Genomic DNA, 121,896 nt, shown 5'->3' with positions numbered 1-121,896 from the left:
TTTAAACACGCCCAGTAGCTTGCACCCAAATGTTTTGCTTATATTCTCCTCTTCCCCTTCCTTCTCATGGAACATCATCCAGCTTGGTAGAGAGAATCCAAAGCAGCACCTCCCCACACTATGCTCTGACAGGGTGGCAGGTGCCCAAGGGACAGCTGCCTCCAGCCTAGAGCAACCCTGAGCATTTTCCATGTGGTAGTCAGGAAAAAGGTTGGAAACAACACATTTAAACCTCAGGAACTTCTGTACTCTCTGTTACCCTAGTTGTAAGGGAAAATGGACTACAAAACACTGAAAGAAAAAAACAAATCCTTGACACACAAAAGTAATCATCTAACCACATCTGTTCAAATTCAAAGTTTACAACGCAGAGAGAAGCCACTCAGTGCCTTGCTTTTTAACTATCAACCACGTTCAACAAAGGTATAAAACACAATTACTTTATTGATTTCTTACAATCAAATACTGCCAACTAGCATTACTTCCACTCTTGCATCATTAAAGACAAAGGGTATTTCCTCCTTGGTATTTTCAAATGATGCATTATACAATAAACAAAGTTAGAACTTAAAATGCACCCTGATTAATTATGTAAACTGGTAATTTGTTTAAAAAAGCATAATAATTTGGTTCCTTTCTTCATAAAATGGAAATTTAAATATTTCTTCTGATAGTCTTGAGGTTATCATTATGAGTAGTGCAAAGTGTGGCACATACAGTTTCATCTAGAAGGGTGTGTATCTTACACACCTTAAACAAAATGTGCATTAACAAAATCCATACAGTCAATGCATGATAGAAAGCATGTTTCAAATATAAGGCAGCCCCTCCGGCCACCATATTATTTAGGTTTTGCATTATCATTTATGGCATTATAGATTAATTACACATAACTTTTATACATTTTAACCCTGAAGATAAGAAAAATAACTGTTGCTTGAAAGAAATTATTCCAGGTAGCCATTTGGTTTGTATCAGGAGAAACCGAACCTCCATGAGTTTAGCGTCTGCCAAGTCGGAATCATTAGCTCAAGTGAGTGAATGAGATACGTGGCGCATTTCACAGTGACTGTTTCCCAAGTCCTGGCAATGCCTCTGCTCCCACAGTCCACCAGATGAAGCATTTCCGGGATGACCCTTCTATGTGGTTTCCCTTTTCATTTTTTTTTTTTTGCAGGATTAACGATTACTATATTATTTCCTCTTTTCCCCTTTTCTGTGGCCTTCCATTTTAATTATTCATAAATCCTTTCAGAATATCCTCAGAGAGCTCCATAAGAGGAAGTTCTGGAGATGGAAAATCCAAGGGAGGAAGATTGGGGATTGGAATGTCCTTGGCTTTCCCGGTATTTGCTGCGAACTTCTGCCAGGTTGAGGAGGCTGTAGCAGTTTCTGAATGTGGTGGCAAGCTCCATAACTCTGACGTTTCTACAAAATCAGCATCTACATCCAGCTCCTTTTCTATTGGACCTTTTAGAAGTCTGGCCTTTTCAGCCTTTAGTTGTTTATTTTCTTTCCTTAATCTTTCATTCTCAGCCACAAGGAATTCCACATGCCTCTTCAAATCTGCAATTTTGGTTGCCTGCTCCTCTATAATTGTTTTATCATCTTTTGGGGCTTTGCTTCCAATACATGGCTCTGCTGGCTCATTCTTTTGCTGAAGTAAATAAAGTAGTGTGTCTGGATCCCTGTCAAAGATCCCCTGAATCTCAGGCAGGCATTTCTCTGTGGACGGGCTGTACTTCTGAGAAAGGGGACTCTGGCCCTCTGCATCCTCTGCAGAGGGTTTGTGAGATGCCTGAAGATGGGCAGCCACATCCTTGTCTGTGTTCTGCTGGGCTTTCAATCTTTCTTCACGCTGGGCCCTTTTCCATCTCTCTTGGATGAGGAGGAGCTGTTTCATATGACTATCCCTTTGCAATTCCAGTGAAAGATGAGCCTATTACATAGAAGGAAAGATAAAATTGGAAGAATTTTAATATTTTAAGTGTCTTAGTAATGTCCAACATATATTATTCAAAATCCTTTCTGAATAACCCAACAAAACTTACAATTTACTATGTTTGCAAAAATACCATTCAGAAAGTTAGAAGTCCTATTCCCAATCAACACACTAAATTGGATGTTTTCCTCAATGTGCCTGACCCCATGTGTAATGTCATTTGTACTGAACTTAAAATTAGAAATCCTTCCTCTGTAGACGTATTAATTCTACCAACAGCTAAAAAGAAAGTCTTCCTATCAACAGTGTGTTTGGGTAGCTCAATGCATGCCTGTATCATGAGCAGATTCTATACTTTCAAAGGCAGTGAAAGGGATAGAACATAACTTTAAAGTTCCCTTGGTTCAGTTTGAGAAACTAGTGGCTTTCCCTGCCACTGATATACCTCACTGAAATGATCTCTTTAACTGATACTTTCATAACAAACAGTTTTTAAAAAGATATTTTATATATATTTATTTTAGAGACAGAGTCCCTGTTGCTGAGGCTGAAGTGCAATGGCGCAGTCATAGCTCACTGCAGCCTTGAACTCGGGTGTTCAGTGATCCTCCCACCTCAGCCTCCCAAGTAGCTAGAACTACTGGCATGCGCCACCACACCCAGCCAATTTTTTAAATTTTTGTAGAGATGGGGTCTCACTGTGTTGCCAAGGCTGGTCTCGAACTCCTGGGCTCAAGTGATCCCCCTGCCTTGGCCTCCCAAAGTGCTGGGATTACAGGCATGGGCCACCATGCCATCTTATGAATACATGTATCTTGAAACACTTGGCAGAGCCTCCCCAAACACAGAAGACAATTTAAAGCAATTGGTGAAACAAATTTAAAAGTACCTGAACTGCTTAAGAATTCAAGCAGAGACAAGTGGGAGACTGGTCAGATTTAAATTATCTTTGACAAGCAAAGGGTGGTCCAACTGGTTTCCTCTTGGTCAGGCCTGTTTACTGACTGTGAGCTAATGATCAAATAAGAGCTAATGATCAGGAATGGTCCGAAGAGGGCTCTCTAAAAGGTACATCTGGCTGGCAATCTGAGATCTGTGAGTAACCACTAGAAAAAAAGAAGTTTCTGCATTCCATGTCTGGGGCATCACTGCAGTTCATTTAGTTTTAATTTCCATCGTGGAGTGCTCTTCCCTTGCCCATTTTATATATTTTTAACTATAGCATTTTGAGAAGGACACAATGCTTTGCTTTACACACAATTCAAGCCTCTACAAGAAAACCTTTCTAACCCTTGTTGCAAATATTGGGAATATGTCTCACCTGCTCAGACTGTGTCAGCTTCATGGCTTCAGAAAGATATGCTGTTAAAAGAAAAAACAGGCATGTTAATATGTGCCTTCATTTTGTAATTAACAGGTAAAAGGAAGAGTTTTAATAATCCTCATGTGACAAAGATAACTGGTCTGATAATTCTGATACAACTGGGGATTTTTTAAAAAGAATTCTTAACTTCCCCCAACAGGATGTCAGTGGCAATAAAATGAAAATATTCCCTACCCTATTATCTTGAAGGCTTTGTTATTCAAAACTCCTGTAGATTTTTATAATTCAGAAACTGAAGATGGCCTAATCAGAAAAATAGGTTTAGGGAAGATTAAAATCAAACAAGAACCTATCCAAACCCTATTACTCATTATACTCACAAAAATATCATGAGATTATCAATGACTTTTTATCCATCTGAATACCTGTAATCTATCATTTTGGACTCCTACAGAATCACTTTTAATGAACTGTCTCTGAGCAAAGCCATCAGCTTTATGGTTAAAAGCCCTAAGAACTTGTTGACATATTTACTGTGAGGAAGTTACTGAGGACAGTATAATGTCATTTATGAAGACCTTCAATAAACTTCTCTCTGATCTTAGATCCTCGGTGACTATTTGTTTGAATTTTAATAGCCAATGTAAAAATTATCTTTCCTCTTTAGGACGACTGCTAGAAAACTTAAGTTCTTAAAAAAAATGCAAGAACTAATGGTACATTTTGTGAACTATACTACTAGTCCTTTCTCATTTTATCTCTCTATGGATGTCCTTATCTCTGTATCTTTAATTACATTCGATATTTCATTGTACATTCATCTGTAAGACATTTTATAACCTTTCGGGAACAAGGTTAGGTATAAATAAGTTCTGTATTATCAATGAATTGTCCATAATGAATCTCCATTTTTATCTTGCTTGTTATAAACATTTTTGGCATCTCTCATACCTACCTTAAGTTCCTCTTTTGCCTTTTTGCAGATACTACGAGGCATTGCTTTCTGTTCAGTTTTAATCCAAATAACTTAATGATTTGATGTCCTAACTTAAGAGTTCTTGCCTGCTAGGTTCTACCAGTCCTTAAGATACAATTATATCAGGGGTCCCAAACCCCCAGGCTGTACTGGTCTATGTCTTGTTAGGAACTGGGCCACACAGACAGCAGGAAGTGAGCAGCAGGCAAGCCAGTGAAGTTTCATCTGTATTTACAGCCACTCCCCATTGCTTGCATTACCACCTGAGTCCCGCCTCCCATCAGATCAGCAGCGGCATTAGCTTCTCATAGCACAAACCCTACTGTGAACTGCACAAGCAAGGGATCTAGGTTGCGCTCTCCTTATGATAATCTAACACCTGATGATCTGTCACTGTCTCCCATCACCCCTAGATGAGACTGTCTAGCTGCAGGAAAACAAGCTCAGGGCTCCCACTGATTCTACATTATGTTGAGTTGTATAATTATTTATTTCTATTATTACATTGTAAAATATAAAGTGCACAATAAATGTAATGTGCTTGAATCATCCTAAAACCATTTTCCTGACCCCAGGTCTATGGAAAATTGACTTCCACAAAACCGGTCCCTGGCAGCAAAAAGGTTGGGACTGCTGAATTAGATGCTCCCTCTCCAAGAAAAAGGAGAGTTGGGGCCAGGTGCAGTGGCTAGCACTTTGGGAGGCCAAACAGGAGGATTTCCTTGAGCCCCGGAGTTCAAGACTAGACTGGGCAACATAGCGAGACCCTGTATCAATTTAAAAAGAATTTAAAAAAGAAAAAAAAACAGAGTTGGTTATACAGTCTTTGCTCCAGCTATGCTTACCATAATTACATCCTTCCCACAACCCTTTCTTGTCTTTTTTTCCTGTAGTAAGTCTGTACAGCTGCATACTATTTTTTTTCCTTTTGTTCATGTTTAAATCTGTGGAGACGGCCGCATGTGGTGGCTCACACCTGTAATCCTAGCACTTTGGGAGGCTGAGGCTGGTGGATCACCTGAGGTCAGGAGTTCGAGACCAGCCTAGCCAGCATGGTGAAACTCCGTCTCTACTAAAAAAAAAAAATAAAAAAATACAAAAAAAATACAAAAATTAGCTGGGCATGGTGGCAGGCACCTGTAATCCCAGCTACTAGGGAAGCTGAGGCAGGAGAATCGCTTTAACCCATTAGGTGGAGATTGCACTGAGCCGAGACCATGCCATTGCACTCCAGCCTGGGTAATAGAGCGAGACTCCGTTTCGAAAAAAAAGAAAATTTGTGGAGACATTCTATATGCTCTGCTACTGCTCTGATACACTGTAGACACATTTTCTTAGACATCTCTTCCATCTTGCCTGCATATATTTGTCTCCCTGTTTGAATTATAGTTTGCTTTAAATCCATTTTCTTAACAAACGGAATAGTTTTCACAAAACCAAGCTTTAGCCAACTGAAATGCCTCCCTTTGTAGAACCCTGAAATTGTATATGACAAAGGAGGTTACAGAAAGATATCCCCAAAGCACAAAGAATTCAACAAGAATCATACTGTCATTTAAAGTATTCCCCACATTTAAATCTTATAAGTGGGGCATTTTACAGTTATTTTTAAAGAAAAAAAATTATTTTAAATCTGATTCCATTTCATGGATTTCTTCCACAAATCACAATAGAAACAAAAGTATAGCAACACAGAAATTTAGAAAAAGAGTATCTCAAAAACTGCTAACAATCCTGGTTAAACTACTTCCTTTAATTATGACACGAGGCTAAAATTAAAAGTAGATATTAAGCAAATGATACAATAAAGGAACTAAGGAAACCTGAAGAATATCTTAAAATAATAACATCTGGCCAGGCACAGTGGCTCACGCCTGTAATCCCAGCACTTTGGGAGGCCGAGGTGGGCAGATCACTTGGGGTTAGGAGTTAGTTCGAGACCAGCCTGGCCAACATGGTGAAACCCTGTCTCTACCAAAAAATACAAAAATTAGCCAAGTGTGATGGCGCATGCCTGTAGGCCCAGCTACTCGGGAGGCTGAGGCAGAAGAATCACTTGAGCCTGGGAGGCGGAGGTTGCAGTAAGCTGAGATCATGCACTCCACCATGAGCGACAGGGCAAGACTCCGTCTCAAACAAAAACCAAAAACAAAAAATAATAACATCTATTACTCTTCTATCAGGAATCTGTTAAACTGGTCCCAAAGCATACAAGGTGCAGCAATATACTGCCTCTGAATGATAAGGATAGAATCGTTTTCATGTTACCAGTTTCAAAAGGCTTAGGTTAAGATTTGTTTTCAAACAAAATATTCATCAAATCCATCCAAATACTGTGTACTCTGGGGCCTGCTCATCTTCTGAAATGCTCATTTTGAGTTCTAAGCACTGTCAATGGCTATTAACTTATTTCAGGTTTTGTTCTTTTGTTGTGTATGAAAGAAGAGAAATTCACTTAGGGATGTGCTTATCTGGCAAATGAATGCTCACATGCTCAGTTTCATTTAATTCGGCCATTGTCCACTTCAGGAGTAGATCCTACCTTTCCTCAAAAGGAAAGAGACATCAAGCAACTTATTTCAGCACATTTACAATATAAACACTACAAAGAGGCTATAAAGTCCTTAGCTAGGTAATCTCAGGGTAAGTTTTTTAGTCTCAGAATCTCCTCTGATCTTTGACAGCTGGACACCCAGGTCCCCTCTGTTTGCCCTTAAATTCTCTCATTTCAGCCTTTCCTTCCTATTAGTCTTTCTCAGATGTTGATCTTTCCTTGTCACATCTCTAAAACGATTTCCAAATAATAAGTTGCTTCCTTTCAGAATACACCTAATCCATACCTTCCAAGACCAGTTATAAGCCCTAGAGATGCAAGTCAATTTCAAAAAGTGAGCTCATTTCAATCATGTCAATTTTCAACTCCATTCTAAAACACAAGTTGAAACCCCAATCAACTCAACGGGATTTACTAATCACATTAAGTTCTATCTCTATAATGTAAGCTAATGTGATCTAACAGTTTGCCTTATTTTTCTGGAGTGGGGAGTGGTTAACTGAAACCCAACATCAGTTTTAAGTCTTCAAAGACAAGGATCAGGTTACAACTAAAACTTCCTTCTCTTTATATATTCATAACATCCCATAGCTCAGTGCCTAACATATGCTGATTCACTCCACTTAACATATGTTATATATATGTAACCATGACCATTTTGGGTTACATAAGGTATTGTTTCACTAGGGTATCCATATAAAACATGGTTTTCTTAAATAGTTAAACATGGTACATCGTCTTTGTAGTGACTACAGATTTAACAATCTGATTCATAACAAAATATGGTTTAGGAAAGATTTAAAGAGCACTAGTTGACATGTTTAATACTGTACAAAGCCCTCTCACCATAAAAACACCCAAAGATTTATGGGATATCTACAGTATGCTCGGCCCTACAGCAGATACCTCCAGTACACTTCAGTGGCAAAACTATTTCCTTTTTAAAAAAAAAGGGGGGTGGGAGGCTAGGGGAGGGATAGCATTAGGAGAAATACCTAATGTAGATGACAGGTTGATGGGTGCAGCAAACCACCATGGCACGTGTATACCTATGTAACAAACATGCACATTCTGCACATGTACTCCAGAATTAAAAGAAAAAAAAATGGCTGAGAGCAGTGGCTAACGCCTGTAATCCCAGCACTTTGGGAGGCCAAGGCGGGTCAATCACGAGGTCAGGAGTTCAAGACCAGCCTGGCCAACATGGAGAAACCCCGTCTCTACAAAAATACAAGCCGGGTGTGGTGGCACACACCTGTAGTCCCAGCTACTTGGGAGGCTGAGGCAGGAGAACCACTTGAAACCAGGAGGCGGAGATTGCAGTGAGCTGAGACGGTGCCACTGCACTCCAGCCTGGGCAACAGAGCAAGACTCCGTCTCCAAAAAAAACAAAACAAAACAAAAATTTTTAATTTTCTCTGAAAATTACCAACTTCTAGGCAAAAACCACTGTAGCAAGAAGACTTATCCAATCTACTGCTCACCTTGCAGTCTGTATTTCACAAGTAAAATAACAAGGGAAGGGCAGCTTCTGTCAGGAAAGAATATGGCTCTGATCATCATACTGGCCTAGAGGGAAAGGAACATGCCTGCCAGCAGAAGACTTCAGGGTTTGCCCTAAGAAAGGTGACTTGCACTCATTTTGGATGCAGCATGAGTAAAACATCCTTTCTCCAAAGATTTTTAAATTTTTTTATTTTTATTTTTATACTTACCACTACACTAATGAGGACCCAAAGTTTTTTGGTTACTCAGCCAACAGAAACTGGTCTAAGCAAAACAGGCCCCCAAGATCTATTTCTGAATTCAACATATGCTAGGTTGCTTGACTGACTAGGGTAAAATTAGGTCTTTGATAAAAAGCCAACAATTCTAAAATTCATACTGAAATGAAAGCTATCATCGGCATGTTACTATAGGCATGCATGTAGAGATGAGATATTCAGAAGGGAAGCTAAAAAAAGACCACAGGAAAAATCTCCCACATTTTAGGTAACAAAAGTCTTATAGTAAGTTTTGCATTATCAGCATGTTAGAAAACAGAAACTCAGTGAAAATGAATTGGTTGGAATTGAATTACTATTTTTAGAACCTGAAATGGCCAACTATTTGAAACCCAAACTCCTTTTTTATAATAACTAAGATAAAATGGCAGACTTGTTACAATCAGCTCCTGTTTTTAGGGATCTTTGGGCTCAGAAAGCTGTATCCAGGAATTGTTTACCACATTTATGCCATCTTCATGGTTTAGAAAGAAGATTGGATTAGCAGGAGCTGGGAAATCCAACACACTTACTTGAAAAATAATCAAAGCTGATATTCTGATGGGTCAGCAGTATCAGTCTTGCATATGAAAAGCAACACACATTATTACTATTGCGACTTTCTGCTCTTCAGTTTTACACTGAGTACTTAATAAGAATACTCACCTGCAGCCTTTTTGTGACAAGAAATAGCCTCTTCGTATTTGCCTGCAGCTAATAAACGGTCTGCTCGTCTGCTCTGTTGATGAGCCTAGAAGACAAACATCCCTAAGTTCCTCTGGATCATAAAATAAAACATGATTTCTTTTAAAAAGCAACTACCTTTTAAGAAGATAAATAATACTGTTTGTTGCCACATATCAAATCACTATTACAGCTCTATCTGTAGCTGGGGAAATGTAATGGGTAGAGCCTAGAACTGCAGCATCTGAAAGGAACTGGCAACTTCTTTCACTTCTACCATAAGCCCTCTCAAGGTTAACACCAGGCACTTAACTTCTTCAGTGACTCACATTCTTCCACTCTTTGGAGATTAACCAAGAGTTACAATCATAGATTGTTATTCAAAATGTCTATTTTCTTTATTTTTAACAAGCTCCTTTCAAAACAAGAGCTATTTTGTAGATACTTTCACTAATCTGTATAGTCTAAAAACTATAATCAGGAAATCACTCATCATCATGTAGTAAAATCCAAGCTTCTATCATCTCATTCTTTCAACATTAAAGTTACTATTTGTTTTTAAAATAAAAAACTTGGACATTGCACAGTTGATGAATTCATGATACCGACATCTAATATTACAAAGATTGTTTTAAAGATATCTCATCAAAACAACAAAGTCAAAAAAATCAGAAGTTCTAACAGCAAATAATGTAATTGAAGGAAAACTGATTAAATAAGCAGTCACTGGCCTCCTTACACTTTAATAATTTCAAAAGAGCTTTAAGGCCAGGCGCAGTGGCTCACGGCTGTAATCCCAGCACTTTGGGAGGCTGAGGCAGGCGCATCATCTGAGGTCAGGAGTTCAAGACCAGCCTGGCCAACATGGTGAAACCCCATCTCTACTAAAAATACAAAAATTAGCTGGGCGCAGTGGCTCACGCCTGTAATCCCAGCACTTTGGGAGGCCAAGGCAGGCAGATCATGAGGTCAGGAGACTGAGACCATCCTGGCTAACACGGTGAAACCCCGTCTCTACTAAAAATACAAAAAAAATTAGCCGGGCATGGTGGCGGGCACCTGTAGTTCCAGCTACTCAGGAGGCTGAGGCAGGAGAATAGCGTGAATCCCGGAGGCAGAGCTTGCAGTGAGCCGAGATCGCGTCACTGCACTGCAGCCTGGGTGACAGAGCGAGACTGTGTCTCAAAAAAAAAAAAAAAAAAAAAAAAAAGGGAAGATAATTCTGACATACTACAACATGGATGAACTGTGAAGACATCAGACTGAATAAAATAAGCCAATCATAAAAGGACAAATACTATACAAATCGACTTATTGGGTATCTAAAGTAGTCAAATTCATAAAAACAGGAAAGTTGAATGGTGGAACAACTCATCATTGAATGGGGGAGGGGGAAATGGGGAGTAGGTATGCAAACGGCATAGTTTCAGTTTTGCAAGATGAAAAAATTCTGGAGATTTGTTGCACAACCATGCAAATAGCTCATGCCTAAAAATAAAAAAAAAAAAAAAAAAAAAATGCCTATAATCCCAGCACTTTAGGAAGCCAAAGCAGGCAGATCACTTGAGCTCAAGAGTTTGAGACAAGCCTGGGCAATATGGTGAAAACCCATCTCTACAAAAAAACACAACAATTAGCCGGGTGTGGCGCTCGCACCTGTAGTAGTCCCAGCTACTCAGGAGGCTGAGGTAGGACAATCACTTGAGCCTGGGAAATGGAGGCTGCAGTGACCTGTGATCGCACCACTAAACTCCAGCCCGGGCAACGGAATGAGATCTTGTCTCAAAAAAAAAAAAGTCGGGCATGGTGGCTCATGCCTGTGATCCCAGCACTTGCGGAGGCCAAGGCGGGTGGATCACCTGAGGTCAGGAGTTTGAGACCAGTCTGGCTAACATGGTGAAACCCTGTCTCTACAAAAATACAAAAACTAGCCCAGCAGGATGGTGGGTGCCTGTAATCCCAGCTACTCGGGAGGCTGAGGCAAGAGAATCGCTTCAACCCAGGAGGCAAAGGTTGCAGTGAGCCAAGACTGCACCATTACACTTCAGCCTGGGCAACACAGTAAGACTCGGTCCCCCCCAAAAAAACAAATCTGTTCTGTCAGTTATCTGAAAAATGATTTGTCTTGGATGCTTTTTAAAGACATGTCCCTTTGATGCTGCATAAAAATACTTCACAGAATCACGTTTGCAACTGAGATAATAAATATTCTGGGCATGTTTACAAATCATACTCAGTATAAAACACAGGTGAAGACAAAAGTAGAAAACAGCACTTCCAGCAATGGGTTGCTGTTCGCCTTTTCCCCACTTCTATTTTTGTAAGAAAGAAGCAACAATCTTAAAGACAAGATTCATGCCTTTCAATTAGAGGATTTCAGATACTTTTTATTCTTTAAATAGTAATCAAACTTTCCTCTAAGTCTTAACATATGCCTGGGAATAACAATAGCCACAAGAAATGACTGGGTAGACTGGGCGCAGTGGCTCATGCCTGTAATCCCAGCACTTTGGGAGGCTGAGGCAGGCAGATCACTCAAGGCCAGGAGTTCAAGACCAGCCTGGCCAATATGGTGAAACCCCATCTCAACTAAAAGTACAAAAATTAGCCAGGTGTGGTGGCACATGCCTGTAATCCCAGCTACTCAGGTGGCTGAGGCACAAGAATTGCTTGAACCTGGAAGGAGGAGGTTGCAGTGAGCCGAGATCGTGCTACTGTACTCCAGCCTGGGCAACAGAGCAAGACAGCGCCCCCCACAAAAAAAAAAAAAGAAAGAAAGAAAAGAAATGACTGGGGGCTTAAAATAATGGTTGAACTTTAACCTGGAGACTTGGACTGAGCAAAAAATACATTCTGAACACATGAGCATTTTCTAGTACCCACAAATTACACAGATATTTTGGGAAGAGAATGTACATGATAAAGAAAGCTAGCATGTACAAGCAGTTATGATTAACCTAATTTCTCTAATGAACATGTTTTGACACTATTAAAGCAAGTGGTATTAAATCATTAAGCAATAAGGCTCTAGGTTTTAATGAAAATACAAATCACCTGGTTAAAATACTGATTCTAAAAGGCCAGGCGTGGTGGCTCACACCTGTAATCCCAGCACTTTGAGAGGACGAGGCAGGAGAACTGCTTGAACCAGGGAGGCAGAGGTTGCAGTGAGCTGAGATCGTGCCATTGCACTCCAGCCTGGGCAACAAGAGTGAAACTCCATCTCCAAAAAAAAAAAAAAAAAAAAAAAAAGATTCTGATTCAGGAGGTTTGGAGTACGGCTTGAGATTCCACCCAGATAAAGCCAAAGTTGCTGGCTTATTGGATACACTCTAAGAAGCAGGGATGAGATGCTATTTCAGGTTACTTCATTCTAACACCTTTTTTCTATCTGTGTGTGTCACTGATGACTTCAATCACTTTCTTATACTATGGATATTTATGTAGCTCCATAATTAAACTTCAAACTCTGTCTGTGATGACAGAATAAATGCTTAATTGAACACCAAAAAAAAAAAAGTTCTCAGTGAGAGCAGGTCCTCATGGCTCTCCCAGCTCCCTTAAAACATCCCCATGTAGAGTCCAATCTCTAATCAGTCTGCCAATTTAGAAGTTAAATCTCATTATAGTTTCGGATTATTGCTAAGCTCAACAAAAACACACCATCTCCTCTAGGTTATTTGGCACCAGAGCAACCAAATTTCATATTTTAAGTGCAGTTCCTACTACATTCTTATCAGACACACAGCAAACACAGACTCAATAGAGCTCGACTGCCAACGTTCAAATCTCAGTTTGACCACATATGAAACACATGAGCCCGGCTTTCCCAATTATCTGCCTCAGTTTTCTCATCTCTAAAATGAGAGTTATTGTCTGCTTATGTAAATTTGATGGCACCAAAAACAAAAGAGTTTGTGAAAATTAAACTAGCTGAAACATCACAGTGCTTAGAATGGTGCCTGGTACTGGTACATACTCGATATATCCCTCGTTAAGTACTACAAAAGACAATAGAAATGATGGAAGTACCTGCCATCAAGAAGTTGACAATATAGTTGGGTCTAGACTAAATTGCATTTTAAAAAATTTTTCATCTTAATTATTTTTAAGACAGGGTTTTGCTCTGTTGCCCAGGCTGGAGTGGAGTGGTGCAATCATAGCTCACTGCAGCCTCAATGTCCTGGGCTCCAGCAATCCTGCCACCTCAGCCTCCTGAGTAGCTAGAAATACAGTCACATGGCACCACATCCAGCTTTTATTTTTTGTAGAGGTGGGGTCTTGATATCTTGCCCAGGCTGGTCTCAAACTCCTGGGCTCAAGCAATATTCCTCCCTCACTCACCCAAAGTGCTGGAATTATAGGCATGAGCCACCATGCCCAGCTAAATTGCATTTTTTATAAACTGAAGATTTTACAGAAAACCTATCTTGGTGGTGCTTCAAAACAACTTTTGCAGTTTACACATATTAAAACTGGTCTCTCTTTAAATACTGTTCTTGGTAGAATCACAGCCATTAAAAGTAATCGGCTGAGGCCAGGAGTGGAGGCTCACGTCTGTAATCCCAGCACTTTGGGAGGCCGAGGCAGGCAGATCACGAGGTCAGGAGTTTGAGAACAGCCTGGCCAACATAATGAAACCTCGTCTCTACAAAAAATACAAAAATTAGCCGGATATGGTGTCGCCCACCTGTAGTCCCAGCTACTCGGGAGGCTGAGGCAGGAGAATCGCTTGAACCTGGGAGGCAGAGGTTGTGGTGAGCCAAGATTGCGCCACTGCACTCCAGCCTGGGCAACACAGTGAGACTCCATCTCAAAAAAAAAAAAAAAAAAAAAAGTAATAGGCTGGGCACGGTGGTTCATGCCTATAATCCCAGCACTCTGGGAGGCTGAGGTTGGAGGGTTGCTTGAGACCAGCATAGGCAACATAGTGAGACCCCATCTCTACAAAAAATAGAAAAATTAGCTGGGTGTAGTGGTGCGCACCTGTAGTCCCAGGAGGGACTGGTAGGAGGATCAGGAGCTCAGGAGGTTGAGGCTACAGTGAGCTGTGATTACACCACTGTGCTCTAGTCTGTGGGACAGAGAAGATACCGTCTCAAAAAGAAAAGGGTAGTAAGTCCATAAATATGTTTCTCTGGTAATTCAAAATAAATTATGAAATTCACAATAAAACAGTCCCACCTCTGTGTACTTCCTAGGCAATCCATATGATTCTGTGGGACTTCCCACGTTCTTTTTTTTTTTTTTTTTTTTTTTTTTTTGAGACGGAGTCTTGCTCTGTCACCCAGGCTGGAGTGCAGTGGCGCGATCTCGGCTCACTGCAAGCTCCGCCTCCCAGGTTCACGCCATTCTCCTGCCTCAGCCTCTCCAAGTAGCTGGGACTACAGGCGCCCGCCACCATGCCCGGCTAATTTTTTGTATTTTTAGTAGAGATGGGGTTTCACCATGGTCTCGATCTCCTGATCTCATGATCCGCCCGCCTCGGCCTCCCAAAGTGCTGGGATTACAAGCGTGAGCCACCGCGCCCGGCCTTCTTTTTTTTTTTTTTTTTTTTTTTTTTAATTGCTTGATGGGTTACGTTAGATTGAGGTCTACAGCTGTGGTTGCCCATCATTTCTGACAGACAATTCATTTTGTAAACAGCTGACATAAACTTATGGTATTGATAACTATAGTATAGAACTATAAATATATTTTCTCTTCCTTATGATTTCCTTGCTGTTTTTTTTTGAGATGGGGTCTCATTCTGTCACCCAGAGGCTGGAATGTAGTGGCATGGTAACGGCTCACTGCAGCCTCAACCTCCTGGGCTCAAGTGATCCTCCTATCTCAGCCTCTCAAGTAGCTGGAACCACAGACATGTGCCACCATGCTCAGCTAACTTTTTTTTTCTTTTGGTAGAGACTGGTTTTCACTATGTTGCCCAGGCTGGTCTTGAACTCCTGGGCTCAAGCAATCCACCTGCCTCGGCCTCTCAAAGTGCTAGGATTACAGGTGTGAGCTACCATACTGGGCCCACATTCTTGTATTACCTTGTCATCTGGATACCTAAAGAATCCCTTCTTCAGATTTTCAAACTTAAGAGCAGAGAATATGAAGAAAGTCTAATTGATGTGACATTCAGAGGCTAGCCAGGTGGAAATATAGGTCTGCAGAAAGAGGAGTGAAGCAGACAAGCCTGAAAAGGCAAAAAGAGAGGGAGAGTCGGATTAAGTCCGACTGACAGGCTCTATACGTTCATAAACCAAGCTACATTATACCCCTGCCCTTTCTGTACCTTTCTTTGGAGTCCAATAAATTATCTCTTTTGGCTCAAGCTAATTTTAAGTGGGTTTTCATCAACTACAACCAACAAAAATCCTAACTACAACAACTAGGTTACTAAGTGACTGCCATCACTGGCAAGTACCTTTTACCTCCACGTGCTAACTGCTTCAAAAATACATGTTCAATACTACCCTCTTTCCCAAAAGAAAACAGTATTACTTTCGGTAACTTTCTATTTATTTTTTTCTGTGTCCTTGGGGAAAGCTGTTAAGTAAAGATGAAAAGGAACACCAGGCCAGGCATGGTGGCTCACGCCTGTAATCCAGGCACTTTGGTTTGGGAGGCCAAGGTGGGCGGATCACGAGGGCAAGAGTTCGAGACCAGCCTGGCCAACATGGAGAAACCCCATCTATACTAAAAATACAAAAATTAGCCAGGCATGATGGCACGCGCCTGTGGTCCCAGCTACGTGGAAGGCTGAGGCAGGAGAAACACCTGAACCCGGGAGGCGGAGGTTGTGCTGAGCTGAGATTATGCCATTGTACTCCAGCCTGGGCAACAGAGTGATACTCTGTCTCAAAACAAAAAAGAAAAAGAAAAAAAGAAAAATGAACACCATATGAACACAGTAATGAAAAGGCAGCAGAGGAAAATCTAATATATACCCGACCTTATGGTAGGGTCTTCAGTTGAAAGAGAAACCTCACTCACTCCCCCTTTCCCAATCAATGTGCGTCTCCTACAAACAAGTAGCAGTTATCTCAAATCAATAAGCACTGAATTGACTGTCTAACCAATATAATGCAATTACACTTAAGATAAGCGCTCAAGTGTTGGAGAATTCCAGGAAAGCCTTTTTTTTTTTTTTTTTTTTTTTGAGACAGAGTCTCGCTCTGTCGCCCAGGCTGGAGTGCAGTGGTGCGATCTCGGCTCACTGCAAGCTCTGCCTCCTGGGTTCAGGCCATTCTCCTGCCTCAGCCTCCCGAGTAGCTGGGACTACAGGCGCCCGCCACCGCACCCAGCTAATTTTTTGTATTTTTAGTAAGGACAGGGTTTCACTGTGTTAGCCAGGATGGTCTCGATCTCCTGACCTCATGATCCGTCCGCCTCGGCCTCCCAAATTTTTTCTTTGAGACAAGGTCTCACTCAGTCGCTCAGGCTGCAGTGCAGTGGCGTGAGCTTGGCTCACCACAATCTTCACCTCCCGGGTTCAAGCAATTCTCCTGTCTCAGCTTCCCAAGTAGCTGGGATTATAGGCATGTGCCACCACACCTGGCTAATTTTTGTTTTGTTTTGTTTTTTGATATGAAGTTTCACTCTGTCACCCAGGCTGGAGTGCAAGGGCGCAATCTTGGCTCACTGCAACCTCCACCTCCTGGATTCAAGCGATTCTCCTGTTTCGGCCTCCCAAGTAGCTGGGATTACAGGCACCCGCCACCACACCTGGCTAATTTTTGTTTTTAGTACAGACAGGGTTTCACCTTGTTGGCCAGGCTGGTCTCGGTGACCTACCCACCTCAGCCTCCTAAAGCGCTGGGATTACAGGCGTGAGCCACTGTGCCCAGCCCAATCTTGCCTTCATATCCTACTATCACCACTTACCCTGCATTTCAAAGTCTTCATCTTTAAAATAGGGGGAATATCTCATATTTAGCTATTAAGAGGAAAAGATAAAAAATATACATAATGTGCCCGATGCCAATCCTACCACTTAGCAATAATTGCTGGATATCAGTACTCTCTACCTCCTTTTTCCAGAGTGCTTTCATTATGCCTAGCTCAGCTTGTGACAAAGAAATAAATTTTCCTTGGAATTTTTCAGGGCAACAAAGAAGGGGTTCAAATTGCCTCTTTCTACCTTCAAGATTTTAAAGCCAATATAATTAAAATGGGATAGTTATAAGGACTCCAGGTATGCATAAGGTCATTCCTTGGACCATGATATCTGACTACTTTTCTTACAGAAGCTGGAAAGTAAGAGGCTTCATTAACTACCTCATGTGATGTGAGAACTGACCACTCTGGAGGGAAGCTGTTACTCAACATTCTCAGCACTCTTAAGGGCTAAACACATAGAAAACGATTGTGGCCAGGCAGTCACATGGACCCTGCCCTTTGCAGCGGAGGTAAGAAAACATGAGCAATAGTCACATATAAATTAAGATCTGACATCACTTTCCAAATCAGCAGCAAACAAACCAAAGAACTACAAATTATCTCACATGAGTTTTGACATTTGTTACCAGTAGTCACATTGACAAAATGTGTATGGAAAGAAATATCTAAATATGCACTAATTTTATAAGTTATTTTTCCATATTTAAAATTGACAGGCTGGGCACAGTGGCACACGCCTGTAATCCCAACACTTTGGGAGGCTGAGACAGGAAGATTGCTTGAGGCCAGGAGTTCAAGACCAGCTTGGGCAACACAGCAAGACCCCATCTCCACAAAAAGTTTTTGAAAAAATTAGCTGGGCATGGTGGTGCAAACCTGTAGTCCCAGCTACTGTGGAGGGCTCAGGCAGGAGGATCCCTTGAGTGTGGGCAACAGAGTAAGACCCTGTCTCTTAAAGAAAAATTGACCAAAAAACCCTAATGAAACAAACGTATTCAGAGTGCAAAGACTAGCTATTTTTTTCTTCAGTGGAAGTACAATTTTTCTTTTGACAAACTTCAATAACCAGAGAATTAGAATCCATTACCTCTGTGGTACATATTAAAATGAGTATTTCAAACTAGTCTCTTCCAGATCTTAAAAATTCACTGTGAGGAATTTCTAAGGCCCTTACTGCCAAACCTAACATAAAAGAATCAATACCGGAGCAGAGGTAATAAATGCTAACACAGAATCTACAGTTCAATATAGATGAGAACCACATTGAAATGAACATGATGAGTACAATATGGCAGCATTGCTAGAAAGAGGTCTTGATATCAAAATAACTCGTGATTCATAATGTATTTAAGTCACTGACCTAAGTAATTACCTAATTCTCTCAGCTTAGGCTTATTTTTCTGTAAAATTGGAAAACACATCTTACTAAGTTCCGAGGATGCTCTGAGGACACATGACTACAAATCCATGTACTGTGATGAGTCCTTATGCAATGAATTTGGACTACACTATGATGTCATTAGACAAAGCTCATTGCATTAGTAACTCTCTGAGTATAGAAAAAGAGAAAGCTTGTATAATACTAGTGGAATTTTCAAAGACATTCAAATTATAGCATTGAGAACTATCTCTCATCTTGAGTCAACTAGATACCAAGTTAGGTGTTCACTGACATAAAAGAATGTCAGAATTTTCATAGCCGGGCGTGGTGGTGCATGCCTGTAATCCCAGCTACTCAGGAGGCTGAGGCAGAGAACTGCTTGAACCCGTGAGGTGGAGGTTGCAGTGAGCCCAGATCGCACCACTGCACCCTAGCCTGGGTTACAGAGCGAGACTCCGTCTCAAAAAAAAAAAAAAAAAAAAAAAAAAAAAAAAAAAACAAACAAAGAAAACAAAAAAAAAAAAAAACAAACTAGTCCAACTAACAGAGAAAACGACTCAGACGAATCATTCCAGTTGCAAAAAACCCCAGCTTCATAAGATATGCACTGCACTCCAGCTGGGGAAGAGGAGTGATCAAATTTCTGGAGTGCCAGAGGCCTGTAATTGGTACTCATTCAAGTAACTGTCAAGGTCTGTTCTATTGTTACCTTCCAATAAACAACTATGCTGGAAATCAGATCTTTCAAGACTCAAATGGTTTAAGAATTCAAGGTGTTGGCCAGGCACGCCGGCTCACGCCTGTAATCCCAGCACTTTGGGAGGCCAAGGCGGGCGGATCACGAGGTCAGGAGATCGAGACCATCCTGGCCAACACGGTGAAACCCCGTCTCTACTAAAAATACAAAAATTAGCTGGGCGTGGTGGCGCGTGCCTGAAATCCCAGCTACTCAGAAGGCTGAGGCAGAAAAATTGCTTAAACCAGGGAGTCGGAGGTTGCAGTGAGCTGAGATCGCGCCACTGCACTCTAGTCTGGTGACAGAGAGAGATTCCATCTCAAAAAAAAAAAAAAAAGAATTCAAGATGCCAAATTTCTGATACTTGCCCACATAAATTTTATGGCTGAAATACGGAGTTACGCTAGCCTGCTTAAAAAGACAGTCGAAACTCACTCCGTTTTATGGAGGAGAATTTAAATAGTATTGCCACCATTTAATTTTTCCTGAACTGGTAATGATTCTGCAGTTCCATCTGCAACTGTCACCCAGTTTCAGTCTCCTCATAAAACACCACACATTCGTGGGGCAGTTGGCAGGGGTTATGCTGCAGCCAAATAATGTGAAGCTAACTAGAACTGAACCAATGGTCATTTGGCAAGGACACCTGAACTCTGAAGCACTTCGTAAACAGCTGATTATTTCTAGTAATACTCCTGTGAAGTTTCAGTATTGAGCCATCCACTATATTTCATTGCCAACTATATGTCGCCTTAAAAACAAGAAAAGTGAAAGACAGTTCCCTGGTTATTTGAGTCAGAGTCTCGCTCTGTCGCCCAGGTTGGAGTGCAGTGGCACAATCTCGGCCCACTGCAACCTCCAGCTCCCGGGCTCAAGCGATCCTGCCACCTCAGCCTCCCGAGTAGCTGGGACCACAGGCGGGCGCCACCACGCCCGGCTATTTTTGTATTTTTTGTAGAGACCGGTTTTCGCCATGTTGCCCAGGCTGGTCTCGAACTCCTGAGCTCAAGTGATTCGTCCGCCTCGACCTCCCAAAGTGCTGGGAATACAGGCGTGGGCCGCCGCGCCTGGCCAGTTCTCTGGTTTAAAAAAAAACTCGCAAATGTAGTCCAATTCGTCTTAAGTGTAAATAACTCTTACCTGCCACCTGGGGCAAGACCCAACTTAAAACTGGGAGGGGCGCCTCACAATAGTTAACCTGGCACCAGTGATTTGGTCCGAGAATCTTAGGCTTTTAAAGCTCAAGTCCAAACCTTTATTCTACAAATAGATTTTAAATTAAGGGCTTATGGTCTGGTTATAATCGCTAACTCTTACACTGTACTATGTACTTAGTACAGTTCTAAGTGCTTTACACCTATTTACTCCTTTAATCCTCCCAAAAAACCTGAAGCCGAGTGAAGCCAAGTAGTTTGCCCAAGGTAACACAGCTATCAAGTGACGAGGTTAGAATTCAAATCCAAGCAGCATAGCTTCAAAACCTAGAGTCTTAAACCACCAGACTCTACTGCTCTTCTAGGGCTCAGATTTCTAATGTGAGAAACGAATCCTCTATAGTGCTTTTTTTCAATCCCACCATCGCAAATGAATTGCAAACCTGTGACTCAAAAGTTCTTCCTGTGTGCAACCTTAAGTAATCTGACTTTTACATCCAAAATGGGTAACCTCTCTGGGAAACTAAAAGATGCAACGGCCAGTCTGAAAAGAACTCATGCTTCCCGTTGTTAGTGGGGTTCTGTTGGTTTTTTAATTGCAACACCTGAAACGACTTAAAACACAAGTAAACAGGCTATCAGCCGTTTTCCTGAGAACAGCAAACACCGATTACACTTTCATGATGCCTAAATTGATGAATCTGAGCTAAAAACAGGAACGGCTTTTTCCCAGCTGTCTCTAATATATTTGGAAGAAGGGAGACTCAGTTTATGCATGTGAATGTATGTGAGAAATGAGGGGGAAGTGGAGGGTGAGGAGGATATTCATTCCTCCATCTCTCCAAAGCGGGGCGACTTAAGACTCAGACCCTCCTGCTAGAACTTAAAACCAGTATCACACACCATTTCTGCCTTGGCCGGCTTCAGTGCCTCTCCAGGCTGTAGGGAGGTGGCTACGTGGCGCTAGGAGAACTTCCCCCAGCCAGAGAGGAGGTGGCAGCTCCAGCTGGTGGCATCCCCTCTCCCGGGGCCCCGCGACAGGGGGCGCCAGGACTTCCCGGGGATCCCCTAGGAGGGCAAAGTCTGAAGTGGCTAGCCTGGAGCCGCAGTTGGGCCAGGGCCTGCCTAGCACCCCCTCACAGCCTCTGCGACCACTCCTGCCAAACCACCCTGCCAGCCTCAAGGGTTAGCCGACGCGCCGGGGACGGGGCCGGGCTCCTGAGGCAAAGGCACCCAAGACGAACGCTATATTCTGTGGGACACTCACCAGGTTGAGGGGTCCTTCCATTACTTCCATAGACCCCGGGGTAAGCGGCGGCCTTAGGAAGGGGAGTAGTGGCGCCGTGGAACATGGAGGGGACTGCAAGGGAGCGCGACGCAGCCGCGGAGACTGCGGCCCCTCTCTGCGCCCCAAAAGCCAGCGGTAAGCGCCCAGGGAGCAACAACCTCACCACTTCCTTCTCCGGCGCCGCTCCGCGGGACCGCCCCCTGCGCCACCGCCGCGGCCACGCACGGCGCCATGACGTCACACGCGCAAAAGGCTGGTTCAAGGTGGGAGTGAGGACAGGCAGTGGGTGGGGCCCAGGGAAGGCGGGGCACCAGCTGATGTACGCTTGCGAGCGGTCAATCTTTCCTCTCGCGAGAAGCGTTAGTTTAGGTTCTTAAAGTCTACTCTGAAGTCACGTGAGGCGGTACAGCCTTGTTGAAGACTTGAAATGGTCGTCTTTTGCAATTGGCTTCTCACGTTTCCTTTTAGACTGACTTTTCCTTAAATCTGCTAATCGTTACACCGTTACTTGTGGTCCCGTCCACACCTTTATCCTTGTACATGATTCATTTTTTTCAAAAGGCCGATTTGAGCAATTCTAGACCATGCACTGGACTAACCCCCCAGAGGTCAGCACACTCGAATGATTTAGGGCTCTGATACTGATAGGGACAAACTGATAGGGAAATAATTTTGGTCTAGCCAAATGTAATACTGGATTCATTTAACAATTATGTGCCAAATCAAAGCTAGGTTCGTTCTGTCATGGAATTCACTGACAAATAGTTGTGATTTATGCTGGAAAGGGAACACATAGGGAGCTGTGATAGAGTAACCAAGGTGGAGTTGGGTGGTAAAGGAAAGCCTCTCACGGGGTGCGTGATTTTTTTTTTTTTTGAGAAAGGGTCTTGCTGACGCAATCTCCACTCACTGCAATCTCCCTCTGCCCGCCCCCTGCCCCAGGCGATCCTCCCACCTCAGCCTCTTAAGTAGCTAGGAACTACAAGTGCTCAGGCCAGGTTAATTTTTGTATTTTTTGTAGAGATGGGGTTTCGCCATGTTGCCTATGCTGATCTTGAACTCCTAAGCTCAAGTGAGCTCAGTGATCCGCCCTCCTGGACCTCACAAACTGATGGGATTATAGGCATGAGCTACCACACCTGGCTAAGGGCATAATCTTTAAACCTTAAAATGCCAGTTAAACAAAGATCCTTCTCGACAAAGGAAATGTCTTACGCCTCAACTCTAAAGGCGGGGAGGTAGGGTGGGGGAAGCTGCAGCATTTCAGAGAGATGCAAAAGAAGATACCAGAGAGATAGGAAACTTCCAAAACATAGGTGTCCTTGTAGTGCACAATGAAACATGTGAATTTTACTCAAACTGCATTGGGAAATAAGGATATTAAGCTAGAGAATAATCTGCTTTAATTTACAGTTTTGAAAAGATTAATTTCCCTGTAATGTGAAGAATAGATTGTGGAAGGCCTAAGGAAAAAGAACCAAGACAAGCTAGTTGATTGACTAATTATGGGAGCTTAGACTGGAATGGAAGTAGGGAAAATTGGGTCATGCATCCACTCATTACACAGTTTTTGTGTTTCTACCATGTGCCAGAAACTTTGGAAGAGAAGTAGATATATTCAAGATATATTTTTGGGCATCAAGTTGAGAGCAGTTGGTGATGGAATGGCAGTAAAGCATACAGAAAATGGAAGAATCAAATCTCGTATTTAAACAACCAAGTGGCCTGGCGCACTGGCTCACCCCTGTAATCCCAGCACGTTGGGAGGTCGAGGAGAGCAGATCACTTGAGGCCAGGAGTTCGAGACCAGCCTGGCCAACATGATGAAACTTCGTCTCTACTAAAAGCACTAAAACTTAGCCAAGTGTGGTGGCGCGTGCCTGTAATCCTAGCTACTGGGGAGACTGAGGCACGAGAATTGCTTGAACCTGGGAGGCAGAGGTTGCAGTGAGCTGAGACCAATCACACCACTGCATTCCAGCCTGGGTGACACAGAGAGACTCTGTCTCCAAAAATAAAAAAATAAATTAAAAAAGTAAACAACCAAGTGGACAAGATAGTGAGAGACAGGACTAGCTGGATTTCCTAGGCCAACTAAGAATTCCTAAGCCTAGCTGGGGAAGGTGACCATACCCACCTTTAAACACAGGGCTTCTAACTCAGCTCACACCTGACTAATCAGGTAGTAAAGAGGGCTCACTAAAATACAAATTAGGCTAGAAGCAGGAGGTAAAGAAATAGTCAAATCATATATTGCCTGAGAGGACGGGGCAGGGACAATGATCGGGATATAAACCCAGGCATTCGAGCAGGGAGTGGCAACCCCCTTTGGGTCCCCTCCCATTGTATGGGAGCTCTGTTTTCACTCTATTAAATCTTGCAACTGCACACTCTTCTGGTCCATGTTTGTTGTAGCTCGAGCTCAGCTTTCACTCACTGTTCACCACCGCTGTTTGCTGCCATCACAGACCCACCGCTGACTTCCACCCCTCTGGATCCAGCAGGGTGTCCACTGTGCTCCTGATCCAGCAAGGCGCCCATTGCCGCTCCCAATCGGGCTAGACACTCGCCATTGTTCCTGCATGGCTAAGGGCCCAGGGTTCGTCCTAATGGAGCTGAACACTAGTTGCTGGGTTCCACGGTTCTCTTCTGTGACCCACGGCTTCTAATAGAGCTATAACACTCACCGCATGGCCCAAGGTTCCATTCCTTGGAATCCGTGAGGCCAAGAACCCCAGGTCAGAGAACAAGAGGCTTGCCGCCATCTTGGAAGTGGCCCACCACTATCTTGGGAGCTCTAAGAACAAAGATCCCCTCCCCTCCCCGCCCCCCGTAACAATAGGAAGGAGCTAATTTGTATGGAAAATGAAAAGTTCTATCTTGGTCACTGTATTAATTTCCTATGGCTGCTGTAAGAAGTTACTACACATTTAGTGGATTAAAACAACAGAAATTTGGAGGCTAGCAGTTCTGGAGGCTAGAAGTCCAAAATAATTTCATAGTGCCAAAACAAAGGTATACAGCAAGGCCTTGCCCCCTTCTTTTCCAGTCTCTGGAGCTACATTCTTTGCATTCCTTTGACTCAGCCCCTTCTTCCATCTTCAAAGCCAGCAGCACTGCATCTTCAAAGCTCTTTCTGCTTTTGTCATGTCATTTCCTCTTAAAATCCTTCTGCCTCCCTCTAGTAAGGACCCTGTGAATACATTGGGTCCACCAAATAATTAAGGATAGTCTTCCTATCTCAAGGTTAACTTAATCATGTCTACAAAGTCCGTTTGCCATATAAGGTAACATTCTCAGCTTCCACAGATTAGGACCTGGATATCTTTGGGACCATTATTCAGACTACCAGAGGCATTGTATCTAAAGCAAATCAATGACGTACTCAAAATAATCCCAGAAGGGTTTAATACAGGGACTATTTTACAAAGGTGTGGCCAGAGTTTAGGTATTTACATGAGAAAAGCAATAACTCCTAGGCTATAAAGAAAGAAATAGGAGGGGCCGGGTGCAGTGTCTCACACCTGTAATCCCAGCACTTTGGGAGGTGGAGGCGGAGGTGGGTGGATCAGTGGAGGCCAGGAGTTCAAGACCAGCCTGGCCAACATGGCAAAACCTCATCTCTATCCAAAATACAAAAATTAGCCAGGCCTGGTGGCACATGCCTATAGTCCCAGCTACTCTGGAGGTTGAGGCACGACAATAACTTGAACCTGGGAGGCGGAGCTTGCAGTGAGCTGAGGCCGCACCACTGCACTCCATCCTGGGAGATAGAGCAAGACTCTGTCTCAAAAAAAAAAAAAAAAAAAAAGAAAGAGAAATGAATAAGAGGGAAATCTGAAATGAGGAGAAAAATGTAGAATATAGTTTGGAGAAGCACTGACCTTCAATCAAGGACACTCTATCCTGAGGTGACCTTGCAGGGAGGATCCAGGGAAATCACCTTATTTCCTCTTCCTCTGACTTCCATTGTCCAAACCCAACCAGAAGCCAGAAGACAAGGGAGCCCATTGATGTAATTCATAAAAATCAGCCTCCAAGGGCAGGGAGCAGGGTAGTAAGAGGTAGAGACCGGATCTGGAAAGAGTAATACAAAATATCTGGCACATACAAATGAAAGATTTAACATCTGTTTTTGTTTGTTTGTTTTTGAGATGGAGTCTTCCTCTGTTGCCCAGGTTGCAGTGAAGTGGTGTGATCTCATCTCACTGCAATCTCTACTTCCCAGGTTCAAGGGATTCTCCTGCCTCAGCTTCCCGAGTGACCTTGCCCAGCTAATTTTTGTATTTTTAGTAGAGACAGGGTTTCACCATGTTGGCCAGACTGGTTTCAAACTCCTGGCCTCAGGTGATCCACCCTCTTCAGCCTCTCAAAGTGCTGGGATTACAGGTGTGAGCCACTGTGCCCAGCCAACATCTGTTAATAGGGAAACTTTCGACGAATTAAATGTAGAAGAGTTTACTGGAGCAAAGAATGACTTGTGAATCAGGAAGCACTCAAAATTTCAGAGAGCTGCCCACAGCAGCAGAGGCAGTGAACGTTTATTCGCTGAATGTGGAAGTAATTACTTGATTGGCTATAGCTAAGCATTTGCCCTATTTGGGTATGGTCTAGTGCAGAGTCCCTAGTGAGAGGTTGGTTGGTGGTGGTTTTTTTTTTTTTCTGAGACAGAATCTCGCTCTGTCGCCCAGGCTGGAGTGCAGTAGTGCCATGTTGGCTCACTGCAACCTCTGCCTCCCGGGTTTAAGCAATTCTCCTGCCTCAGCTTCCTGAGTAGCTGGGATTACAGGTGCACACCACCACGCCCAGCTAATATTTGTATTTTTAGTAGAGATGGGGTTTCACCATGTTGGTCAGGCTGGTCTCGAACTCCCGACCTCGTGATCCACCCACCTCGGCCTCCAAAAATGCTGGGATTACAGGCGTGAGCCATTGTGCTTGGCTGGTTGGTGATTTCTAACTGGTTAAGTTTTGTCTTGCTGGATTTTTTTTTTTTTTTTTTTTTTGAGACAGAGTTTTGCTCTTGTTGCCCAGGCTGGAGTGCAATGGCACGACCTCAGCTCACTGCAACTTCCGCCTCCTGGTTCAAGCAATCTCCTGCCTCAGCCTCCCCAGTAGCTGGGTTTACAGGCACCCGCCACCACACCCAGCTAACTTCTGTATTTTTAGTTGAGACAAGGTTTTGCCATGTTGGCCAATCTGGTCTCGAACTCCTAACCTTAGGTGATCCACCTTCCTCAGCCTCCCAAAGTGCTGGGATTATAGGCGTGAGCCACTGCACCCAGTAATTTTGTCTTACTGTTTACATTGAATTGGGTTTTAGTTTGCTTAAGTAGGAGTCCAAGACCCAAGACTCTGGAGCCACCTCAGCCTAATAGCCTCCATATTAATTATTTTCACACATCCAAGTGGATATGTGAGGTAGGCAGGTAGATACACAAGACTGAAGAGGCTGGGCGCGGTGGCTCACGCCTATAATCCCAGCACTTTGGGAGGCCGAGGCAGGTGGATCACGAGGTCAGGGGTTCGAGACCAGCCTGACCAACATGGTGAAACCCCGTCTCTACTAAAAATACAAAAAAATTCACTGGGCGTGGTAGCGGACGCCTGTAATCCCAGCTACTCAGGATGCTGAGGCAGGAGAATTGCTTGAACCTGGGAGGCAGAGGTTGCAGTGAGCCGAGATCACGCCACTGCACTCCAGCCTGGGTGACAGAGCAAGACTCTGTCTCAAACAAAAACAAAAAAACAAAACAAAACAAAAAAAGACTGAAGCTCAGGAAAGGTCTGGGTCAGGGGTGTCCAATCTTTTGGCTTCCCTGGGCCACATTGAAAGGTCTTGGGCCACACTTAAAGTACACTAATGATAGCTGATGAGCAAAAAACAAAAAAATTATACATACCTCATAATGTTTTAAGAAAGTTTACAAATTTGTATTGGGCCACATTCAAAGCCGTCTTGGGCTGCATGAGGCCTGTGGGCTGTGGGTTGGACAAGTTTGGTCTAGGTAAATACATTAATTTTAATAGGGAGAACATTTAATTTTCTTTTCTTTTTTTTTTCTTTTTTCTTTTTTCTTTCTTTTTCTTTTTTTTTTTTTCTTTCTTTTTCTTTTTCTTTTTTTTTTTTTTTTGAGACAGAGTCTCCCTCTGTTGCCCAGGCTGGAGTGCAATGTTAGGATCTTGGCTCACTGCAACCTCTCCCTCCCAGGTTCAGGCACTTCTCCTGCCTCAGCCTGCCTGAGTAGCTGGGACTACAGGTGCGTGCCACCACACCTAGCTAGTTTTTTTGTGTATATGTATTTTTAGTAGAGACGGGGTTTCACTATGTTGGCCAGGCTGGTCTCAAACTCCTGACGTCAGGTGATCCGCCCGCGTTGGCCTCCCAAAGTGCTGGGATTACAGGCGTGAGCCACAGTGCCCGGCCACATTTCATTTTATGCTGCAGAAAAGAGCAGCAGACCTAGAACTGCTGCTGAGGAGCCGGCAATTAGACATATGGTAGAAGAGGAAGGCAGAGCCAGTGAAGTAAGGAAATCCAAGACATTCCATAGAGAATAAAAATGGGACAGTGGTGGAAAGAATCAAAGTGACATACATAAAAATATACAATAGAAAGACAACAGGTGATGTAGATAGGATGACTGTATCAATGAAGTTCCTTGAGAAGATGAAGGAGGAATGGAATTCAGAGCCCAAATACAGAAACTGGCCATGGGAAGGAAGGATTCTTGCTCCATTTTAACAAGTAGGAAAAAGAAAAGGTGGGCATATAAAAGTAATTGTGTAGTTTACTTATGGAGAAAATGTGAGGATTTGAAGCCCATTACTGCTTGCTTTTTTTTTTTTTAGATGGACTTTTGCTCTTGTTGCCCAGGCTGGAGTGCAGTGGCCCAATCTCGGCTCATTGCAACCTCTGCCTCCCAGGAGTGATTCTCCTGCCTCAGCCTCCCCAGTAGTTGGGATTACAGGTGTGTGCCACCATGCATGGCTAATTTTTTTTTTTTGTATTTTTAGTAGAGACGGGGTTTCACCATGTTGGCCAGGCTGGTCTTGAACTCTTGACTTCAGGTGATCCACCCACCTCGGCCTCCCAAAGTGCTACGATTACAGGCATGAGCCACTGTGACCAGCCAATTTTTTGTATTTTTAGTAGAGACAGTGTTTCCCATGTTGGCCAGGCTGGTCTCGCACTCCTGACTTCAGGTGATCCACCCACCTCAGCCTCCCAAAGTGCTGGCATTACAGGCATGAGCCACCGCACCCGGCCCAATTACTGGTTTAAAAAAAATGAAGCGGGTGCAGCAAACCAACATGGCACAAGTATAGCTATGTATCAAACCTGCAGGTTGTGCACATGTACCCTAGAACTTAAAGTATAATTTAAAAAAAAAAAGAAGAAAGAAAAAAATGAAGCATGAAGTAAAATTATTAACTGAGAACAGAGGGGATAGAGTTTATATAAAAATGTTAAAAGAAAAACTTTTTTTTCCCTTTTTTTTTTTTTTGAGACGGAGTCTCGCTCTGCCGCCCAGGCTGGAGTGCAGTGGCGCGATCTCAGCTCACTGCAAGCTCCGCCTCCCGGGTTCACGCCATTCTCCTGCCTCAGCCTCCCGAGTAGCTGGGACCACAGGCGCCCGCCACCACGCCCGGCTAATTTTTTGTATTTTTAGTAGAGACGGAGTTTCACCGTGTCAGCCAAGATGGTCTCAATCTCCAGACCTCGTGATCCGCCCGCCTTGGCCTCCCAAAGTGCTGAGATTACAGGCGTGAGCCACCGCGCCTGGCAAAAGAAAAACTTAAGAAAAATTAAAACAGAATTTAATTGAGCAAAGAATGATTATTGAATCAGGCAGACCCCCGATCCAGAATAAATTCAGAGAGACTCTACTACTGCTGTGTGGTGGGAGAAAATTTATGGACAGAAAAAGGAAAGTGATGTACGGAAAATAGGAGGGAGGTACAGAAACAGGTGGATTGGTTAAAGTTCGGGTGTTTACCTTACTTACTTGAACACAGTTTGAACAGTTGGCCACCTGTGAATGGCTGCTGTGATTGGCTGAGACTCAGCTCCTGTTACAAGAGTGGGTTACAGTTTGTTTATACATCCAGTGAGGTTACAGTTCACTAGGTATGGAGAAACCTTAGGCCAAACTTAAAATACGTAAGAGGCAGCTTTACACTAAACTTGACAAAAGAGAGCCTCAGAGTGGGAAAGTCAACCTAAGAGAGAAACCGTTTATTTTGTGGGTAATGCTGTGTGCCCATTTGAGGTATGAAATTACAAATAAGGCAAAAAGTAATGTCGAAAGCAAGTAAAGGTAGTACCAAAGGAGCAGAGGTTTCTTTTAGATGTTGGGCCACAGAAGACCATGGAGGCAGTGCCATTTGAGCTGGGCCTCAGGTCTGGTGGAGGTAGGGTTAGTACTGAGGAGACTCGGGGAGAGGAATGACAGGTGTTTTTTTTTTGAGACGGAGTCTTGCTCTGTCGCCCAGGCTGGAGTGCAGTGGCGCGATCTCGGCTCACTGCAAGCTCCGCCTCCCTGGTTCACACCATTCTCCTGCCTCAGCCTCCCGAGTAGCTGGGACCACAGGCGCCTACCACCACACCTGGCTAATTGTTTGTATTTTTAGTAGAGGTGGGGTTTCACTGTGTTAGCCAGGATGGTCTCTATCTCTTAACCTCGTGATCCGCCCGCCTCAGCCTCCCAAAGTGCTGGGATTACAGGCGTGAGCCACCGCATCCCACCAAGTGAATGACAGTTTGTGGGAGACCTGTATGTCCAGAATTCACTGACTACATCTTGATTCTTTCAGTGGAGACCTAAAAACCAGACACTGAGCAGTAGCATGAACCAAATGTTATCCTAGACCTGAAGTTTGGCCATATCCTATTGTTAGCATTGACATCACCACCTACCTCTCAGAGACAGTTTAGAGGCCTGAGGTGTGATGAAAAAAGAGGTGAGAAAAATAAAATCCTGAGACCCCCCCAACCAGCTGATCAGACTCCCTCTTGGCCAAGGAGACCCCACGGAAACCTTAAAAACTGAGTTCCGGCCAGGTGGGAGTGTGGCTCACGCCTGTAATCCCAGCACTTTGGGAGGCCGAGGTGGGCAGATCATGAGGTCAGGAGTTTGAGACCAGCCTGGCCAACATAGCGAAACCCCCATCTCTACTAAAAATACAAAAATTAGCCAGGTGTGGTGGTACATGCCTGTAGTCCCAGCTATTCAGGAGGCTGAGGCAGGAGAATCGCTTGAACCCGGGAGGTGGAGGTTGCAGTGAGCTGAGACCATGCCATTGCACTCCAGCCTGGGTGACAGAGTGAGACTCTGTCTCAAAAAAACCACACACAAAAAAACTGAGTTCCTGGCCTTGATGGGATGAGAGGCTGGACACAAATGCCTCATTATACGCTCTCCCTTGCTAATCACCATTAGGCTTTCTTCCCTAGGGGTTAAACAGAAAAACTCACTCCACTCCTTTTTGTGGTTTCAACACAGCAACCAGACACAACAACTGACCAGCATTCCTTCCTGATAATAGACCACTGACCTTGGAGTGGTTCTGGCCAGTCTACAAAGGATGTGCACTGAGTACCTTAGTGTCCTCTGCTTCACCTTTTGACATCAGAGGGCAGAAAACTCCACCCATGCCTCCAGGCTTCCATGAAGAGGCATGAAGCTCAGTTGCCCTTGTGCATGTTTCCCCTTTCATAAATATTTATGACTCCTCCTGTAGCTATTAAATATGTATATTTGACCACTCATTTCAGCATAAATTCTTATTCCTTTTGCCCCTCCCTTGAAGTGCCTCTTTCTGACTTCTATTCAGAGACTATGTTTCCCAGTCTGTTGGAATGGCCACTCTCCAGGCTGCAACCATTTATGAGAAATAAATCTTTCCGGCCAGGCGCAGTGGCTCATGCCTGTAATCCCAGCACTTTGGCAGGCTGAGGTGGCTGGATCACCTGAGGTCAGGAGTTCAAGACCAGCCTGGACAACATGGTGAAACCCCATCTCTACTAAAAATACAAAAATTAGCCAGGCGTGGTGGTGCGTGCCTGTAATCCCAGCTATGCTGGAGGCCAAGGCAGGAGAATCTCTTGAACCCAGAAGGCGGAGGTAGCAGTGAGCCAAGATCATGCCGTCGCACTCCAACCTGGGTGATGGAGCAAGCTTCGTCTCAAAAAAAAAAAAAAAAAGGAATGAAAGAAATCTTTCCAGTCTTATGAACCTCATTATTCTTCAGCTGACGGAAGTTAACAGGATAATACACAATGGCCCATTTGCAAATACATAAGCAAGCGCCTTCTTTGATTAGGTAGTTACTCTGAGGAAGAGTGCAAACCCCATGCTCTCTCAGAACCTCTCTAAATAATGGCTTTAGTACACACTCCTGCCCTCACCACACCTGGCAGAGTGAGCCTGTCTGAGCGTGGAGGGTAGGGAGGTGGAGGTTGTATTTTGGAGAGGAGGATGGAGGTTTTGCCCTGAGGGGCCAGCTGCTGGGGGATAAGAATAAAAGAGTATATGACAGACCACAATGGCTGCCACAGCAGAGGCTCCAGAGGAGACAAGCAGTCACCATCTCTCCTCTCCATAGGACTACCATTTCTAGGCCTATGGTAGGCTGAATTCTAAAATGGCCACCAAGATTTCTTACCCTGGAATGCATGCACTGTAAACCCCCTTCTCTTGAGTGTGTCCAGAACCTGGGAATATGTTGGCATATCACTTCTAGGATTAGGCCACATTATATGGCAAAGATGAAGGGAATGTGCAGATGTAATTAAGGTTCCAGTTGGTTGATTTTAATTTAATCAGAGGAGAGATTCTCTTGGGTGGGCCTAACTTAATCAGTTAAAATATCTTAAAAGAGGGGCTAGAACTTTCCTGAAGAGAGGATGCTCCCTTATCAGCTTTGAGGAAGGAAGCCACTGTGAATTCTACAGCTTCAAAGAAATGAATTGTTTCAAAAGCCATGTGAGCTTGTGGGGTCCTTCAGACCAGCTGGTGTCAGTAGTTTCACTGGTATGCAGGACTTGACAGAATATCTGAAAGAGGAAAATTTAATGTTTCATAATGTTCAAGTTGTTTTCTACAGAGCAGGGGCCCCCAATCTTCACCCCAGGCTTCAGGTGAGCCCTAGCCCTGGCCTATGCCTTGATTGCAGCCTTGTGAGATCTGGAGTAGAAGACCTGTCAAAGACATGCCCAGACTCCTGACCCACAACAATTATGAGGTAATACACGTGTGTTGTCTTAAGCCGCTAAGTTTGTTATGTGGCATAGAAAACTACTGCAGACTCCTTAAGAGAGTGGAATTCAGAGGCAGAATTTTCTTGAAAAACAATAATCATGGCCAGGCATGGTGGCTCACACCTGTAATCCCAGCACTTTGGGAGGCTGAGATGGGCAGATCACCTGAGGTGGGGAGTTCGAGACCAGCCTGACCAACATGATGAAACCCCCAACTCTACTAAAAATACAAAATTAGCTAGGCGTGGTGGTGCATGCCTGTAATCCCAGCTACTCAGGTGGCTAAGGCAGGAGAATTGCTTGAACCCAGGAGGCGGAGGTTGCAGTGAGCCAAGATAGAGCCATTGCACTCCAGCCTGGGCAACAAGAGCAAAACTCCATGTCAAAAAAAAAAAAAAAAAAAAAAGAAAGAGAAACAATAACCATGAGTAGTGAATTCATGTCATTGCACTACTCAGTCCACAGAGGCTGCTGCACACTGGGCTTAATACCTCTGAGGGCAACTTCAGCAACTACTCAACAAGGAAGGAAAGTACGATATATTCAGGTACATGCCAAACACACTGACGTGTGAGAACCACTTCATCAGGATCAGCAAAAGAGGAGAAAGGATGGAATTTTACAACCATGTCCAGATGGTGACGATGGGCATAGCACCCACCTGTGCCATTCTCTGCCATTTGATGTCCTGCTGTTGGTCAATCAGTCACAGGCTGTGAAGAGCATGCTGGACTTGGCCAGGCTATTAAGGGAAGATATTATAAACCTACTGTCTTAGTCTATTTTGTGCTGCTATAACAGAATACCTGAGACTAGGTAATTTATAAAGAACAGGGATTTATTTCTTACAGTCTTAGAGGCTGGATAGTCAAAGGTTGAGGGGCTCACATCTGGTGAGGGCCTTCTTACTGAAACTATGCTTATAAACTTTATGAATTAATCAGGGAAGAAGGAAAGGGGAAAACCAAAAATAAACCAAGCTTGCAGCACATTCAGCATGAATTATTGGGTCAGCTTGTTCTCCCTAACCTGCTGCCTCATAGTTATTTGCTGCCTATTGCCTCAGAATCACATAGACCCTGTTACAAGATTATAGGTCCCCTTAAATGCTCTATAGCAGCAGTTCCCAACCTTTTTGACATCAGAGATGGGTTTAGTGGAAGACAATTTTTCCACAGACGAGGGTTGCGGGGTGGTTTTGGGATGAAACTGCCCCATCTCAGATCATCAGGCATTAGATTCTCATAAGATAAGGAGCCAGCAACCTAGACCCTTCAGCAACCTAGATCATGTGCAGTTCACAACAGGGTTTGTGCTCCTATGAGAATCTAATGCTGCCACTGATCTGACAGGAGGCGGAGTTCAGGTGGTAATTCTTGCTTGCCCACTGTTCACATCCTGCTGTGCGGCCTGGTTCCTAACAGGCCATGGACCATTACCAGTTAGTGGCATGGGGGGTTGGGGACCCCTGATCTATAGATAACAACTTGAACATTATAAAACATTAAGTTTTCCTCTTTGAGATATTCTGCCAAGTCCTGCATACCAGTGAAACTACTGACACCAGCTGGTCTGAAGGACCCGAGAAGAAGTTGACTCACCAAATAATGCAGTTGCCATGTCCTGATTATTTCATTCCTTTTACCATAACTAATGACTTCAATTTTCCAGCCCCTCATCCCCCATGATTCCCTTAAAAACCCCAGCCCAGAAGTCCTTGGGGAGATCGATTTGAGGGCCTCCTCCCATCTGTTTGCCCTGTGCACTGTGATCATTAAGCTCTTTGTCTGCTGCAAACTCTGCTGTCTCAGTCTGTTACTGCATATCTGGCATGCAAGCTGTTCGTCCTAAAACGTTGCTACAGCATCCCTTGGGGGAAGCTATAAGGGCAAGAGAGCATGCATGCAAGAAAGCAAGAGATCAAACTTGCAGCCTCAAGCTCTTTTATAACTGGCCTAAGTCCATTCATAAAGGTGAAGCCATTATGGCCTAATTGCCTCTCAAAGATGCCACCTATTAACATTGTTGCATTGGGGATTAAGTTTCCAATATTTGCTTTTTGGGGGACACATTCAATCCATAGCACCTACAAAGACTTTAAAACTATCTGGGTTTTGGCCAGGAACGGTGGCTCACGCCTGTAATCCCAGCACTTTGGGAGGCCTAAGCGGGTGGATCACGAGGTCAGGAGTTGGAGAGCAGCCTGGCCAACACAGTGAAATCCCGTCTCTACTAAGAATACAAATATTAGCTGGGTGTGGTGGCACCCTCCTGTAATCCCAGCTACTTGGGAGGCTGAGGCAGGAGAATCACTTGAACTTGGGAGGCAGAGGTTGCAGTGAGCCAAGATCGTGCCACTGCACTTCAGCCTGGTGACACAGCAAGACTCTGTCTTGGAAAAAACAAGCAAACAAACAAACAAAACCTATCCAGGTTTCTTCCCTTGATACTTGGGAAACAGCAGCTATGCCTGAACTGGCCACAGGGTGTTCTTTGTTTTCCATTTTTGTATCCCTTCAGATACATGGAAGACTTCTTTAGTTATCAGAAAAAGCCATTTATTTTCTGAGACCACCAGTGGAGGGTTGCACTAATCCCTAGGCAATCCCAACTAGAGACACAATGGAAATGCCTATTATTAAATGAGAGACAAGAAGAGCCAAGCAGCAAGGCTTCCGCAACTCAGAAAAAAATGGGGCCTGGGTGTTTTGAGAGAGCATCTAAAAGCTGGTCCTCCAAAGCCTTTGGTGCTCTCCAAGGCTCCCCAGGAAAATGCATTTCATGTCAAAGAGCCCAAGCCTAAATGGGCCAGTACTGAGGTATTTGCCACATTGGACAGGTTCTTGATGCTTCTCCAGAATGTGCCACAAGGCTAAATTTCAGACATTCCTTGGATATTAGCTGCTCTAATCTCATACTCAATATTGTAATTATTATAATCATCTGTTTACCATCATAATAATCCAGTCTCTCCTTGAGCTACTCAAATCAAGGCAGACCAATCTGTGGTAGGATACATTTTAAAATTCTAACATTTGTATATTTGATGTTGGATTTTTTTTTTTACTATTAGAAAGTCTTTCATTTGTGTGAATTGTAATCTGTCTTCCCATGACTATTATGCTCTGAATTTTTTTTTTTTTTTATAAATCACTATAACATATGTGTGTGCAACCAGGCACAATCTGTTCCCTGTATCAAAAGGCAAAATGTGCATATCCTTGACTCAGCAATCCCCACTGTAGAAACCTTCTCTACAGAAATACTAGCACAGAGGTAGAAAATAAAGGTATGTGAGGATGTTCATGGGGGTGCCATAATAGTGCCCTCCCTAGTTTTGGAATAGTTCAAACAAAACTAGCCAGACCATTTGACAGGCCTGCTAGAGGGAGGGATTCCTGCATCAGATGGAAGCTTGGATTGATGACCTCAAAAGTCTGTCCAGTTATAAGTCCTTGGTTTGCTCATTTATGGGAAGAGAGTGGAGCAGACCGTACTGGTCCCACTTTCTGCTTTCTGAGCTTCTCTGCTGAGCAGGAGAAAAAGATGAACCTCCATTATGCAGTAGGAGAGGGAGTCCAGTGCACCTGCCACACATATGATGTTTGCAGACTGCCCAGTGAAGCCGCCCAAGAACACTCTTCTGTAGTCACAAAACCTACAAGGGCCTGTCACAGAGAGAGTAACAGGGACAACAGCAGGGTTGGGAGTAGCAGGGGCAGCAGCAGGCCCCAGAGCACTGCTGGGTGCTTGGCTGCAACCAAGTCCACATGCCCAGAACAGGTAGCACAGCAATGTCAGGAGCAGCCAGCAAGGGCCCAGGAGGAAAAGGAGCCAGGATGGTCATAGCAGGACCACCAGCGCATCCTCAGTGGGTGTTAAATTAGCTGTGCGGGTGCTTCATGCATATCCTTGGAGAGCATGTCTAGCATGTGGCCAGGGGCTGCCAAGGGATGCCCAGAAGGCAGAATGAGTGTGGTGACTACAGTAGTAGAGATCACTATCAGGAGTGTTGTGAAAACAGCAAAAGGGCCAGTAGGGAGATCTCTCCTTTCAATCTTATAGAGTAAAGGCTGCATCTATAGGTCTGGCTCTGAAAATAATAATAATAACAGAATCAAGGCTGCATAAATGAATGGGATGATAGAGAGTTTCCCAGGTCAGTGCTGAGGTCCAGATGGAAAGATAGGAAGCAAGGGGAAGGTACAGAACATAGAACTCTAAATTGGAGAATCCTCCATTACAGGAGGATGTGTGAAGATAGCAGCAAGACAAATGAAGATAAGTAAATCTGAAAATTATCTTCCTGCCAGTCGTTAGCCATGAGACCATTAGAAATTTTAAAAAGGGCTAAGCATGGTGGCTCACACCTGCAATTCCAGCATTTTGGGAGGCCAACATGGGAGGATTGCTTGAACCCAGGAGTTTGAGGCCGTGGTGAGCTATAATTGGGCCACTGCACTCAGCCTGGGTGACAGAGCCAGATACTCTCTAAAAAGTAAATAAATAAATTACAAAAAGAACAAGGGCAGGAGCAGCCCAAGAGGCACCAGCAACAGCTTCTCCACTCACAAGAACTTTAGGCACTATCCCACCATAAAAGATTCTAGGACATTTCACCATTGGAATTGGGAAGCTGCTCTACAAACTAGTTCAGATTCTGTAAGTAAGATATCCAGCAGGATAGGCTCTTTCTTAAGCTACTGCAAAGCCAACACTACTACAAGAAAGAACAGTGGCCCCCCTACCTGGTAGAGAGAGGGACATGATGTCTAAGACAATAGAGGGCAGCAACCTGGGGGCTCTCTGGAGACAGCAGAGGGTAGCCAGGGGCTAGAGATCATTGTATCGGGATATGAGACCAATGAGGTAGATGGTTATCTTTGAAGCTGAGCCTGTTAAAGAAGAACTAGAGCAGGAAGCTACCATAGGGATCTGGACTTGGGGGAGTATGTTTTTTTTTTTTTTTTTGAGACAGTGTCTTGCTCTGTCTCCCAGGCTGGAGTGCAGTGGCGTGATCTCGGCTCACTGCAAGCTCCGCCTCCTGGGTTCACGCTATTCTTCTGCCTCAGTCTCCCGAGTAGCTGGGACTACAGGCGCCCTCCACCACGCCGGGCTAATTTTTTTTTTTTGTACTTTTAGTAGAGACGGGGTTTCACCATGTTATCCAGGATGGTCTCGATCTCTTGAACTCATGATCCACCTGCCTTGGCCTCCCAAAGTGCTGGGATTACAGGCGTGAGCCACTGCGCCTGGCCTTTTTCTTTTAAACAGGGTCTCGCTCTGTCACCCAGGCTGGAATGCTATGGCACAATGTTGGCTCACTGACAACGCGACCACCTGGGCTCAAGTGATCCTCCCATCTCAGCCTCCGAGTAGCTGGGACTACAGGCTTGTGCTATCACTCCTGGCTAATTTTTGTATCTTTTTTGGTAAAGACGGGTTTTCGCCATGCTACCTAGGCTGGTCTTGAACTCCTGAGCTCAAGCAATCTGCCCATCTCAGCCTCCCAATGTGCTGGGGATTACAGGTATGAGTCACCGTGCCTGGCCTGTTTCCCTTTTTATATATGCACAAGAGAGATATAGGATAAAAATATGCTTAAGTCTGAAGAACCAACCCCTTTCATTATATATAAAATAAAAATTCTAAGTGGCAAAAACAAGGGCTTAACTTCAGAGAGAAAAAAAAAAAAAAACAGTTTGCCAGCAGAGCTAGCTTGTAAGCAATGGCCATCTTTCCTGTACTTAATAGGTGTGAGGGCCCATCATCCTTCTGCGTCATTCCCTGATATGAAAGGATCTCATAAGTCTTTCCCCATTTCCAACTTCCTCATGAACAAAAGGGAAGACTGCCTTTAACTTTAAACAGAAACTAACTACAGTATAGTTTAGTTGTTTATTTTTAAGACTGGTGTTGACTAGTAAGCCCCATTTTGCTTCAGGCGACCCAAGTGTTTTTTGAACAATTAAATTATTCTGTTTCCTGAAACTTTCAAATTATCCCTATTTCCCAATACTAATGGTTTAACTTTGTACCGTATAATACTTTGCATGTTTCCAAGCACTTACATGTACATTCTCTCTTTCAATTCCAACGGGCTCAAATTAGGGACTTGTCCAATGTCATAAAATTAATAAATGGCTGAGCTAGGTCTTGAATCTAGCTCTGTGTGGTTATAAACCTAGTTATTTTTCCACGACAAGCAGCTAAATATCTACCGGAATGACTGGATGTTGGTAATAATAGAAATAGAGGGTAACCCACTGCAATTACATATGTTATTTTTGGTTTTCCTAGGTTCACAGTCCAGAGTACTAAGAGGTTCAGGCTAAAAAGAGAGTTGCTATTGTTAGTGACTCTATTCTCCTCCAGGGTATTTTCCAAGAACTATTCACAAACTAGACTGGGCAGGAACTGGCCATGTGAGAAGGGGGAGGGTAGTGTGAGGTCAGCAGGCTCTAACTCCTGGGACTCTGAGCCAACTTGTCCAGTTGCTTCAGCCTGAGCCAGGGTGAACAAAGCCAAGTTAGGCAGGAGTCAGGCATTCTATTCAACCAAGTTCAATAGAGGAGAGTCCAAGGAAAGCAGAATTTCAGGGTAGGTTTTTTATTCAGTAAGCTGACACTTGGGAAAAGGCAGTCAAATAAATGCAGAAAGGCAATGATTCAATCGACTTTGTACTAAGTTAGTGTTTCTTAAATAAGGAAGCTGAAGCAAATGCTCCAGAATCCTAATGTCCTTGGACCACTCAGCTTCTGGTGCACCAGTAGTGCTGCCTTTTTTCTATCTATAAAATATAACTTCGGCTGGGCGCTGTGGTTCACGCCTGTAATCCCAGCACTTTGGGAGGCCAAGGCAGGCGGATCACAAGGTCAAGAGATCAAGACCATCCTGGCCAACATGGTGAAACCCTGTCTCTACTAAAAATACAGAAATTAGCTGGGCATGGTGGCACGTGCCTGTAGTCCCAGCTTCTCAGGAGGCTGAGGCAGGAGAATCGCTTGAACCCGGGAGGCAGAGATTGCAGTGAGCCAAGATTGTGCCACCGCACTCCAGCCTGGTGACAGAGCGAGACTCTGTCTCAAAAAGAAATATATATATATATATGGAACTTACCTGTTGATCTATGCTGGGTTGGACACAAGGGAAATCCGTTTCACCTACATTTTCTTTCCAGGCACTTCAGGACACTGAGACATCCTAATCAAATCCTTTCCACCCATTATATTCACTACCCCCAATTATACAGACCTCAAACTTCCAGTTCTACCTTTTCCTCTGACCCTTTGATGGAAAATGCTAGTCAATCTGGACTTTATTTCAAATAGAGTGGTCACATACTGGGAAAGGATCAAGAGAATCATGAGATATTAGAAGATGGTAGAGTATCATGGCCTTAAGTAAATGTCAGTGAGAGGACACTTAGAAATGATTGAAATCATAAGGCATAAATTCAGCAACTGCTCTTAAGTTTTCTTTTCTTTTCTTTTTATTTTTTTGAGACAGAGCCTCTCTCTGTTCCCCAAGCCGGAGTGCAATGGCGTGATCTCGGCCCACTGCAAACTCTGCCTCCCAGGTTCAAGTGATTCTCCTGCCTCAGCCTCCTGAGTAGCTGAGATTACAGGCGCCTGCCCCCACACCCATCTAATTTTTGGATTTTTAGAAGAGGTGGAGTTTCACCATGTTGGCCAGGCTGGTCTCAAACTCCTGACCTCAAGTGATCTGCCTTCCTTGACCTTCCAAAGTGCTGGGATTACAGGTGTGAGCTACCGTGCCAGGCCTCTGCTATTAAATTTTCTAAGAGAAATTTGCCTCCAGCCTCCTTTTAAAAGTATTTTCCACAGTTGCCAAGATTCTTCAATCCACTGTTAATCTATTTTGTTTCTCCTGTGTTCCATGCTGCCTGCTGCTGTCCCTCCTAAATGATACTAGCACAGAATATATGTGTTTGACATCCTGGGAAGCCATATGAGGGCTTCGGGAAAGGGAAGGGTCAAGCCAAACAGCACAGGAAAAATAAGAATTTTACCATGAATTGAATTTTCTACCTTTCATTTTCACTGTATTCTTTATTTCTGAGGTGGTCCTTTAAAATATTTTCAGGCCGGGCACAGTGGCTCACACTTGTAATCCCAGCACTTTGGGAGGCCGAGGTGGGCAGATCACGAGGTCAGGAGATCGAGACCATCCTGGCTAACATGGTGAAACCCCGTCTCTACTAAAAATACAAAAAATTAGCTAGGCGTGGTGGTGGGCACCTGTAGTCCCAGCTACTCGGGAGGCTGAGGCAGGAGAATGGCGCAAACCTGGGAGGCGGAGCTTGCAGTGAGCCGAGATCGCGCCACTGCACTCCAGCCTGGGCGACAGAGCGAGACTCTGTCTCAAAAAAATAAAAATAAAAATAAAATAAAATATTTTCTCCACTCTTCTGTGGAAGGAAGGAAGAAAAAGAAAGAAAAAGAAAATATGACAAATACCTTTTACCTCTACCCTGACATGTTTTCATCATACGCTGTTGATATTCAGTCCAGAAGCAACTATGGGAAGAATGATGCAACCTCAGATGTTAGGACATCAGGACTGTGGCCAAAGAATTTTCACAACATACATGGAGCCTGGCCAGGCTTCAGCTTTGGCTAGACACAGGTTATTCTACACTGAGTTCTCCCTTGCCATTTCTAAAATCTGCAGGGCTCTGACTTTCCCAGCATGATTGCCATATATATCACAAGCTTTTTTTTTTTTTTCCAGTTCAGGGTTTCAGGGAAGGGAGCAAAGTAATTAGAGAAATGGACCAATTGGAAAAGTTTTGGTCACAATATTGAAATAATTTGCAGAAACCTCTAGACTTCTTCCATCATCATGGAGCAAATATTCTTGGCTGGCTTTAACAGGATGTTTACTTTGTAAATGTATAAATAATTGATCCATTTTTATTTTTATTTTTATTTTTGTTTTTTTGAGACAGAATCTCACTCTGTCACCCAGGCTGGAGTGCAGTGGCGAGATCTCGGCTCACTGCAACCTCCACCTCCTGGGTTCAAGTGATTCTCCTGCCTCAGCCTCCCTAGTAGCTGGGATTACAGGTGCATGCCACCATGCCTGGCTAATTTTTGGATTTTTAGTAGAGAAGGGGTTTCACCATGTTGGCCAGGCTGGTCTCAAACTCCTGGCCTCAAGTGATCTGCCTGCCTTGGCCTCCCAAAGTGCTGGGGTTACAGGTGTGAGCCACTGCACCTGGCCTAATTCATTTTTGGATAGGTGCATTCTCATTAATGACTTACATTCTTCCCCCTTTCTTATGAATATTACCGCACAGATTTGAATAAATTATAATCCTTGGTTCATGACCAATTGTCATCAGTGGTTCATGCATGGTACCTTTTGTTTGTAGTTAATTTGATTTACAGTGTAATGAATATCCACCACTACTCCAAAACAAAGCTGATGTGAACATTCCTGTACATGTTTTCCTGAGTTCATGTGCATGCATTTTGCTAAACACTTATATAGGCTAGAATTGCTGCATCAAGGATTATGCATATGTTTGGCTTTAGCAGAGATCGCCAAACAGTTTTTCAAAATACACTACCACCAGCAGTGAATAAAAATGCCACTTGCTTTAAAAGGTTGTCAGTAGTTTGTATTCTTTGTCTTTTTAATTTTAACAATTTTACTGGGTATGAAGATTGTCTTACTCTTTAACCCCTTAAAAGCTGACTTCTGTTCCCATTACTTTATGCAGTTAAACGAGGTGCTTCTGAAGATATCTCTACTAAGCTCTTGATCACCAAGTTTGAAGACTTTTCTTCAATTCTTGTCCTTCATCTCAAAGTAATATTTAACACCACTTTTTTCTCGAAACTCTATTTTTTTGACTTCTATCATACAGTGTTATCTTAGAAGGTACGCATTTATCATTTATCCACAATTTCAAAATCCAATATACCCTGAAAACTAAATTCTTTTTTTTTTTTTTTGAGACAGAACCTTGCTCTCAAGGTTTTTTTGTTTTGTTTTGTTTTGTTTTGTTTTTTTGAGACAGAACAAAGCTGGAGTACAGTGGTGCGATCTGGGCTAACTGCAATCTTCGCCTCCCAGGTTCAAGCAATTCTCGTGTTTAGGCACCCAAGTAGCTGGGACTAGAGGTCCTGTGCCACCACGTCCAGCTAACTTTTGTATTTTTAGTACAGACAGGGTTTCACCGTGTTGGCCAGACTGGTCTCAAACTCCTGATCTCAAGTGATCACTCCCTTGGCCTCCTAAAGTGTTGGGATTACAGGTATGAGCCACCGCATTTGGCCTGATTTTTTTTCTTTTTCTTTTTTTTTGAGACAGGGTCTTGCTCTGTTGCCCAGGCTGGTGTACAGTGGCACAATCATGGCTCACTGCAGCCTCCATCTCCCAGGCTCAAGTGATCCCCCCACCTCAGTCTCCCCAGTAGCTGGGACTATAGGCATGCACCACCACTCCCAGCTAATTTTTAAACTTTTTGTAGAGATGGCGTCTCACTGTGTTGCTCAGGCTGGTGAAATTTTTATATACTCATTTAATGGCACACTCATCCTGAACTGTCACAAGACTATTTTTGGTCCTTCTTTAACCCACTTATGAATATTCATATGATTCATTAAAGATTTATCAACGTGTTTGATTGTGAGATACTTTCCCAGTCCCTGTTCTATAATATAGAGTATAGGCACTATATTATCTTTCTAAAATCAGTAAATTCTGAATTCTGTAAGATATCTGACTGACTCGGAGTTTTGGGCAAGATTTTGTGGACTGTAGTTGAAAAAGCATAGAGTCCAATGAACCTGGGCATGGATCCCATTTCACTTAATGTCTCAAAACGTCAGCTGTTGTTGCTTTTTATTTTTATTTTATTTTATTTTATTTTTTGAGATGGAGTTTCACTTTTGTCACCCAGGCTGGAGTGCAATGGCACAATTTCAGCTCACTGCAACCTCCGCCTTCCAGGTTTGAGTGATTCTGCTGCCTCAGCCTTGGGAGTAGCTGGGATTACAGGCACCCGCCACCAAGCCTGGCTAATTTTTTTTGTATTTTTAGTAGAGACAGGCTTTCACCATGTTGGCCAGGCTTGTCTCAAACTCCTGACCTCAGGTGATCCACCTGCCTCGGCCTCCCAAAGTGCTGAGATTACAGGTGTGAGCCACCGCACCTGGCCTGTTGCTTTTTATTTCTAAAACAGGGATGAAAATAGCTAGCTGATAAGGCTATGAACATCTTTACTTTTATGACTCATGTATCTACAACTCAATGTACTGTATTGAATACTGAGTTTACCATCCGGCCCTCCCCCTGACCATCTGCTTTTTTGTTTCCTATCTCAGGGCATGTCACTAACTGCCCAACCACTGGCTCAACTCAGAAACCTAAGCATCATCCTCAGTTTATTCCTTATCTTCCAGTCCATTAGCAAGTCCTGCCAACTACAGGTTCTGAAGATTTCTCTATTCTGTATACTTCTCTCTATTCCCATCCTACCTATTTTATTATAAATACCTCCTAACTTGTCATTCTATTTCCAACGTTACTATTTTTCACTCCACTGTCCACACTAAAGCCAAGGTGATCAATGTAGATATGGTTCTATCAGTCTCTGCCTACAGAGTTCCACTGGCTTCCTGTTGCCCTGAGACAAAGTCCCAATTCTGTCATGACTTCCAAGGCCTTCCAAGGTTCTCTGTTGACCTCTCTGGTATTATCTAGAAAATACTTTTGGTTTTTGGCCGGGTGCAGTGGCTCATGCCTGTAATCCCAGCAGTCTGGGATGCCAAGGCGGGCAGATCACCTGAGGTCAGGAGTTCGAGACCAGCCTGGCCAACACGGCGAAACCCCATCTCTACTAAAAATACAAAAATTAGCCAGGTATGGTGGTGGGCGCCTGTAATCCCAGCTACTGGGGAGGCTGAGGTGGGAGAATCACTGGAATCCGGGAGGTGGAGGTTGTAGTGAGCTGAGATTATGCCATTGCACTCCAGCCTGGGTGACAGAGCTAGACTCCATCTCAGAAAAAAAAAAAAAAAAAAAGAAAATACTTTTGGTTTTCTGATGTGTCATACTTTTTTGTTTCTCTGGCCTTTGACCAGTGTTTACGGAGATAATTAAGTTTAAGGAAGGTCATAAGGGTGGGCCCTAATCTGACAGAAGTGGTATAATTGTAAGAAGAGGTAGAGAGGCTAGGCAAGGTGGCTCAATCCTGTAATCCCAGCGCTCCCACTTCAGTGGACCACCTGAGGTCAGGAGTTCAAGACCAGCCTGATCAACATAGTGAAACCCCCATCTCTACTAAAAATACAAAAATTAGCCAGATGCAGTGGCGGGTGCCTGTAATCCTAGCTACTTGGAAGGCTGAGGCAGGAGAATTGCTTGAACCCAGGAGGCAGAGGTTGTAGAGTGGTGTGAGATCACACCACTGCACTCCAGCCTGGGAGACAGAGTAAGACCCTGTCTCAACAACAACAACAACAAAAAGAGGTAGAGACACCAGGGGTATGTCTGCACAGATGTAATCACCCTATGAGTTCTTCTTGCCCATAGCAAAGACAAAACTAGAGAACATGCTATTGCAGTAGAGAAAGAGTTTAATCAACATGAGGCTGGCCACGCAGGACGTAACAGTATTACTCAAATCAGTCTCTCCAAAGGCTCAGAGGTTAGGATTTTTATGGACAATTTGGTGGGGGGTAGGGGGACCTAGGGAAAGGGTGCTGCTGATTGGTTGGGGATGAAATCACAGGGGTGTGGAAAATGGTCTTTATATGCTGAGTCTGTCAGTGGGGCCACAGGACCAGTTGAGTCATCAGTCATGAGTCCAGGTGGGGTCAGTCTGGAAAACATCTCAGAAAACCAATCTTAGGTTCTATAGGCTGGGCGTGGTACTCACGCCAGTAATCCTAGCACTTTGGGAAGCCGAGGCAGGTGGATCACAAGGTCAGGAGATCGAGACCATCCTGGCTAACACGGTGAAACCCTGTCTCTACTAAAAATACAAAAAATTAGCCGGGTGCTGTGGTGGGCGCCTGTAGTCCCAGCTACTCGGGAGGCTGAGGCAGGAGAATGGCGTGAACCCAGGAGGCAGAGCTTGCAGTGAGCCAAGATCGCGCCACTGCACTCCAGCCTGGGCGACAGAGCAAGACTCAGTCTCAAAAAAAAAAAGTAAAAAAAAAAAAAAGAAAACCAATCTTAGGTTCTACAATAGTGATGTTATCTATAGGAGCAATTGGGGAAGTCGTAAGTCTTGTGACCTTGTACCACATGGTGGTACCCCTGAGCAGTAAGGGATTATAGGAACTATGCCTACATTTTAGCAAAATTCATGTCATTCCCTTAATCCTAATCTTGTGGCCTTTCGTTAGTCTTACAAAGGCAGTTTCAGCCCCTGCACAGCGATTGGATTCATTTTAGGGACTGTTGTCATCCTTGCTTCAAAGTTAAACTAAAATGCTCCCAAAGAGAGCTTGACCTGTGCCCAGGAATGACCAAAGATGGCTTGGAGGTCAGAAGCAAGATGAAGTCAACGTTGTCAGATTTCTCTTACTGTCATAATTTTGCAAAGGTGGTTTCACAGAGAAGGCCATCTGAGGAGACAGCAAGAAAGCAGCTGTCTGCAAGGCAAAAAGAAAGACCTCAGGAGAAACCAGCCTTGCCAGCACCTGGTCTCCAACTTTCAGCCTTTAGAACTGTGAGAAAATAAAATTTTGTCCTTTAAGCCATCCAGTCTGTGTTATTTTGTTATGGTTGCCTTCGCACACTAACACACAATCTTTTGAGGCAGAGTTTGGCTCTCATCACCCAGGCTGGAGTGCAGTGGTATGATCTCGGCTCACTGCAACCTCCGCCTCCCAGGTTCAAGCGATTCTCCTGCATCAGCCTCCTGAGTAGCTGGGATTACAGGTGAGCGCCACCACGCCCAGCTAATTTTTGTATTTTTAGTAGAGATGGGGTTTCGCCATGTTGGCCAAGCTAGTCTCAAACTTCTGACCTAAGGCCTGCCTCAGCCTTCCAGTGTGCTGGGATTACAGGTGTGAGCCACTGCGCCCAGCCCCTAATACATAATCTTTCCTCTGTCTTCTCATAGTGTGCCTTAGAATCTTTACCACATGATATTGTAGTTATCTGTTTTGTCCTTTATGTCCTCCTTTTAGACTGGAAGCTGTCCAAGAGCAGGGATTTGTCTAGCTTCTTCACCACCATAACCCAGCACCTGCATAGTAGCTAGCACATTGTAAAGAAAAACCCAAACTGTTTTTCTCTCTACTCATACCCAACACAAAACACTTCTATGAAGAGATGTGTGGGTTTTTCACCACACACCAAGCAATTCTCCAGCAGATGCTAACTGGGTGTCCTATAATTCAATTCCATTCTGACGCTGCCTACCTGGAGATTGGGTCAGATCCCACAGGTTAAGGGTTCAGTCCCAAAAGGCTGCCCTGCTTCAGGCATCAGTCCCAAGTCCCAGGTTTTGACCCGTGTTTCTGGCTGACTGATTACAAATTGGGTTCCCACAACCCTCCTTCCCCAGGATTTGGTTTAATGGTCTATATTATAAAGGATATAGGTCTGGGTGCAGTGGTCATGCTTGTAATCCCAGACTTTGGGAGGTCAAGGCAGGCAGATCTTTTGAGGCCAGGAGTTTGAGATCAGCCCAGCCAACATGGTAAAAGCCCGTCTCTACTAAAAATACAAAAATTAGCTGGGCGTGATGGCACGCACCTGTAATCCCAGCTACTCAGGTGTCTGAGGCAGGAGAATCACTTGAACCCTGGAGGCAGAGGTTGCAATGAGCCAAGATAAAACCACTTCACTCCAGCCTGGGCAACAGCGTGAGACTCTGTCTCAAAAAAAAAAAAAAAAAAAAAAAAAAGGGAAAAACAAAAATAGATAAAGGATACAGATGAACAGCAAGATGAAAAGATGCATAGGGTATGATATGGGGAGGGATGCAGAGACGCCCTCCTAGTGTAACCACGTAAGGGGTTTGTTCACCTTGCCAGCTGCCTAGACAGAGCAGATTCATCAAGACAGAGGAATTACAATAGATAAAGAGTAATTCACGCAGAGCTGGCTGTGCGGGAGACCAGAGTTTTATTATTACTCAAGTCAGTCTCTCTGAGCATTCGGGGATCAGAGTTTTTAAGGACAAGTTGGTGGGTGCGGGGAAGCCAGTGAGCCAGGAGTGCTGATTGGTCAGGGATGAAATCATAGGGAGTCGAAGCTGTCTTCTCCCACGGAGTCAGTTCCTGGGTGGGGGCCACAAGATCAGACGAGCCAGTTTGTCCATCTGGGCGGTGCCAGCTGATCCATCAAGTGCGGGGTCTGCAAAATATCTCAAGCACTGATCTTAGGAGCAGTTTAGGGAGGGTCAGAATCTTGTAGCCTTTAGCTGCATGACCCCTGAACCATAATTTCTAATCTTGTGGCTAATACTAGTCCTGCAAAGGTAATCTAGTCCCCAGGCAAGAAGGAGGTCCGCTTTGGGAAAGTGCTGTTATTGTCTTTGTTTTAAACTATAAACAATAAACTGAGTTTCTCCCACAGTTAGTTCAGCCTATGCCCAGGAATGAACAAGGACAGCCTGGAGGGTAGAAGCAAGTTTGAGTCGATTACGTTAGATCTCTTTCACTGTCTCAGTCATAGTTTTGCAAAGGCAGTTTCACTATTACTCAGGAAATTCCAAGGGTTTTAGGAACTCTGTCATAGGAACCTGAGACAAAGACCAAATGTATTTCTTATGCCACATACATTATAGGCACTCAATTAATATTTTTGAATAATAGATAAATTAGTGAAGTAGCACATGTGAATGTCCTACCATAGTTCTTACTACATATCAACAGTAAGTGTAGCCAGGCTCGGTGGCTCACGCCTATAATCCTAATCCCAGCACTTTGGAGGCTGAGGTGGGTGGATCACTGAGATCAGGAGTTCAAGACAGGCCTGGCCAACATGGTGAGACGCCGTCTCTACTAAAAATACAAAAATCGTCCAGCTGTGGTGGTGGGTGCCTGTAATCTCAGCTACTCTGGAGCCCGAGGCAGGAGAATCGCTTGAACCTGGGAGCTGGAGGTTGCAGTGAGCTGAGATCGTGCCATTGTACTCCAGCCTGGGCAACAAGAGTGAAACTCTGTCTCAAAAAACAAAAAACAAAACAGTAAGTGTGAGATCACTTTTTTTGTTTTTGAGACAGGGTCTCACTCTGTTGCCCAGGCTGTAGTGCAGTGGCATGACCACCACGCCCAGCTGGTTTTTAAGTTTTCTGTAGGGATGAGGTCTTTCTCTTGTTTCTGATTGCTTTTTCCTGTCACCAGCTCCCTCTCCCACTCAGTAAATGTAGTTGCAGCTTGATCTCGCTGTGTTGCCCAGGCTGGAGTGCAGTGGCACGATCTCAGCTTATTGCAACCTCCGCCTCCCGGGTTCAAGCGATTCTCCTGCCTTGGCTTCCAGAGTAGCTGGAATTATAGGGGCCTGACACCACACCTGGCTAATTGTTATATTTTTAGTAGAGATAGGGTTTCACCATATTGGCCAGGCTGGTCTTGAACTCCAGACCTCAAGTGATCCTCCTACCTCGTCCTCCCAAAGTTCTAGGATTACAGGGATGAGTCACCTCACCCGGCCCCCAACTCCATCTTGCTTCTAATTTCCAAGCTGTCTTTGTTCATTCCTGAGTGCAGGGTGAACTAACTTTGGGAGGAACTTAGTTTATAGTTTATTATTATTATTATTTTTTGAGATATAGTTTTGCTCTTGTTGCCCAGGCTGAAATGCAATGGTGCGATCTCAGCTCACTGCAACCTCCGCCTTGCAGGTTCAAGGGATTCTCCTGCCTCAGCCTCCCATGTAACTGGGATTACAGGCATGCACCACCACACCTGGCAATTTTGTATTTTTAGTAGGGATAGGGGTTTCACCATGTTAGCCAGGCTGGTCTCGAAATCCCGACCTCAGGTGATCCACCTGCCTCGGCCTCCCAAAGTGCTGGGATTACAGGTGTGAGCCACCATGCTTGGCCAATGGTTTATAGTTTAAAACAAAGGCCCTTTCCCAAAACAAACCCTTTTCTTGCCTGGGGACTAGATGGCCTTTGGAGGACTAACAAATGAGCCAAAAGATTAAAAATTATGGTTTAGGAGTCATGCAGCTGGAGGCTACAAGATTCTGACCCTCCCAAATTGCTCCTGGGGATAACATCACTATTGTAAAGCCTAAAATCTGTGCTTGAGATATTTTGCAGACCCTGCACTTGATGGATCAGCTGGTACCATCCAGATTGATAAACTGGCTCATCTGATCTTGTGACCCCCGCACCAGGAACTGACTCAGCGCAAGAAGACAGCTTCGACTCTCTATGACTTCATCTCCGACCCAACAAATCAGCAGTCCCGGCTCACTGGCTTCCCCCAACTCACCAAGTTGTACTTAAAAACTCTGATCCCCAATGCTGGGGGAGACTGATTTGAATAATAATGAAACTCCGGTCTCCTGCACAGCCGGCTCTGCATCAATTACTCTTTCTCTATTGCAGTTCCCCTGGTAAATTGGCTCTGTCTAGGCGGCAGGCAAGGTGAACCCATTGGGCAGTTACAAGCCACTATGCCTGGCTAAAAATTATGTTTTGAATAGGTAATACATTTGCATGCTTCAAAAATTCCAAAGGCCAATTTCCCTCACTGGAGGCATCTTCTGTGGACTTTGAGAGATACACATATCAATCCATACAGCAAGAGAAGTATAGTGTATACACTATTCTCTATCTTTCACTAAACAATGTATCTTGGAAATCTTTCTATATCAGTACAGAAAGACCATAGCCAAACAGAAGTTTTTGCATGTTGTCATTGCCTTATCTTCCTAATCTCCCATTCTTTCCTTAATCTATTCTAATATGGCTTCTGTATCATCTAATGGAATCGCTATTTTCTTTTTTTTTTTTGAGACAGAGTCTCATTCTGTTGCCACGCTAGAGTGCGGTGGTGCAGTCTCGGACCATTGGAAACTCTGCCTCCCAGGTTCAAGCGATTCTTCTGCCTCAGCCTCCCAAGTAGCTGGGACTACAGGCATGCACCACCACACCCAGCTAATTTTTGTATTTTTTGTAGAGACGAGGTTTCACCATGTTGGCCAGGATGGTCTCGATCTCTTGACCTTGTGATCCACCCACCTTGGCCTCCCAAAGTACTGGGATTACAGGCATGAGCCACTGCTCCCGGCTTAGAATCACTATTATGTTCAAGATCACTAAAGACCTTCAATTGCCAAGTCCAAAGGACTAGACTGCGTGCCAGTCCTTATCCTATTATACTTCTTGGCAGCATTTGATACAGCAAACCCTATCTTCCTCTTAAAACACTTTATTGCCTTGTGGAGAATAATTTTCTGTGAAGAGAACGAAGCATAGGACACAGGGCTTTTCACTGGCACCTGCTCCTTCCAAGGACATACAAGGAATTCTAGCCATGAGTTCACAAGGTCATGTAATTCTGTATAATTTGCAAACTATTTTTACCACAGTCAGTCAAGACCACTGTCTATTTTCACTCTCACCTCCTCTTGATCACATTTCTTTCTGCATTTTGGGATCCAGCTCAGGAAAGTTGAGTTACAAACATTTAGTTTGGATTTGGTCATACCAGTGTGGTCATACCATATGGAAGGAGTTCCAGGAATATTCTTTCTACCTCTGCACCATCTCACCCAGGGTTGTGACATGAAGTTGCAAGGCTTGAGGTCATATGATAACATCAACATTTCTATGGCATTCTGCTCTGTGAGTACATAAAATTGGGGGCCCAGCAAGGTGGCTCATGACTGTAATCCTAGCACTTTGGGAGGCTGAGACGGGTAGATCACTTGAGCCCAGGAGTTTGAGACCAGCCTGGCCAACATGGCGAAACCCTGTCTCTACAAAAAATACAAAAAATTAGCTGGTCATTGTGGCACATGTCTGTAGTCCCAGTTACTCAGGAGGCTGAGGCATGAGAATCGCTTAAACCCAGCAGAAGGCAGAGGTTGCAGTGAGCTGACTCATGCCACTGAACACCAGCCTGGGTGACAGAGCAAGACTCTGTTTCAAAGCAAAAAAAAACTGGGGAAAAACAGTGTTTGAAACACGTAGAACCAGAAGCTAATCTGTAAAAAATTCTTCTAATTTGAAGCATATAAACTTGTAAGCAGAAGAATTAGATTCTCATTGACAGCGTATCAAATTAGAAATCCTCTTCTGTTAGGAATAAACTTTTTTTTTTTTTTTTTTTGAGATGGAGTTTCGCTCTTATCGCCCAGGCTGGAGTGCGATGGTGCAATCTTGGCTCACTGCAACCTCTGCCTCCCAGGCTCAAGCAATTCTCCTACCTCAGCCTCCCAAGTAGCTGGGATTACAGGCATGTGCCACCATGCCCAGCTAATTTTTTCTATTTTTAGTAGAGACGGGGTTTCTACATGTTGGTCAGGCTGGTCTTGAACTCCTGACCTCGGGTAATCCACCCGCCTCAGCCTCCCAAAGTGCTGGAATTACAGGTGTGAGCCACCACATCCGGCTAGGAATATACTTGATCATGTAGCATATATATCTAAAAAAGTACTGTTTTTAAAAATGGACATGAGGCAAAATAAAATTTGTCAGAATTCCTGTTTCTAGGGCAGAAACCTGAAGAGTACTACAATGAGTATACACATGTATGAAGTCATGGGTTTTATTTATTTGTTTGTTCGTTTGTTTGAGATGGAGTTTCACTCTGTCACCAAGGCTGGAGTGCAGAGGCACAATCTCAACTCACTGAAATGTCTCCCTTTTTGGGTTCAAGTGATTCTCCTGTCTCAGCCTCCTGAGTAGCTGGGATTACAGGTGAGCGCCACCATGCCTGGCTAATTTTTTGTATTTTTTGTAGAGATGGGGTTTTGTTATGTTGGCCAGGCTGGTCTCAAACTCCTGGGCTCAAGTGATCCACCTGCCTTGGCCTCTCATAATGTTGGGATTACAGGCATGAGCCACCACACCCAGCCTGAAGTCATGGGTTTTATACATTCCAACATATGGGGTTGCATTTTCTAAAATTTATTATTTATTTATTATTACTTTTTTCCTTAATGTTGTGAATAAAGTTTCGGTGCACAAAAGAAATAGCACTCGAAAAAAATTTTCTTTTTAATTTTCAGCAAGGCAAGTTACTTCTATAGAAGGGTGCGCCCTTAGAGATGGAGCAATGGTGAGCGCACACTTGGACAAGGGAGGGGCAGGGGTTCCTTATCTCTGACACACGTGGCCCCTGCTGCTGTGTCGTTCCCCTATTGGCTAGGGTTAAGATCACACGGGCTGAACTAGTTCCGATTGGCTAATTTAAATAAAGTGACGGGGTGAGTGGTTGGGCAGGAAAAATGGTTATGCAGGGTGGAGAATGAGTCAGGGCGGAGCAGGTAGCAAGCAGGTAATCGGAATGAGTCAGGGTGGAGCAGGTGACTGAAATGAGTCAGGGTGGAGCAGGTGATTGAAATGAGTCAGGGTGGAGCAGGTAATCGAAAAAGTTGCTTTATGAGGAAGTTAAGTTTAAAAGTAGAAGGCAAAGAATTGGACCTACTGACATATTGATTCTTTGAAAAGAAACTTAGAACTCATATCTATCCATGAATAAAGATGAATTCTCACTATGTTGCCTAGGTTGGTTTTGAACTCCTGGACTCAAGCAATCCTCCGGCCTTGGCCTCCCAGTGTTAGGATTCCAGGTGTGAGCTGCCGTGCCTGGCTAGATTGCATTTTAGTATATTTGTCACATCTTGTTCTTCAAAATCTCCTGGTTCTAGATGAAATAGCACAAAAACTGGCATCAGAAAGTGAAGTGGTCTGAAGAAACCAGACACAGAACTCCTGCACTTCTTCATCAGTAAGTCGATGTATGCAATATATAAGGAATTTGACTGCACAATTATATTGTTCTATGCAATGTAGTAGCAATTTGAAACACATTTGAATTACTTTTATATATGTCTTAGTTTTAGCTTTTTTTTGTACTGATGATCATTTCACTATTCAACTATGATGAGGAGAAGGCCTCCTTGTGGAAATCAAGAGAGAAGACAGAAGCTTTAAAATACTTTAAAGTTGTTGTAATACTGTTACAACAGAAACTAAAAGCTCTGTTAGTTGCAATCAAGATTAGAAAAAACCATTTTTTTTTGACAGGGTCTCATTCCATCACCCAGGCTCGGGTGCAGTGGTGAAATCATAGCTCACTGCAGCCTCAAACTCCTGGGCTTAAGGGATCCTCCTGCCTAGCTTCTTGAGTAGCTAGGACTACAGAGGGGTGCCGCCATACCTGACTGGGATTAGCAAAATATTCTTGATAGCCAAAAGAGAAAATAAGAATGACTATGATAATCAAGATACCCAAACAGGAAATAGAAAATGGAATAAGGAAGATGAAAGTAATAATAAAGAAAAAACAAATTTTGTATAGTCAACAGAACATACAAGAAGGTCAGCAGGCGCTTCAGTTTGGTGAATTCATTGATTTTTTTTTTTATGTGTTCTCATCTGAGAATTCATTGATTTTGATAATTGCCATGATCTTTCATTGTGGTCCATTATGATGAGCAATACTTTTATTCAGCACTGAATAATAAAAAAGTTTGCTTTTTCAAATTCTTGATCTATTAATATTTACAGAGGAGCAAACAGAACAGCTCATGAAAAAACATGTTTCTCAAAGACGTATCTATTTAGAATGTTTAAAAATGGTCAAACTGGTATGAGAACCTGCTTAGCCTATTCTAAGACTGAAGGTTGCATTTATCACTTCGTTAGTAAACTATTTTCAACTGGGCAGGCATTACAACAGATGGGTTTTGGGGCTGGATAAATACATTAAGAAGTTTCAAAAGTCAAGTACATTCCACAGAGCAATTAGGAGGCCATGTTTACTTAGAATACATGTAAATCAAATAAAATGCACTGACTAATTTCTTGAAAAATAAAACATAATGCTACAAAGTGTAGCCGTAGTTATTAAATTTTTAAATAAAAGTTGCTTCAGAGGTCATATTAAAAAAAATAGTGTTCTTCAGACAAAGGTACTTTCATAGGGATCATTGAACTAATTTCTGGATTCTGTTCTATTTTTGCATTGTGACTTGGAAAAAAGTCAATATAAAAGAACAAATGTAACATCTAAAAACTTATGAAAGGTTAACAATATGTACAAAATGAAATAGTTACTGTTACTTTCTTTGAGACAGGGTCTCACTCTGTCACTCAGGCTGGAGTGCAGTGGTACAATCTCAGCTCACTGCAACCTCCACCTCTCGGGTTCAAGCAATTCTCCTGCCTCAGCCTCCTGAGTAGCTGGAATTACAGGTGCCCTCCACCACGCCCAACTAATTTTTGTATTTTTAGTAGAGACAGGGTTTCACCATGTTGGCCAGGCTGGTGTTGAGCTCCTGACTGCAAGTAATCTGCCTGCCTTGGCCTTCCAAATGCTGGGATAACAGGTGTGAGCCACCACACCCAGCCTATTCTACATTATTAATAGAAGCACTCATGAGCCATTTTTCACTTTGGTTAATTGAAATCTATTTATTTGCGACTTTATTCGACAATTGCAAGCTTCCATTGAACAGTATTCATGATCTGTTGTACTATTATGCAACTTTTAGGAAAGGTGAAGATAAGGAGCTGGAGTCGGCTCGGTGGCTCACACCTGTAATCCCAGCACTTTGGGAGGCTGAGGCAGGCGGATCATTTGAGGTCAGGAGTTGGAGATCAGACTGGTCAACATGGTGAAACCTTGTCTCTACTAAAAATACAAAAATTAGCCAGGCATGGTGGCAGGCACCTGTAATCCCAGCTACTCGGGAGGCTGAGGCAGGAGAATTGCTAGAACCCAGGAGGCAGAGGTTGCAGTAAGCCAAGATTGCACCATTTCACTTCAGCCTGGGTGACAGAGCAAGACTCTGTCTCAAAAAATAATAATAATAATAATAATAATTATGAGGAATTACAAGCATTTTGGCGGAGAAAAAGCTGCCCTGAGAATAACTAAAGTTGTTGGTGACTTCCACATTTTGCAAGTTATATTTTCCCTCTTGAGTTCTTTATATATGGAATATTTTATTTCATTTTATGTTGCAATACCATCCTGACACTCAACATATGTGGAATATCTTAAATAAACATGCCAACTTGGATTTTTCTGTAGTAAGTCTAAGTGTAAGGAGATTGCCATAGATGTTCTAAGCTTTGCAAGATGAATACAACATTTTAAGGATTCTAAAACATTTTTCAGGCCAGGCGCAGTGGCTCACGCCTGTAATCCCAGCACTTTGGGCGGTGGGCAGATCACAAGGTCAGGAGTTCGAGACCAGCCTGGCCAATATAGTGAAACCCCGCCTCTACTAAAAATACAAAAATTAGCCGGGCGTGGTGGTGGGCCCCTGTAGTCCCAGCTACTCGGGAGGCTGAGACAGGAGAATAGCTTGAACCTGGGAGGCAGAGGTTGCAGTAAGCCGAGATCGCACCACTGTACTCCATCCTGGGAAACAAAGTGAGACTCCATCTCAAAAAAAACCAAAAAGCAAAAAACAAAACAAAACAAAGAAACCAAAAAACATTTTTGAAAGACTCAGAAGAGAAAGGCTAACACAACCCAATGAAAAGAGTTTATTTAAAATGTTAATGGGCTGGGCGCAGTGGCTCATGCCTGTAATCCTAGTGCTTTGGAAGGCTGAGGCAGGCAGATTGCTTGAGGCCAAGCGTTTGAGACCAGCCTGAGCAACATGGTGAAACCCTGCTTCTACAAAAAATACAAAAATTAGCCATGCATGGTAACACAAGCCTGTAGTCCCAGCTACTTGGGAGGCTGAGATGGGACTTGAGCCCAGGAGGCAGAGGTGGCAGTGAGCAGAGAACTTGCCACTGTACTCCAACCTGAGCAACAGGGTGAGACTCTGTCTCAACAAATAAATAAAATAAAATAAAATAAAATAAAATAAAATAAAATGTTTATGAAACTAGAATGTGCACTTTTAATTGCCATTTGGAAAATGTTTTGCAATATTTTAATAAAATAAGTGAGAAATTACAGACATCTGATTTGGACTTATATAAAGGATATTTTCTTGTATCATTTAAAATTAACATAAGTAAATATTAATAATATAGAAAAAATTCAGAATAAAAGATAAATTGGAAACAAAAGTGATAGACAAATTTTTCTGATATTGAGAAGCAAATCACAAAAAATTTGCAGATTAAACCAAAAGCAGTAGCACGTTAAGAAGAAGAAAAATATTTTCAATAGATGTAATGAATAAACTCACAGATTTTTTTGAAAATCTCACTAATGGAGGCAAATAAACACATTGGAAAAAGATTTAAATTTCTTGCTAATTTACATGAAAAACTGACTTTGATGAAGCTAACATAACATCTAATATGACACCATACAAGGACATCAATGACAATTAGTTAGTGAGTGTTGTAAATTCAAAAAGCATTTAAGACAGTTACTACAAAAGATAACTTAAAATCCCAAATAACTTACAGATTGTAAACTTGATAGATGTTTTCCAAACTTGACATCATTCCTAAAAATATACATGACATTACAAATGATGACTTGTGAAGCTGAAAGAAACTTGTAAATAATTCATAGTTATTTTATTTTATTTTTTTGAAACTGAGTCTCGCTCTGTTGCCCAGGCTGGAGTGCAGTGGCACGATCTCGGCTCACTGCAATCTCCACCTCCTAGGTTCAAGTGATTTTCCCGCCTCAGCCTCCCGAGTAGCTGGGACTCGGGACAGGTGCATGCCACCACAGCTGGCTAATTTTTTGTATTTTTAGTAGAGACGGGGTTTCACTGTGTTAGCCAGGATGGTCTAGATCTCCTGACCTCACGATCCACTCTCTTGGCCTCCCAAAGTGCTGAGATTACAGGCATGAGCCACCGTGCCTGGCCTCATAATTATTTCAAAGCCAAACAATCAACAATGCTAGAGGAAAGATTAAATTATCATTCTATTCACACCATAAACAATTACATTGCAAAGATATAGCCATATGAAGCCAAAACATGTAAAAAAAACTTATTATGCCGTGATGTTTTTTCTCATTCTAAGTAGGTGTTTACTCTGAACCTAATTTTATTTTAATAACTTTGCATCTTTTAAATTGAAGCAGACTCTGGCCAAGCTTGGTGGCTCATGCCTATAATCCCAGCACTATGGGAGGTCAAGGCAGGAGGATCGATTGAGGCCAGGAGTTCAAGACTAGCCTGGGCAAAATAGTGAGACCCTGTCTCAAAAAATATTAGAAATAAATTCCTCTGGTGGATGCTGAGGTTTAGGAAAAAAAAGAAAAATTAAAAGTAAAAATAAAAGAAAATAAAGCAGATTCCTCCCAAATAGTAAAACCATGAGACCCACACAATGTGGATCTGTCCCCATTGGTTTCCATGATGGCCACTACCTTGGTTTTCCAACTGACTCCTTACCTCCTCCCCTATTTAATTTCTACCAGGTGTTGTGCCCCGGGCTCTTTGCTGGGGACCTTCCTCTGCCCCAGACACACTTTCTCCCTTGTCACTCTCTGTGGCTTTAATTTATTTATTATTATTTTTTAAGACAGATGGGGGGTCTTGCTATGTTGCCCAGGCTGGTCTTGAACTCCTGAGCTCAAGCATTCCTCCTGCCTCGGCCTCCCACAGTGCTGGGATTACAGGCGTGAGCCACTGCACCAGCCCAAATGCTGTTTCCTCAGCCTGTGACTGTAAATACCAGCTACAGTTGACTCTCGAACAACAGGAGGTCAGCAGTAGGGGGTAGGGACTTGGGGTGCCAACTTCACTCCGTTGAAGATCTGCAAATAACTTTTTTTCTTTACAGATGGGGATTCTTGCTCTGTCTCTCAGGATGGAGTGCAGTGGTGAAATCATAGCTCACTGCAGCCTCTAACGCCTGGGCTCAAGGAATCCTCCCACCTCAGCCTTCACAGTAGCTGGGATTACAGGCCCAACCCGCTGCACCCAACCACATATAACTTTTGACTCTTCCAAAACTTAACTACTAATAGCCCATTGTTAACCAGAAGCCTTACCTATAACATAACATTGATAAACCCATATTTTGTTTGCTGCGTGTGTTATATAACTGTATTCTTACAATAGAATAAGCTAGAGAAAACAAAATGTTATTAAGACAATCATAAGGCAGAGAAAATATATTTACTATTTATTAAGAGGATCATCATAAAGATCTTCATCCTCATTGTCTTGGAAGAGGAGGGGTTGGTCTTGCTGTCTCAGGGTGGCAGAGTTGGAATAAAATCCATTGTAAGTGGACTCATGCAGTTCAAATCTGTGTCGTTCAGGGGTCAACTGTATATGCAGGCTGGCTTTAAATATCAGGCTTTTAACCCAGCCTTTCTTTACCTTTGAACTCAACTCCAGGCAGCCTATTTGCCTATTTGAGTATTGGATCTCTAATAGACATCTCAAATGGAATGTGTCCAAAATAGAACTCTTGACACCCACTAAAGAAAATTAATGAACAACTATTCCTTCCTTAGATTTACCAATGTGGGAAATGATGCCAAAACCACTCAGTTGCTCATGTCAAAACCACCAGTGGTCATCCTTGACTAATTGCTCTTTTACTCCCTTTAATTCCAATTCATTACCAAGTCCCATTGGTTCTTCTCCCACACCTATTCTTTTAGCCATCCATTTCTCTCCATCCTTGCTGCTAATAACCCTAGGCCAATCCACCATCATTTTTCCTGAACACCTGCAAACAGCCTCCAAGCTGGTCTCCCTGCCTCTCCTCTCACAGTGCAGTCATTCTCCACAGTCACAGCAATGAACCAAAGTTAAATAATGACCTTTCCTTGCTTAACAATCCCCCTCAACAACCCTCCTTTCTCATCACGCTAATAAGAAAGTTCAACTCTTTACTTTGGCCTGTGAGGCCCTCTGTGGTTTGACCTTGGCTCGCCTTTCCAAAGCAATCCTCCATCACACTCCTTACTAAATACATTCTAGTCCCAGCAGTCTTCCTGCTCCTAGAACCCTCCAGGCTTGTGGTGTCACTATAGTGACTCTGAACCAGGTGTTTCTTTTGCCTGGAATGCTCTTTCCCCATGGCTCATTCCTTTTGGTCATTCAGTTATTGGCCCAAAGGATAGCTCCTTAGGGAGCTCTTCCCTAATCACTTATAAGAGTGGTTCTCTATGAGGGTGGTACCACTCCCTAGCAGGCATTTAGGAAATGTTTGGGGACATTTTTTTTTTTTTTGAGATGGAGTTTCACATTTGTTGCTCAGGCTGGAGTGCAATGGTGCGATCTTGGCTCACTGCAACCTCTGACTCCTGGGCTGAAGTGATTCTCCTGCCTCAGCCTCCCAAGTAGCTGGGATTACAGGTGCCCACCATCACACCTGGCTAATTTTTGTATTTTTAGTGGAGATGGGGTTTCACCACGTTGGCCAGGCTGGTCTCGAACTTCTGACCTCAGGTGATCCTCCTGCCTCGATTTCCCAAAGTGATTACAGGCATGAGCCACTGCATCCAGCCATGTTTGGGGACATTTTTGTTGGTCACAATAATTGGGGGTGCTACTGGCATTTAGTGACAGAGTGGAAAGGGAGGTCAGGAATGCTAGATGTCACACAATATACAGTAGAATCCTCCCAATGAAGGACTGCCCTACATACATTTTTTTGTAAGAGTACAGCTACCCTACTCTCTCTCTCTCTCTCTCTCTCTTTTTAAAAGAGACAGGGTCTCACCATGTTGCCCAGGCTGGAGTGCAGCGGATATTCACAGGCAGGATCGTAGGGTACTGTAGCCTCAAACTTCTGGGCTCAAGTGATCCTCGCCCCTCACCCTCCCAACTAGCTGTGACTACAGGTACATGCCACTATACCCGACAGTACTACATGACTTTAACTATTCCCCTGGACAGCCATGTAGGGAAAAACCTGTACCAAGAACCCACTCCATAGAGCCACAGAAATCTAATGGCTAAGTATTTTTTGCTTAGTTATAGCAGCCACTGAAATTTTTGGAAATGCAATTATCATGTAAATTGATGAAAGATAATCCTTTGTTTTGTTTGAAACATTACCTAGAATTGTTCCTTTTTTAGATAAATCATGTCATCAAGGGCAATGCCTCTGATAATATTTGAGTCCTTCGTAACACTCCTATAATCAGTGGACATTTGAGGTTATTACATTCACAGTGACTCACTGTTTGGAAGCAAACATCTGACAATCTCATTATGTCTTCAAGTATAGTCATGCCCAATCATTTACATACTGAAATGCTTCCTTTATTATAAATATGTCCTCTTATTTCTCTTTATTATAGTTAGGAATATATATACAGTATTCCTAATACATGTATATGGATATATTTAAACCATGTGCATATGTAGACTGTATCATCTATGAATTTCATTTTAGAATCACAAACTCTGTTATAAAATATGTTATTAATAAAGGCTATTGGGTCTGATAGAGTTGAAAAATACTGAGTAGAGAGTAGAATGGTGGTTACCAGGGATGGGGGTGGGGGTGTGTGGGAGTGGCTGGGGAGATGGTGGATATGAAATTTCAGTTAGGTAGAGGAATAAGTTCAAGAGCTCTATTATACAACGTGGTGACTAGAACTTATTTATTTATTTAATTTATTTATTTTTGAGACAAAGCCTCCCTTTGTCCAGCCTAGGCTGGAGTGCAGTGGCACAATTATGACTCACTCAAATATTACCAGCGGCATTGCCCTTGACGACATGCTTTACCTAAATAAGGAACAATTCTACATAACGCTTAAAACAAAACAAAAGGTTATCTTTCATCAATTTACATGATAATTGCATCTCCTCAACGGCCTAGGCTCAAGTGATCCTCCCACCTCAGCCTTCTGAGTAGTTAGAACTGCAAGCACTCACCACCATGCCTAGCTAATTTTAAAATTTTTTGTTGGCGGGTAGGGGTCTTCCTGTGTTCCCCAGGCTGGTCTTGAACTCCTGGGGCTCAAGTGTCCTCCTGACTTGGTCTCTGAAAGTGCTGGGATCATAGGCATGAGCCACCATGCCTGGCCCAATGTGTTGTATTTTAAAAAATTACTAGGAGAGGCCGGGCGTGGTGGTTCACGCCTGTAATCCCAGCACTTTGGGAGGCCGAGGCGGGCGGATCACGAGGTCAGGAGACAGAGACCATCCTGGCTACGGTGAAACCCCGTCTCTACTAAAACACAAAAAAAATTAGCCGGGCGTGGTGGAGGGTGCCTGTAGTCCCAGCTACTCGGGAGGCTGAGGCAGGAGAATGGCCTGAACCCGGGAGGCGGAGCCTGCAGTGGGCCGAGATCGCACCACTGCACTCCAGCCTGGGCGACAGAGCGAGACCCCGTTTCAAAAAAAAAAAAAAAATTGCTAGGAGAGTAGATTTTAAGTAGATTTTAAGTGTTCTCACCACAAAACAATGATAAGTATGATGTGAGGTAATGTGTATGTTAATTTAGTTTGACTTAGCCACTCCCCAATGTATATATATTTCAAAACGACTTGTTGTGAGATAAATATACACAATTTTTATCAATAACTAATTAATAACAAAATAAAGTATGTGTTATGAATAGAGGCTGCTGGATCTGGCAGTATTGAAAAATACTGTCTCTCCGTATCACCTCACTTTACTTTATTAAAATTTTTTTAAATTTTTTCAGTCTTTGTTTGAAACCTTATTTTGTTATCATAGCAATTATCACTAGCTGATAGCTTCCTGTTAATTAATTTATTGGTTTGATTGTTTTCTGCTTCCCCACACTATAATGTAAGCTCTGTGATATTAGTGACCTTATCTTTTTTTTTTTTTTGAGATGGAGTCTTGCTCTGTCAACCAGGCTGGAGTGCAGTGGCTCGATTTTGGCTCACTGCAAACTCCACCTCCCCAGTTCAAGGATTCTCCTGCCTCAGCCTCCTGAGTAGCTGGGACTATAGGCACATGCCACCACACCTGGCTAATTTTTGTAATTTTAGTAGAGATGGCATTTCACTGTATTGTCAGGCTGGTCTCGAACTTCTGACCTCAGGTGATCCACCCGCCTCGGCCTCCCAAAGTGCTGGGATTATAGGCGTGAGCCACCGCGCCAGGCCTATCTGTCTTATTTAGTGTTTGTGTGTGTGTTTTTATTCTATTTTTATTTTAAGTTCCAGGGTAAATGTGCAGGATGTGCAGGTTTGTTACATAGGCAAATGTGTCCTGTGGTGGTTTGCTGCACCTATCAACCCATCACCTAGCTATTAAGCCCAGCATGCATTAGCTATTTTTCCTAAAGCTCTTCATCTCCCCTTATTTAATGTTTTATCCTCAGTGCCAAGAACAGTGTCAAGCACAGAAGTTGGCCTCAATCAATGCTGATCGAATGGATGAGGGCATACGTAAATTAATGAATGAATGGAGACAATGGTGATCGTGTCTGTCTTCCTGTTCAGCCCCTTGGATTGAATTTGACTCCCTCTAGTTGAAGAGGTAAAGATAAGAAACTGACAGGAAGGTGTGGTGGAATTCTGCGTATGAGGTAAAAACTTTTTTTTCGAGATTTTGAGAGATTCTAGATGTAGACAGATCTGTTTTTGGGGCTCAGGTGAGAAGATGTAGCACAAAATTGGGGAGGGGGTCAGTTTCCTTCCCTCTGTACTGCTCCCAGGGTTCCCCTGGTACTCTGAGGACTGGTAGCTTTGGTGGCTTCCAAAAAACCTTGGCAGAGCTTCTGTGGTTAGGAGAAGCCCATGATGTGCGAAATCCGGAGCCTAGAGCTACTATCTTGGCTGTAGGCACATGCGACGCTCCCCTTAGGGGCCCTCCAGAAACTTGTGTCAGGGCAGGTGAGTTAGGTTTGAGCAGCAAGTAGGAACTGAAGGGTACATCGTGAGTCATGGCCATTTGGGCACCAAAATTAACTCTGACCTCTTTTTGACTGCATAGGTTGATGGGGCAAACAAGATACAGATTACATATACATAATGTCATTTTAAGTCATCCAGATCTTTAACATAATCTGTAGATATCGTTATATAAGAGAGAATATTGAGCTATTGACATTTGTGTTGTCTCTCACCTGTCCTTAATTTGGAAGCATCGTAGTTGTGAATGTCAAGACCTCTCAGCTGGGGGATCCTGTGGGAGCTGAAATTCAGCCCTTGCTTCACTCATTAAACCTCATGGGCTTCTTCTGCCTGGAGAAATACTTTTTCTTTTTTCCTCTTTTCTTTTTCTTTTTCTTTCATTTTTTTTTTTTGAGACAGAGTCTCGCTCTGCTGTCGCCCAGGCTGGAGTGCAGTGGTGTGATCTCAGCTCACTGCAACCTCTGCCTTCCGGGTTCAAGCAATTCTCCTGCCTCAGCCTCCCGAGTAGCTGGGACTACAGGCATCTGCCACCGCCCCGCTAATTTTTGTATTTTTAGTACAGACAGAATTTCACCATATTGGCCAGGCTGGTCCCCAACTCCTGACCTTGTGATCCTCCCACCTCAGCCTCCCAAAGTGCTGGGATTACAGGTATGAGCCACCACGCCTGGCCAATACTTTTTCTTAATTGACATGCAAATACCATCTGCTTACCAAGCCTCGGCGACTGTGGCTACCTAGAGGAAACATTTTTTATTGGCATGAAATATTTAAATGAGTGAATGGGATCCTCACCTTAATTCTTCTGACAGTTTCCTCCTGTGCACCTTTCTTTCTTTCTTTTTTCTGTTTTTTGAGACAGAGTTTCACTCTTGTTGCCTGGGCTGGAGTGTAATGGTGTGATCTCAGCTCACTACAACCTCCACCTCCTGGGTTCAAGTGATTCTCCTGCTTCAGCCTCCTGAGTAGCTGAGATTACAGGCATGCGCCACCACGCCCAGCTAATTTTGTATTTTTAGTAGAGATGGGGTTTCGCCATGTTGGTCAGGCTGGTCTCGAACCCTGACCTCAGGTGATCCACTTGCCTTGGCCTCCCAAAGTGGTGGGATTACAGGCATGAGCCATCGTGCCCGGCCTCCTGTACACCTTTGAGCCTCTATGATGATGATGTCTCTTTGCATAGCTAAGGCTGAAGTGGCAACTATGCCACGAGCACCTGGTAAAGAGAGCAAGCATAGTACAGTGCTCCCTGCATGGACTTCAGAGCCTGGAGTACCTGGGTAAGGATTCCAGCTCTGCCATTTACCAGCTAAGTGACCTTGGGCAAGGAGTTTAATCTTTCTGTCCCTTAGTTTCCCTACTTGAAAATAGGGACGAGGCTGGGTGCAGTGGCTCACTTCTGTAATGCCAATACTTTGGGAGGCCGAGGCTGGCAGATCACTAGAGGCCAGAAGTTCAAGACCAGCCTGGCCAACATGGAAAAACCCCATCTCTACTAAAAATACAAAAATTAGCCAGGCATGGTGGCACACACCTGTAATCCCAGCTACTTGGGAGGCTGAGGCAGGAGAATCGCTTGAGCATGGGAGGCAGATGTTGCAGTGTACCTACGATGGTTCCTGTGACAAAGCGAGACTGTCTCAGAAAAAAAAAAAAGGATGATAACAATAATACTTCTCTATTATGACTGTGAGATTTAAAATGAATTAACCTATGTGAAGTGTGATATCTGACATATAGAAACCCCATAGGTGTCACTGCAGCCGGGCAGCTGTGGCAGGCCATTCAAAAAAAAAAAAAGAAACTCCATACAAAGGTTAGCTGTTGAGGTATCCTTTTCTTATTTAGCCTCGCTTTTGAGATATTTAGAAAAAGTAGTGCTGCCTGCCTCGTATGGTCACCATCACAACAGCTGAACGCAGTTATCAGGGGCTATGATGTGCGGTGTCCCTGCTAACCATGGTGTGACTGCCAGCACTGCTGACACCAGCCCTGCCGACACCAGCCCTGCCAAAGGAGGAGACACAGGTGAAGCCTGTGACAAGGGCTCTACCTCTGGTTGCTTAAGCAGCCCTCAGCGGAGTATCCCATTTCTATCAAAGCCGCATGAATTGATTCTGTGAGAGCCTCGCTCTCCCTCAGTGCTCCGTGGAGGTGCTGGTGAATCTTCCTGATCATTCCAGAGGACAGCTGAAGGTGGAGATGCTGGTTACAAAGTTTCAGGAATGTTCAGGAAGTAGGAAATGATCGAGGTGAAGTAGAATGTAGGTTTTATTTTTAAATAATGGAAAGAGGAAAAAAACAATGATAGTATTTACTAGTGGCTATTATGGCTAAAAACAGAAATGATTATGGAAGACAACAAAGAACCTAAAGGAAATCATGTCAATCAATCGGACAGTATTTACTGTGCATCGACTTTGTGCCAGCATAGTGCTCTTGGTAAGCTCATCTTCATTTTTCATGTCATGGCTTGCATAGAAAATGATGGTATTGCCAGGTGCAGTGGCTCATGCCTGTAATCCCAGCACTTTGGGAGGCCGAGGCGGGCGGATCACGAGGTCAGAAGATCGAGACCATCCTGGCCAACATGGTGAAACCCCGTCTCTACTAAAAATACAAAAATTAGCTGGACGTGGTGGCATGCGCCTGTAGTCCCAGCTACTTGGGAGGCTGAGGCAGAAGAATCGCATGAACCAGGGAGGCGGAGGTTGCAGTGAGTGGCGATCGCACCACTGCATTCCAGCCTGGGTGACAGAGTGAAACTCCATCTCAGAAAAAAAATAAAAAAGAAAAAAGAAAGAAAATGATATTGTTATGGACCCTGGGGTAAATTGATTAAGCAGACCTGGCCAGAAACACCAATCAAGGGGCTCTCACGCAGACCGTGCCTGCCTATCCTGAGATCTGAGGGGGATCAGTAGCTCCATTTGCCTGTAACCCTTTTATAGCACAATAAATTGTTGTTGGGAAGTTCTTAGAAGAGATCAATAAGAGCCAGATAATTGACAAAAGTTTCATGGAGGTGAAGGGAGAATTTTGAAAGCTGGGTAGGTTGGAGGGATGGTATTGACAGGAAAAGATATTCCAGCAGAGGAAATAACATGACCCAAGGCAGGGTAACTGGGGTGAATGCAAGGTCTATGTGGTTAAGGGGAGGGCTGGAAACAGTGGCAAATGGCAACAGAGAGTTGATGTTAAAATGTTGTGGGATAGATGCAGACGAGACCCAGAATAGAGAAGGCCTAGAAAACTAGAACATTCAGGCTCAGGGAAGAAGGTGGTAAATATATTTTTAACTTATTTTTTTTTTGAGACGGAGTCTTGCTCTGTTGACAGGCTGGAGTGCAGTGGTGTGATCTCTGCTCACTGCAACTGCCACCTCCTGGGTTCAAGCGATTCTCCTGCCTCAGCCTCCCGTGTAGCTGTGATTACAGGTGCCCACCACCATGCCCGACTAATTTTTGTATTTTTAGTAGAGACAGGTTTCACCATGTTGGCCAAGATGGTCTCGATCTCTTGACTTTGTGATCTGCCCGCCTTGGCCTCCCAAAGTGCTGGGATTACAGGCATGAGCCACCATGCCTGGCCAGTAAATATTTTTTTAAAGTCTATGTGTTGGGGAGAATGAGGAAACAGACACCTCTGTACAATGCTGGTGCAGTGTAAAAGGCACAGCCTCTTCGGAGAAAATTTGGCAGTATCTAGCAAAATTACAAAAATGCACGTGTTCTTTGACTCAGGATTCCACTTCAAGGAATTTATAGATATAGATAATGTACAAAGTTATTTACTATGCCAATCTTGTAATAATCAGGATTAGAAACAAGATTTGAAAACAACTTTTGAATGTCCACTAATAAGGGGTTCATTAAATAAAGTATGGTACATCCATATAATGGAATACTGTGTGGCTATACAAAAATAATGAGAGCTGGGACACGCATCTGTAATCCCATTCACCTGGGAGGCTGAAGTGGGAGGATCACTTAAGCCTAGGAGTCTGAATCCAGTCAGGGCAACAGAGTGAGACACCATTTCTAAAAGAAGACAAAGAAAAGAATGAAAGGTGAGAGAGGTGTATGTACTATATGTTTGCACATATATTAAGTGGAAAAAGAAAGGGACAGAATACAATGTTTAGAATGTTCACAAGGGCACAAAAAGCAAGAGAAGGAAGGTATGTGTGTGTGTGTTGTTTGTTTATGTATAAAATAAAGAATACATAAAAAAACTGGTAAGACTGGTTGTTTCTGAGTCAGGAAACTGGTTGCTAAGGGACAGAAGTGGGAGGAAAACTTTTTATAGCCATATCTTCTTCTTCCAAAAATTTGAACTCATGTGGGTCTATTATGTATTTAAAAATTAAAACAATTAAAATAGAGAAAATCCCTTGGACTACTAAAAATAAAAAAAAAATAGCATTTGTTATCTTAGATGCCTTAGATGTGCGGGATACTTCTTTTTGTTTGTTTGTTTGTTTGTTTTTTGAGACAGAGTCTTGCTCTGTCGCCCAGGCTGCAGTGCAGTGGTGTGAACTCAGCTCACTGCAACCTCCCCGTCCTGGGTTCAAGTGATTCTTCTGCCTCAGGCTCTGGAGTAGCTGGGATTACAGGCATTCGCCACCATGCCCGGCTAATTTTGTATTTTTAGTAAAGACAGGGTTTCACCATGTTGGTGAGGCTGGTCTTGAACTCCTGACCTCAGGGGATCCACCCACCTTAGCCTCCCAAAGTGCTGGGATTACAGGCATGAGCCACTGTGCCCGGCCCTACTTCTTAAGAGAGAAAAAAAAAATTACACCAGCTTATATCTTTTGAATTAGGCCTTTGTTTTTTTCACTTTTTATGAGTCTCCTGGATTTCTGCTTTCTTACTAAATATCACAGTAATAGTGACTTGCTTTCAGTTTAATTCAAAATCTTTTAACATCATATGAACTTAATTAACCATCTAAAAAGATTCCATTGTGCTTATTTTTACGTGGATTTAAATGAATTATGCTACTCAAGCCCCAGACTGAAACATATTATGTATGGAAATCATAATTATTCATACTTAATTCTGCCCACCTCATGTAGGTGTTCAATAAAGATTGAGCAATATTGCCATCCCCATGTATATTAGCCAATGTTCCTTTTAACCTTGGTGAAACTATTTTTGTTTTTGGAGAGAAGGTCTCTTTCTGTTGCCTAGACTAGAGCGCAGTGGCACAATCATGGCTCACTGCAGGCTTAACCTCCCAAACCCAAGCAATCCTCCCACCTCAGCCTCTTGAATAGCTAGAACTACAGGCGCACACCACCACACCCAGTACATTTATTTTTGTAGAGGTGGGGTCACACTATGTTGCCCAGGCTCGTCCTGAACTCCTAGCTTCAAGTGATCCTCCCACCTTGGCCTCCCAAAGTGCTGGAATTACAGACGTGAGCCACTGCACCCAGCCAGAAACTAACCAGTCTTATTCATTGTTTTCCTCCTTGAAAAAGAAGTTGAAAATTGCCAAATGCACATTTTCCCCTGTTCCAAGTCTATGTCCAGCCACACCCTGTCTGGACATAAAAATGTAACCTCAGATTCGAGTTTGTCATTGGTAAGTACTTCCAGACACTGGGAAGCAACTTCTTTCTGTCCCCTGATCCCCACTCCAACAAAAGAGATGAAAACTTTTAAGCTAAAGTTTTCAAATAGTTCTTATAAAGAAAGCTCAAATATTTTAAATCAATAGTTGGTCAATAAAGCAGATGTTCCTGAAGTAATACTCTTTATACATACGTGGTCTGATCCCTCTGTAACATAGGAAAAGGGAATTTTCTCATAAAGTAGTGTGATACTCCACAGGAGGGCCCTGGTTAAATTCCATTATCAAGGACTGCTAGACACAGCTTGCATTCTTGTTGTAATAAATATTACTTAAAATATTTAAACTTCTTTCTGGGCCGTGGAATTTTGTGTTAAAAATAGTCATTCTTGTGAGAGTTGTAGCTGTGTTTTAAATGATTGTTACATTTGCTGTCATTGCATATTGCTGTTCACCCAGATTGTAAAATTTAGGTTCCTAAAGCAGGAACAAAACACTGTTTCGCACCAGCCTGCTATTGATTGGAAAGAAGACTGGGAGGTTGGTGGGCCGAAGGGGACAAGATGGGTCATCTCTCCTTTCTACCAAAGGGTAGACCATAACTGGGGCTTTTGGAAAGTCAAAGGAGAGTTTTTAATGACCTAGAAATAACTTTTTAAAATTCCCACAATCATGGGTGCAGATAGGACTGAGCAACAGGAAAGCAAATAAGGAACTAGGACAAAGCAAAGATTTTCCTGGCATCTTTGACCACTGTCAGTCACAATATAGGTTTTCAATGATGTTCTTTTTTAGCCAGTGAGACACACATTTTTATCTATAGTAACAGGACTGTCACAGAACATGCTCTTATGGAACTAATGTAGCACATTATGAAAATTACTCTGGCACATGCCAAGAATCTGATTTTCCAGTTTTTGACACTAAAGGCCTGATACCCCACTCTGCTCCCCTCCTCCCACAGGGTGTCCTGAGCAAATGCTCTTTAAACACAGACAGTAACAGGAACTGTTGAACATTTGCTGTCCTGTTTTTGTGTAGTTTCTAAATACGTCCTCTAGGTGTCTTCAGTGACCAGCATTCGTGGAGATTTTCAAGTACTTCTGCCAGCTGGCCGGGTGTGGGTTCAGTTTGTAAGAAGAAGTTCTGCAATCACTTCTATAGAGCATTTTGATAAACTAGAATGAAGTATTTTGGGTAATAAGTACTTCTAAGTATTTAATAAACTTTTCACATTCATTTTAGGTAAAATACTGATTTTATATTTCTGCAATGTTGACTACTCAGAAAATTTTCTCCTAATACAAATGGTTTAGGTTAAATTGTTTTTAAAAATGCCACTGCGGCTAAAGAAAGCACATTTTCCCCCCATTGTTCTTTATTATTATTATTATCATTAGCTATTATTATTTTGACACAGAGTTTCGCTCTTGTTGCCCAGGCTGGAGTGAAATGGTTCTCTCTCCGCTCACTGCAACCTCCGCCCCTGGGTTCAAGCAATTCTTCTGCCTCAGCCTCCCGAGTAGCTGGGATTACCGGCACCCGCCACAACGCCCTGCTAATTTTTTGTATTTATAGTAGAGACAGGGTTTCGCCATGTTTGCCAGGGTGGTCTCAAACCCCTGGACTCATGATCCACCCGCCTTGGCCTCCCAAGGCGCTAGGATTACAGGCGTGAGCCACCGTGCCCAGCCTATTATTTTAAAAAGAAAATATATTTCAATAGGTTTTTTGGGAACAGGTGGTGTTTGGTTACATGAATAAGTTCTTCAGCGGTGATTTCTGAGATTTTGGTGCACCCGTCACCTGAGCAGTGTACACTGTACCCAATGTGTAGTCTTTTTTTTTGTTTGTTTTTTGAGACGGAGTTTCGCTCTTGTTGCCCAGGCTGGAGTGCAATGGCCCGATCTCAGCTCACTGCAACCTCTGCCTCCCAGGTTCAAGCGATTCTCCTGCCTCAACCTCCTGAGTAGCTGGGATTACAGGCATGCACCACCACGCCTGGCTAATTTTGTATTTTTAGTAGAGATGGGGTTTCTCCATGTGGATCAGCCTGGTCTCGAACTCCCGACCGCAGGTAATCTACCCGCCTCGGTCTTTCAAAGTGCTGGGATTATAGGTGTGAGCCACCACACCCAGCCCAATGTGTAGTCTTTTATCCCTCACCCCACTCCCACCCTTTCCCCCAAGTCCCCAAAGTCCATTGTATCATTCTTTGTGTCCTCAGAACTTAGCTCCTATTTATGAGTGAGAACATACGATGTTTGGTTTTCCATTCCTGTGTTACTTCACTTAGAATAATGGTCTCCAATTCCATCCAGATTGCTTTGAATGGCATTATTTTGTTCCTTTTTATAGCTGAGTAGTATTCCATGGTATATATATATATACACACCACATTTTCTTTATCCACTTGTTGACTGATGGACATTTGGGCTGGTTCCATATTTTTGCAATTGCAAATTGTGCTGCTATAAACATCCGTGTACAAGTATCTTTTTCGTGTAATTACTTATTTTCCTTTTGGTAGATACCCAGTAGTGGGCTTGCTGGATCAAATGGTAGTTCTACTTTTAGTTCTTTAAGGAATCTCCACACTGTTTTCCATAGTGGTTTTACTAGTTTACCTTCCCACCAGCAGTGTAAAAGTGTTTCCTTCTCACCACATCCATGCCAACATCTATTTTTTTTTTTTTATTAAGGCCATTCTTGCAGGAGTAAGGTGGTGTTGCATTACGGTTTTGATTTGCATTTCTCTTACCATTAGTGATGTTGACCATCTTTTCATATGTTTGCTGACCATTTGTATAAATTCTTTTGAGAATTGTCTATTCATGTCCTTAGCCCACTTTTTGATGGGATTGTTTGTTTTTTTCTTCCCAATTTGTTTGAGTTCCTTGTAGATTTGGATATTAGTACTTTGTTAGATGTATAGATTGCAAAGATTAAGAATGCACATTTTTTAAAGGGGAGCAGCTTTATTGAAAAATGTGAATTGAATTTGTATTATGGAAATTAGAGTGGGCACAAAAGACAGAGTCCAAGAAGACTCTGCAATAGGCTTAGGTTGTCAGGCTCTGAGATCCAAATTGTAATCTGTTTTCCTTTATTATCCACATTTGGGCTTGGATAGAATTCTAAAAATATATTCAGTGGGAGGATCTGTTGTGAGGAGGGGGCTGTAACGTGCGATTTGACACTGATAGATGTGAGTGGGGTCAATGTACATGTGGCCAGGGAATTTTTATTGTGGGCTAGAGGATCTATTGACTCTATCTACACGGCTCCATGACCCTGGCCTAGAATACTGATGACCCAAAAGAAGTGTACAACATCTAAAATGGCACTTTCAATATCTTAAGATTTTCATTCAAATAAGTGAAATAATTAATTTTCAATTATAATTAAAAGATAATTAAGCATTGGATGAAATCATCTACCTTTATTCCTTTGTCCCTAGAGCTACTGAATGTCAAAGCATTTCTTTTTTTAAGCTTTTTATTTGGAAATAGTTTCAAACTTACAAAAAAGTTGTGGAAGTAAAGATAGTTATAAGGAATATTCCTGTACCTTTTATCAGAATTGACCTATTGTTAGCATTTACCCCACTTACTTTGTCATCTGAACTCTTTGGTCTCTTCCTCTTTCTTTTCTTTCTTCCTTTCTTTCTTCCTTTCTTCCTTTTCTCTTTCTTTTCTTTCTTTCTCTTTTCTTTTTTTTAAGACAGAGTCTTGCTCTATTGCCCAGGCTGGAGTGCAGTGGCATGATCTCAGCTCATTGCAACCTCCGCCTCCCAGGTTCAAGCAATTCTCCTACCTCAGCCTCCCGAGTAGCTGGGATTATAGGCATGCACCACCACCATGCCTGGCTCATTTTTGTATTTTTAGTAGAGACGGGGTTTCACCATGTTGGCCAGGCTGGTCTCGAACTCCCGGCCTCAAGTCATCTGTCCCCCTTGGCCTCCCAAAGTGCTGGGATTACAGGCATGAGCCACCATGCCCGGCCCTCTGTATTTTTTTCTGTACTATTTAATGGTAAATTACAAACATCATGTCCTGTTACCCCTAAGTTCTTCTGTGTTTATTTCCTATGAATGACTACAATATGGCTGTTTTCTTCTTATATTTACATTGATATAACGCTTTTATCTTATCTACCATCCATATTCCAATTTTATTAGTAATCTAGTCATGTCCTTCATAGTATATTTTTCTCTCCAGTGGATCCAGTCTAGGAATAGGCATTGCATTTAGTTGTCAGAATTCTTTAGCCTCCTTCAATCTGGAACAAATCCTACAACCTTCCCTTGTCTGTTATGACATTTTAAAAAGAACATAGTTTGTCCGCCTTTTATAAATATAACATTTCTAATTTTGTATTTGTGTGGTGTTTCCTGGTGCTAGATTGAGGTAGTACATTCCTTAGCAGATGACTGCATCGGTGATGTGTCCTTTCAGGACATCCCATCAGGAGGCCTGCAATGTCCATCTCTCTCTCATCCATGATGTTAACTTTGATACTCTGGTCAAGGCAGCCTGATTTCCCCACTGTCTAATTACTTTTTCCTCTTGCTCTCTTGCAAGTAATAGGACTATGCAAATGTCTTGCATCTTATCAAAATTTCCTCCAGTATTTAACTTTCATTGATAATTTTTTCCTGATTTGATTTTAACCATGGTAGTTGTAAAATGATAATTTTCTAACTTTAGCATTACTTCCATATCTACTATTCAGCCCTCTTCATTCTACTGCAAGCAAGAGATCTCTTTTCATCTGTCTATCTCTATCATCTATCTATCTATCTATCTATCTATCTATCTATCTATCTTCTATCTATCTATATCTATCATCTATCTATCTATCTATCATCTTTGTGTGTGTGTGTGTTTGTGGTTTTAAGGAACAAAAAGTTTAATAGGCAAGAAAGAAGGAAGGAAGAAGAAAACAGCTCCCCTGTACAGAGACGGAGGGGGGATTCGAACAAAGCGAAAACCCCTAATCTATCTATTCTCTGTCTGTCTGTCTGTCTGTCCATCTATCTTCACCATCATCATCATCATCATCATTTTTCCTTGTGTTTTTGCAATGGACATGACTTTCTATTCATTCAGTGGTTTATAATTCATGATTGGTGCTAGGACATTTCATACTCACATTGTCCTCGATTTGGCCAGAATCAGCCAAGCTGGCTCTTGCATCCTTGTCATATGCCTTCATTATTGTTTGGAGCATTTTCTTACTTTCTGGAATAGCCAGATATTCTAGGTTCTTTTGCACCTATCCTGTCCTGTTCCTGTAATCAGACCTTTCTCTGAGAATCCCTGGATCTTTTTAGTGGAGAATGGTATTAGAATCCAAGATCTGGGTGCTACTGGTGGGTATTTGCCTCTTGGCCCTCTAAAAGTGTAGAGAGCTAAGAAATACATACGTGTATATAGGCATATATACATACACATACATACACATATACATGTGTACATTTATGATATACATGTCCACACAGATATACATATATAATACCTACATAGACATATTTTAGAAATCACAGTTCACACCAGTACCTCCAAATCTAATACACCCCTGTAGGATTCTTTCTTGCTTTCCCCAATTTCATATTTTCATGTCTCTTCTTCCAAAATGGGAACCATGACTCTCAATGTCAACATAGTTACTAATTTTCAAAGCACTTTTTTTTTCCAATCTTCCATATTTGGCTCCACAGAGAGACAGTTTACATTTTATTTTATTTTATTTATTTATTTATTTATTTATTTTTATTTTTTTTTTTTTTGAGACGGAGTCTTGCTCTGTGCCCCAGGCTGGAGTGCAGTGGCGCGATCTCGGCTCACTGCAAGCTCCGCCTCCCGGGTTCACGCCATTCTCCTGCCTCAGCCTCCCGAGTAGCTGGGACTACAGGCGCCCGCCAACACACCCGGCTAATTTTTTGTATTTTTAGTAGAGACAGGGTTTCACCGTGGTCTCGATCTCCTGACCTCGTGATCCGCCCGCCTCGGCCTCCCAAAGTGCTGGGATTACAGGCTTGAGCCACCGCGCCCGGCCTATTTATTTATTTTTTTGAGATAGGATCTCATTCTGTCACTCAGACTAGAGTACGGTGGGGTGATCATAGCTCACTGTATCCTCAACCCCCTGTGCTCAAGCGATCCTCCTGACTCAGCTTCCCAAGTAGATGGGACTACAGGCACATGCCACCATGCCTGGCTAATTTTTTATTTTTTTGTAGAGAGGGGGTGTTACTATGTTGCCCAGGCTGGTCTCAAACTCCTGGGCTCAAGCAATCCTCCTGCCTCAACCTCCTCAGATGCTGAGATTACAGGCGTGAGCCACCATGCCTTGCCAGATGGTTATATTTGAAAACCTTGTCATGTGTACTATAAAGAATAGTGCAGGCTGGGCATGGTAGCTCATGCCTGTAATTCCAGCACTTTGGAGACCAAGGCAGGAGGATCATTTGAGTTCAGGACTTCGAGACCAGCCTGGGCAAAATAGTGAGATTCCAGCTCTACTAAAAATAATAATAATAAACTAGCCGGGCATGGTGGTATGTGCTTGTTTAAAAAAATTAAAAAATCAGTCAGGTGCAGTGGCTCACGCCTGTAATCCTAGCACTTTGGGAGGTCGAAGTGGGTGGATCACCTGAGGTCAGGGGTTTGAGACCAGCCTGGCCAACATGGTGAAACCCCATCTTTGGGCTGGGCACGGTGGCTCACGCTTGTAATCCCAGCACTTTGGGAGGCCGAGGCGGGCGGATCACGAGGTCAGGAGATCGAGACCACGGTGAAACCCCGTCTCTACTAAAAAAATACAAAAAATTAGCCGGGCGTGGTGGCGGGCGCCTATAGTCCCAGCTACTCGGAGAGGCTGAGGCAGGAGAATGGCGTGAACCCGGGAAGTGAAGCTTGCAGTGAGCTGAGATTGTGCCACTGCACTCCAGCCTGGGCGACAGAGCGAGACTCCGTCTCAAAAAAAAAAAAAAAGAAAGAAACCCCGTCTTCGCTAAAAATACAAAAAAAAAAAAAAAAAAAAAAAAAAAAAAAAAAAAAAAGGCCGGGTGTGGTGGCTCATGCCTGTCATCCTAGCTACTTGGGAGGCTGAGGCAGGAGAATCACTTGAACCCAGGAGGCGGAGGTTGCAGTGAGCTGAGATTGCACCATTGCACTCCAGCCTGGGCAACAAGAACCAAACTCTGTTTCAAAAAAAAAAAAAAAAATAATAATAATGCAGACACAATCTTCCACCAATTGAGCAAACCTGTAAAAAATGAAAAATTCTGAACAAAATTTTCTTTCAACATTAAGGACTTTATATGTCTGTAGCTCTCTTTCTCACAGGATCTCATAAATATTGTAAATAGGTGAGTGGGCCAACACTTTGAGTTAGATATAAAGACAAAGTAGCCAGCTGCCCCGCACTATTCTGACAGGGTGGGATTTTAGCTTCTTGCCTTGCGTGACTCAGTGTCCTTCAGTATATTCTGCACCATGACATGGAACAGGAAGAAGACAAGATGAGACCGAGACAGGAAGGAAGCGAGGAACCTGTGGTGGGCGAGAACTGGCATTTGATGGTTGTTACAAGAAGGGAAACTGAGAGGCCTGTTCTCTGCAAATCAGCTTTAGAACTGCACCTGGATGGGCATGCGCCTCTGTCGAAGCTAGATTTTTTGGTATTGAGTCATGCAATAATTTCCTGAAACATTTATTTCATTATTGAACATGAATTGCAGTAGAGGTTTGTTTCCCTGTGCTTTAAAAATGAGAATAAGTTGCTTTTAGTTCAGAATATTTTGGGAAAAGCTTATCTGAAGGTTGATAGTTGATTGAAAGTATCTCCAATGCCTTTCAGCCCCTAAGCCTCTAACATGCTATGAGTGAAGAGATGAATATACCAATTACTGAATTAGTTTTACAACTGTCTAATTATAGTGCAGACACTTCTGGAGTGATATTCCCTTCACAGGGAAAGCTCCTCCTTTGACCCAGACTTCCATCATAACTGCTCAAGTCTTTTGACCTCTGTGTTTCTATAAACCTTCGGATTCCCTAGCTATTCTCCATATTGCAGCAAGACACCAGGAAGAGGTCGCTGCTATTGTGATTTGACCCAGTTCTAGACTGAGTACAAGGTAGACCCTAGGAATACTTGCATCTTTTCATGCTCACTGCCTTTCTATGCACTCACCCATTTTTTTTTCTCTTTTGTACTTCTTAAAATTTTTTTTTTAGTTTTTAAAAATATTTATTTATTTATTTATTTTTTAAGATGAAGTTTCGCTCTTCTTGCCCAGGCTGGAGTGCAATGGCACAGTCTTGGGTCACTACAACCTCCGCCTCCTGGGTTCAAGTGATTCTCCTGCCTTAGCCTCTCAAGTAACTGGGATTGCAGGCACATGCCACCAGGCCTGGCTAATTTTTGTATTTTTAGTAGAGACTGGGTTTCACCATGTTGGTCAGGTTGGTTTCGAACTCCTGGCATCAGGTGATCTGTCTGCCTCCACCTTCCAAAGTGCTGGGATTACAGGCATGAGCCACTGCGCTCAGCCAAAAATTTTTTATTTTTAATAGATCTTCTCTAAGATTCCATCTTCTTCTTCTTTTTTTTTTTTTTTTTTAGATATGGGATCTCACTATGTTGCCCAGGCTGGTCTCAAACTCCTGTGCTCAAGCGATCCTCCCTCTTCAGCCTCCCAAAGTGCTGGGACTGCAGGCATGAGCCACCATGCCCGGCTTCTTTTTTGCTTCTTAATTCTATGGTTGCCTGTTTTTCTTTTTTTTTCTTCTTTTTTTAACTTTTAACATTAATTTAATTTTTAGAGATAGGATCTCACTATGTTGCCCAGCCCAGACTTGCAATTCCGGGCTCAAGGGATCCCTGTTTCAGTCTCCCTGTGACCAATGGATGGCATTCTCCCTTGTGGCACTCTTTCATTCTTAAATTTCACATGGCTTGCCTTGATCCTAAATATCCCCATCCCATACTCCTCAGAAAGAATATTTTCTTCTGGATTCTTCAGGACTGGGCTCCTTCTGTCTTCAAGAGGAACATAAAGTACTCAGTGAGTTTGAGATAATGAAAGAGAGCTGGCCGGGCGCAGTGGCTCACACCTGTAATCCCAACACTTAGGGAGGCCGAGGCAGGCAGATCACTTGAGGTCAGGAGTTTGAGACCAGCCTGGCCAACATTGTGAAAGTAGTATTTTTTATCTACTAAAAAATACAAAAATTAGCTGGGAGTGGTGCTGCATGACTGTAATCCCAGCTACTTGGGAGGTTGAGATGGGAGAATTGCTTGAACCCAGGAGGTGGAGGTTGCAGTGATCCAAGATCACACCACTGCACTCCAGCCTGGGTGACAGAACAAGACTCTGTCCCCGCTACCTTCCCCCCTCCCCAAAAAAGCTAAAGACCATCCCACCCAACTCTACCAAGTGTCTTCTGGAATGGTTTCCATTGGTCCACATGTGCCAGGCAGGAGATGTACAATAAATAGTAAATAAGTAAGTCCAGAAGTACCAGAAGTAAATGAAATAAAAATGAAATAAAATAAAATGATAAATCCTTATGAAAGAATAAATAGGGTGGTGATATAAAGTATAACTGGGGAGGAGGATTCATTTCTTTGTCTTTAGCAAAGACAAAGCTGTGAACGTGGTTTTTGACAACAAATGAGGATTTCCCATTGTCTGATCCGGTTCTGTCTATTTAGTTATTTCCTGACACTGCCTGGAATGCACTCTTTTAATCAGATGTCTCTTATTTTCATAAGAAAGCCCCCCTGCCTTACCTGTGTCCCTGGGTTGTTGGGCTTTCTGATCTTTCTTCCTTTCTTCTAATCCTTACAATCCTTCAAGATCTTAGTCCTCCACTCCCTCATTCATGGAAAAAGCCTTCCATGATTGCTCCAGTTTTTCCGTCCTTTTCTGAAGTCTATAGCAGCTGAAAGTTTTATCATACAATTTTAACTATACATTATCTTAGTTTATTTGATATGACCTCATTGACTTTATTTTTGTCTCTCTCTGATAACATTGTTAGGTCTTGATGGCAGGGATAATATCTCATATTTGCTTTTGTGTTCAGCCACCACTGGGCATAGAGTAACTGTTTGATTTACACTTACTGGTTGAGGAGAATACTGGGCTGTTGCAGGTTCATGGAAGAGCTATTTTATGGCCAGCAGGGCCTTGTTGTACATCTCAGAGTATGCCACGTAGGTGGTTGCCCTCCTTCCTACACAGGCTGGCACTGGGCTGACTTACCCAGCCTACAAAAACCTTCATCCAAAATGCAGCACCTGCCAATGATTTCTCTTTCACTCACTGTCTGGCTGGTTGTAGACCAAAACCCCAAAACCACAGTTTGTTTTATTTAATTGTATCACTAGTGTTCACTGTTTCTCCTTTCCATCTTTCCTCCCTTCATTAAAAATAACCCAGATCTCGGCCGGGCGTGGTGGCTCACGCCTGTAATCCCAGCACTTTGGGAGGCTGAGGCAGGTGGATCACGAAGTCAGGATATCGAGACCATCCTGCCTAACACGCTGAAACCCTGTCTCTACTAAAAATACAAAAAATTAGCCAGCTGTGGTGGCACGTGCCTGTAATCCTAGCTACTCGGGAGTCTGAGGCAGGAGAATCTTTTGAACTCCGGAGACGGAGGTTGCAGTGAGCTAAGATCGTGCCATTGCACTCCAGCCTGGGGAAAGAGCAAGACTCCTTCTCAAAACAAAACAAAACAAAACCCCAGATCTCTAGTGCATAATGGGTTATATTATGCAGTTCCACCTCCCTCGGAAGTTGGGAGAGAAAAAGAGAAGATTGTCTCCTATTTTTACTTTACTTCAATAAGAAGCAACATTAAAGAAGAAGCCTTCACAGGCAAAGCTATATTTTCTCGTAGATCATAACTTTTGGTTAGTATAGATGTCATTGACTGACTGTGACATCTACTATTTGAAAGACAACATTTTAAGTGGCATGGGTTGATACACCACTTATCAAATCAAATATTACTTCGGTGGAAGTAATATTTGCGCTGTATTTTAAAGATAATTTGGAAAGCAATATCTAGATGAAAATCTTATTGTATCTGCTTTTCAAAGTTTCCTATTTTGTCCAAATGAGAAAACTTTGGTTCTGTGTTAGATAACAGTGCAAAGCTTAGGGGAACCCATGTCCTGCTCAAATGAGGTCCTGCTTGATTAGGTTTTCTTACACTACACATTGATCCAATAGTTGCAGTTTGACTTTTCATCTCATTTTACTGAAAGCAAAATAGGGCCAGTGTAAGTTATTAAATGCCAGGGCATCAGAGGGAAAGTTAGAGTTTTTCTAGGGTTATTTTTGAAAACACTCTGAAATAGTGTCTGCTGTCTTAGAAGTTTGTTTCATTCTTAAAAAGAGCTTGGCTATGAATGGACCCAACAGAGGAAGAGTCGCCTGCAATACCAGCGTTTCTAGTGTGGAATTTGTGAGTGGGTGGGAAATGCTTAATTGCTATTTACCTGCCGAACGCTGCCTTTGACACACATGATGAGCCAGCGTTGTTTGACTGTCACCTCCTTAGGAGGCAGGATTCTTCAGCCCACACTCTGCTCAACACTGACTTCTCTTCTGTGCGTGCTTTGTGCCTGCAGTTTTTGCCCCGTCTGTGCATTTTGAGGGAAGCACCAATCCAAGCAAGCTCCTCCGTTTTGTCATTGTAGGGGGACCCACAGAGCTTCCCACGCAACCACAGCCTCAAACGGAGTCTTGGATGCTGATTCTTTTGAAGATGCATTTTTTAAACAAAAGGGATTCCCGTATATGCTGGTGTGCCTGACAATTCTTTCTTTTCCACCACTTCATATAGAACTTTCAGACAAATGTCCATTTGTACCTATCAGGCCATATGTTGCTAAATAAATAAATAAATCTTGGAAGTCTACGATCCGGTTTCTACTCATTTCAAAGTTCAGGTGCAAGGATGCAACTGCGGATTCATAAGCGACTAAATATGTTTCAGAAATAAAATAGACCCACACCTGATATGCTAGCTCTGGTAATTTCATGGATTATTATTATTAGTTCATTCAGATACGCCACAGGTCAAAGTCTATTCTCTGAAACATAATAGAACTGCATACACAGAGCAGAAAACAGCAAGTAGTATGCCTAGATGCCTGCTTCACACACACTGAGTATTTTGTGTAACTCTCAGCAGATCCACACCAACAAGGAATGGTACTGCTGATGTCTTCCAACTAAGAAGGGACCCGAAGTACCAGATCAGTGTCAAAATAAACTCATGTTCCTAGAGCCTTTTGGAGTGGAAGAGCCCATGTCTAGTCTCGACCTTTGGTCCCACATCACTCCACCAATCAGCTCGTCACCCCAAGTTCAGGTGGGAACTAAATTGGTTGTCACAGGAGGTGTGATGCAAAGGGAAGCCACGGCTCTGGGGCATTCCTGGCATGTCTGCCCACGCTCGGCTGGCTGCCTCTCCTGTCGGAAGCTCTGCTGCACAGGCTGAGACAACAACAGGACGACCAGCCCGTGTCCCCACAGCAGCTCTCACCAACCAGGCGAGGTGCTCTGTGAGAGTCCCCGAGGGCCTGGGCAGAAATTCATGCTGCCCCAGCAGGCTCAAAGCTAGCTCAGAAGTCGCACAAACTCCAGGGGGTTTTCCATCAGTTTTCTTTCCCGCTCTTTATCTTACTCCTGTTTTCCCACTTTGGGCCACATATTCTCCATCTCGATACCCAGCTCACCTACAAATTCAAAATGTCCTTGCTTACATAGCTCCTTTCACAATCGCTCCAGGCTCCCAAGTGGAGTAACAGATTAACAGTCTACCCTTTTCCATTTTGGGAAAATTCCTTTGGAAAAGCTTCTCTAGGCTGGGTGGGGTGGCTCACACCTATAATTCCAGGACTTTGGAAGGCCAAGGCAGGAGGATGGCTTGAGACCAGGAGTTTGAGACCAGCCTGGGCAACATAGTGAGACTCTGACTCTGCAAAAAAAAAATACAAAAAAATTAGCTGGATGTAGTGGCTTGTGCCTGCAGTCCCAGCTATTCAGGAGGCTGAGGTGGGAGGATTGCTTGAGCCCAGGAGTTCATGGCTGCGGTGAGCTATGATAGTGCCACTGCCCTCTAGGCTGGGCCACAGAGTGGGATCCTGTCTAAACAAACAAACAAAACATCTCTAGTTTTTGCTGCTTCCCTTGCTTTTTTTTTTTCCCCCCTTCTTATTCCAGAGGGACTCCTCTGGCCTACCGATGACTTTTATGAATGATGGCAGAAATTCAGTGGGCCAAACCAGCTAGGTTGGGGAGAACAGCTTCCTCTCCTCCCCTTCACCCCACCCTGGGGGCCCAGGTGATTGGCTCTGGACCAGGCTGGTGTCCAATGGGAGGAAATCAATGTCCTATTCCCATGACCCTGTTTCTCCTTTTCCATTTTGGGTCTGAATTCTGTTTGATTTAGGTCCATGGAAGAGAATAGTTATGGATTGTTATTGGAAGACCAGAGGAAGGGAGACAGAGCGAAGACTCAGCCAGTGTCACTTGACAAATTACTGAGGGCTGAGGGAGGAGGCAACATGCTCATGGTGGCAAGGAAACTGCAACTCGTTCTGCAGAAGATAAGAACCCAGAATGTGTTGTGAATTCCCCTGGGTCAAACTAAAGGCAGAAGGAAGGGGAGAATCATGCAAAAACCAAGATGGCACCTTTATCTAAATATAGTACAGCTCAGAGGCAGTGATGTTAATGTTAAAGCAGCCTTTGGAGTTCTGATTAGGGCAAGCCATTCATGTACTTCAGTTTGTGCTAAACGCCTAAACACATGGGAGGCGGGATCAATCTACCTATCTCTGCATTTTTTTCTTTTTCTTTTCTTTTCTTTTTTTTTTTTTTTGCGACAGAGTCTCACTCTGTCACCCAGGCTGGAGTGCAGTGGCGTAATCTCGGCTCACTGCAACCTCTGCATCCCAGGTTCAAGCGATTCTCCTCCCTGCCTCCCGAGTAGCTGGGATTATAGGCATGTACCACCACGCCTGGCTAATTTTTTTTTGTAGTTTTAGTACAGATAGGGTTTCGCCACGTTGTCCAGGCTGGTTTCAAACTCCTGACCTCGTGATTCACCCGCCTTGGCCTCCGGAAGTGCTGGGATTATAGGCGTGAGCCACTGCGCCCAGCCTGTCTCTGCATTTTTATACCACGTTCTGCCAGAGAACCCAGGTGCTCAGCCTGTGCCCAGTTGGACGACTTGCCCCCATCCTGAGAACCTGGCAGGGACCCAGGCTAAACATTACAGCAATGTTTGAGCAATAGAGACTCAGCCTTAGCCCAGGGTTCCACCCCTGCACCTCCTGTCCCTGCCAGCAGAAAGCAGCAGGGTCTCTTACGGGATCAGCTGAACAATCAGCTCCACTCTTAATAATGAGATCTTGAGTTCTACTAAGAAAAGATGGATATCGAATTTAGCTCTTAGAAGCTTTCATAGCTCTGTCTGGTGACCTGTAGGCTTTCATGGACAGCTGTTCGGTGCTAGGAGGGAAACCTTGGGCAGGGAGAATTTGCGTACCTGCCCCAGTGGTGGGAGGAAACACAGACAAGAGGGTGTTCCTTTTATCATACTCTCCAAAGGCTAGAGGGGAGGAGGGAGAACTGATCACCTGGCATGACCAGCACTGACTCTGCTTAGAGGGTTCTCACCCTGGCTCAGGGCTCTTTTTTGGGTCCAGGATTTTTGCTGTACCAGTGCAGAGTCTGCCCTACTGTTTTTTACTTTCTAAAAACGTACATCTACTTTAAAAACACAAATATCTCCTTTAGCATTGTTGTATGCAGCAATAAGCATGGAATCACATGCATATGTTATATACTTAGGCATATTTTTCAAATACACCTTCAAATAAATATGCAACTACTACAAAATCATTTGTGAAGTACCTAAAATTTATTTGAGTACCCCATTTTAGGAAAACTACAATAAGGTTGGCCTTTGGAGGACATGACATGCTTGGTCAATAACACTATCCCATGTCAATGTGAGAAGGGTAAAACCAGTTGATTTAGGTTGTTCTAACATGAGACTCAATATCTCATTCATCTTATGAAAAAGAAGAAGGAAAGAGAGGAGGAGAAGGAGGAGGTGGGGAGAAGTTTGGTAATTAGGATGCTAGATGGTTGTAAAACGTGAACATGGACTTGAGTGATGAGGCTCAGGTAAAAAGCATTTTTTTTTTTTTTTTGAAATGGAGTCTCATTCTGATGCCCAGACTGGAGTGCAATGGCGCAATCTTGGCTCACTGCAACCTCTGCCTCCTGGGTTCAAGCGATTCTCCCACCTCAGTCTCCCAAATAGCTGGCATTACAGGTGCTTGCCACCACGCCCAGCTAATGTTTTGTATTTTTAGTAGAAACGGGGTTTCACCGTATCGGCCAGGCTTGTCTCAAACTCCTGACCTCAAGTGATCCACCCGCCTCAGCCTCCCAAAGTTCTGGGATTACACGTGTGAACCATCGTGCCCGGCTGGTAAAAAGCATTTTTGATTATTGCATGGACGAATACTTCAGCTTATGGCACCAATCCTAACCAACCATTTTCTGAGTCTACAGAAGTGTATTAGGCAGACCAGGATAAGCAATCCTGAAGTAACATGAATGCTTGAAGACCCTGTGGCTAAACATGCAACAGTTTTCTTCTCACTCACACAAAGCCTGCCGTCCGTGGGTTGAGTGGGTTCTCTGAGGTATCTTCCCTTCCCAAGGTGACTCAGAGATCCAATCTCACCACCTCGGCACATGGCTGCCAGAGTTGCCTGAGCCAAGGAAGAGCACCTGGAGAGTCTCATGGGGCTTCTTGCTGCCCGAGACCCAGCGGACCTACATGGGTTACATGTCCCTGCCTGGCAGCAAGAGCGGCTGGGTTATGTTTTCCTCAGGGAGTTCAGGAAAATGAGGAGAAAGGGGTATGGATGAGCAATGGAAGTCTCAGTAAGAAAAACACAACTTCTGGAAGCTGACAGTTTGTATTTCCACTCACCGGTTATGTGTTTTTTCATATGTGACACTGGCATACAGATGTCCAGTTTGTGACTTTGTTGTGAGATTAGATAAGATAATGCACATAAAGGCCTCATGCTTTACTGCCCCTATCTAATTAACCTGGACAAAAAGAGTGTGGTGTGAGGGGGGTCTGAAGATTGCTTCGGGGTGCCGTGTGCTCAATTAGGACTTCATTTCAAGCCCTAGGGTGAGCTTGCTGCTGTTTGACCTGCCTTCTGCAGAAGTAGTGTATCTGTCTGTGAGTACCTGTCACCAGCAAATGATAGTTCCTGTTTCTTTTCCTCTTGGCAAGACTGAAGAGTCAGTATTAGGTTTTAAGTTCTTTTTTTTTTTTTTTTTTTTGAGACGGAGTCTCGCTCTGTCGCCCAGGCTGGAGTGCAGTGGCGCAATCTCGGCTCTCTGCAAGCTCCGCCTCCTGGGTTCACGTCATTCTCCTGCCTCAGCCTCTCCGAGTAGCTGGGACTACAGGCGCCCGCCACCACGCCCGGCTAATTTTTTGTATTTTTAGTAGAGACGGGGTTTCACTGTGTAGGTTTTAAGTTCTATTTAAAATATAACAACAACTTGGCCAGGCATGGTGGCTCATGCCTGTAATCCCACTCTTTGGGAGGCAGAGGCAGGCAGACTACCTGAGGTCAGGAGTTCAAGACCAGCCTGGCCAACACAGTGAAACCCCATCTCTACAAAAATTACAAAAATTAGCTGGGCATGGTGGCGTGTACCTGTAGTCCCAGCTACTCAGGAGGCTGGGGCAAGAGAACTGCTTGAACCTGGGAGGCAGAGGCTGCAATGAGCCAAGATAGTGCCATGCACTCTAGCCTGTGTGACAGAATGAGATTCTGTCTCAAAAAAAAAAATCTATATATGTGTATATAGATATATATATAGATATCTATATCTATATGTGTGTGTGTGTGTGTGTGTATTTATAAACAACTTAAAATAAATTGTGATTAAAAAACACATAACATGACTGAGCATAATGGCTCATGCTGTAATCCCAGCACTTTGGGAGGCCGAGGCAGGTGGATTACATGAGGTCAGGAGTTTGAGACCAGCCTGGCCAACATGGTGAAACTCCATCTCTACTAAAAACACGAAAATTAGCCAGGCATGGTGGCACACACCTGTAATCCCAGCTACTCAGGAGACTGAGGGAGGAGAATCTCTTGAACCCAGGAGACGGAGTGATCTCAGCACTGAGCTGAGATCGCATCACTGCGCTCCAGCCTGGGCGACAGAGCAAGACTCTGCCTCAAGAATAAAAACAAAAACAAAAGCAAACAACAAACCACATAACGTAACATTTACTCTCATAACCGTTTTTAAACTGTGCAGTTCAGCAGTGGGAGGTATATTCACATTGTTACGCAACAGACCTCCAGAACTTTTTCATCATGCAAAACTGAAACTCTATACCCATTGAACAACACCTCCCATTTCCTCCTCCCCCAGCCCCTGGCAACCACATTCTATTTTCTTCTGTTTCTAGAAATTTGACTATTTTAGATGCCTCATATAAATGGAATAACAATAGCTTTTAGTTTAAAACCATGATAGAAAAAACAAACCCCCATAGATAATGAATGGGCCCCTCTATCACTGCAAATAAAATTTTTGAAACCAAGAAAGGGAATTATGAGATCTGTGACACCAATAGACTTGATGGATCTCACATCTCCTCTGGTGGCCGTAAAGCAATTAAAAAACACAACTGTGGAAGTTGAGATACTTATATTTCCTCATAAAATTCACTTCTTGTGCTTAATCTGTTACTCTCAGTAGTGAAGTTTCAGAATCATCAATATGACAGTACAGCAATATTGCCTCATCAGTCATGATTTACTTAATGTTTTCTGAATTTAGTAATATTTGATTAAAATTTAATGTGAACATATCATATCATGCCATATATATTATTGCATCCATTAATCAGGTAACTATAGTAATGAAATGCCGGAAGGTTGGCTGAAAAGGGAGCCAGTCTTGATATATGTTTGACATAATTCTGTGAGTGATTAACCAAGAAAAAAAAGTCAGTCATACAAAGGTTCATTAATATATATTACTTTTACAATCATCTATGTATCACCAGATATTTTTAACCTTTGTTAAGCTTGATTTTTAATTTACTGAAAGACACTAAATATTAATAACCATGAAAAATATACATTATTCTGTTGAATCACAAGTTGACAGAATGATTCATAGTTTATTCTAATCTTTTTTGTATAATGATGTGTATTAAAACATTATCTAAGTTATTTAATCAGTCTGTCATGTGGGAAATAGCATATATTTAACATATGGCTGTGAAAGACACTAATTTAAATACCACATCATATTTCTATTGTTTTCAACTTCCATGTCATTGACCATAGCAGATAATCAGTGTGATGGTGCACGATTTATGTCTGATACAGGCTGATTTTTGTATGCAAATATTCTTTTTTTCCTATTAAAACACTGAATTAGTCATACCTTGTTTCTTTTAATACTGTCATTTTAATCAGCTAACTAATGAGGGACCAACTGGTATTAAACACTTATCTGCTCTGTTCATCAAAACAGTTAAGAAGAGGCACATTTGGAGAAATAATTGAAAAGAATAAAAAGTTGAGTCAACTGCAAGGCAGTTTAATTTTGACTTGATAGAGGAACGTTGATTATTTCACCACAATTATCCTCCTAGTTGTTCCCTCTTTTAGCTTCAGTTGAATTGTGCTTCATTCACTCATTCATTCATTAAATTTTTCATTGAACACTTCTCATGACAGGCGTTGTGCTATGTTCTGGGATAGAGAAATGAAATGACATGGCCCCTGGTTTCTCTTAGCTTACAATCCAGTGATGAGCAGACGCTTACACAAATGCGAGCAGAGATGAGTTCCGACATGGAGTCTGGGCAAAGCACAGTGGGGCACAGAGAGGAGTGTCGAAGTCAGCCTGAGGGTGACTGGAAAGACTTCACAGGGGCTGACGCTGACTTGAATGGAGACTCGAAGTGTGAATAACAGTTTCCCAGACAGAAAACTATGGAGGTGGGAGTATTGGTGACAGGTGAGGACGGTATTCTAGAAAGAACCAACAGCATATGCAAAGGCTCAGAGGCTTATAAAGCAAGTTCCAGAAGAAGAGAAATTCACTCTTATCTCTATCTAGTGGATATGTACTAAAAAGTGTGGTGTGATAGAGATATCAAGATTGCCTCAGGGTGCTGCATGCTGAACTATGACTTCATTCCAAGCCCAAGGGTAAGGCTGTTGCTGTTTGACCTGCCATGGAGAGGAGTGGTTTTCTAACTAGAGGCTTATAGGAGAAGACAAGGATGGGAAGAATGGCTCAGGGTGATGCACAAGCGGCTCCTACTGTAACAAATGCCTGAACCATGCCTTGGAGAATTATATCTTCTTGTCAAACACTCCCCAGAACTAACCAAAAATAATTAGCTTCAATTTTTCCCTTAAATATTCAAACATAATATTGTAGACTGAATCAGGAAGCCTAGGTATACCGTGCTTTGAAGCTATATTCATATTAATGGAGAAAGCATCATAAGACAGTAGACATTAAGAAGGGGTTTGAAGAAAACGGACAATTGGACTCAGGGTGTTGGAAATGGAATAATTTCTATGATAAGATTGTTGCCGGATTTGAAGGTAATGAAGTTAGGACAAAAGGAAAGTGATACCCGGAAGGAAAGATCAAACCTGCCTGTCATATGTATCTGAAATGCTTGACCCTGTTCTTGGGTGTGGGAAGTTGCTCCCAGTTGGAAATAAATGCTGTTTATGGATGGATGAGTCCAGTCCATGGTGAGGTCAAACATCATTTTCAGTGACTTGTTGCAACATTCATGATTAATGTTGATTTATTACTTGATCATTGTGTTATGTAAATAGGCGGCATCTTTTTTGTGTGTGTCTTGGTGTGATGCTGGTTTAATTGAGTTTGGGGATGGGGGGAGGAGGTGGGAGGTTCCAGGGTTAATACTGTTAGCATCTTCCTCAGTAGCAAACTCTTCTCATGATGGATGAAACAGTAGCAATAATCAGAGTAGCCAAACTGTTAATGGAATTACATACGGGAAGGAGGGGTTTTATTATTATGGCAATTGTATGACAGTAACAGCCAAGGATCTATAAACTAAAGAAAGTTAGTTATAAATGTTACCATGAATCAAAGACGGCAACAAAGCATGCTAATTTGCTGACTGCTTAGCCAAACCCAAATTTTATTATTTTACTGAACAGTAAGCTCATTTTGTTAAACGCACACACATACAGGCACACACAAAGACACACACACAGATTATTCAAATTAGAAGCAAATTTATACATTTTCTAGAACGACAGAAATTTATGCAAAATAAAAATGGGAAACTCCACATACAATTTCTATAATGAAAACGGAATTGTTTTATAACCGTAAACTTTAATTAAATCCTAACTGAACCAGTATTTTATTTAAGTAGCTGGTTCATTATCTAGAAGCTTCTATTGGGGATTTAAGACTCAAAGTAGAAACAACTTTCATATGCCCGAAGAAAACACTCAAGGATTTACTCTATGCTCAAAACTATAAGTGATGAAGAAAAGAATACCAGGAGATTCTGTGATTCTGAATAGATACCTGAGTTTCTAATGACCAAGGAATCTTTACCACCAATCTCCTTTTCTCCTGCGGACTTACTGATACAAAAGAGAGTGGGAGGGGGTGGGAGCACAAAGCCTCTTCAATTGTTATCAGATAGCTGTTCACAGAAAGGTCTTCCCAGAGTTTGCTGTATAGAAAGCACAGCCCACACATCATCATTATTCATTCTTCCAGCTTAAGAGGCTTGTTTTTCGCAGATGTGCCCTTCCTGTTTGGCATTTGTAACTGTGGACTCTTGTTCAGTTGAAGAAAATGCGTCATCTAAATATGAACCGAGATTTTGAGCTGATTCATGAACACCTTTTGTTAAGTAAAACATAAAAAGGAGTATGGTTGCCAAAAATGAGGTACGCATCCCAGCAAAATTTTACTACAGTAGGTCCCACTAGGCATAAAACAAGAATACAACTGCTGTAATCAAGGGAGACTTCCTCTTGGAGAAAGTGAAATATGAGTGACAAGGAACTTCCTAGAGAGGAGAAACAGACGATATGCTTTAGCTTCCATTTTGCTTGTGTACACTTTATATTTATCTTGAAGCTTTTCCTATAGAGACTGTGGCATTATTTTTGAAAGCAACTCCCAGATTCATTCCTTAAAGCGAATTAACCTTACTCCTACACTTCGATTCAGGCATTTGTTTTAGGGAATGTTGTATCTACTCAAGCAAGAGGGAAGGGAGCCACTGTCTTAGTCAAAATGACAAAAGGGAATGTTGTCATCACAGGGGATGCATTCATTCAGTTAACATTTATTGAGCACCTACTGTTAGCTTGGCAATGTGTGCAATACATGCATGTTTGTGGAACTGATCTCTGGCCACCTCCATAACACTTTAAGCTTCCTATGTCAGATGATTAAAATAAATATGACCCAAGCAAATTTCGTCTGGGGATTTGGAGTCCAGGATTTTATTGTCACTACTAGAAATTATGGAGATGGTAACAACACCTCAAGGAACATTTGCTTCAAAGCTGGTCTATTAGCTATCATGAGACAAAGTGGGATCACTCTGAAAAAGAACACATACATTTTCTCTCTTATGTCTTTTACTTCTTCCACAGTGAATCATCATCATCTAAGTTCACATTTGCATTTCACCAACTGGGAGGAAACAAACACTCTTGCCTTATTTTCTAACCAATGTTTTATAGAAAGGATTTAATTTTAGCCAAGTTTTGGGTCTGATTTCTGGTTTTGCCTCTTTTCAACTCCATGACCTTGGATGAGTCACTCCTTTGAACCTGATTTTCCTCAAAGAAAAGACAAGTCCCTCCCCAAAAAACTAGAGGTTAATGTACATGGAATGAGATAATGATTGCAAAAGCACTTTTAAAACTGTAGGCTACTTCAAAGTCAATTAAGCCAAAGGCAGGGAACAACTTTCGATTAGCTACAATTTATTTAATTGAATTGAACCACTTAATCTTTTCTTTCTTAATTAGCATCTAGCTGGATGGTAAATTCCTAGATCAAATTAATTATTGGTTAATGTCCCAAATTCCATCTCAGGATGTAGTTGTTACCTCTGTTAAAAATGCAAGTATACCTGAGCTGGCTGTTAGTCATTTGCACCTTAGTGTAACTGAAAAAAGATAAGAGGTTTATTTTAAAAAGAGAGGAAGAAATGTGTGAGGACTGCCTGGCTGAAGAAGATTGAACACCCCTAATAGGAGACTGAGGAGCTGGAAAAGATGTGTACACTCTCTTAAACTGTAATCCTGAAATTCCCAAAGCACTGAAAGTCAAAACATACTTTTGTAACTCATTTGGTGACAAAACCTGACTTTACCAGAACTAATTTGGCCGCAATACCTGCCCCGAATGGATGCGAGGCTAATTAGATTCCTTATTTTCCCCACTCAGTGTGGCTGCCTATTCACAGGCTTTACTGCAGAATATTAATGCCTTTGATTATGATTTTAGGCTGTTTTTATTTTTTCCCAGGCTCTGTTGGGGATGTTATGTAGCGCAAAGTACAAAGTCTGAAAAACTTTACATTCAGAAAAACACCTGGCCCCAGTGATTTTGTTGAACCCATACAGATACTTTGCATTACCCAGATTACTTCCATATTATTTTTGTCTCACCCAGACAAGCCCTTTTAAAAGCTTGCCTACGACCAAGAGAAAGAAACCAGACTGCACATAAAATTAATACAATCTGTAGATCTAAAGAACACAGGATTATGTCCAGGTGTGGTGGCTCACACCTGTAATCCCAGCACTTTGGGAGGCTGAGGCAGATGGATCACCTGAGGTCAGGAGTTCAAGACCAGCCTGGCCAACATGGCAAAACCTCACCTCTCCCAAGAATACAAAAATTAGTTGGGTGTGGTGGTGTACGCCTGTAATCCCAGCTACTCAGGAGGCTGAGGCAGGAGAATCCCTTGAACCCGGGAGGGGGAGGTTGCAGTGAGTCAAGATCGTGCCACTGCACTCCAGCCTGGGCAACTGAGCAAGGCTCTGTCTCAACAACAACAACAAAAAAGAACACAGGATTAGCTTCAGAATTGCCCCCAATTTTCCTTCTTGCATCTGTGTATTTCTTTTTGCCTTTTCCTTAGACAGTCTTGGACTTCTGGTTTCTCTATTGCCTGTGTATTCTAATTTTTTTCTTTTTCTTTTCTTTTTTTTTTTTTTTTTTGAGATGGAGTCTCACTCTGTTGCCCAGGCTGGAGTGCAGTGGTGTGATCTCAGCTTACTACAACCTTCGCCTCCTGGGTTCAAGCGATTATCCTGCCTCAGCCACCCCAAGTAGTTGGGATTACAGGCGTGCGCCACCATGCCCAGCTAATTTTTTTTTTTTTTTTTTTGTATTTTTAGTAGAGATGGGGTTTCACCATGTTGGCCAGGCTGGTCTCGAACTCCTGACCTCAAGTGATCTGCTCACCTTAGCCTCCCAAAGTGCTACGATTACGGGTGTAAGTCACTGTGCCTGGGCACAATTCGGTTTTTTTTTTTTTCACCTTCTAAACTTAGGCTCATTTCTGGATTTTGTCTTCCCTGTGGCATTGATCTGCCTCGATTAACAACTTCCTAACAACACAGCCTTTGGAAGAATTGTGAGCCTGTAATCCCAAAGGGCTGAGTTAGGAAGTGACCCTCACTGGGAACTGCCTGCCCTATAGTTAGTCCCTGAAGACCACCAGTCACGATGTAAGCTGTGGTCCCTGAACTAGGGTTGGCTTCACCTGGGCGCATGCAGAGTCTCAGGCCTCACCCCAAGCCTTCTGAACTAGCATCTGTATTTCAATAAAATCCCAGGTGATGTGTATGAGCATTAAAGTCCAGGAAGCCCTGCTCTGGACCAGTGTCCTCACTGTGCCTAGCAGGATGCTAGGCTGCTCCCAGTGGAAGTTAATTTCCACTGAGAAGGTAATAAACATTTGAACTCAGCAGCTTAAAGTAAAATAAATTTCTATAGCAATTTATTTTGATGCAAAATTCTGTCTCATTCCCTTTATCTCAGAATCATCAGGCAAATAAGGCTTTCAACGAAATGCTTCTTTTCTTCCGAGAGTCTTATTTTCAACAGAAACCACTCTTTTGCTCATTTTTGAGTAGTAGAATTCTACTGCTCATGGCATCACACAGACCTGTGGAATTTGATGAGGATCAATAATTAATTTTTACTTTTTAATATCCAATCTTCTAAAACTTTCATTTTACGTATAAAGTCCTCCTTGTTCTTAAAAACGATTTAAAGAGGCATATATTGGTACCTCCCTTTCCCCTATTTTTTTTTTTTTTCATTTATTTATTTATTTATTTTGAGACTGAGCCTCACTCTTTTACCCAGGCTGGAGTGCAGTGGCGTGATCTTGGCTCACTGCAACCTTCTCCTCCCAGGTTTAAGCAATTCTCCCTGCCTCAGCCTCCTGAGTAGCTGGGATTACAGGTGCCCACCACAACGCCCAGCTAATTTTTGTGTTTTTTAGTAGAGACGGTGTTTCACCATGTTGGCCAGGCTGGTCTTGAACTACTGAACTCAGATGATCCATCCACCTCAGCCTCCCAAAGTGCTGGGATTACAGGCATGAGCCACCGCACCCCGTCTTCCTTTTTTATTTTTATAGAGACAGGGTCTCGCTATGTTGCCCAGGCTGGTTTCAGACTCCTGGGCTCAAGTGATCCTCTGGCCTTGGTCTCCCAAAGTGCTGGGATTACAGGCGTGAGCCTTGTACCTGGCCTTTTGCCCTACCTTTTTTTTTTTTTCAGTTGAAGTCTCCCTCTGTCACCCAGGCTGGAGCGCAGTGGCGCAATTTCAGCTCACTGCAAACTTTGCCTCCCAGGTTCAAGTGATTCTTCTGCCTCAGCCTCTTGAGTAGCTGGGATTACAGGCATGTGTCACCACATCCGGCTAATTTTTGTATTTTTAGTAGAGATGGGGTTTCATCATGTTGGCTAGGCTGTTCTCGAACTCCTGAGCCCAAGTGATCCACCCTCCTTGGCCTCCCAAAGTGCTGGGATTACAGGCGTGAGCCACCACGCCCGGCCTTGCCCTAGTTTTTAATTACAGTTAGCCCAGAAGTAGTCATAAGGAATATTTAAAATAATCAGTTATTATTGAAAATTGACACTTTCCCTGAGTTACAAAGCAATTAATAAAAACTCTTAGCATAAATCAATATATTTTCCCCAAACAAGTTAAAGCTCCAGATCAATGGTTTTACCCCAGTACTTAATACCCACGCTTTTGCTAAATCACAGTGGTGCTCAAGTGGCACATATGGACACACTTGCTTACAAAATAAAATATTTTGAATAAAACTAGCAAATCTCAATTCAGCAACTATTCATTATGATTTATGGATGTGGCCCTGGGCTTGGTGGGTAGCACAAAGTCTTACAAGCTCTAGTTCCTTCCCTCAAGAAACTTACGGCCTAACAAGGGACCTACAGCATGTACTGAAATGACTGTTTTATATAAAGAATGTAAAAATTTCCATAAAAGCATAAACATGGCACCAGGGCACTTTGGAGAAAGCAGAGAAAACATCTGGTTGGGGACAGACACATTCGGGAAGCCTCCACTCAGTAGAAACTTTACTACAAAAACTCTTAGTTATGATTTTTAAAAATCCAACCCTGCCTAGATAGTTGCAACTTTTTCTTTTTTGTTTCTTACTTTATGCCATTTTCATATCCAAGTAGAGCACTGGAAAAAGAAAAACAAAAAAGAAAGCACAAAACAACTGCTTGCTGGTTGCTTTATCTCCTCACTCCAAAGTCTCCGAGCATCTGATCTGCTTGAGCAGTTTGGCCATCATGCAGACACAGTCTTCTGTCATCTGGCTGCTCCCTCCTGGTGTCTCTGATGTATTTGGAAGCCAAGGGTTCCCTGTAGCACAGTGCCAGGGTTGGTCTTCAAAGATGGGGGTTTCAACTTTCAAGAAGGAAGGAGATGAAAAGAAAGGAAGCTGGGGCGTGGGAGGACTCTGAAGACCCACAGCGGGAGGCCAAAGGCCACCAATCTACAGTGACTTCAAATGGGGCAACTATGAAAATAAGACTTTTTATAGCCGTTCCCGGTTGTTTCAGACTTATGATATATATTACATTTATCATATAGCTCAACACAGTGCCTTTGCTTAGCAGAATAGTAACTACACAGGTCATCATAGCATGGGTCAAGGAGTCAGAAAACTTTAGCTTGATGTCTGCCATTGCCAGACTGGCATTAGCCTCCCTGCACGTCTCTGCTATTTATGACTTTTACATGCAGGCGGTAATTCCCAAGGATAATATGTCAAGAAGGTTTCTGAGTTCTCTGGCCAGAGTATTCTCCTTAAGTCCAGTGCAATGCAGGACACTGTTTGACAAATAAAACATGAAAATCTGTGAATACAAGGGAAACAGAGCCCCTCACCCGTAAGGCTGCTTCTCTTTTAGAAGGGAATTCTTGAATGACAAGTATCTGTGCAAGTGCTGTGTTTTTTATTATTCATAGAAAAATAGAACCATTACATTATTTGGTGAGGTGGGGCCTACTATGTAGTTGTTTGTATGACACATGAAAATAAATGTATAGGCTGGGCGCGGTGGCTCATGCCTGTAATCCCAGCACTTTTGGATGCTGAGGCAGGAGGATCACCTGAGGTGGGGAGTTCGAGACCAGTCTGACCAACATGGAGAAACCCCGTCTCTACTAAAAATGCAAAATTATCCGAGCATGGTGGCGCATGCCTGTAATCCCAGCTACTTGAGAGGCTGAGGCAGGAGAATTGCTTGAACCAGAGAGGCGGAGGTTGTGGTGAGCCAAGATCACGCTATTGCACTCCAGCCTGGGCAACAAGAGCAAAACTCCGTCTCAAAAAAAAAAAAAAAAAAGAAAACAAATTTATAAAGCCTTAAAATAAAATATTTAAACTATCAAATTTTTAAGCCCTGTAAAAGAAAACAGATTTGAGGATGTAAAATTTGTATTTCCACAAAGCATTAGAAATCCGAAGGCTAAACCACATGACTAGAAATCGAAGATCGTAATTGAGGATCTTACCCAAAACCCGAGCCATTTAAATGGTTTTCGCTATGCAGTATAATTATATAGTTATACACCCCAGAATCCTGCCTGACAATTGAGCATTCAGAGCACAAGCACAGAAATCAGACTAGAGTTCCTTTCTCCTTGAAAAAGCTCCCCCAGTCAGGCAGTGTGGGAAATTTTCCTAGGCTCATACTCACATCTTACTGTAAGGACAAGTAAATGGCTGGAGTGCCCTGAGGCATTCTTTGTGGGGAGCCTGGTCGCTGACTTCCAAAAACTGAGCTTTTTTTTTTTTTTTTACTGTGAACTTGTTTGTTAATTTCTCCTAGACTGTCACTTTCCCCCATTTCCCTGAATAAATACAGAGTTAAAAAAGCTGTTTAAGGCAAATGGCATGGGATGCTTTACTCATAAAAAACTGAGGGACTCAGTCAACATAATGAGGCAGTGGAGCTCCCAGGCAAGTCACTAAAACCCTTCTGCATCTCAGTTTCTCCGTCTGTGAGATAAAGATGGTAACACACATTCCCCTACCTCCCAAGAAATTTCCTGCTAGGAATACACTTACATGAGGGAGCAGGGAATCCCCTAGGAGAGAAAGGAGACCCCTCCCAAAATGAATGCTTGTGTGTCCATTCATTCAACACCCACTTCCTGTACTGAGGGCCTTTATATATTTGGTGCTTGGACAGTTTTAGGACACAACAGTGAAAAGATGCATGAAATTGTAGCTGAGCAAAGATGAGGAAGGGCAGACTGTCCTCTGTCCTGGCCCTACGGACTTCAGCCTGCTTCCTAGGGAGAGGGGATGTGATTCAAAAGTCACTACTATTGTCCGAAAAATATCCCCATGCTCTGCAGGGAGCACCTGGTGGCGCTGCCGTAGGATTCCTGTGACAGAGTAAGACCCTGACTCACGGGCTCAAGTCCCCACACCTGGAGCGGGGGCAGCATCTCTCAAATGGGCTTTTGTGGCTTTCAGGAGCCTGGGTCTCACTATGGTCACAGGGAGCTGGAGCAAGAGAGGAGGTATCCTCGTTAGCCTTAGCTGCGCAGCTGAGCCACTGCGCCTGGCCTGGTTGACATTCTTAACTACGGCTTTTCTAAAAATAATGAATCATTAGTCTTAAAAGAGCCAAAACTAGTTCTTGATTTCTTTTCTAATTATTCTTCCTTTTTGCGGGTATCTTTTTGTTGTATCTTTACCACAGCATACATTTCATCTATGCAAAAATGCGTTTCCTAATGAGCACCTACTTTGCCATGGCAATAAGTCACAGTTGTATCGGACACTTCAATTTTTAAACTTTAATTTGCTATTCAGTTCCTTCTTAAGCAACTCTTTGTAGAATGTTGTATGTTAAAATTAAGCAACTGTTTATTCAAAAGTGATCCAGATAGTTCGAAAACAAGCTTGGTATGCCGAGAAGTTTTGTACAAAATAAAAAGAAATGGTTATAGCTTTGTAGTAAATGTGGTAATTACCTAAAACTATTACAACTTTAGAGTTATTTTAAAATGATTTCTATTCGCTTTTTTTTTTTGAGACAGTCTTGCTCTGTACCCCAGGCTAGAGTCCAGTGGCACAATCTTGGCTCACTGCAATCCGCCTCCTGGGTTCAAGTGATTCTCATGCCTCAGCCTCCTGAGTAGCTGGGACTACAGGCACCCACCACCACGCCCAGCTATTTTTTGTACTTTTAGTAAAGGCGGGGTTTCACCATGTTGGCCAGGCTGGTCTTGGAACTCCTGACCTCAAGTGATCTGCCTACCTTGGCCTCCCACAAGTGCTGGGATTATAGGCCTGAGCCACCATGCCTTGCCTATTTCTATTCACTTTTTAAAAGTGATTGATGTACCAAAGACACATCAGATAATTTAGTATTAGATCAAATGTGGTAAAGGCATAAATCAGTGATGTTTTAGCCACAATCATCTGAAACTGACTATTGTTACTATAGGCAGCACACTAGGTTTTTAGAAAGGATGCTGGTCACTTGTAGAATTTCTACAAGATATGGAGAAAGAGGTTTGGAGACTTTTTCAAACTTTTTCCCACCTGGGTCAGAGATGCAATGCTTCAAGGTGGTGTAACCATTTTGTGACTGTGAAGACAAAAGTCACACCCTAGTTGTATTAGGGTTCTCCAGAGGGGCAGAACCAATAGAAGTATATGTACATTTATACTTTTATATATAATAATAATATACATAACACATTTATATATTTTATAAATATATATATTTATAAAATGTATCCATGTATATGTCAGTATATTAGAGAGAATTGGCTCACATGGTTACAAAGTAAAGTCCCACAATATGCTGTATGCTAACTGGGGAATGAGAAAAGCCGGTAGCATGACTCAGTGCAAGTCCAAAAGCCTCAAAACCAGGGAAGCCTATAATGCAGCTCTTAGTCTGAGGGCGAAGACCTGAGAGTCCCTGGGAGGCTGCTGCATGTCCCAGAGTTCAAAGGCCGAGGACCCTGGAGTCTGATGTTCCAGGGCAGGAGGAGAAGCCTCCCTCTCGGGAAGGGGGACTAAGGAAACTCAGCAAGGTGGATATTCGCCTTCTTCTGCTTGCATAGTTTCAGCCATGCTGGCAGCCATTTGAGTGGTGCCAGCCCACAATGAGGGAGAGTCTTTCTCTCTCAGTTCCTTGACTCATATGTTAATCTCTTCTGGAAACATCCTCACAGACACACCCAGAAACAATACTTTACCAGCCATCTAGCAGCCCTCAATTCAGTCAAGCTGACATCTAATATTAACCATCATGCTAGTGAAGCAGGAAGTTGGAATGGCCTTAGGGACTTGAATTCTTTGAGTTGATACAGCAGCTTTGGACTTCCTACCTCTGAACATTTTCTTATTTGAGAAAAATAAAACCATATTTGGTGCAATCACTGTAGTTGGGTGTTCTGTTACTTGCAGCCAGATGCACTCCAAATTGACATTTTCTGCAATAGGCGTGGCCTTATTCCCATACTGCTGTTAAGGAACTTATCATATCATATTGAAACCTGAAATTTTACTGTGTGTCTCTCCTATTGAATACAAAGTTCCTTGAGTTCAGAAATTACCATCTCTGCATTCCTGATATTCTAGCACCTCCTGGCAAAAAGCTGGGGCTTTATAAATGTTAGGAGAATAAATGTGGTGGATAATAGTCTTTTATCATTTACATATTCTATACTGTCTCATTGCAGCTTGGACACTCTGAGTCATATTTAAGGGACTTGGTGATTCATTGGATGTGGCAAAAAGAGAGAGAAAGAAGGAGAGAGATTTAAGATGACTTCTAAGAGTCTGGATCAAGCAATTATAAATGAATTGAATGATAGTTGCCAAAATAGGAAATATAAAATGAGCAGTATATTTGAGAAGACAATGGGGTTTATTGCTATATAGACAGATGAGAAAACTGGCTGAGAGGATTCAATATCTTGCCTAAGATCAAACCACCACCAAGTGGCAGAGCAAGAAATCAAATTTAGGAGGAGCCATATATTTCAGCCACAGCAGTACTACTGGAGTGAGTAAAATGTCTACTTCTCTATTTCTGCAAGCATCTGTGAGCACAGCCAGGAGTTGTGACCAGGATGTTTTAACTGCTGAGAGCATCTAGATGCATCAATATTAATATTAGGTCTTTTAAAACATCATCAACTTTTTAGGCCGGTTGCAGTGGCTCACGCCTGTAATCCCAGCACTTTAGGATTGGTGGGTGGATCATCTGAGGTCAGGAGTTCGAGACCAACCTGGCCAACATGGTGAAACATGGTGAAACCCTGTCTCTACTAAAAACACAAAAATTAGCCAGGCATAGTGGCAGGTGCCTGTAATCACAGCTACCTGGGAGACTGAGGCAAGAGAATAGCTTGAACCTGGGAGGTGGAGGTTGCAGTGAGCCAAGATCATGCCACTGCACTCTAGAGAGTGAGACTCCATCTCAAAAAAAAAAAAAACAAAACCTTTTTCAAAGAAAATATCTTGAGAAATTATTTCTCAAATATCCAACTAAATCTGTATTTCTGGGCTGCAATATCCCATATACGTATGGGTGTTTGTGTCCTCATCAAATACTTCTAATTTTACCATCAAATTTTCTTTTTTCTTTTTTTTTTTTTTTTGAGACGGAGTCTCGCTCTGTCGCCCAGGCTGGAGTGCAGTGGCGCAATCTCGGCTCACTGCAAGCTCCGCCTCCCAGGTTCACGCCATTCTCCTGCCTCAGCCTCTCCGAGTAGCTGGGACTACAGGCGCCCGCCACCACGCCCGGCTAATTTTTTTTTGTATTTTTAGTAGAGACAGGGTTTCACTGTGGTCTCGATCTCCTGACCTCGTGATCCGCCCACCTCGGCCTCCCAAAGTGCTGGGATTACAAGCGTGAGCCACCGCGCCCGGCCCATCAAATTTTCTTAATTAATTTTATGAGGGAAAATTCCTATTATAGAGTATAAAATTGTAAGTGCTTACAAGTCTTCCCAAACTAAAGGCAACCCACAGAATTCTAATAGCAGCATACATCCACCCCTCTTTTTATTGTTTTTATCTGTATACCAGGAATATTACTTAATTCAAATGATTAAATGAGTTAATACGTTTAAAATACTCAGAATCATATCAGGCACATAGTAGGGACTTTGTAAATATCGGCTACTATTATGAATGATAGTTTTACTTCCAATTTTCAGCAAGAATTTATTGAATACCTACTCTATTCCAAGCATATATGGACTCAAAACCCTGTTGTGTTTAAAAATAGCCTTTTCAGGAAAATAAAGGTTAGAAAATTTTCATCCTTTAAACTAATGTAAGTAAAAAAATTATTAACATTAGATTTACAAAAATTCCTTTTCTCTAAGTCATGTTTAAGCTAAAATTTCTTATCAAGCATAAACCAATCACATGCCATAATTGTATAAAATTCACTTCAAACTCACACGGAACAATGCACATTTCTTTAACAGGCTAGGAATCACATATTTGTTTAAGCAATTGGAAACTTTACAAAATCTTGTATTTAAGATATTACTTTTTAATATCCTTGCATTAAATAAAAATGATTACTTTTTAATATTACTGGAAACCATCGTATCCCCAATTGTAAAGATATATTTCTAGTGTGATTTTATTATATGCTTAATAATAGTACCTGTGAGCTCAGATTTCTTTTGAATAAAATTGATTGGAAACAATATCTACCCTGAAGCATCTTTAATGTCATTATAGATGGGTAGGAGTAAATTAAGCGGTATTTAGGCACCAAAGTCTTTAATTTCATTGCATTTGAGTAGGAGTTAGACATTATGAGGTCCAATTTTAAAAGTCGCTAATGTTTTTACATCTGAGTAGGAGTAAATTAAACAAAATCACTCCTGAGCTGCTAATATCATTTTAATTGAATGTCATTCGGTTTCTAACTGCTGTTACAACACTGCAGATAATGAGACTGTTTCTACAAAGCATCTGAGATGAGGGCTGTGGCTGCTGAAAATAAAGCTATAGGTTAGGAGATGATAGGGCAAGCTCTGGAACCTGCAAAAATAAGCCACCTGCCATCGATGGGAGAGGTGACATTCTGTTTGATGACATGACCTACATGGATTAGATCTATTGGATCATGGAGTCTAAATACCTGCTGGCTGCAAGTTGGACTGCTATTCGTGGGGGGAATTGACATTGGAAAACTACATCCTTCCCGATCATGAGATTTGTAGACTCCGAAAGCTACAAGCACTAATCCCATTTATTTTGCCACCATGAATTATTCATAGAGTTTGATTCAATGGAAAGTTTGATGTTGAAATAATAATTAAGAAAGACATCCAAAAAAATAGACTGCTAACTTGAAGACATTCAAAGAAATACAAACAGTCAATAAAAAGTTTCTTCTGCACTTATGGGTATTTTTTGGGACCTTGAAAGATTTTAATAATTGGAGGAAGAAAAATTTAAAAAGTAAATCCAGGTTTGGTATCTAATCCATATAGCACGATTACTATTATTCTCTATTGAAGCTGACAAAGTTTTAGCTGGGAAGCAGATTTATAAATGAAAGCTGCTATTAGTCCTTTTAAAAATTTGATTTATATTTTTATCAAATACTGTTTATATACATTGCTTTACAAGTTGAAGTCAGTTAACATAAAATATGTTATATTTACATAACATAAAAATGTTAGCTGTTTTGTTCACCATTTTGCTCCATATTTCTTAATATTAATTATATATATGTGTATATATATATATTTTTTTTGAGACGGAGTTTTGCTCTCATTGTTCAGGCTGGAGTACAATGGTGCGATCTCAGCTCACTGCAACCTCTGCCTCCTGGCTTCAAGCGATTCTCCTGCCTCAGTATCCTGAGCAACTGGGATTACAGGACTTGCCACCATGCCCAGTTAATTTTTGTATTTTTAGTAGAGACAGGGTTTCACCATGTTGACCAGGCTAGTCTCGAACTCCTGACCTCAGGTGATCCACCCGCCTCAGCCTCCCAAAGTTCTGGGATTACAGACATGAGCCACCGTGCCCAGCCAGCCTATTTTGTTATCTTCAGCTTTAGAAATTGTCTATTTACTTTGAATTATGCAAGATGAGAAAGCAGCACTCTTTGACACTTCCTGCCACCCCCACATGCCTCCTCCTAATACACGCACATCAGCGTTTTTTGTTAAATTCATATTTAGAGTTTGATTTTTATGACTAAGCAAATAATACATGGGTTGTACTAAGATTGCTTTTTCTTTTTAAGTACAACTTTTTTTACTTTTTATGAGATGGAGAATCGCTTTATCACCCAGGCTGGAGTGCAGAGGTGCGATCTCAGCTCACTGCAACCTCTGCCTCCCAGATTCAAGCCGATTCTCCTGCCTCAGCCTCTGAGTAGCGGGGATTACAGGCACCTGCCACCACTCCCAGCCTTTTGTATTTTTAATAGAGATGGGGTTTCACCATGTCGGCCAGGCTGGTCTTGAACTCCTGACCTCAGGTGATCCACCCACCTCGGCCTCCCGAAGTGCTGGGATTATAGGCGTGAGCCACTGCGCCCAGCCTTAAGTACAACTTTATTTTATTATTACTGAAATTAATGACTGCCTTTAAAATATATTTTATTTTTTTAGTATCTATCACTAATTCTTCTCCACTAGAACCATGAAATGCCTTTAAGTGGGGCCATACACATCACCTAATCTCTCAGTTCTACTTTATTTTTTTCCCTTAAAAAAATATCTCCCCAGTCCCCTTCTGTCATTTGTTCTAATCAGGAATGAGCTACCTAGGTCTACTCTACAGTTGTCATTTTAGGGCTCATCTTCATCCCTCTGTACACAGGTTACCTGGTGCAGTGGAGACCATTAATTGCCCTTAATTATCCATTCACCCTCTCTTTCACAATAGTAGAACTAGTAGAATTTTTTAACTGGTAATGTGCTGCTGATGTTATAAATCATTCTACATTTTCCAGCCTTTCTTATTCTAGGTGTGGCTATGTGGCTACATTCTGGCCAATGGAATGTAAGTGGAAATGTTATATAACAGATGTAACAGATTCTGGAAATTTTTGTTTGTTTGTTTTGTTTAAGACAGTCTTAGCTGGGCGAGGTGGCTCACACCTGTAATCCTAACACTTTGGGAGGCCGAGGCAGGTGGCTTGCCTGAGCTCAGGAGTTCGAGACCAGCCTGGCCAACACGGTGAAACCCTGTCTCTACTAAAATACAGTTAGTTGGGCATGGCGGGGTGCACCTGTAGTCCCAGCTACTTGGGAGGGTGAGGCAGGAGAACCACTTGAACCCGGGTGGTGGAAGTTGCAGTGAGCTGAGATCTTGCCACTTCACTCCAGGCTGGGCAACAGAGCCAGACTCTGTATCCAAAAAAAAAAAAAAAAAGGCAAGAGTCTCGCTCTGTCACCCAGGCTGGAGTGCAGTGGCAGGATCTTGACTCACTGCAACCTCCACCTCCCAGGTACAAGCAATTCTCATGCCTCAGCCTCCCACGTAGCTGGGACTACAGGTGTGAGCCACTAAATTTTGCATCTTTTTTTTTTTTTTTTTTTGGTAGACATGGGGTTTCACCATGTTGGCCAGGCTGGTCTCGAACTCCTGGCCTCAAGTGATCCACCCGCCTTGGCCTCCCAAATTGGCTGGGATTACAGGCATGAGCCACTGCACCTGGCCAGATTCTGGAAACATTATTTAAGAAATAACTAGTATGTTTCCTTTTCCCTTTTTTGAAACACTCTCCATTCTGTTGCTCAGAACATGGATGCCACCTTGGAGTAGGAGGATGAGCGTGCCTGGGCATGCCACAGTGGTGGGCCACCAACAGCGTACAACGGGCTGCAGTAACCAAAATAGCACGGCACTGGTACAAAAACAGACATATAGACCAATGGAACAGAACAGAGACCTCAGAAATAACACAGAAACAACATCACACATCTACAACCATCTGATCTTCAACAAACCTGACAAAAACAAGCAATGGAGAAAGGATCTCCTATTCAAGAAATGGTGCTGGGAAAACTGACTAGCCATATGCAGAAAACTGAAACTGGAACCCTTGCTTACACCTTATACAAAAATTAACTCAAGATGGATTAAAGACTTAAAGGTAAAACCCAAAACCATAAAAACCCTAGAAGAAAAGCTAGGCAATACTATTCAGGACATAGGCATGGGCAAAGACTTCATGACGAAAATGCCAAAAGCAATTGCAAAAAAGCCAAAATTGACAAATGGGACCTAATTAAACTAAAAAGCTTCTGCACAGCAAAACAAAACAAAACAAAACAAAAACTATCATCAGAGTGAACAGGCAACCTACTGAATGAGAGAAAATTTTTGTAATCTACCCATCTGACAAAGGTCTACTATCCAGAATTTACAACGAACTTAAAACAAATTTATAAGAAAAAAAACAAACAACTCCATCAAAAAGTGGCCAAAGAGTATGAACAGACACTTCTCAAAAGAAGACATCTACATGGCCAACAACCATACGAAAAAAAGCTCAATATCACTGATTATTAGAGAAATGCAAATCAAAATCACAATGAGATAGCATCTCACACCAGTCAGAATGGTGATTATTAAAAAGTCAAGAAACAATAGATGCTGGCAAGGCTATGGAGAAATAGAAACACTTTTACACTGTTGGTGGAAATGTAAATTAGTTCAACAATTGTGGAAGACAGTGTGGTGATTCCTCAAGGATCTAGAACCAGAAATACCATTTGACTCAGCAATCCCATTACTGAGTATATACCCAAAGGATTATAAATCATGCTGCTATAAAGACACATGCACACATATGTTTATTGCAGCACTCTTCACAATAGCAAAGACTTGGAACCAACCCAAATGCCTATCAATGATAGACTGGATAAAGAAAATGTGGCACATAAACACCATGGAATACTATGCAGCCATAAAAAGGATGAGTTCATGTCCTTTGCAGGGACATGGATGAAGCTGGAAGCCACTGTCCTCAGCAAACTAACACAGGAACAGAAAACCAACACTGCATGTTCTCACTCATAAGTGGGAGTTGAACAATGAGAACACATGGACACAGGGAGGGGAAAAACACACACCAGGGCATGTTGTGGGATGGGGAGTGAGGTGAGAGAACTTAGAGGACAGGTCAATAGGTGCAGCAAATCACCATGGCACGTGTATAACGATGTAACAAACCTGCATGTTCTGCACATGTATCCCAGACATTAAAGTAAGATTAAAAATCAATCAATCAATCAATCAAGTCCAAATTCATCCTTTAGCATGTGGATATTCAGTTGTCCCAACACCATTTGTTAAGACTGTCCTTTCCCCATTGAATGTTCTTTGCATTCTTGAAAATCAATTGACTATCAATGAGTAAGATTATTTCTGGACTTTCAGTTATGTTCCACTGATTTATTTGCCTATCTTTTACCAATACCACACTATTTTTATGATTGTAGATTTGTAGCAAGCTTTGAAATTGGAAAGTGTGAGCCTTCCAACTTTATTACTTTATTCCAAAATAGTTTTGTCTCATAATCTTTTTTGTTTTAAGGTATATTGTCTCATTAGTGTAGCCACTCCAATTCTTTTTCGGTTTCTGTTAGTATGGAATATCTTTTTTTTTTTTATCCTTTTACTTTTAATTTCTTTGAGTCTTTGAATCTAAAGTGAGTCTCTTATAAACAGCATGTAGTGGGACCATTTAAAAAAATCTGTTCTGCCAATCTATATCTTTTAATTGGAGAGTTTAATCTGTTTTCATTTAATGTAATTACTGATAAGGGAGGACTTAATGCTCCTGTTTCACTATTTTTTAATGTCTCATATCTATTATTCCCTTTCAATTCGTCCATTACTGGCTTCTTTTGTGTTAAAAAGGTATTTTGTAGTGGACCATTTTAATTCCCTTTTTGGTTCTTTCACTAATTTTTTTTCTCTTTTTTGAATTATTTCTTAATGATCACCCCTGGGATTATAATTAATATTTTAATTTATAACAATCTGATTTAGATTAATATCAACTTAGTTCCAATAATTTACAAAAATGTTGCTCCTATAGGTCTCCATTTACTTTCCTCTTTATAGTATTATTGCCACAAATTACATGTTTGTACATTGTGTGGCCATTAATCTAGATTTATAATTATTGCATTATACAGTTATTTTAAAAATCATATAGAAAAACAGGAGTTACAAACAAAAAAGTACATCCATACTGTCATTTATGTTTACCTACATCATTACCTTTACTGGTGTTCTTTATTTAAAATGTGAATTCAAAGTTACTGTCTAGTGTCCTTTAACTTCAGCATGAACGGACTATCTTTAGCATTTTTTGTAGGACAGGTCTACTAGCAATGAACTCCCTGAGTTTTTGTCTGTCTGGGAATATCTTAACTGCTCCCTTTTTTTTTTTTTTTCTGAGGCAGAGTCTCTGTGGCCCAGGCTGGAGTGCAGTGGGGTGATCAAGCTCACTACAGCCTTGATCTCCCAGGCTCAGGCTCAAGTGATGCCCCGACCTCAGACTCCTAAGTAGCTAAAACTACAGGCATGTACTACCACACCTGGCCACATTTTGATTTTTAGTAGAGATAAAGTCTTGCTATGTTGCCCAGGCTGGTCTTGAACTCCTGAGATCAAGCAATCCTCTTGCCTTGGCCTCCCAAAGTGCTGGGATTACAGGCATGAAACACCACGCCTGGCCTTCTACTTTTTTTGTTTTTTGAATGGACTCTTGCTCTGTCACCCAGGCTGGAGTGCAGTGGTGCAATCTCGGCTCACTGCAACCTCTGCCTCCTGAGTTCAAAGCAATTCTCCTGCCTCAGCCTCCCGAGTAGCTGGATTATGGGTGTGTGCTGCAACGCCCAGCTAATTTTTGTATTTTTAGTAGAGACAGGGTTTCACCGTGTTGGCCAGGCTGGTCTCAAACTCCTGACCTAAAGTGCTGGGATTAAAGGTGTGAGCCACCGCACCAAGCCTGTCCTTCATTTTTGAGAGAGTTTGCAACATATAGAATTCTGGTTTGACAGTTTTTTCTTTTTCTTTTTTTCTGAGACAGAGTCTTGCACTGTCACCCATCCTGGAGGGCAGTGGCACAATCTCAGCTCACTACAACCTCTGCCTCCCGGGTTCAAGCAATTCCCCTGCCTCAGACTCCTCAGTAGCTGGGATTACAGGCACGTGCCACCACGCCTGGCCAATTTTTTTTTTTTTTTGTATTTTTAATAGAGATGGTGTTTCACCATGTTGGCCAGGCTGGTCTCAAACCCCTGACCTCTGGTGATCCACCCGCCTCAGCCTCCCAAAGTGCTGGGATTACAGGCGTGAGCCACTGCGCCCGGCCGACATTTTTTTTCTTTCAGCCCTTTCAATATTATCCCTTGCCTTCTGACTTAAATGATTTCTGATGACAAATCAGCCATTAACCTTATTGAGGACCCTTGTTATATGTTGAATCACTTTCTCTCTTGCTGCTCTTAAGATCCTCTCTTTGTTTTTGTCTTTTGGCAGTTTATGATGTGTCTTGGTGGGAATTTGAGTTTATCCTATTTGGAGTTTGTTGAAGTTCTTGGATGTGTAGATTTATGTCTCATATAAAATGTGGGAAGTTTTCAACCATTATTTATTTAAACATTCTCTCTGTCTTTATCCTTCTTTCCTCTTTCCTGGAACTTATATTTTACATATATTGGGATGCCTGATGATGTACCACAGATCTCTGAGGCCCTGTTCAATCTTCTCTATTCTTTCTGTTCCTCAAACTGGGCAATATTAACTGATCTACCTTAAAGTTCATGGAATCTTCCTTCTTCCTGCCTGAATATGCTGGTGAGTCTTTCTAATGAAATTTTCACTTCAGTTATCATATTTTCAACTTTCTATTTGTTTATTTTTTAAATAATTTGTATCTCTTTAGTGATATTCTCTATTTGACCAGGCATCATTATATTTTAGTTTTTTAGACATGGTTTCCTTTAGCTCTTTGAACATATTTAAAATAGCTGGTTGAAGTTCCTTGGCTAAGAAACCCAGCATTTGGGTTTTCTTTTTTTTCTTTTTTCTTTTTCTTCTTTTTTTTTTTGAGAAGGAGTCTTGCTCTGTTGCCCAGGCTGGAGTGCAGTGGCACGATCTCAACTCACTGCAAGCTCTGCCTCCCGGGTTCACGCCATTCTCCTGCCTCAGCCTGCTGAGTAGCTGGGACCACAGGCACCCACCACCACACCTGGCTAATTTTTTGTATTTTTAGTAGAGACGGGGTTTCACTGTATTAGCCAGGATGGTCTCGATCTCCTGACCTCGTAATCCGCCCGCCTTGGCTTCCCAAAGTGTCGGGATTACAGGCGTGAGCCACCGCGCCTGGCTGGGTTTTCTCTGATATAATTTTTACTGATTTTTTTTTTCTGTATATGGGGCAGACTTTCTTTTCCATAATTTTTACTGATTTCTTTTTTTTTTTTTTTCCTGTTTGTGAGCCATACCTTCCTGTTCCTTTGAATGCCTCATCGTTGTTTTTCTTTGTTGAAAGCTGGATATTTTGAATAATATAATGTGGCACCACTGGAAATCAGATTCTACTCCTTCTCAAGGTTTATTTTTGGTGCTGCTTGTTGTAGTGGTAGTTTTTTTGTTTAGTGACTTTACTAAACCAAGTCTATAAAGTCTGTGTTTTCTGTTATGTGTGGCCAATGCTGTCTCTATTCTATTAGCTTAGTGGTCAGCTAATGAAAGAACAGTTGCCTTAGAGGCATGGAATTTAAAAATCTTCCAGACTCTGTGGAAGGGCCACGTGTATGTTTTGGGGCGTGCCTTCCAACACTCAGCCAGGCAATTGATAACTCTGCATTTGCCTTCATTTCCTGCTTGTGCAGAGCCATGACGTCAGTCAGAGATAAGGTCTTAGGGCTTTCTCTGGTCTTTGCTGAGTATGTACATTGCCCTGAGAATGCATGTGGCCTAGATTGCCAGAAGTAATCAAAGCCCATACGTAAATCTCATTCTCCTGCCTTTCTTCTCAAGATTTTGGTTAGTGCGTGATTTGCTACAAACGTTATCCATTGTCTCAGGCAGCAGCAACTAAAATATTTGCCTGGAAATATTTTTGACAAATGGCCTTTGGGTAGTGGATTTAGCATTTAGTTACCAAATTAGGCAAAATAAAGATAAGCCTTTTGAGTGGGTCTTTCGGGAAGCCATCAGACAGATCGAATAAAGAGAATTCTTTTCAAGTGAGGTCTGTCTGTTCTTTATATTACCAGGAATATGGTATATTATTCTTAAGGATATTGCTTAACTGGGGACTGAGGGATGGGTCTAGGGCAAGATAAAATGCCACAAAGCTCATAAATAAATTGTTATTACCAATATTCATTTGTTTTTCTTGAAAAACAAAGTTTCCTTGTGCCTCTTCCCAGTCCATTAATCTCTCCCATCCACAATAATTGATGTGATTTATATCACCATAGGCTAATTTTACCTATTCTAAAGCTTCATGTAAGTGGAATTATAAGTTATGTACATTTAAACAAATTAACCTTTTCATTTTGAGATAATTTTAGACAGATTCACAGGCAATTATAAAAAATAATACAGAGATTCTGTGTAAACTTTACCCAGTTTTTCCCAGTGGTACCCTTGCAAAACCATAGTACAATAATCACAACAAAGATACTCATATTAATACAGTCAAAAGATACTCATATTAATACAGTCAAGATACTGAACATTTCTATCACCACAGGAATCTTTCATGTTGTTATTTTATAGACACACCCACTTCCCTCCTGCTCCCTCCCTATCCTTAACCCCTGGCAATTACTATTTTTTCTCTATTTCTATAGTATTGTCATTTGAAGACTGTTACATAAATGAAATAATATAGTATGTAACATTTTGGTTTGGCTTCTTTTTCACTGAATATAATTCTCTGGATATTCATGCAAAATATTGTGTGCAGCCGTAGTTGATTTCTTCAAATTGCTAAGAAGTATTCCATGATATGAATATACTGCAGTTTGTTTAACCATTTGTTCGTTAAAGACAGCTGAGTTGTTTCCAGTTTTGGCTATTATGGATAAACCTGCTATAAACATTCACGTACAGGTTTTTGTGTGAAAATAAATTTTTGTTTCTCTTGGGGATGCACAAGATTGCAATTTCCAGTGAAACCATCTGTGTCTGGATATTTCTTTTTTGGGAGTTTTAAAATTATGAATTAAACTTTCTTAATAGTTATATGGCTGCTCGTATCATCTATTTCATACTGAGTGACTTGTAGTGTCTTTAATTTAAAAAAAAAAAAAAGGTCCTTTTTGGCGGAGTGTGGTGGCTCACGCCTGTAATCCCAGCACTTTGGGAGGCTGAGGTTGGTGGATTGCTTGAGCCCAGAAGTTTGAGACAAGCCTGGGCAATATGGAGAGACCCTGTCTCTACAAAAAAATACAAAAATTAGCCAGGTATGGTGGTCCACGGTTGTAGTCTCTGCTATTTGGGAGACTGAGGAGGGAGGATCACTTGAGCCTGGGAGTTCAAGGCTGCAGTGAATCATGTTTGCATGACTGCACTCCAGCCTGGGTGGCAGAGTGAGACCTCAAAAAAAAAACAAACAAACCATTTTTTGGTCTAAGTTGTCAAATATATGTGTATAGTGTTATTCTTAATATTCCCGTATTACTCCTTTGATTTCTGCATAGTCTTTAGTGATATACTCTGTTTACTTCCTAAGTTAGCAATTTCTGTCCTCTTTTATTCTTTGTTAATCTTGCTAGAGATTTTACAGGTTTCTTCAAATAACTAGTTATTTTTAAAATCAATTTTCTCTTGTTTTTCTGCTTTTCATTTCATTAACTTCTTCTTTTATCTTTATTATTTTCTTTTTTTAAAAAAAATTTAAATCTTTTTTTTCCATCCATGGGACTCTGCTTGATAAATCTTTATTATTTTCTTTTTTCTGTTTGCTTTGGGTTTATTTTGCTCTACTTACTCTAAGTTTTTGAGTTGGGAGCTTAGATTATTGATTTATAATGTTTCCCTCTTCTTAAATGTGTGCATTTAGTGCATACATTAAATAAATTTCTCTCTTAGCACTGCTTTAGCACAAATTTTCATATGCTGTATTCTCATTTTCATTCATTTCAATATACTTAAAAAAAATTCCCCTGAACTTTCTCTTTGATCCTCTTTGACCTCATGTCTTTTTTAAAGTGTGTTGTTTGGTTTTTAAGTGTTTGCAAGTTTTCCTTTTATCATTCTGTTACTGATTTCTAGTTTGATTCCATTATTATCAGAGAGCACACTGTATGATTGCAATTCTTTTAAATGTTTGGAGGTTTGTTTTATGGCCTAGGATAAGGGCTATCTTATGGTATATGTTCTGTGAGCACTTAAAAAGTATTTGTATTCTGCTATAGTTGGGTAGAGTGCTCTATAATGTTGTTTAGATTTTGTTGGTTGATGTTGATTCTAGACTGGAGTGCAGTGGCACAATCTTGGCTCACTGCAACCTCCATCTCCCAGGTTCAAGCAATTCTCATGCCTCAGCCACCTGAGTAGCTGGGATTACAGGCATGCAGCACCATACCTAGCTAATTTTTATACTTCTAGTAGAGATGGGGTTTTCCCATGTTGGCTAGGCTGGTCTGGAGCTCCTGGCATCAAGAGATCTGCCTGCTTCTGCCTCCCAAAGTGCTTGGATTATAGGTGTGAGCCACCGCACCTGGCCTATGTTGTTGATTTTTTATATATTCTTGCTCGACTTTTGTCTAGTTGTCCCATCAAATTTTGGGAGAGGTGTGTTGTAGCTGCTAGTTATAATCATGGATTTGTCTATTACTTCAGTTCTATCAGTTTTTGCTTCTTTGGAGTTTGTTGTTTGATGCATTTACATTTAGGATTGCTATGTCTTTTTTGTGGATTTATCTTTTTTATCGTTATATAATGTCCCCTTCTGTCTCTAGTAACTAGTTTTTTTTTTGCTCTGGAATCTACTTTATCTGAAATTAATATAGTCACTACTATTTTCCTTAAATTAGTGTTTGCATGGTATATATTTTTACATCTTTTTAGTTTTAATCTTTCTATATTGTTATGTTTGGAGTGAGTTTCTTATAGACAGCATAGGATTGGGTCATGTTTTAAAAATCATTCTGCCAATATCTGTCTTTTAATTGGTATACTTAGACCATTTACATTTAATATAATTATTGATGTGTTAGGGCTTCAGTTTGTCATTCTATTTTTTGTTTTCTTATTTGTTCTTTCTGTTTTTCTTTGTTTTGTTTTCTTTTTTTTTGAGACAGAGTCTTGCTCTGTTGCCCAGGCTGGAGCACAGTGGTGTGATCTTGGCTCACTGCAACCTCCACTTCCCAGATTCAAGTGATTCTCCTGCCTCAGCCTCCCAAGCAGCTGGGATTACAGGCATGTGCCACTATGCCTGGCTAATTTTTGTATTTTTAGTAGAGACAGAGTTTTGTCATGTTGGCCAGGCTGGTCTCAACCTCCTGATCTCAAGGGGTCCAACTGCCTCAGCCTCCCAAAGTGCTGGGATTACAGGCGTGAGTCACTGTGCCCGGCTTCTCTCTGTTTTTCATTTGTCTATTTCCTTTTTCCTGCCTTCACATGGGTTATGTGAATATCCTTAAGATTTCCATTTTAATTGAACTACTGTCCTTTTTTTTAAACTTAAGTTTATCTGTTTGTGTAGCTTTTACAGTGGTTGCTGTAAGAATTACATTTTACATACATAATTTATCATAGTTTACTGTTGTCATTTTACCATTTTGAATAACATGAATAAGAATAACCTTACCCGGCCAGGCGCGGTGGCTCATGCCTGTAATCCCAGCACTTTGGGAGGCTGAGGCAGGTGGATCGTGATGTCAGGAGTTCAAGACTAGCCTGGCCAAGATGGTGAAACCCCATCCCTACTAAAAATACAAAAAGTAGCCGAGTATGGTGGCAGGCACCTGTAATCCCAGCTACTCGGGAGGCTGAGGCAGAGAATTGCTTGAACCCGGGAGGCAGAGGTTGCAGTGAGCCGAGATCGTGCCACTGCATTCCAGCCTGGGTGACAGAGCAAGACTCCATCTCACACAAAATAATAATAATAATAATCTTACCTTTCTTTATGTCCTTCTACCCTATTCCATTTATAATATAATTTCTAGGAATTTCGTCTACATATGTTTAAAATCACATCTGATAACATTACAAAGATTGCTTCAGCCATCAAACAAGTTTCGAAAACTCAAGAGAAGGAAAGTCTCTAGTATTTAGCCGTATTTTTGCTTATTGTGTTTTTTCTTGCTATATGATGTCCCAAGATTATTTCTTTTATTGTTTCCTTTCTAATTAGAGAACTTCCTTTAGTCATTTCTTTTAGGATAGGTCGACATAACAAATCCTCTTAGTTTTCTTTCATGTGAGAATGTGTTAATTTCCTTTTCATTCCTAAAAGATATTTTCGTTGGGTTGACAGGATTTTCTCTTTCAGCACCTGAAAAATATTGTGTCATTTCTTTTGGGTTCACATGGTTTCTGATGAGAAATCCACTGTCATTAAAATTGTTTTCCTCTGTAGGTAAGGTATTATTTTCCCCTAGTTCCTTTGAAAATTTTTTTTTATCTTTGATATTTCTTGGAAGTTTAATCATTATGTCTCTTGGAGTAAATTTATTTGGGCTTAACCTGTTTGAGGTTAGCTCAGCTTCTTGAATACGTAGGTTTATGTATTTTGCATATAGTGCATACTTTTTTTTTCTTTTTTTTGAGATAGAGTCTGTCGCCTAGGCTGGAGTGCAGTGTCGCGATCTTGGCTCACTGCAATCCTGTCTCCCAGGTTCAAGCCATTCTCTTGCCTCAGTCTCCTGAGTAGCTGGGTCTACAGGTGTGTACCACCATGCCTGGCTAATTTTTGAATTTGTAGTAGACATGGGGTTTCGCCATGTTGGCCAGGCTGGTCTTGAACTCCTGACCTCAAGTGATCCACCTGCCTTGGCCTCCCAAAGTGCTGGGATTACAACCATGAACCACTGGACCCTGCCTCAGCCATTGTTTCTTAAGGTAATTTTCAAGCATCACTCTTTTTCTCCTCTCCTTTTAGTACACAGATTACATGAACGTTAGAACTTCTTAAGGCCCGCAGGTGCCTCAGGTGCTTTTTATTTTTTTCTATTTCTTCCCTCCCTGTTGTTCAGATTTGGTATTTTCTATTGCATTCGTTCCTCAAGTTTACCAATTCTTTCTTCTGCTTTTTTGTTTTGTTTTGTTTTTTGAGACAGAGTTTCACTCTTGTTGCCCAGGCTGAAGTGCAATGACGTGGTCTCGGCTCACACAACCTCCGCTTCCTGGGTTCAAGTGATTCTCCTGCCTCAGCCTCCCAAGTAGCTGGGATTAAAGGTGCCTGCCACCATACCCAGCTAATTTTGTATTTTTAATAGAGACGGGATTTCACCATGCTGGCCAGGCTGGTCTTGAAATCCTGACCTCAGGTGATCGCCTGGCTTGGCCTCCCAAAGTGCTGGGATTACAGGCATGAGCCACCACACTCGGCCTTTTTTTTTTTTTTCAAGACAGACTTTTGCTCTGTCGCCCAGGCTGGCATGCAGTGGCGTGATCTTGGCTCACTGCAACCTCCGCTTCCTGGGTTCAAGTGATTCTCCTGCCTCAGCCTCCTGAGTAGCTGGGGTTACAGGCGTATGCCACCACACCTGGCTAATTTTTGTATTTTGAGTAGAGACAGAGTTTCACCATGTTGTCCAGGCTGGTCTTGAACTCCTGGCCTCAAGTGATCTGCTCTCCTCGGCCTCCCAAGTGCTAGGATTACAGGCATGAGCTACCGTGCCAGGCCTGAATCTTACTTTCGTACCCTCCTTTCTGCTATTGAGCCCAGCCATTTTGCTTCTAATTTTTGTTTATTTCTTTTGGATACCTGGAAATGGAATTGGTAGGTCATAAAACAGATGCACATTAACCTTTTAAAGAAATTACCAAACTATTTTCCAAAGTGGCTGTACTTTTTTTTTTTTTTGGGGATGGAGTCTTGCTCTGTCACTCAGGTTGGAGTGCAGAGGTGTGATCTTGGCTCACTGCAACCTCCACCTCCCGGGTTCAAGCAATTCTCTCACCTCAGCCTCCCGAGCAGCTGGAATTACAGGTGCACGCCACCACAACTGGCTATTTTTTTTGTATTTTTAGTAGAGATGGGATTTCACCATGCTGGCCAGCCTGGTCTTGAACTCCTGGCCTCAAGAGTTCTACTCTCCTTGGCCTCCCAAGTGCTGGAATTATAGGCATGAGCCACCACACCCGGTTGTGACTGTATTATTTTACACTCCAATTAGCAATATGCAAGAGTTCCAGTGGCTCCAAATCCTCTCCATTATTTTTTATTATTATTATTATTTCATTTTAGCTGTTTTAGTGAAAAGTGTTTTGTGGTTTTGGTTTGTTTTTCCTGATGAGTACTAATGTTCAGCACTATTTCATATATTTATTCAAGTTTTTGTCTACTCTATATGTTTATTATTAAGTTTTAGGAATTATTCATATATTTTGGAAGCAATTCCTCTGCCAGATACACATGTGCAAATATTTTCTCCCAAGTTGTGGCTTGTCAGTTAATTTTAATAATAACCACTTATGAGCATACCTTTTAAATTTTGGTGAAGTCTAATTTTTCACATTTTAAAGGGTTAGTGTTTTTTGTGTTCTAAACAAACAATATCTATTGAAGATCTTGAAGATATTATCGAATTTTCATCAAAAACTTCATGGTGATTGACTTAAGAATGTAATTTTGAAGATGCCTTTAAGGAGCCTGCAGACTTTATTAATTGTTTTAGCTCCATATAGCTTCTGGGTTGGAGATTATTTTTTCTTCAGAATTTTTGAAACATGACTACATTATCTTCTGGCTTTCATTGTTGTAGTCAGTACTCTTTTGACTCCTGATCCTTTCACTTATAAAATCTTTTTTTATTCCTGGTGTTCTAAAATTTTGTGATGTCATATCTTGAACTTAGGCCTTTTGTTATTTATCCCTATTGAAGTTGTTGTTATGGTTTTTAAACCTATTTTTACAAGCTCTGTGTATACAAAGGTTTTTAATCTTTCGTCACATACATTGCCATTTTTTAAAACCCAACGTATTACTTGTCCCTGGAGGTTATGTGTTTGCTACACAGGCATTTTAAATTTTTATGTAATTACATTTCTTAGCGGTTTGTTACATAGGTTTCACTTTTCCTTAAGAATGACTCGGGCAGGGCGCGGTGGCTCAGGCCAGTAATCCCAGCACTTTGGGAGGCCGAGGCAGGCAGATCACAAGGTCAGGAGGTCGAGACCATCCTGGCTAACACAGTGAAACCCCGTCTCTACTAAAAATACAAAAAATTAGCCGAGCGTGGTGGCCGGCGCCTGTAGTCCCAGCTCCTCGGGAGGCTGAGGCAGGAGAATGGCGTAAACCTGGGAGGCGGATCTTGCAGTGAGCCGAGATTGCACCACTGCACTCTAGCCTGGGTGACAAAGCGAGACTCCGTCTCAAAAAAAAAAAAAAAAAAAAGACTCCCAGGTCTGAACTTATGCAAGCATTCTCCTAACATTTTCTATTTTCATTGTTTAATTTCTGAGTATGCATTTAAAACTTTAGTTTGTCTGGAATTTATGTTGGTATACAAAGGATATGTGGCTGTAATTTTACTATAATTATTGATCCCAGAAGGATAATGAGCAAAATGTATTAAGCAAATATTTTCCCTAAAGAAACTTGCCTCTTATTTCAAAAATTAATCTTCTTTTTTGCTAATACTGTTTTGGTTTGTTTTCTTTGTGATATATTTAATTTTCATAGGTTTTGGATTATTTTATTCTACTGGTCTTTCCATTCTTGCCACCAAAAACATATTTAATAATTGTCATTTGTAATATTTAGTTTACCACTTTTCATAACTTATCCTTCATTGTTTATTCTTCCAAACGTATTCTATTATTTTCTGTCAGATTAAAAATGTTCTGTTGATATTTCATTGCATTTACATAGCAATTTTTTTTTGTTTTTTTTTCTTTTTTTCAATGGTCCTCTGTCTACAATGCACAGCAATTATCTAGGAATGGAAAACTTTATAACATTTAACTTTCTTGTCTAGATATATGCCACATTTATTCATTTATTGAAATTTTGCTTCATTAACAGCCTTCAACAAAGTAGTCTTCATATTGTACACAGAAAGTTTTATTAACATATTTTTAGGCAATTAGCAAGGCATAGTGGCTCATGCCTGTAATCCCAGTAACTCAGGAGGCTGAGGTGGGATGATCACTTGAGCCCTGTAGTTTGAGGCTGAAGTGAGCTATGATTGCACCAGTGTACTCCAGGCTGGGTGACAGGACAAGACCTCATCTCTTAAAAAATTTTTTTTTAAATTTTAGGTGATTAATTAACTATTAAGGAAAATGGGAATCAGACCTTTATATCACATACTCCAAATAAACTTCAGATGAATTAAATAGCTATGTATAGGAAAAGAAATGATAAAAACTACTAAAAAAATTAAGCATATATTTTTCAGAGCTTAAAATAGGCAAAGATTTCCTAAACCTGTAAGTAATGCAAAACAATGCAAAGGAAGCACCTATAACTTTTATTACATGAAATTTTTGAATAGAATAAAAAATTGATGGCAAAATCCTGGGAAAAAATATTGATACATATATAAAGAACAAATGATAGTCTGGGTCTCATGGCTCATGCCTGTAATCCCAGCACTTTGGGAGGCCTAGGTGAGAGGATTGCTCGAGCCCAGGGGTTTGTTACCAGCCTGGATAACATGGCAAAACCCTGTATGTACAAAAAATAGACAAAAAAAAAAAAATAGCCAGATGTGGTGGCATGTGCCTATCGTCCCAGCTACTTGGGAGGCTGAGGTGGGAGGATCATTTGAGCCCGGGAGGTTGAGGCTGCAGTGAGCCATGATCATGTCACTGCACTCCAGCCTGGGCAGCAGAGCGAGATCCTGTCTCAAAAAAAAAAAAAAGATAAATGTCCTTTGGTAGATTATATTATTGTTCCTAACTCCTTACATTCTCTCTGTAAGAGAATTACAAATTGCCTAGTTTATCATGTGACTTGGCAAAGCCTCCAAGTAAAATATGTGGAATAAACATATCGACTCTTTTGATGTTATAATTGGCCTCAGGACTTGCTTTAGCCAATGGAAAGTTAGCAGATATGATAAAAACAGAGGCATTACATATGCTTGCATAGTTTGCTTTGGTCTCTTATGCTTCTACCATCTGTCTTGGGATGAGCGTGTCCTGAGAAGACACTAGTCTCAGATTGAGAGACATGGAGCAGACCTGTCTCCATGTAAGCTCGAAGCAGAGGTCCCCCACCATTCTATAGGACTATAAAGAAGAAATGATGCTTGCAATTGTAAACCACTAGGATTTTTTAAGTTGTTTGGAGAATTGTGATGGAAATACAGTCACGTATAAAGGACTTTCACAATTAATCAAGGAAATGCTGAAAACTTTAATTGAAAGTAAGTAAACAAAAACCAAAAAACAAGACTAGCCTAATATCCCTCTCCATCTCTTTCCCTCTCAGTCTCTCACTGTCTCACTCTCACACATATGTAGGCACAAAACATAAAATGCCAACAAACACTTGGAAAAGCGTTCAATCTTACTAATTATCAAACATATTCAGATTCAAATACCATTGACATATTTCAGAACTTCTCAACTTACTGCAATGGTAGTTTCAACTAGAGTATTGCAACTGGAGTTGAAACTACCATTTACAAAAAATAAAAAAAAGAGACTATGATTTTCTCTTCTTTTATGCAATGATGGATGAACAGGTCTCTCCTGACCCACTCTGATTGTTCACTAATTCATTCTCTCTCTCTATTTTTCTAGACAGAGTTTCACTCTTGTTGCCCAGGCTGGAATGCAGTGGCGTGATCTCAGATCACCTGGGTTCAAGCGATTCTCCTGCCTCAGCCTCTCGAGTAGCTGGGATTGTTGGTGCCCACCACCATGCCAGGCTAATTTTTTGTATTTTTAGTAGAGATGGAGTTTCACCATGTTGGCCAGGCTTACTTGAACTCCTGACCTCAGGCGATGCACCTGCCTTGGACTCCCAAAGTGCTGGGATTACAGGTGTGAGCCACAGCACCTGGCCTCATTCTCTATATTGCAGCTAAGAAGGCAAGTTTCAAAATTCAGATCCAATCATGTCACCCATATTCAAAACTCCCCAGCTGTCTTTTGACCATTATCTCAAGCCACTCTCATAATACTCTACTCATTTCCTTCAGTGCATTGATCTCAGTTTGTAATATTTTAGTGTGTATAATTTGTTCAATATCTACCTCTTATACCAAATCACACACACCAAGTAATCAGAGATTAGGTCTGTTTTTGCTTGCCATTGTATTCCTAGATAGACACTTGATAAATATTTGTCTAATCAATTAATGAACATTATTATTTTGTAATTAATTGGGGATGATGAAACAAAGTTAACACTCAGTGTTGGAAAAACTACAATAAAGGAAGCACTCTCAGAAAATGCTGCTAGCATTATAAATTAATGTTATCCTTTTGCAGGAAATTTTGATAACATACAGATTTACAGTTTTCATGCCCTTCAACTCAGTCATTTAACTTTTAAAAATTTAATCTGCTATAATAATTAAGGAAGCACTCCAAAATTATGGAAAATGAAACAGTATATATTATAGAAAAAATTAGATGAAACCCAATGCTTATTAAGTTGTTAAATTATGTTATGACCAAGTGATAGGAGATTATGTAGCCATGGAAAACTGCCCATAATACTGTTTAGTGAAAAGAAAAAGGAAGATGCAACATAAAATATTTAAAATTACTTATACTATGTTAAATCAAATCAAATACATATACATTCATTTTTTCAAAAACTTTAAAAAACCTAAATTTGAGTAATATTAAATTTAAGAACAAATTAGAAAAATATATTTATAATTTTTATCACTTTATGTTTTCTTTAACAGAAGCATATGGTTTTATAATTAGGAAAAATGATCTGAATAAAACTGATAAAGCACTAGTTTGTGTATTTTATGCATTTTAACTTACCGTTTTTGGTATGTTCACTATACTATCAGACTATATTTTTAGTATAATTTTGAGTATTTTACTTGAATGTACTTGAGTATTACATATTTATCTCACCTCTAGACATCTTTATTAGCTGTTTGATTAATTAATGTCATTTTCATTTTTTTACTTGTTGGTTTTCTAAACATATAGTCTGCAAAACTATAGTTAGGGAGTGGGCTAAACTGCTATAGGGAAGAGACCCCAAAATGCAATCCGGAGTTGAGTGGTCCAGAAAGTTGGGCGGCTCTGGTTTCCTAGAAAGTCAAGGACTCAATCCCTTCCATCTTGTTGTTCTATTTTCTGGGGGTTGTCTTTATCTGATCAATTCTGGGCCACTAGCTTATCACAGTCCAGTCTATAGGGAAATGGAAAGAATAGAAGCAGAAGACAATTTCCTTTAAAATAAGTGACATGGAGGTTGCAAAAATCACTTCAGCTCATCTTCGATTGTTTACAGCTTAGTCAGATGGTCACATCTAGCTATAAAGGAGTCGGGGTATACTCTATAACTGGGCACCATATGGTTAGTGAACATACTGTTACTATACAGTGAAGATAAATTTGGGAG

The 121,896-nt window shown here is 42.1% G+C and overlaps 1 protein-coding gene and 1 long non-coding RNA gene across 3 annotated transcripts; both read right to left on the bottom strand.

Moving 5' to 3' along the window:
* Positions 1-419: 419 nt before the first annotated feature.
* Positions 420-21,922, bottom strand: NRBF2 (nuclear receptor binding factor 2). Of its 2 annotated transcripts, XM_030798665.1 has the most exons (4): positions 21,669-21,922; positions 9,226-9,310; positions 3,264-3,304; positions 420-1,939 (listed from the first exon to the last, which is right to left on the bottom strand). In XM_030798665.1, exons 1-4 carry the CDS (start codon positions 21,696-21,698, stop codon positions 1,232-1,234), a joined length of 864 nt encoding a protein of 287 aa, XP_030654525.1. In that variant the 5' UTR covers positions 21,699-21,922; the 3' UTR covers positions 420-1,231. The 2 variants fall into 2 exon arrangements, with proteins under 2 accessions (XP_030654525.1, XP_030654526.1); XM_030798666.1 differs by lacking the exon at positions 9,226-9,310 and having other exon boundaries at positions 21,669-21,893.
* Positions 21,923-50,265: 28,343 nt separating this feature from the next.
* Positions 50,266-64,551, bottom strand: LOC115831186. Its single transcript, XR_004026691.1, has 4 exons — positions 64,542-64,551; positions 64,134-64,140; positions 58,638-58,644; positions 50,266-50,342 (listed from the first exon to the last, which is right to left on the bottom strand). It is a non-coding gene; the product is annotated as an uncharacterized LOC115831186 (long non-coding RNA).
* Positions 64,552-121,896: the final 57,345 nt, after the last annotated feature.

This window comes from Nomascus leucogenys, chromosome 18 (assembly GCF_006542625.1).
Source record: "Nomascus leucogenys isolate Asia chromosome 18, Asia_NLE_v1, whole genome shotgun sequence".
Lineage (NCBI taxonomy): Eukaryota > Metazoa > Chordata > Mammalia > Primates > Hylobatidae > Nomascus > Nomascus leucogenys.
This window is presented reverse-complemented; position numbering and strand designations above follow the sequence as displayed.

What these genes read in the sequence shown, in the direction of transcription:
- NRBF2 (XM_030798665.1), bottom strand. Translation starts at nt 21,698, where the DNA reads ATGGAAGTAATGGAAGGACCCCTCAACCTG. An exon ending in TGGAAGGACCCCTCAACCTG is followed by an intron (nt 9,311 to 21,668) that starts GTGAGTGTCCCA and finishes TTTGTCTTCTAG; the next exon opens with GCTCATCAACAGAGCAGACG. An exon ending in TTGTCACAAAAAGGCTGCAG is followed by an intron (nt 3,305 to 9,225) that starts GTGAGTATTCTT and finishes TTCTTTTAACAG; the next exon opens with CATATCTTTCTGAAGCCATG.